We start from the raw sequence: 144,179 nt of genomic DNA on the forward strand, positions 1-144,179 counted from the left end.
CGGTGGATATGCAATGGAAGACATTTAAAGACTGCATGGATGAACTACAAAAATTGTTCATCCCAGTTTGGCAAAAGAATAAATCAGGGAAGGTAGTACATCCGTGGATAACAAGGGAAATCAGGGATAGTATCAAAGCGAAGGATGATGCGTACAAATTAGCCAGAAAAAGCAGCATACCGGAGGACTGGGAGAAATTCAGAGACCAGCAGAGGAGGACAAAGGGCTTAATTAGGAAAGGAAAAATAGATTATGAAAGAAAACTGGCAGGGAACATAAAAACTGACTGCAAAAGCTTTTATAGATATGTGAAAAGAAATAGATTAGTTGAAACAAATGTAGGTCCCTTGCAGTCAGAAACAGGTGAGTTGATCATGGGGAACAAGGATATGGCGGACCAATTGAATAACTACTTTGGTTCCGTCTTCACTAAGGAAGACATAAATAATCTGCCGGAAATAGCAGGGGACTGCGGGTCAAAGGAGTTGGAGGAATTGAGTGAAATCCAGGTTAGTCGGGAAGTGGTGTTGGGTAAATTGAATGGATTAAAGGCCGATAAATCCCCAGGGCCAGGTAGGCTGCATCCCAGAGTACTTAAGGAAGTAGCTCCAGAAATAATGGATGCATTAGTAATAATCTTTCAAAACTCTTTAGATTCTGGAGTAGTTCCTGAGGCTTGGCGGGTAGCAAACGTAACCCCACTTTTTAAGAAGGGAGGGAGAGAGAAAACGGGGAATTACAAACCAGTTTAACATCGGTAGTGGGGAAACTGCTAGAGTCAGTTAGTAAAGATGGGATAGCAGCACATTTGGAAAGTGGTGAAATCATTGGACAAAATCAGCATGGACATACGAAAGGTAAATCATGTCTGACGAATCTTATAGAATTTTTCGAGGATGTAACTAGTAGCATGGATAGGGGAGAACCAGTGGATGTGGTGTATCTGGACTTCCAGAAGGCTTTCGACAAGGTCCCACATAAGAGATTAGTATACAAACTTAAAGCACAAGGCATTGGGGGTTCAGTATTGATGTGGATAGAGAACTGGCTGGCAAACAGGAAGCAAAGAGTAGGAGTAAACAGGTCCTTTTCACAATGGCAGGCAGTGACTAGTGGGGTACCGCAAGGCTCAGTGCTGGGACCCCAGCTATTTACAATATATATTAATGATCTGGATGAGGGAATTGAAGGCAATATCTCCACGTTTGCGGATGACACTAAGCTGGGGGGCAGTGTTAGCTGTGAGGAGGATGCTAGGAGACTGCAAGGTGACTTGGATAGGCTGGGTGAGTGGGAAAATGTTTAACAGATGCAGGATAATGTGGATACATGTGAGGCTATCCATTTTGGTGGCAAAAACAGGAAAGCAGACTATTATCTAAATGGTGGCCGACTAGGAAAAGGGGAGATGCAGCGAGACCTGAGTGTCATGGTACACCAGTCATTGAAAGTAGGCATGCAGGTGCAACAGGCAGTGAAGAAAGCGAATGGTATGTTAGCTTTCATAGCAAAAGGATTTGAGTATAGGAGCAGGGAGGTTCTACTGCAGTTGTACAGGGTCTTGGTGAGACCACACCTGGTGTATTGCGTACAGTTTTGGTCTCCAAATCTGAGGAAGGGCATTATTGCCATAGAGGGAGTGCAGAGACGGTTCACCAGACTGATTCCTGGGATGTCAGGACTGTCTTATGAAGAAAGACTGGATAGACTTGGTTTATACTCTCTAGAATTTAGGAGATTGAGAGGGGATCTTATAGAAACTTACAAAATTCTTAAGGGGTTGGACAGGCTAGATGCAGGAAGATTGCTCCCGATATTGGGGAAGTCCAGGACAAGGGGTCACAGCTTAAGGATAAGGGGGAAATCCTTTAAAACCGAGATGAGAAGAACTTTTTTCACACAGAGAGTGGTGAATCTCTGGAACTCTCTGCCACAGAGGGTAGTCGAGGCCAGTTCATTGGCTATATTTAAGAGGGAGTTAGATGTGGCCCTTGTGGCTAAGGGGATCAGAGGGGGTATGGTGAGAAGGCAGGTACGGAATACTGAGTTGGATGATCAGCCATGATCATATTGAATGGCGGTGCAGGCTCGAAGGGCCGAATGGCCTACTCCTGCACCTAATTTCTATGTAATACAGACTCATTTAGATTGTAATATCTTCCTTGTATCGGTTGCACAAAACTAAATACAGGAACCCTCTGGAATCCAATTAGTGTTCTATGTAGCTAAGCTGCTTAAAGTATAAATACAACATTTCAGCACAGCGCCGTCAGTGAACTTTGCATTGGAATCTTACTTCCTTATTAGGTTTCTTATTTGGTGCTTCGGTTTCAACAGCAGTTGAGAGGACGAGAAGTGTTTCATTGTGTAGTTGAAACATAATACAGATATTTCCATGTTGTCAGGTTACGTTGAATGCCAGTTAAGAGTTCAATATTCTTCCTACTGCGTGTAATAATTCAGTTCTCCTTCCTGGAGGTGATTTTGTTATTTAGATTCCCCAGGAGAAGAAACTGATGACATCAATTTCATGAAAGAGCAATTATTGAGAAAGATTCCAGTCTTTGCCTTGATACAAAGTGCCAATTGTCAATTTCTCTCCACAGATGCTGCCTGATCTGTTAAATTCCAGCAGCTTGTTTTTTTTAAGGTCATATGGTTCATATTTATATTAATAAGGTCATAAGGTCATGTGATAGGAGCAGAATTAGGCCATTTGTTCCATCAAGTCTATGCCATTCAATCATGGCTGATCTATCTCTCCCTCCCAACCCCATTCTCCTGCCTTCTCCCCATAACCACTGACACCCGTACTAATCAAGAAACTATCTATCTCTGCCTTATACATATCAATTCTTGGCCTCCGCAGCCTTCTGTGACAAAGAATTCCACAGATTCACCACCCTCTGGCTAAAGACATTCCTCCTTCATCTGCTTCATAAAGGAACGTCCTTTAATGTCCTGATGCTATGACCTCTGGTCCTGGATTCTTCCACTAGTGGAAACATCCTCTCCACATCCACTCTATCCAAGCCTATTAATTAACAGGAATAATTCATGTTACAGCCTTTTTAGGACACCATAGTCACTTCATGGTTCTTTGGAAATGCACTATTTGTTGTCTCTGGGGAAGCATAGAAGACGATTTTCATGCAACGACTTCCTCCAAAAGATTGAAAAAGCTGAACAACTGCAGATGTTGAAAATCTGAAGTAAAGTAGAAAGTGCTGACTGACGTGTTGAGTATTACAGAGAATCCCTTCCCACAGCGCCAAGGGTTAATATGTCATCTGATGATCTGCTTTAATGACATAACCTGCGGGATCAATATTGATCAGAGCTCCAGAGAGAATATCCAATTCTGCTTTGAAACGGTGTGATTGGGATGTTTGACATGACAGGCCAAGCAATGCTTCTGATAGATAGACACAAAAAGCTGGAGTAACACAGCGGGTCAGACAGCATCTCTGGAGAAAAGGAAGAGGTGATGTTTCGGGCCGAGACCCTTCTTCAGACTGAGACTTAGACCGAACTACCTGGATTATGTGTTCAAGTTACTGTAGTGGAACTTGAACCTGTGATTCAATGACACAGAAGGCAGAGTGCAGATAATGAGTCACTTCTGAGTAGCTTCACATTCCCTCTTACCGAACGAGCCTCAAGCTACCTGTTTTCATTTTGACATGTCCATTCCTTGCACCTTAATTCTCTTTGGGCCGTTCTTCATTCACTAGCATTCTGCTCCAAAAAAATAGATATTAAATGGTCTCAGTGCCGGACAGATTGGAGAGGACTAAAACGTTATTATTCATTCAATTATTGTCAAACTCTAGTGGTTGGTCTGTGGCCTTAGTGGCTCAGCTGGGGTTGGGTTTAAAATCGGACACAGCAGGTTGTAAGAATAACTCCTGTACCTTTCACTGTTTCTAAACTATGTTCTGAAAACACATTGGATCACTGCAACTACTGAATTACTGTTTCTTTGTTACTTAGGTCACAGTCGGCTCTCTCTTTTTGATGAGTTCTCCTGTAAGTTTAGCTTAGTTTGTTTTTTTAGTTTAGAGATGCAGCGTGAAAACAGGGCCTTCAGTCCACGTCGACAAGCGATCGATCCCGCTACACTTATACAATTTTACTCTGTGAAGTTTACAATTTTACCGAGCCAGTTAGCCTACAAACCTTTTATTGGATCTTAACTCCAATAAATCTTGTCACTGCCTCTTAATACCATTGGGCTGGCTTACGTCATTGTCATGTGTACTGAGGTACATTGAAAAGAAACCTGGTAACTTTGGTTTAACATCTTATCTGAAAGGCAACAGCATTTCTGCTGCAATAGATCTTTGGCATGGTCTGGATGTCGTGCTCATGTGTCCTGGAGCGGTGCGTGAATCCATTCATCTTCTGAATCTGATGATTCAGTACCTCAACCATGTTTGATCGACCACAACTGGGCAATTAATCCTGGCACAGAACTGGTCAACAGCTGAATTCTCAGTAAATTACCTTCCCATGGTCTGCCTGCGAGAGAAGACTATTCCTGAACACCATCAATAGTGGAAGCCACACAAAGTCCTGCGCAGTATGGCATCAAGATTGGTGGACCTGGTCATTCTTTAATTGAGCTGTTGACCTCTCCAGTAACACCTCTGAGCAAAGTTAAAGACAATGCCATCAGTCTGGCTCCCTGTTCATCAGTAATCAGGCCAGGCAGCATCTCTGGAGAGAAGGAATGGGTGACGTTTCACGTCAAGACCCTTCTTCAGACTGATGCCAGGTGAGTGGGCGGCAGGGAGACGGTAAGACTGGTGGGAGAACTGGGAAGGGGGAGGGGATGAAGAGAGAGGGAAAGCAAGGGCTATTTGCTGTTAGAGAAGTCAATGTACATACCACTTGGGTGTAAGCTACCCAAGCAAAAAATGAGGCGCTGTTCCTCCAATTTGCGCTGGGCCTCACCCTGACAATGGAGGAGGCCCAGGACAAAAAGGTCAGATTGGGAATGGGTGGGGGAGTTGAAGTGCTGAGCAACCAGGAGATCAGGTAGGTTAATGTGGACTGAGTGCAGGTGTTCAGCGAAACGATCGCCGAACCTGCGCTTGGTCTTGTCGATGTAAAGGAGATGACATCTGGAACAGCGGATAGAAGTAGATGAGGTTGGAGGAGGTGCAAGTGAAACTGCCTTACCTGAAAAGTCTGTCGGGGTCCTTGGATGGAGTCGAGGGAGGAGGTATAGGGACAGGTGTTGCATCTCCTGTGGTTGCGGGGGAAGGGGGTAGGTAGTGGGTGGCTTAGGTGGGAAGGGATGAGTTAACCAGGGAGTTGTGGAGGGAACGGTCCCTCTCTCTCTCCGTCTTCCCCCCACCCTGGTCATCATACTAGTCTCACTGTCCTCCTGGTGAGTTTTACTGTCTGTGTAACTTGTTATCACCTTCCTCACAGCCAACAATGGACCTTTGTGGGCTCCACCTTTCCTTGATCATCGTTGCTTTTTGCATATCGTCCATTCATTTGTCCTATGTACCTTCCATATCTCTTGTTTCCCTTTCCCCTGACCCTCAGTCTGAAGAAGGGTCTTGACCCAGTAACATCACCTTTCCTCCAGAGTTGCTCCTTGATCCGCTGAGTTACTTCAGATTTTTGTGTCTATTTTCGGTTTAAGCCGGCATCTGCAGTTCCTTCCCACACAAAGTAATTCAGCTGTTCAGTCTGTGTCGATCATGGACTCAGTCTGCATTGGTTAGCAATCTCTCACCGAGGCTGCTCTAGAAATCTGTCGCTCCCTACTGCTCAGTTACGCATTCTCTGTTGTTCAGTAAAGGGCCTGTCCCACTGTACAAGGTAATTCAAGAGTTCTCCCGGGTTTCCCCTGATTCGAACTCGGAGAATTACGGTAATAGCCACTCGTAGGTACTCGGGGCTCTCGTGGACATTTTTCAACATGATGAAAAATCTTCATGAGCTTACCTCGTTTCCCGAGTACCTGCCGTTAGCGTTACGAGCCGCTAAGAGACGTACAGAGCTACGACGTATCCGCTACGTACATTCTACGTACTTACCGCGAGTTTGATTTTTTTTTTAAACTCGGGAGAGCTCTTGAATTACCTCGTACAGTGGGACAGGCCCTTTACAGTTTTGGCTGTAATTATTCAATCCCTATTGCTGGGTTAATATCACTACTGGTCATTTATTCACTACCTGCTGCTCAACCACAGTTGCTTTAGTCAACCTCCATCCCGGTTATTCCTCCTTCTCCCTGCTTGTAAAATGCGCACCACCGCAGTCAGGAACATCGCCGCCCCTTTGGTTTCTGAACGGTCCTTCCTGCAGCTAGGGCAGTGTCCGATTCACCTGCACCCTATTTCCGACCTCTGGAACTGATGCTGAGAACTATATTCTGCACTCTGTATCTTTCCCTTCACTTTACCTGTTGTACTTGAGTTTGGTTTGATTGCATTTATGTATTGTATTATCTGATTTGATTGGGCAGCATGCGGAACAATGCTTTTCCCTGTACCTCGGTACACATGACAATAATAAACCTAAACCCCAGTGGTTCATCCTCTGCTGGGCATCTGCTTACTCTCTGCCAGTTGCCAACCCATTTCCTGTGAGACAGTTATTCACTGGGGTGGGAGATTGCAACCTTCACGTGGTCCACCCCGTTTCAACGAATGCAATCAACCTGGTGTGAACAATCAAATAAGATCAAGTAGAACAAGTTGTCCTCCAACTTTAGGCTGTGCACGCCATATACGCAAGACGAAGAGTTATTCACAGTGTGCTTGTCTACCCACTGCCAGTCAATTACTCACTATTTGCAGCTGAACTCAGGTTGTCTTGGTTGTCCTTCTTTCCAGCCCTTGTTAATCTCCTACTTAGAATACATGCTCCAATTCAGATCTCTTTATAGTTTGGGCATAATTCAGTTATGTATGAATAACAACTAAGTTACAGAGAAAGGTTGAATAAATTGGGTCTTTATTCTTTGGAGCGCAGAAGGTTAAGGGGGGACTTGATAGAGGTCTTTAAAATGATGAGAGGGATAGACAGAGTTGATGTGGATCAGCTTTTCCCTTTGAGAATAGGGAAGATTCAAACAAGGGGACATGGCTTCAGAATTAAGGGACAGAAGTTTAGGGGTAACATGAGGGGGAACTTCTTTACTCAGAGAGTGGTAGCGGTGTGGAATGAGCTTCCAGTGGAAGTGGTGGAGGCAGGTTCGTTGGTATCATTTAAAAATAAATTGGATAGGCATATGGATGGGAAGGGAATGGAGGGTTATGGTATGAGTGCAGGCAGGTGGGACTAAGGGAAAAAAGATGTTCGGCACGGACTTGTAGGGCCGAGATGGCCTGTTTCCGTGCTGTAATTGTTATATGGTTATACGGTTATATGTGTAGGAAGGAACTGCAGATGCTGCTTTATACTGAAGATAGACACAAAATGCTGGAGTAACTCAGCGGGACAGGCAGCATCTCTGGAGATGTTTTTAGTCGAGATTCTTCTTCTGAAGAAGGCTCTCGACCCAAAACATCACCCATACCTTCTCTCGAGAGATGTTGCCCATCCCGCTGGGTTACTCCAGCGTTTTGTGTCTATGTATGAATACGGGCTTGAAATTCAATACTGAGCCCAAAAATTGGTGGTAAGTAGCCAAGATAGTGCTGTCTCATGTACGGACAAGTGTTACAACGCACATTAAGATTCAAGATTCAAGAGAGTTTATTGTCATGTGTCCCAGATAGGACAATGAAATTCTTGCTTTGCTTCAGCACAACAGAATATAGTAGGCATGAATACAGAACAGATCAGTGTGTCCATATACCATTATGTAAATATATACACACATGAATAAATAAACAGATAAATTGCAAATAAACAGATAATGGTCTATTAATGTTCAGACTTTTGTTTGAGTTGTGGCTGTGGGGAAGTAGTTATTCCTGAACCTGGACGTTGCAGTCTTCAAGCTCCTGTACCTTCTACCTGAAGGTAGCAGGGATATGAGTGCGTGGCCAGGATGGTGTGGGCATCTGGTGATGAGCATCTGTGGATAACAGCCGTTGTTTTTTTTAGTAATTAGTGATACCTGTACATTAATCTGCTATTCTAGAAAATAAATGATCTCAGTTATTTATAAACTGGAACTGTTTCCAGAGAAACCGTTGTGGTTACTCTATCTGAACTTTGACTTTGGCATTCTGAATAACCTCAGTCTCAGTGCCGCAGTAATCAAAGGTAATAATAATAATAATGGATGGGATTTATATAGCGCCTTTCTAGATAAGATTTCTAAGTAGAGGCTTACCACAGTATAACAGTTAGTTTCTATCGAACTGAGCACGGATTTATTAGTAAATAGCAATGGCCAGTCTCAGTGAAGATGACTCTCGACGATCTGTTGACACAGGAGAAAATACAAAGCTAAATGTTCCAAAGGCACTTTGAAGCAAAGCAAAAGCTATAGAAACAGTTAATATTTCATGTCAATTACTCTATGATGGGTCATCGATCTGAGTTTTTCTCACCCTACTGATGCTGACTACCTACTCTGAATCACCATTTTTATTTGTTTCTTTTGCATTCTAAACTTTAGCTGGGGGGCAGTGTTAGCTGTGAGGCGGATGCTAGGAGACTGCAAGATGACTTGGATAGGCTGGGTGAGTGGGCAAATGTTTGGCAGATGCAGTATAATGTGGATAAATGTGAGGTTATCCATTTTGGTGGCAAAAACGGGAAAGCAGACTATTATCTAAATGGTGGCCGATTGGGAAAGGGGGAGATGTAGCGAGACCTGGGTGTCATGGTACACCAGTCATTGAAGGTAGGCATGCAGGTGCAGCAGGCAGTAAAGAAAGCGAATGGTATGTTGGCTTTCATAGCAAGAGGATTTGAGTATAGGAGCAGGGAGGTTCTACTGCAGTTGTACAGGGTCTTGGTGAGACCACACCTGGAGTATTGCGTGCAGTTTTGGTCTGCAAATCTGAGGAAGGACATTATTGCCATTATTAGGAAGATTGTTCCCGATGTTGGTAAAGTCCAGACTGGGATCACAGCTTAAGGATGTCAGGACTGTCTTATGAAGAAAGACTGGATAGACTTGGTTTAAATTTTCACACAGAGAGTGGTGAATCTCTGGAACTCTCTGCCACAGAGGGTAGTTGATGCCAGTTCATTGGCTATATTTAAGAGGGAGTTAGATGTGGCCCTTGTGGCTAAGGGGATCAGGGGGTATGGAGAGAAGGCAGGTACGGGATACTGAGTTGGATGATCAGCCATGATCATATTGAATGGCGGTGCAGGCTCGAAGGGCCGAATGGCCTACTCCTGCAGCTAATTTCTATGTTTCTATGTTTCTATGTAAAGGGATTGATGGGTCATCTGTACTAACTTTATTTTACATGATGGACAAAAATGCTGGAGGAACTCAGAGGGTGAGGCAGCATCTTTGGAGCGAAGGAATAGGTGACGTTTCGGGTCGAGATCCTTCTTCAGACTGATGTGGATGTGGGCTGCCGGAGAGGGGAGAACTTCAAGGTAGGCATACATGATATTTAATCTATTTTAACAATTTTTTAATAATATTTTTATATTTTGCATAGATTATTTGACATGATGGTCAGTTGGAAACAACCCTGTGATGTGAGTGGGTGCCAATTACGGAACAGCATCAACTGTTGAGTAAACTTTAGGGATCCTGTTTAGGGATTCAGACCAAGGAGCAAAAGAGAGAGGCACAATGGATATGATTTTCACAATGTGGCAAATTTTAAAAAACTACAAGGCAGCATCAAGCACTGTGTATGGCCTGCTTTCACCTTGCAGACACTGTCAGTTTAGTTTACTTTAGAGATACAGTTTGGAAGCCGGTACTTCAGCCCACCTTGTCCGCACCAACCAGCGATCCCCGCATATTAACACTAATCTACACATACTTGGGACAATTTTACATTTATACCAAGCCAATTAACCTACAAACCTGCATGTCTTTGGAGCGTGGGAGGAAACCGAAGATCTTGGATAGATCCCATGCAGATCACGGGGAGATCGTATAACCTCTGTACAAACAAGCATCTGTAATCGGGATCGAACCCTGGTCTCTGGCGCTGTGAGTTCAGTTCCGTAAAGAGAGATACAGGTGCTCTTTGCATATGTGGATGCTCATAGGCTAAGCTCCAAGTCATCAGTGACTCACGACCTAAGCGGATGAGAGGAGGGAGTTTACACTGAACATCTGGAAGACAAACGTTGACAAACATCATGAAAACGTTGCCTATTTCCTTCCCTCCAAGCTTATCATCACCAAACTCACAGGACGTTGTGTCAGCAATCATCTCTGCAAACTGGATCCTCCACCTCCTGACCTGCAGACCCTAATCAGTGAGGATTGGGGACAAATTAGGCCAGCAGCATCTTCAAGGACCAGTCGCGCCCTGGCCACTCCCTCTTCTCCCCTCTCCCATCTGGCAAAAGTTATAGGAGTGTGAAAAAAGCACACCATCAGATTCAGGGACAGTCTCTTCCCAGCTGTTAACAGGCAACTGAATCTTCCTACCACAAGGTAGACAAAAATGCTGGAGAAACTCAGCGGGTGCAGCAGCATCTATGGAGCAAAGGAAATAGGCAACGTTTCGGGTCGAAACCACAAAGGAAATAGGCAACGTTTCGGGTCGAAACCACAAAGGAAATAGGCAACGTTTCGGGACGAAACCCTTCCGGGTTTCGTCCCGAAACGTTGCCTATTTCCTTCGCTCCATAGATGCTGCTGCACCCGCTGAGGTTCCCCAGCTTTTTTGTCTACCTTCGATTTTCCAGCATCTGCAGTCACTTCTTAATCATCCTACCACAACCAGAGAGCAGTGCAGAACTACCATCCACCTCATTGGTGACATTCAGACTATCCTTGGTCGGACTTGCTGGCTTTACCCTGACTAAACTGAACACCCCCAAAATGGAACAAGGACAGAGTTCCTCTGATCCGTGCATTTCACGCCACCAGCCCCACATCCTATACAAAGATTCAAACATCATGATCTCAACTCAGCTATCTTTAATCGGATGTTATCTTGCACTGACTGTTATTCCTGTTATCCTTCATCTGCACTCTGCGGATGGCTTGATTGTAATCATGTATTGTCCGTCCGCTGACTAAATAGCACACAACTAAAAAGCTTTACACGTGTAACTAAACTAAACTAAACAATATCCACACCAAATCCATGGACTACTGAATGATCCCACCCCCCTGTTTGCAGCTGTGACTTTAACAGCCGACTTTTGGCACCTCAAAACACTGGAGAACTATGACCAATGGAGTCTTAACAAGATTTTCTGCACCCATTGGGCGGATGAGGAAATCAATGTCATTGTCTACCGCAAAGCCAACATCATCATGAATGAAGCCGTCTTCGTGCTCAACTGAGTTCAATGGATTCTCTGCATTCTCAACACTGAGTGATTAGATTCTGATGGCTGCCCTTGTGTGTGGCTGTCTCATGAGTTGTGAAGAACAGTATGCCAACAATAAATGTGAGATTCTATCTGACCCTCACTCCGAGAAGGCAGTTTCTATCCACACTGAAACCAACCTCCTGAAACAAACACTCCACCCAAAGCTCCATCATAACACGTGTTTCCTTGGAAAACAAGGATACATTTCAGCCTCCTTGAGAAAAATGTAACATCAACATTGGTCTCATGGGAATCGTTGTTCCAGGGCTACACAAATTGTCAGACTAGTATATTGGAAGGTACTGAGCACATTTGATGGGAATACATGGCGACAAAGCCCACATGGATGAAGCAATTTGAAACTCCACTCAATCAAGCGCCGTCTATGGCAGAATCTATGATCCCAAGTTAGGGCTCACAAGCTGCTTCATACTCCCCAGAATTTAGTGGAAACAAGTTATTCTTAACGCTGAGGGCTTACCTGAAGAACAATGATCCCAATGGTCACCGGTGTGTGTAGCTGTCTCACAAGTTGCAACTAACTCCTGTTTGCTAACAGCAAATGCAGCCAGATCTGAGATTCTAGGTAACCCTGCCTCAGAGAAGGCTAGTTCTTTACAGACTGGCCAAACAGACACAAGACATGCCAATGTTAACATCCCATAGCTCTTCCTGGTGAAGAGACGTTTTTGAAAAGATATCTCTTCAACTATTAGGTTCTCAGGCAAAGGTTGATCCAAAATCTGTTTCTTCCAATAGATCTAGATGAAGGTCTGACGTCATCCTGAAATCTGGTGGTCTTCCAGGAGAAGGAATGATCTACTACTGTGAGTTGCCATCAGCTCATTCCAAGGTCCAGAAGTACATGGTGCAGTGAATATTCAAGGCAGGTGTAACCCACACCAAGAACCTACGTGGATAGGGCACCATGGACCATCTCATCCCTTGGCATAAAGGATAAAGGAGGATAAAATCCATATGTGTGTTTTTAAGGAAAAGTATGTTTGTACTTGTTGTCGTGTCATGATTTGGAGCGATGTGTTGTGGCATGCAAATTAAGTATATGATGTAATGAAGTCATGAGATCAAGAACATGGGAACACACTTCCGCTCTGTATCTCTAAACTAAAATAAGGATGCAGAATGAGAAACTCATCAAGCTATTTATGGTTGGAACTAATAAACGAGAACTATGATACCAAGTGCTCTCTCCGTTCTTTATTTTCTATATGGACTTCAAAACAAGAAAACATAACATGGTGATGGAGGTTATGATTCTTACAACGACTCAGGATTGCTAAATATGCTTCAACCAACTATCGGGGACTCAAATATTCAACAAAAGTCTACTTTGTTTTGTCGTTAGATGATGGTGAAAACGAGTGAGTAACCATACTGTAGACTTTAGATACTGTAGATCAATTCTGTTACAACGGCAACCCCCATTCTAGTGTCATCAATGGACTGGCAAGTATAATGAATGCCTTTGCCAAATTTAGACAGAAATGAGGCCTGGTCAACAGTGTTTGAAATAATTCAAGTTTCAAGATTGAAGAGACATTTATTGTCACATGCACCAATTGGTACAGTGAAATTTGGGGTGATGCTAGTGAGAATGAGAAAGCTCACTACCTGCTTCTCTGGTCAGGACAGAAGGGAGTAGATTTGTACAACAGTTGGATATTTGAGCAAGAGGAGGATAGAGAGAAGACAAAAGTTCTCTTAGATAAGTTTGAAAAACCTTTCTAACCCATAGACCAACCATCACATACTGTACTATACACACAACATTTTTCAAGGGCTAATGCAAGCTAATGATGAATCTGTGGATGACCACCTCACAACGCTGAAGAACATTGCATCGAAATGTAAGTTCAGAGATAGACACGAGTGAATGACCAATTCACATGGGGCATAATCCATAAAGAGGTCCAGAAGTCACTCGTAGGAAGGGATGAGAAATTGCCCCTCCAAGATGCCATTGACATAGCACGAGGCCATGAAGCTACAAGCAAGCTAATGTCTCTAATGTCCCTGTCAGGCAGGAACGTGGATACAGTGACGGTCCATAGACAATATAGAACCAAACATCCAGGATCGGAGAAGATGTTTCAAACACCAACCAAAACTAAACAGCAAATATGCGTAATTGTGAGTGTAATTGTGGTTTATTCATGCTTGAATGTTTGAGAGGGAATAGTATTGCATTTGAAGCGTGGGTGTGGTCCGTAATTGTTTGCGTCTAGCATCAGGTGGGGCAACTTTGATCAGTGAGTTTAATTTTGATTTGTATGAGAAGAAATGAAAATGTATGAAGTAATGGAATTCAAAGGTTGTTACTTGTTTGTTAAATGTGTCTGGGATAATGCTGAATTATTCCGATGGTACAGATGGAATTGGATGTAACTGAATTTCTGCTCCTCTGCACAAATTTCCAGCATCTCTTGGGTCTTATGAGGGGATGCCCTCCAACCCAAACATCTTTTATTCTTTGGACTAATTGTTGGAAGCGTTTACTAAATTAACTGTTTATTCTTCTTTTGTTAGTTGCTTGTGAAGGTTCTAATGAAGGAAAAGGGCAACCGTGGAATTTTTAAGAAAATAGAATTGAATGCAGTGCAGAAAGGAACTGCAGATGCTGGTTTAAACCGAAGATCGACACAAAAAGCTGGAGTACTCAGCGGGTCAGTCAGCATCGCTGGAGAAAAGGAATAGGTGACGTTTCGGTTCGAGACCCATCTTCAGGCAGAGGGTCAGGAGAAAAGGTAACGAGAGATAAAGTTTTAAAGGTTTCAAAGGTCTTTTATTGTCACGTGTACCAATTAAGGTACAGTGATATTCGAATTACCATACAGCCCTACTAAAATAAAAGCAACAAGCCACACAACTACATAAAAGTTAACATAAACATAAACTGATAGAGACAGTGATATAGAGTGATATAGAACAAATGAAAGAAAGATATGTAAAGAAGTAACAATGATAAAGGAAACAGGCCATTGTTAGCGGTGGGCCAGATGGAAACGAGTTACAGACAATGCAGTAGACTCCCTTTGGCCATGACTGACCATGGGTGATGCATCCTAGTTGTTGGCTGGTTGCTCCAAACCTCGGCTAGAGCAGCGGTGATGGTTAACCTCATGGGCTTAGTTAGGCATTCAGGAATGGTGTTGAACACCTACGATAGAATGATTCCTACATCTGTTAAGGGAGTAATTATTGGAGAAAGATATGTGTATAACAACACATACAACCTGAAGCAGGTGAGCAAAGATAGTAGGGGGCAGATATATAGCTGGAATATCCAGAGTTAATATGATAGACGTGGCAGGACTTAATGGATAACTAGAACAGCTGAGAGAGAAGAGACAGAGGGTTTCAGATTCAGATTCAGATTCAATTTTAATTGTCATTGTCAGTGTACAGTACAGAGACAACGAAATGCATTTAGCATCTCCCTTGAAGAGCGACATAGCAAACGATTTGAATAAAAAATAAATATAATCCGGGGGTGGGGGGGGGGGGGGGGGGGGGGGTGTGATGGCAGTCACCGAGGTACGTTGTTTAGTAGAGTGACAGCCGCCGGAAAGAAGCTGTTCCTCGACCTGCTGGTTCAGCAACGGAGAGACCTGTAGCGCCTCCCGGATGGTAGGAGGGTAAACAGTCCATGGTTGGGGTGAGAGCAGTCCTTGGCGATGCTGAGCGCCCTCCGCAGACAGCGCTTGCTTTGGACAGACTCAATGGAGGGGAGCGTGGAACCGGTGATGCGTTGGGCAATTTTCACCACCCTCTGCAGTGCCTTCCGGTCGGAGACAGAGCAGTTGCCATACCATACTGTGATGCAGTTGGTAAGGATGCTCTCGATGGTGCAGCGGTAGAAGTTCACCAGGATCTGAGGAGACAGATGGACCTTCTTCAGTCTCCTCAGGAAGAAGAGACGCTGATGAGCCTTCTTGATCAGAGTAGAGGTATTGTGGGTCCAAGAGAGGTCATCGGAGATGTTGACTCCCAGGAACCTGAAGCTAGAAACACGTTCCACCTCCGTCCCGTTAATGTGGCAGCAATGGGACTTAAAGATACCAACACATTCAGTAAGGGTTGGGAGGAAGTAAAAATGCTCAAGTATTTTTTAAGGAAGTTAAAATGCTCAGGTCATGTGAGGGAACAATAAATAGAATGAGTAATATTTCTCAGCAAGAACATACGGAAGGGGTGTGTGGTGTCTATTCCAATCTGCTAATGTGGCTAATGTCCAAGTCAAGTCAAGTCAAGTCAAGTCAAGTTTATTTGTCACATACACATTCGAGATGTGCAGTGAAATGAAAGTGGCAATGCTCGCGAACTTTTGTGCAAAAGACAAACAACAAAACAACCAAACAAATTATAAACACAATCATAACACACATATTCTTTTACATAATAAATAATGGAAGGAAAAACGTTCAGTAGAGTTAGTCCCTGGTGAGAAAGGCGTTTACAGTCCGAATTGCCTCTGGGAAGAAACTCCTTCTCAACCAGGTCCAGGCTGACATTCTACAGATAGCCAACCACCATGTCCCCAATTGTGTTATTTTTTCATCCCCAAAAAAACCTTATTCAGAAAAAATATATATATATAAAACAAGAACTTCTTTCCACATTCTCAGTGTACATATATTCATTTGTGTTATATTTGGCAATGTTCACAAACTATTTTTATACCCAGCACCCTTGCCATTCATGTGGCCCCAAGGGGTGACATCCCATCCCTTGTTTGAGGGGCGTCTCCACCACACCCTGCCCCCCATGTCCAGCAGCATAAGGACCCTACACTGTGGTCCTCCCCCACCGAGCCTTGGCGTTGGCTGCACCGAGCTTCAGTGCGTCCCACAGCACGTACTCCTGCAGTCTGCAGCGGGCCGGTCGGCAACATTCCCTGATGGACATCTCGCTCTGCTGGGCCGTCAATAAATTTCAGGCAGACCACAGAGCATCTCAACAACTGGAGTCACGAAATGCAACCTGATTGTCGTCTCGACCCGAAACGTCACCCATTTCTTCTCTCCAGAGATGCTGCTTGTCCCGCTGAGTTACTCCAGCATTTTGCGTCATCTACCATTGCTGACTACAGCTAGGTCAGTGATTCAGGTGTGTCAGGACGATCAGGGAACATATATTATAGGACGTGTTCTCCATGTCCCACACCAGGCATCTGTTCTATACCAGATGCATAAAATTAGATAATATATTCAGAGATCTTAGATAACGGTACATAATGCTCCAGGTAATGTTGCAATAATTGATGATGAGCCTGTCCAGATGATGTAATAAATGTGATAGACACAAAAACAAAAAGCTGGAGTAACTCAGGGGGTCAGACAGCGTCTCTGGAGAAAAGGAATAGGTGACGTTTCGGGTTAAGACCCTTCTTCAGTCTGAACTCTCGAGAAGGGTCTTGACCCGAAACATCACCTATTCCCTTTCTCCAGAGATGCTCTCTGACCCGCTGAGTTACTCCAACTATTTGTGTCTATTTTAAGTTTAAACCCAGCATCTGCAGTTCCTTAGTACATAATAAATGTGATATTCTAGTTGTGGATTTACACATTATAATAACAGTAAGTATGTAATAGATGTAACATCCACTGTGAGTGTTTCTCCTTCACCAGGAAAATGGGACGTTGTTAACTCTGCAAAATGGTATGAAAAGAATGGCTGGATATTGTGCTGTACCAGTTCATGTCGTCATCCAGGGTCTGACAAAGGCAAATGACTCTCGGAGACAAGGAATTGATGGGACCATCAGATGATCATTTGATAACAAATACTGCAGATGAGACATGAAAGAGATTTTTTCCAACCAGGCTTCTGCCAATACCACTTCTCCATGCTGTTCGGAAGGCACTGCTGAACGAGGATGAGATGGCCGTTCACTAAACAGACTGAGAGCTCTAAGACTGTTTGGAAGTATGGCAAAGAAGCAGAGAACATTTTGAGAAAAAAAGACCTTGTGGGGTAGAGCATGGATTAAAATTGTATCACCGGCGTTAGTATTTGCACAGTTATTGATTGCAATTGATTTTATTTTATTTTGGTATAATATACAAAGTGATACAATATGTAGAAGATATTCTGCTATCCCGTTTCTCTTTTGTCATGTTCTGCTCAGTGAAGACTGCATCTTAGACACCATCCTCGAAACATAGAAACATAGAAATTAGGTGCAGAAGTAGGCCATTCGGCCCTTCGAGCCTGCACCGCCATTCAATATGATCATGGCTGATTATCCAACTCAGTATCCCGTACCTGCCTTCTCTCCATACCCTCTGATCCCCTTAGCCACAAGGGCCACATCTAACTCCCTCTTAAATATAGCCAATGAACTGGCCTCGACTACCCTCTGTGGCAGAGAGTTCCAGAGATTCACCACTCTCTGTGTGAAAAAAGTTCTTCTCATCTCGGTTTTAAAGGATTTCCCCCTTATCCTTAAGCTGTGACCCCTTGTCCTGGACTTCCCCAACATCGGGAGCAATCTTCCTGCATCTAGCCTGTCCAACCCCTTAAGAATTTTGTAAGTTTCTATAAGATCACCTCTCAATCTCCTAAATTCTAGAGAGTATAAACCAAGTCTATCCAGTCTTTCTTCATAAGACAGTCATGACATCCCAGGAATCAATCTGGTGAACCTTCTCTGCACTCCCTCTATGGCAATAATGTCCTTCCTCAGATTTGGAGACCAAAACTGTACGCAATACTCCAGGTGTGGTCTCACCAAGACCCTGTACAACTGCAGTAGAACCTCCCTGCTCCTATACTCAAATCCTTTTGCTATGAAAGCTAAATACCATCCTATAACTGATCATCAGAGAATGGCGTATAGGATGTGGGGCTGGTGGCGTGAAATGCACGGATCAGAGGAACTCTGTCCTTATTCCATTTTGGGGGTGTTCAGTTTAGTCAGGGTAAAGCCAGCAAGTCCGACCAAGGATAGTCTGAATGTCACCAATGAGGTAGATGGTATTTCTGCACTGCTCTCTGGTTGTGGTAGGATGATTAAGAAGGGACTGCAGATGCTGGAAAATCGAAGGTAGACAAAAATGCTGGAGAAACTCAGCGGGTGCAGCAGCATCTATGGAGCGAAGGAAATAGGCAACGTTTCGGGCCGAAACTCTTCCGGGTTTCGTCCCGAAACGTTGACTATTTCCTTTGTGGTTTCGACCCGAAACGTTGCCTAGTTCCTTTGCTCCATAGATGCTGCTGCACCCGCTGAGTTTCTCCAGCATTTTTGTCTACCTTGTGGTAGGACGATTCAGTTGCCTGATAACAGCTGGGAAGAGACTGTCCCTGAATCTGATGATGTGCTTTTTCACACTCCTATAACTTTTGCCAGATGGGAGAGGGGAGAAGAGGGAGTGGCCAGGGCGCACTGATCCTCACTGATTATGGTCTGCAGGTCAGGAGGTGGAGGATCCAACTTGCAGAGATGATTGCTGACACAAAGTCCTGTGTGTTTGGTGATGATAAGCTTGGAGGGAGAGCAAGAGCAGAACTATAGAGGAATCACAGGTGTCCATCTACGACAACAAAGGGGAAGCTGACATTATTACAATTATTTACAAGTACAATTACATTATTACAATCGGCCTTAAGGAAGGTCCCGACCCGAAACGTTGCCTATATGTGTTCTCCAAAGACACTTCCTATTTTCTATGTTTCTATGTTTCTATCTTTCCTTCCCACTGAACTACTCCAGCATTTTGTGTCTCTTTTCGTAAGCCAGCACTTGCAGTTCCTTGTATTTACATTGAACGTTTTAAATCAGGTAGAGGGCACTAAAACTGACCCTAAGGCGGGTTCTTTATCATATCCACTTGCCAGACAAATGCAAGCATGACTTTTTTTAAAGTAAGTGGGAACTGAAAGTTGACGGTTAGTCTTGGGGAGGGAGGAGATTACCAAGAAATGTTGCTCACTGCTGAATTATTTCAAAAATGTAAAATCCATGTAACCATTGTGTAACAGACTATAAAAAGGCCCTGAGTCAGTGAAACACTTTGGTTTCTCTCAGAGTGCTTTCCAATACATACCATTAAGAACTTGAATGAACCGACTTGTTTAACCATATAACCATATAACAATTACAGCACGGAAACAGGCCATCTCGGCCCTACAAGTCCGTGCCGAACAACTTTTTTTTTCCCTTAGTCCCACCTGCCTGCACTCATACCATAACCCTCCATTCCCTTCTCATCCGTATGCCTATCCAATTTATTTTTAAATGATACCAATGAACCTGCCTCCACCACTTCCACTGGAAGCTCATTCCACACCGCTACCACTCTCTGAGTAAAGAAGTTCCCCCTCATATTACCCCTAAACTTCTGTCCCTTAATTCTGTAGTCATGTCCTCTTGTTTAGAAGATGGTGACTGCCGTACATGTGAAAGCCAGATTCAGGGTACAGGTCAAACACATAATTCCCTCCAGCAGATGTGGAGAGGGTAAACACTGTGGTGCCAGGTTCTGCAGTGACCACACCGATACAATGCCAACATTGTAACTTTCTCCATCATCTCCCCAGGTAACCAGGCATTCCAGGTACCCACCACCCCCTACGTGAAAAAACATGTCCACCATATCTCTGCCTCTCATCATTTCATATACACTATCAGGTCTCCCATCAGCCTTCGACATTTCACATAAACCAATCCAAATTTGTCTAACCTCTCCTTATAGTTAATACCTTTAAATCCAGACAGCATTCTGGTAAACCTCTTCTGCACTCTCTCCAAAGCCTCCATATCCTTCCCGTAAAGGATAGACCAGAACCGCACATAATACTCCAAATGTGGTCTACCCAAGGAGCAGCATGACATCCTGACTCTTGTACTCAATGTCCCCACCAATAAAGACAAGTATATATACCTACCTCACCCCTCTATCTACTCGTGTTGCCACGGTTACGGAGCTGTGGACCTGGACACCATGATCCGTCTGTATATTATTGCTGCCAAGAGTCTTGCCATTTAGTGAATATTTCCCCCTTGCATTCGACGTCCCAAAGTGCACTATTTCAGACTTACTCAGATTAAACTCCATCTGCTATTTCTCCGCCCTTTTCCATGGCTGACCTATCTCTCGCTGAATACTTTGACAACCCTCCTCATTGTCCACAACTCCACCAATTTTGGTGTCATCTGCAAGCTTACTAATGAATCCATCTACATTTATATCCAAGTCATTTGTATACAAACATCTGAGGTGTCCAAGCACAGATACTTGTGGAACCTCACTGGTCTCAGAGCTGCAGCCAGAGTAGCACCCTTCCTCAACAACCCACTGCCTTCTGCAATTAAGCCAGTTCCAAATCCAAACTATCTAGTTACCGTGGATCCCATCTCTGGATCAGTCTATCATGAGGGGCTTTATCAAACGTGTCACTAAAATTCATCATCGCCTGCTCAAATAAACTAAATCAAGTTAATTAGACATGACCTGCCATGGACAAAGTAAAGTTGATTGTTTTTTTAAAAGTGCCAGACGTGGACTCACCTAATGACAACTGCTCCTGGGGGTGGGAGATTGCAACCTTTACGTGGTCCGCCCTGTTTTGACAAATGCAATCAACCTGGCGTGCACAATCAAATAAGACCAAATAGAACAAGTTGTCCTACACCTTTAGGCTGTGCACGCCATACACAAGAAGAAGATGACTGCTCCCAATTTACTCTCTCCAGCACCTGCCTCATGATGCAATATTCTTCCATACTCAAATTTTGTACCTACCCCCAAGGTCCAGATATATCCTTATTCATAACTATCTTAAAACTTATGGAGTTGCGATCACTGTCCCCAAAATACTGACATGCCAGTCATCAGGCCAGGTTTGTTTCCAAACACAAGATCCAGCATGGTCCTTCCTCAGGTTCAACGATCACAACGTTCAGAAACGCTCTTAGATGCACCTACCAAATGTTGCCACGTCAAAGCCTTTTGCACTGAGATAGTCCCAGTCAATATTGGGGAAGTTAATGTTACCCAAGACAATAACCTTGGTGCTTTTGCATCTTTTGATACTCTGTTTACATATCGATTCCTCCATCTCCCACTAGTTATTGCGGTACAATCCCATTAGAGAGAATGTCCCTTTAATCCTCCAGCATGGCCTCTCGTGCTGCCGTGACATATGATACGATACGATGAGATACAATAGAACTTTATTTACCCCAAGAGGGAATTTGATCTGCCAACAGTCATAAAACACAAGCTACATGAAACATGAAATTAAATTGATGAGTGGAAAGGATTGGGGGTGTGCAAAGATTGTGGAGGGGGAGGGGAGTCAGTCCACCCCACGACAGGTGGCGGAGAAGTTGGTACAGTTTGATAGCTGCAGGGAAGAAGGATCTCCTGTGGCATTCTGTCCTGCATCTTGGTGGAACCAGTATGTTGCTAAAGGTACTCCTCAGGTTGACCAGTGTGAGCTGTATTGTCCAAGATGCTCCGCAGTTTGAGGAGCATCCTCTCCTCCAAGACCACCTCCCATGAATCCAACTCTGCCCCCAGGATGGAGCCAGCCTTCCTGATGAGTTAGTTAATCCTATTTCTTCCTGATATGTAAAGAAACTCATCCACCTCTTCTGCCTCCCACTCGATCACATCTGAAACATTGGAACATTGGAATATTTAGTTGCTAGTGCTATCCCTCTCGCTACCAAGTCTCTGTAATGGCCACAATATCAAAGTCACAAACACTGATCCAGGCTCTATATGTCGTTGTATTTTCCATGTGTCTTTGGTGTAGATTGTTTCATCTCAGGCAGGCTGAGAACTCCATGGCTGTGGACATGATAGAACTTTGGGAGGGTAGGCGGAGGCAAAGAAGAGGAGCCGAAAGGTCATGGAAAATTGTCACAATGGAGCCTAGAAGTGACTTATGATGTACCAGGAGTCATAGCCTGCATGTGAAGAAGTCACTGGGTACGTGTGGATCAACTATTACACGCATCTGATATTTAGGAAGATATCGATTAAGACATGAAGTGTAGAATCAGCATGAATTTTAGTTATAGGACAAATTCTACTATAACAGATCACCCATTAGAATCTAAACGAGGTATAGAGTCTGGAGTGAATATTTCAGTGATGACAAACGCATATTTTAAATTATTGACATTTTTAAGGTTTAATTGACATACAGAACGTATATTTTGTTGATATTAGTTTTATGTTTAACCATTTACGTAATGCATAGATTCATAGATAGTGCAGATAGTGATATAGTGCAGAAAAAGGCCCTTTGGCCCACCTTGTCCATGCTAAACAAGCTGGCATACTAGGATAGTGCCATTTGTCTTCATTTGCTTCAAGCCCTTCCCGTCCATATATCAGTCCAAATGTCTTTTGAAAATCATAATTGTATGTTTCTATATATAGCCTCTGAAAGCTCATACCAGACGCAACAACCCCGAGATCCCTCTTAAATCTCTCCTCTCTCAACCTAAGCCTACGCCCTCGAGTTTTAGAATCCTCCACCCTGGAAAAAAAAGATTGTACCTGTGCAAACATGTTTTAAATGTTCTTATTGTACTTGCCTCAACTACTTCCTCTGACAACTCACTCCATATACTCGCCACCCTCCGTGCGAAAATTGTACCCCTCACGTTCTTATTAAATCTTTCCCATCTCACCCTATTGTTCTTGATTCCCCTAATCTGAGAAAAAAGACTCTGTGCCTTCATCCATATTCCCCTCATGATTCCATACACCTCTTTATAGGTATGTTGCAAAGCCTATCTGAAACGTCGTTGAGAATCTGCCCCAACCCATGTGTGTGATTTTGGCGCTGTTTTGAGGGGGCGGGTTTAAAACGCGATTTTCACTAAGCTGTTGCAATCGAAAATGTTCAGCCTAGTAAATCATTAACGAAAATCGCTGAAAGACCCCGTCGCAAAAGGTAATATTAGTTTTTATGGCCTTGTATAATAGTTATAGTAGTTTAAAAATCACTCTCTAAACCCGCGACCTCTCGCAGCCCCAGGGTTTTATAAAGCAAACAATTAAAGGTATGTACCTTATTTTTACATTAAAAAGGGCTTCTTTAGAACCCTTTATACAAGTTTAATATTGCGAGTAGCTCATTTTGGCCCCATTATATCCCGCAGTATTTTTCTGGGCATTTGAGGGCACAAATCTACCGCAATGTGAACGTTCTAAACCAGCGCGTTCACAGGATCCCACTAGAAAGCTGATTTAAAATGGACTTTAATTTACAGCAATTGAACACTAAATTCCTTCCATTTGGCCTATAAATTAATGTAAATGAGATTTCAAAATCATGTTTTATTGTGAATTATTTATGAATATTATTTGGACACTTGGGCTATTTAAAAATGTTAATCATTTATTAAGAAATGGATAGATGTTTAGATCTAGTAATTGAAGTTTAAAATTTGCTACGCTTGGGTAACTAACTAATTATATGTTTCAATTTCAGGTCATCCAAGTTAGATTATTTTATATTTGTTTCAGAATGGTTCAATCTATGATAACTGAAAATTTCATTCAGTTCTCTTAATTTTTAAGAAGGTTATGGCCTTTTGACAGCACACGATCACAGCTTTTTTGTTATGTCCATAGAAAATCAATAGGGAACAAGATGCTAATTTGCGAGTACGAAAATGGCCATAACATTTTAAATACTTGAGATATGAAAGTGAATTAGGTGTCAAATTAAACTTCTTTTTATGCTTTATCTGATGGGATAAATTACAGACTTGATTTTTTAAATCTCAAAATTTTGTAACATTGCTACTCTTTATGGTCAGCTCTCAGCCTCTTGCTTTACAGGGAATAAAGTCCTCGCTTGCCCAATCTCTCCCTATAGCTCAGCCCACTGAGTGCAGGCAACATCCGTGCAGGCAGCATCCCCAGAAACCGTCTCTGCATCTTTTCCAGCTCACCCACCAAGCACGACACCTGGAGGCTGCAGCGAATCGTCCGATCAGCAGAGAAGGTTATCTGCTGCAACCTTCCCTCCATTGATGAACTGTACACTGCAAGGGCCAGGAAGCGAGCGGGCAAGACCATCTCTGACCCCTATCACCCTGGCCACAAACTCTTTGAATCACTTCCCTCTGGAAGGCGACTCCGGACTGTCAAAGCTGCCACAGCCAGACATAAAAACAGTTTTTATCCACAAGTAGTTGCTCTACTCAACAGCCAACAATCTGTGGCCTCCCTTTGATCCGGTATTTTGTTGGTTCACATGCTTGATCAATGGTGTTTTATCATTAATGTTTTATTATTATTAATGTTTAGTGTTTTCTGAGTCATTCATAACTGTCACTGTATGTCATGTTGTTACTTGTGTGCGGAGCACCAAGGCAAATTACTAGTATGTGAATACTTGGCCAATAAACTTAAACTTACTTACTTACATAATGGCATCTTTCCAAAAGCAGGACGACCAAACGTGAACATAATACTCCATGTGCAGGCTCACCAATTTGATGTTGTCCAATATTTACACCTGTGCATAACACAAGCACACACCAACAGATACACACTCAGATCGACACACACAACACACAGGCACACTCATACGCAAACCAGGATTCCCATACACATGCACATATGTAATGCAATGCAAAGTCTTTTCTAGGTGGAGGGACAGGACCTGGCTTGACAGGTTTGCTCTCTGAAGAGAGATTGTGTAGAATGGGACTTTAGTCTTTAGAGTTTTGGGGAATGAGAGGAGATCACATTGAGACATAGAAACACTCTGAGCAGCTTTATAAACTGGGTGCAGGGCAAATATTACTCTTGGCCGAGAAGTCTAAAGGGCCTGTCCCACTTTCACAACCTTATTCACGACCTCTGCCGAGTTTGCCCTTGACTCATACTCGCAGCATGGTCGTCACGAGGTCGTAGAAGCTCGTAGGAGGTCGTAGGTAGGTTGTAGGTAGGTGGTGATGCTAGTCGTAGGTACTCGTGGCATCAAGTAGGTTGGGGCGTTTTTCTAGCCTGATGAAAAATGTCCACGAGTAAAAAAGGTTGTGAATTAGGTCGTGGAGGTGGGACACGCCCTTAAGATCAGGGGTACAGTTTTGGGATAAGGGGCAGGTCAGTTAGGATCAAGATGAGGAGAAATTGAAGGAATCTTTGGAATTCTTTCTCCTGAAGGGTTGTGGAGCTTCAGTCACTGTGTTCAGAGGTTGATAGATGGTTGGATGATCAGTGAATCATATAATCTGGATGGTGCAGGAAAATTAGATAAAAGATCAGCAATCAGCAGGTTTATAGAAAAAATAACAAAGTGCTAGAGTAACTCGTCAGAAGGGTCTCTGCCTGAAACATCGCCTATCCATGCCCCATCTACATTAATCCCAACTGCCTGCATTTGGCCCATATCTCTCTAATGTTATCCTATCTATGTACCTGTCCAAATGTTTTAAAAATGTTGTGCTAGTACCTGCATCATATGTTCTTGTTTGCTGAGCCAGACAGGCAATGGGGATGTTAAGCTCCAACCAGCCTGTAGCAGAATAGACAATCTTCCCAAAATGACACTTGCTCCACAATGAGACTCAATGAGATGACTGAGTGTTCCACAGTGTCTTGTTGAGTCCCATTGTCAGTACACCTTCTCACCTAACAAACAGCTAACAATGGCCTGTTTCCTTTATCATCATTACTTTTTTGCATATCTTTCATTCATTTGTTCTATATCTCTCTACATCATCGTCTATATCTCTCGTTTCCCTCTCCCCTGACTCTCCAGTCTGAAGAAGGGCCTCGACCTAAAATGTCACCTATTCCTTTTCTCCAGAGGTGATGCCTGACCTGTTGAGTTACTCCAGCTTTTTGTGTCTATCTTCGGTTTAAACCAGCATCTGCAGTTCCTTCCTACACGTTTCGTCTGAGCTCCAGTGCTGCTCACTGTCGGGTGGGCCTGGTGGACAATGTGAATGCTGGGAGGGGGGGGGGGGGGGGGTGGGGGGGGCACTATGAAGAGTGTTAGAATGAGTCTGGGAAGAACATAGTAACGTTACTGGTGTGTTAATTGATGATGGGAAGTTGAGAAATTGCATTTGGCCATGATATGAAAATGTAATTCTTGTATCTCTGGATGGCATGTTGCAATTGTCAGACTGCCATATACCCTTTAAAGAAGAAGAAACTTACCATCCTTGCCCGGACCAGCTCCTGCATGGCTAGTTTTATACCAATGCGGTTCATTGCCAGCTCTGCTAAAGTAGGCCAACAAAAAAAGCCACATCGTTAGCAACTTCTGATAAGAAATGAACCAAAATCACAGATAGACAATTGACAATAGACGATAGACAAGAGACAATAGACAATAGACAATAGGTGCAGGTGTAGGCCATTCGGCCCTTCGAGCCAGCACCGCCATTCAATGTGATCATGGCTGATCATCCCCAATCAGTACCCTGTTCCTGCCTTCTCCCCGTATCCCCTATTTTTAAGAGCCCTATCTAGCTCTCTCTTGAAAGTATCCAGAGAACCTGCCTCCACCATGAGGCAGAGAATGAAAGTGGGAAATGGGCAGTTCTGATAACAGCAGTTGGCACTGTTTCTTTCCAACTGATACGGTTGGAAATAAAGTTACCTAAAGTTAGGGAACTCGATGTTGAGTCTGCAATGTATCCAAGTGGAAGAAGAGGTGTCGTTCACCATGCTTTCCTTAGGCCTCACTGTAACGCTGCAGGCAGGAAGGTCAGAGTGGATTGAGAAGGAGAATTGATGATGTCGGCAACTAGACACAGTTATCTCTGCAAAACAAACACTGACGTTCCTCAAAGTGATTTCCCGATCTGTATTTAGTCTTTTCAATACTGTACACTGACAATGACAATTAAAATTGAATCTGAATCTGAATCTGAATCTGAATCTGAATCTGAATCTGAATCAATGTGGAGACAAGCCGCATAATGAATAACTAATGCTGTCTACCAGGATGGAAGACGTACAGATGATCACTGCTCACCTGTAAACACTGTTTGGGTTCCTGGATGACGTGAAGCAAAGATGTGAATGGCCAGGTTTTGAATTTCCCATATTTGCATGTGAACCTTAAAGAAAGATGCTATTTTGAAGGGTTTGGCAGTGGTCCAGGTTGGGTGGAGTCCTTTATTGAGTGCAGGTAGTGTGGCAATGCAAGTCACACCCTGTATTTTAAACCTGCTCCGATGAAAACAAGAGCTCTGTCAGGAAAAATGACATATAAATCAGATTCGGGCAATTGTGATCTTGTAAATCTCCGCACTAGTATAAGAAGTGTAGGAGTACACTTAAGACAGCAAACAAGAGGGTAAAACGATAACATTAAATGGAGCTGGCAGGCAAGGTAAAGGGTAATCCCAAGAGATTCTACAGCCATGTTAGACGTGAAAGGGTGCCTCAGGAAAGTATAGGTCCCCTTTTGTACTTGGAACATTGTATCCCACGATTCTGATTGAGTTTTCTGAAGCTGTAAACAGAAAGATTAATGAAGGCAGAGTTGTAGATGTTGTATATATGGATTTCAGCAAGACATTACACAAGATTTGTAGGCTGCTCTGGAAGGTTTGATCCCATGGGATCCAAGGAGAGCTAGCCAACTGGATAGAAAAATGGGCATCATGGAAGGAACCAGAGGGTGATGATGGAATGTGTTCAAGAAGGAACTGCAGATGCTGGAAGATCGAAGATCGAAGATGGAAGGTTGTTTATTGGTCTGGAGGCCTGTGCCTCAGGGTTCGGTGCTGGGCCCATTACAGTTTGTCATCTATATCATTGAATTGGATGAGAATGTACAAGGTATGATTAGTACATTTGCAGATGACACTAAAGTGGGTGGTATTGTAGATAGTGAAGATGGTTGTCAAATATTGTGGCAAGATCATAATTGGTTGGGCAGGTGGGACAGGCAGCATCTCTGGAGAGAAGGAATTGGTGACGTTTTGGGTCATGACCCTTCTTTAGACCGACTCTTTCTCAAGGAAACAAGAGTCTGAAAAAGGGTCTTGACCCGAAACGTTACCCATTCCTTCTCTCCAGAGATGCTGCCTGTCCCGCTGAGTTACTCCAGCTTTTTGTTTTGACCTTCGGTAAAAACCAAGAGTGCTGTTCGATTGAATTCCGAGGAACTCTGTTCAATTAGAGCTTGTGCAGAGTGGCCAGTAATGTGAGAAATGAGTATGCAAAACCTGCTGCTGAGAAGTGCTCACTATTTCCCTGTGTGATTCTTGCTGCCTGTAATATCTATTTTTGGCAATGCTGAACTGTAACAGATTTTTATTTTCCTTTCCATGAGCCTCTGGAACTGTGACCACAGCAACACTTGGTGCTTGTCCCTGAGGGGTGACGTGTGAGCCTTGGAGCTGGTTGATTGGTAGAGGGTTCCACCCTCTCTCAAGCAAACAACGGATTCTTATGTAGAAAGTTATATCAGACTAGGATCAGCATTTTTTTTTTAAACTAGTTCTAAGCCTGAAACCAGGAAAAAAATCAACAAGAGGGCTGACTTAGCTGATTGTTTAAGAAGGAACTGTACATGCTGGAAAATCAAAGGTAGACAAAAGTACTGGAGAAACTCAGCGGGTGAGGCAGCATCTATGGAGCGAAGAAATAGGCAATGTTTCGGACCGAAACCCTTCTTTAGACTTAGCTGATTGCTTGGTTCATTATATACAGTGCAGAGATTCTTCCTGCTGGTCTGTGCATCTAGGAAAACAGCAGAACTGGACACAAAAGAACAATAAAGCTAGACACAAAATGCTGGAGTTGCTCAGCAGGACAGGCCGAATCTCTGGATAGAAGGAATGGGTAATGTTTCTGGTCGAGACCCTCCTTCAGACTTGACCTGAAACTTCACCCATTCCATTTATCCAGAGATGCTGCCTGTCCCGCTAGGCTAATCCAGCATTTTGTGTCTATCCTAGGATATGGTTGGTGGATTAATTGGCAATTATTAATTGCCCCAACTGTGTGGGTGAGTGGTGGAATTTGGGGCAGCGTTGATGGGTGTGTGGGAAGAATAAACAAAAGGGATTAATTTAGGATTAGTATAAAAGTTTGGTTGATAGTCATTGTGGACTCGATGAACTGAAGGCCCTATTTTAGTGTTTAAGAAGGAACTGCAGATGCTGGAAAATCGAAGGTACACAAAAAAGCTGGAGAAACTCAGCGGGTGCAGCAGCATCTATGGAGCGAAGGAAATAGGCAACGTTTCGGGCTGAAACCCTTCTTCAGACTAATCGGGGGTGGGGGGGCGGGGACAAGAAAGGAAAAAGGAGGAGGAGCCCGAAGGCTGGGGGATGGGAGGAGACAGCAGGGAGACTGAGGAAGGGGAGGAGACAGCAAGGACTAACAAAATTGGGAGAATTCGATGTGCAGGTGGGACAGGCAGCATCTCTGGAGAGAAGGAATCCCCCGGGGTGCAGACTCCCCAAGCGGAATATGAGGTGCTGTTCCTCCAATTTCCAGTGCTGCTTGCTGTGGCCATGGAGGAGACCCAGGACAGAGAGGTCGGAGACGGAGTGGGAGTGGGAGTGACCCTATTTTAGTGCTGTGTTTCTCTCTACTTGCACCTCTTGGGGCAAGAGGTGCAAGTCCACTTTGCTGAGGTTATGTTTTGGGATTTCCTCATCAGACTTAAGATATCCTTAATGGCTAGATCTCACGGTGCGACCTGATGCAAGATGTCTCCCGAGTGAAGTGGTCATGGTCCGCAAGAGTTCCGCACGATATAGCGGGAGGTAGATAAAGAGTTCCCACGGTACTCTGCAATTCCGTCATTTTTGCGAGTGACTTGTCCGTCTCCCGATCTTTCCCGTTAATCGTGAAAGAACATCGTGGACTGTAGTGTAGTTAATCACGTGGCACAAATGATGTTACTTTGTTGTCACACACTATATAGGTTTTTTTCACCCGAGCCCTTTAATGAGCTGAAGAATAATCTGTGTTTTTTTAGACAAATGTTGTTTGGTGTGATGCACCTTCTCTCAATATGTGCAAGAAGTCGTCTTTTTATTTTGTCAAATATGAATAAACACTGTATCTCACATTGACCGTGATGATTGTGTTATTTTATGATCTACTGAGAGGTGAAACTTTCAGTCTGAAGAAGGCTCTCGACCCGAAACGCCACCCGTTCCTTCTCTCCAGAGATGCTGCCTGTCCCGCTGAGTTGCTCCAAGCAACTGGTGTCTATCTTCAAAGGACTGACCAGGACTGCCTCTCTCTCTCTCTCTCTCTCTCTCTCTCTCTCTCTCTCTCTCTCTCCTCTCCCTCCCTCTCTCTCACACACACAGGCATGAATGGATGAACTCCGCGGGCCAGGCAGCATCTACGGAGGGAAATGGACAGGCGACCCATTCTTCAGGCTGCCTTATGTCTCTCTCCCCCCCCCCCTCACCCCAACTCCCACCCACACACACGAATGCTGGAGAAACTCAGCGGGTGCAGCGGGGCCGAAACGTTGTCTATTTCCTTCGTTCCATAGATGCTGCTGCACCCGCGGAGTTTCTCCAGCATTCGCGTGTGTGGGTGGGAGTTGGGGGGGGAGAGAGACATAAGGCAGCCTGAAGAATGGGTCGCCTGTCCATTTCCCTCCGTAGATGCTGCCTGGCCCGCGGAGTTCATCCATTCATGCCTGCGTGAGAGGGAGGGAGGGAGGGAGAGAGAGAGAGAGAGAGAGAGAGAGAGAGGCACACACAAGGTGAATGTGAAATCTCACCTGCCTGTTTCAGTGACAGACACCCACCGCCAGTAAATGAAGACACCCCCATCTGTCTCCCCCTCCTCTCCCCCGACTCCCCCCCCTTTCCCTCCCAACTCCAGTCCTGTCCCGACCCCCTGGGAAACTGAAGGTTTCCCACTGTAATTAAAGAGTTCCCACAGTAGACTGTAAAACTGGGACCCTGGTTCTGGACTCCCCCAACATCGGGAACATTCTTCCTCCATCTAGCCTGTACAATCCTGTAGATACGATTAGACAGGTATCTTAGTTATTTAATTCAATTAATGATTTATATCGCCCAGCCTCTCATCTTTCAATCGGGTTCGGCCAGGAGGGATCTGCAGATGCTGGATTAAAACAAAGATAGACACAACATGTAGCTCAGCGGGACAAGCAGCATATCAGAAGGGTCTCGACCCGAAATGTCACCCATTCCTTCTCCCAAAAGATGCTGCCTGCCGTCGAGTTACTCATTCTCTTTAAACCGGCATCTGCTGTTCCTTCCGACATATGCACAAGAAATAGGCAACTTTTCGGGCCGAAACGTTGCCTATTTCCTTCGTTCCATAGATGCTGCTGCACCCGCTGAGTTTCTCCAGCATTTGTGTGTGTGGGTGGCAGTTGGGGGGGGGGGGGGGGGGGGGGTGTAGAGAGATAAGGCAGCCTGAGGAAAGGCTCGCCTGTCAATTTCCCTCCGTAGATGCTGCCTGGCCCGCGGAGTTCCTCCAGTTAGAAACTGCTTTCAGACAAAAAGAGACACAAACTGCTGGAGTACAATAGCTCAACAAGTGAGAGTACAATCGCTCAGCAACACTCAAAAATGAAAAAGAATAAAAATGTGATTATTTCACCTCCCTTCAACTATTTTGTGTTTCAGCATGAGAGGGATTATAACATTAGAGACATTCCTCTTGTAGTGATGTGTTAATGAAGAGTTGCAGACATCAATCTGATAGTAAAAAATATATTTATTTAACCTCACCTTATGCCCCTTCTGTCAAGCTTCCGGGTTTACCGTTTGCAGGAGTTCCCACGGTACTGGTAAGAGTCATTATGGATATCGCACGGATATCGCACTGGCATCTGCACTCATACAATGTTGCAACGCTGCTCAAGACACTCTTGGAGAAATTCAAAAATGTTTAAATTTTCTCCCGACCTTACCAAGTCACACGACTGCCTGCCGTCAGCGCCACGGAGGTCCTCGGTGGTCCACGAATGCCGTACTGCTATCGCAGAAGGTTGCCACGATGTTACACTCTTGTTAGGTCTTGCTTCAGGTCGCACCGTGAGATCGCCCTTTTAGGATTCATTTCACGATCATTGTTACATTATTGGGTTGAAGGGGCTATGGAACCCAGGCACCTATGGGTCTGAAGAAGGGTCTTGACCCGAAACCATTTCTTCTATCAAGAGATGATACCTGTCCTGCTGAGTTACTGCAGCATTTTGTGTCTATCTTCAGTGTAAACCAGCATCTGCAGTTCCTTCCTATTGATTCTAAGGCCTGGACTTTGTGTAAAGCAAAGATCCTATAGCAGAGCAAGCTAGACCACTCCTGCTAAATGCAATGGGCTGACGTGTAGTACGCAACGGAGCGGAACGTGGGCCTTTTTTTCATCCATTTCCGTAACCCGATCCGACCCGACTCGACTCAACCTGCAGTGTAATCAACATCGCGGGGGAACAGTTTGTGTTAATAAATTAAAATTCTGAAAATGAGGAGAAGATTTTTTACCAAATAACTTTTATTTTTACAAGGATGTTTCCGTAACCGGCTTCCGTCTCCTATGGGATCTTTGGTGCGGAGATCAAAGCCGGTTACGGAAATGGGGCCTTAAATTACCCATGAATCTGCCCATGCTGTTCACCAACAATTAGGTGTTCCCTGAAGTGAGGTCACTGTTACATTGTGGGGACATGGAAGTCAGAGCGTATGATCCCAGCAATAGCAAAACAGCAAAGACCAGATGAAGGTACACAAAAATGCTGGAGAAACTCAGCGGGTGCAGCAGCATCTATGAGCGAAGGAGATAGGCAACGTTTTGGGCTGAAACCCTTCCAGAATAATAAAAGCTGAAGGACAAAGTTGGGTCAGGCCACCCGGGTGAACTTCCTTGTTCATCTTTGAATGAATCCTGCAGAATGTATAATGATCTCGCTGTGTGAATAGTTGGGACCTGGAGTTTACAAATCGGGTTAATATGTCAACAGAGTCAAGTCCAAAGTGATTAATTATCATAAGCACCTGGAAAGGAATGATGAAATTCTTACTCGCTGCAGCTTTATGCCCCTGTCCCACTTAGGAAATCTGAACGGAAACCTCTGGGGACTTTGCGCCCCACCCAAGGTTTCCGTGCGTTTCCCGGAGGTTGCAGGTGGTTGCCGGAGGTTGCAGGTAGGGAGACTGACAAAAACCTCCAGGAACCGCACGGAAACCTTGGGTGGGGTGCAAAGTCTCCTGAGGTTTCCTTTCAGGTTTCCTAAGTGGGACAGGGGCATGACTTTCTGTGATGGCAGGTGACCAGGTTGGAGCCTGACAGTGGCTGGCTGGCCCACGGTGCTGGTTTTAAGGCTGGGGACTGGCATTCACAGTATTAAACAGAAAGGCAGCACTTGGACCAGAGGACAGGAAGTCATAAACAGGCAGTCAGCAAGGACTCCAGCTCTCTCCGATACTGGAGACTGATTAAGCAAAAATGTTCAATAGAGGATGCTTTGTTTACAGTCTAGAGCGATTTGCTCTGGATTTAATTTATTTGACCAGATCTGATGGGTGTTTGTTCTGCTGTTGTTCTGGCCTCAGGCTTGTGTACTGTTTAAAAGGGGCCTTCATCCAGCCAAGTACAATCACATGGCTTGCTTCCCACTCTCAAATTGAAAACATAAGGTTGGATCAAAAAGATTCAGAAAGATTCCAATCCACAAAGCACAATGCTAACCAAACAACTCTTTGACTTGCACTGCCCTTCCTGGGGAAAGCATGGGCCTGGATAGTTCTCAGGCTAGATTGAACTCCTTTTCAAGAGTGTTCTTGATATAAGAACACAGAAATAGGAGAGAGATTTATGCCACGTGATGTATCAATTTTGTACGGCTCTGCTGGCCCCATTACAGAGAGTATGTGGTCGCCTTGGAGTGGTTGCAGATGAGATTTACCAGAATGTCCAAAAGTGCTGGAGTAACTCAGCAGGTCAGGCAGTATCTCTAGAGAACGTGGATAGGTAATATTTTGGGTTGAGACCCTTCTTCAGACTGATTGGGGAGGGAACGGGAGGGAGAAGAAAGCTGGGAAAGGGGAGAGACAGGACAAAGGGAGGATATATGCGAGGGAGGGTTTGATAGGCAGATGGTTAAAATAAAGCCCAGGGATAAGAGCAGAAGGTGTGGGACAGGTTTGAAGAGTTGTGAAGCCAGAATGCTTGACATGCTTGTAAAGAATGCTGCCTAGATGAGAGTGGATAAGCTAATAGGAGAGGCTGGACTAACTTGGACTGTGTTCTCTGGAGCATCAGAAGTTGAGGGGAGCCATGGCAGAGGTCCATGAGATTATGAGAGGCATAGATGGAGTTGGTAATCACAACCGTTCCCCAGGGTGGAAATATCAAAGAATAGAGGGCATAACTTTAAGATGAGATAAAGTTTGAAGGCGATATGCTGACCAAGTTTATTACGTGGGTGCCTGGAAAATGTTGCCAGTGATCATGGTGGAGGGGGCACATTTGATAGCGTACAATGAGAGACTTTTAGATAGGCACACGGAAATGCAGGGAATTGAAGGATATGGCTCACATGCAGACAGAGTCAATTATTTTAACAATGCCATATTCAGCACAGATATTATGGGCCTATGGGCCTGGCCCAGTGCTGTATTGTCCGATCTTCTATTTAACAGTGGCCTTTAACCATGTACAGTATGTAACAGGAACCTGTCTCTTGATTTTAAACATAGTGTACCACAGGATTTATAGCAAAGTGTTAAGACACAGACTTGTATTAAGTTACATAGAGGTACCTGCTTCAGTTCCTTCCTACACGTCATATGATAGGGACTGTGCTAATGTATACTTGGCACACTATGTCAAGGTATATGTGCCAAGGTATATTGGTCCTGTGCCAAATTGTTCTACCTTCTACGTAACAGTGTCTTTACTCATGTACTGCATGGAACAGGAACCTGTTCCTGGAATTTAAACAAAGTGAACCCCAAGATTTATAATAAAGAGCTGACATTATTTTCTAAATGGGCAGAGAATTAAGAAATCGGAGCTGCAAAGGGACTTGGGAGCACCTGTGCAGGATTCCCAAAAAGTTAATTTGCGAGTCGAATTAGTAGCAAGGAAGGCAAACGCGATTCTAGCATTTATTTTGGATCTTGGAGCATCTGTAATGCTGATGCTCCATAAGATGCTGGTCAGGCTGCATTTGTAGTACGGTGTGCAGTTGTGCACACCATATCTGAGGATGTACTGGCTCTGGAGAGGATCCAGAGGAGGTTTACAAGAATGATCCCAGGAATGAGTGGGTTAACATATGATGAGTGTTTGTCGGCACTGGGCCTGTACTCGCTGGAGTTTAGAAGAATGAGGGGGGGACCTCATTGAAACTTAGCGAATAGTGAGCGGCTTGGATAGAATGGATGTGGAGAGCATGTTTCCACTAGAGGGAGAGTCTAGGACTATAGGTCATAGCCTCAGAATTATAGGACGCTCATATAAGAAGAAGAGGAGGAATTTCTTGAGTCAGAGCGTGGTGAACCTGTGGAAACCATGTGGAGGCCGTCAATGGATATTTTTAAGGCAGAGGCAGATACATTCTTGATTAGTACGGATGTCAGGAGTTATGGGGAGAAGGCAGGAGAATGGGGTTAGGAGGGAGAAATAGATCAACCATGATTTAAACTTGACGGGCCGAATGGCATAATTCTTCTCCTATCACATATGACCCTATGACAGAGAGTTGTATTAAGTTACATAAAGACGCCGGCTTCAGTTCTTATCAGAGTGCCAATGTATATAAGGAGCTCTCAAACATCTTATTATAACCATATAACCATATAACAATTACAGCACGGAAACAGGCCATCTCGACCCTTCTAGTCCGTGCCGAACACATAATCTCCCCTAGTCCCATATACCTGCGCTCAGACCATAACCCTCCATTCCCTTCCCATCCATATAACTATCCAATTTATTTTTAAATGATAAAAACGAACCTGCCTCCACCACCTTCACTGGAAGCTCATTCCACACAGCTACCACTCTCTGAGTCTGAAGAAGGGTCTCGACCCGAAATACCACACATTCCCTCTATCCAGAGATGCTGCCTGTCCCGCAGAGTTACTCCAGCATTTTCTGTCTGTCTTCAGTGTAAACCAATATCTGCAGTTCATTCCTGCACATCATATAATATGGACCATGCCAAGGTATATTGGAGACAGATCTGTTCCAGTATATGTTACAATGGCTGCCTTAGGGTACATCACAAGGAACATGAGGCGAGGAGAGAGAATTGGGTTGTGATGTACAGTATTTAATAACTTTGGCAAATGTCCAGCTAGAATGATGGATGGAGTTGGCGACAGTGTGTGACTCAACAAATGTCAGGTGCAATTCTTAACATGCTACGTGTCAGGCGACCTTTAGCAAAGCTTTTGTCACAGCATGTGTCCCAGCCTTGTCACAGCATGCAGACTAACCACTTACGTCAGCTAACAATATCAATACTAAATAGTCAACAGTCTACGAGTCTCTGGTGTAGGGGCGCCATAGAGTGTGGCAGCCTCGCCTGCAGCTGTTCGTTTTCACCCTTTTAAAAAAAAATGTTGTTTGTTAAAAAGCTTTGTTTTGGAGGCCTTTAGTCTTTTTATGTGGGGGATGGGGGGGAAGGGGGAAACCGTTTTTTCCAGTCCCTACCTGGTCGAGGATGCGTCTTTCCTCCGAGCCGCATCTTTGCCCCCTCCTCGCGGCCTACCACCTGGATTGGCGCAGCCTTCCCTGCCGGAGAACGGCCAGAGCTTCCAGCTGCAGCTTCAGCGGCGGCGCAGCACTGAGGTACCATCGCGGAGCGGGCGATACCTTACGCGGGTCGCTGTGTTGGAGCTCCGGAGTGCTTGGACCGCCGACTTCAACATCGTGGAGCTGCGGTCTGTGGAACGTCCAGCTGCGGGGCGGCGCTGACTTTAAACACCACGGAGCCTGGGATCTCTCGCTGAGATCACCAGCGTTGGAGCTCCAACCAGCGCGGCCTGTGGACTTCGGGAGCTGCGGTCTCCGGTAGCAAGCGGCCGTTTCGGAACTCCAAGCCGCTGAGAGTGTTCTTCCGACGCTGGAGTTCCATCATCCTGGCAAGAGAGCCTGAAGCATCGGGCCGCCATAGCGGCGACTGTGGAGGCCTCTATAGGCCCCGACCATGAGTAAACATGGAGGATGTGGACTGAACTTTGCTGCCTTCCCTCACAGTGGGAAACATTGATCCCGCTGTAGGGGGATGTTTTTTATGTTTAATGTTAAATTCTATAATGTTGTGTTTATTTCATTTGTGTGCTGCAATGGCAACTCAAATTGCACTACACCAATTGGTGAATGTGACAATAAATGCCCTTTATCTTTTGGTTTTATTTCCCCACGATTGAAAGATTAGTTGGGGACATTTGAAAGCAGTTACCTGGTTGAAATTACGGTCACTGGTATGTTTGTTCATGCATTCATGCCAGTGCTCTCCATACAGTATTAAGAGAATACTACACTGTCAAAGATGCCATCTTATTTGATGAACATTTAGTCCAAGGTCCATCTACTCGCTCGGTTTGGCATTACAAACCTCATGGCATCACAAAATGAGACCATAGAACATAGAAAAATACAGCACAGGAAATGGACCTTTGGCTCACGACGTCTGTGCCGAACATGATAACAAACTAGATATAGATACAAAAAACTGGAGTAACTCAGCAGGCCAGGCTGCATCTCTGGAGAAAAGGAAAAGGTGATGTTTTGAGTCGAGACACTTCTTCAGACTGAGAAAGGGTCTCAACCTGAAATATCACCTATTCATTTTCTCCAGAGATGCTGCCTGACCCACTGAGTTACTCCAGCTTGTTGTATCTATCTCTGGTTAAACCAGCATCTGTAGTTCCTTCCTAGTCCCTATAAACTATCCCTTCTGCCTCCACATGCTCCATATGCCCCCATTCTCTGCATATCCATGAGCCTATTTAAAAGGTTTTAAACACCACTATCGCATCTGCCTCCATCATCATTGGCTGAGCATATCTGGCAATCATTACCTGCTGTGTAAAAAATCTTGCCTCCATTAAACGTTTTCATACTTGCACGTCTCTCTAATTCTAAAAAGGAACAGGCAGGGAGGATTAATGTAAAAGCAAGTGGGCGTAACTACCAAAGCATATCATAACATGATCTACAGACATAGATTATTTTCTCTGGAACTTTGCAGATTATGTGGAGACTTGATAGAAGTGAGTAAAAGTATGAGAGGCATGGATAGGGTAGACAGTCAGAACCTTATTTCCACAAGGTGGAAACATCCAACACTGGGTTTAAGGTGAGAGGGGGAGAGTAGAATGGAGATGTGTGCGGCAAGTTTTTCACACAGAGACTGGTGGGGGCCTGGAACGCATTGCCAGGAGTGGTAGTGGAGGCAGATGTGATATTAATGTGCAAGAGGCTTTTAGATAGGTACATGGATGTGCAGGTAATATAGAGGGACATGGATCATGTGCAGGCAGATGGGGTCAAGTTCGGCACGAAACATCAGGTCTACATTCATCCTCTGGTTTTCTAGAGAAAACAATTCAAGTTAGTCCAAGATACACAAAAAAGCTGGAGAAACTCAGCGGGTGCAGCAGCATCAAGTTAATTCAAGTTAGTCCAATGTGTCCTTATAGCTAATACCCCCTAATCCAGGCATCATTCTGGTAAACCTATTCTGTACCCTCTCCAAAGCCTCCCCACCCTTCCTGTAGTGGAGTGATCAGTGGAGTTCCCTGGCCAATATTTTTTCTCCATCCAACATCAGTAAAAAAACAGCTGGTTATTGGTGGATTATTATTTATGAGTTTCCTGTGTAGAAACCGGCTTAAAAATCGCTTACTTCACAATGGAATTAACATTTTAAAACTTTTTTTTTTGACTAAAATTATTTGGGAAGTCGTGAGGAAATAAATGGGTATCTGAGAAGGTCAACTTTTCAACTTCCACGATTCATCATCATCATCATCGTTGAAAACATCAACGGGCACGGTGCCTTACAATGCCGTGTACAACAGTGATCGCAACTTCTACTGAAGTGTGGATGGCCGTTGGCTTGCCAGGAGTTCATCCGCCCTTTGACCGGTCTTGTTTTTGGTCCTGCTGGGGGTCCACAGCCCCCTCCTCACCTGGCAAACCAGGTGAGGGAGACGGTTTAGTTGCCGACCATATGACCATGGAGCAGGTAGCACGGGATTACATGGTACCCGTGGCGGGGGGAACTCCCCACGACATGACAATTCAACTTTTATTAATTCGGTCTTCTACAGGAAGTTGATGTTGCTGGCAAAAGCCAGATTTTTATGCCTCCATGCCCTTAAAATAGTAATGATGAGCCACAATTCTGAGCCACTGCAGTTGTTCTGATGAAGGTATTTGGAGAGTGCATTTGTCAAGGGAGTACCAAGCACAAATCATGAAGCAATGGCCATACATTTTGAACACAAAATGCCTTGTGGTTTGCAGGGTAATCTCCAGTTGATGGTGTGTCCACATCCTTTCTGGTATTAGAGAGGCGCTGTTCAAGTAGCCTAGCTAAGGAACTGGGGTTGTTCTTTTTGCAGAAAACAAAGTTAATGGGAGATTCGATGGAAATAAACAAAATCATGAAGGATTTTGATAAAGAATATACGAATAAATTGTTTCCAGTCATAGAATGGTTTTTCCCCTCAGATCATTGATGGACACAATGATATTAGTTTCCTTGGTAAATGATCATGCCTTTGTTACAAGTCAGAGATGCTTAAAAGGCTACGTGTATGGAAATGGAAAAAAAAATTGCAAATTTGCGGGTCGCTTACGGCCACAACAGATCAACGGTGGATGCGATCTCGCTGGCCCTCCACTCCGCTCTGGACCACTTGGACAACAAAAACTCATATGTCAGGCTGTTATTCATCGACTATCTGGTTTGGGAATTGCTCTGCCAAGGACAAGAAGGCTCTTCAGAGAGTAGTGCGTTCGGCCGAACGCACTATGGGAACTTCACTCGCCCCCCTGCAGGAACTATACAACAGGAGGTGCAACTCCAGAGCAAATAAAATCATGGGAGACCCCTTCTACCCCTGCAACGGACTGTTCCAGCTGCTACGGTCAGGCAAACGCCTCCGTTGCCATGCGGTGAGAACGGAGAGGTTGAGAAGGAGTTTCTTCCCAGAGGCAATTCGGACTGTAAACGCCTATCTCACCAGGGACTAACTCTACTGAACGTTTTTCCTTCCATTATTTATTATGTAAAAGAATAGAGAGATTAAACGAGTACTTACCAGTACGAAGTTTGATCTGTATTTTATGAGGAGTTACGATGAGGGATTACGTGAAGAACCCACCCAGTGCGCAGGCGCGGCATACTTCCAAGCAGCGGTGTGGAATCACAGGTAGACACAATATATGAAGTAAAGATAGTAAAGATTAAAGAGACATCAGCTCGAGTTTGATCAATATACTGAGGGTGGGAGCGGAGGGCACGTAATCCCTCATCGTAACTCCTCATAAAATACAGATCAAACTTCGTACTGGTAAGTACTCGTTTAATCTCTCTATTTTACTTCGGAGTCACGTGAGTGACTACGTGAAGACTTCAAAGATCTGTGATTTCAAACCGTGTAACAGCTATATCACTCGCTGCCGAAGTTATCGAGGGAGGAAGTGGTATCTAAAGACCAACGAATCTGTTTGTTTTTTGAAAACAAAAATGTTTATTAAACAATAACAAAAATAGCTCCCTTGGGCTTAAAATTATAAGTTTGCAGTTTCTAAAAATTTTTCTGCAAACAAGTCTTTCTGCATCAGCGGTTTATGATAAAATATCCGGAACGTTGATTCCCTTGACCATCCTGCTGTGCTTAGGATGTGGTCGATGGGAACATCCATCCGTTCCGCAGCTGATGTAGATGCTGCCCTGATAGAATGGGATTTAAAAACATCAGTGTTAATCCCTGCAGCTTTCAGGACCTGTTTTAACCACCTGGATATAGTTTGGCTGGTTACCCGTCCAAAAGGCTTCTTGTGGCTGACCCATAAGGCTTTTTCACTCCCTCTAAGTGTATGGGTTGTGTCTACATAGTTGTATAAATAGGTCACTACACAGAGCCTAGGTTCTGGAGGGTAGGCCCGGAAGATTAATGGCGAGTTGGACATACCTGGCCTGCTTTGTTTAACTAACCCCGGCATAGTAAATGTGATGCAGTCTGGGGTAGTTACCATGTTGTCCAGTCGTAGTTGATGTAGTGACTGGACCCTTTGTGCAGAGACGAGCGCCATTAGCATGAGGGTCTTGAGTGTGGATTGCTCTAGACTGAGGGATCCCACCGGTGGCCATCCTCTGAGGTGTGATAGCACGACACTTATATCCCATACATGGGTATACCTGGGTGTAGGGGGTTTGATATTGTAAATCCCCTTGAGGAGTTTTATGACTAGCGGGTGGGACCCGATGCTATGGTGTCCTGTTGGCATAAGATAAGCAGACAGGGCACTTCGTGCTGCATTGACGGCACTGTAGCTCATCTTCTGGTCATGGTGTAAATGGGCCAGGAACTCCAACACGTCCGTGATTGTGGCTGTCTTATACGACGTCCCTGCATCCAAGCAGTACTGCTCCCATTTCTTGATGTATGTCAGGTACTGCTTCTTGGTTGAGTCTCGCAGGGATGCCGACATGGTGGTGATTGTTCTCTCTGATAAACCCAGTTCCTGGTAAGGCCTGGTTAAAACCTACAAACCAGGAGTTTTAATTTTTTATGGCATGGATGACTTATGCCGGATACTGGGTGAGTCAATAGCTGTGGGTGACTGTTAAAGACCATAGGTGACTCTACCACCATGTCGTGAAAGACTGGGAACCATGGTTGGGTAGGCCAGTCGGGTACGACCAAAATACCTGAAGCAGAGTCTGACTGTATTTTCTGGAGTACCCGGCTGATGAGGCAGAAGGGAGGGAAAGCATAGAAGAAGAAATTTCCCCAATCCAGCGTGAAGGCATCTACCGCTGCTGCCTCTGGGTCTGGTTCCCAAGCCACATACATGGGTAACTGGTGATTCAATCTAGACGCGAACAAATCTATATCTGGCGTTCCATATTGCTTAGTAATTTTTGCAAATATTTTTGGATGTAACATCCATTCGATGTTATCATTGAATTTTCGTGACCTGGTGTCTGCCACTGTGTTTAGCTTACCTGGTAGATAGGCAGCTGATAGCCAAAAATGTCTCTCGACACACCATTGCCAGATTATATTAGCCAATTTGTCGCATGATACTGATTTTATGCCACCCATGTGCTTGATGTAGGCCACCACCGTTGTGTTGTCAATCATTAACCTAACATGCACGTGCTGCATATTGGATGAATATGCTTTTAGCCCATAAAAGGCGGCCAGCATTTCCAAATAATTTATGCCTAGTGAGTGTAGTAGCGATGTCTCGAGATTAGTCCATCTGCCACCTGTGCTGGATATAGAGTTAGTAGCTCCCCAGCCTAAAGCACTGGCATCGGTCGTGATGACTATGTTAGGATTAGTGATGGCAATGGGACTGTAACTGTGCCAAATATTTTCTGACCACCACTGGAGTTCTGATATGGCCTCAGTGGGTAAATACATTGTTCGGTCATAATGCCCCCTATTTTGGTGTAGTGCATGTGTCCTTGCTCTTTGTAAATTTTGGTAATGCAAGGGTCCATATTGTGCAGCTGGAAATGCTGCTACAATACTCCCAATTACTCTGGCAACATGCCGGATCCTTGGTTGTGTATTTGCGATTAAATTGTTGCATGCTTGCGCTAATGCAACCTTTTTATCCCTTGGCAGAGTAACAGTCATGTGGGTAGAATCGATGGTGAAGCCTAGATAGTCCATATTAGTTGACGGCTTCAATTTCGATTTATCTGGGTGTAGAACAAATCCCAACGTTTCAAGGAGTTGTTTAGTAGCTGAAACTGCTGCGACAGCTAGTTCCTTGGTTCTCCCCATTATGAGAATATCATCCAGATAAGCCATGACTAGGTATTTTTGTTCTCTCAATATTTTCATGGCTACTTTAAGAATTTTGGTAAATAATCTGGGAGCTGTTGTTAACCCATTGGGCAGTGCTCTATATTGCCATAGTTGCCCCATCCAGATAAATTTCAGGTATCTAAAATGATCCTTGTGAATGGGTACTAAATAGTAAGCATCTTTGATGTCTATGCTTGCCATGAAGTATCCCTTGGAGATCAGTTGTCTGGCAGTGACAAATGTCTCCATTTTGAAATGTTGATACTCAACAGATTGATTTAGTGATGTTAGATCAATGATGATGCGACATCCACCATCTTTTTTGGTTTTAATAAATATATTTGATACAAATTCCAATGGCTCATGTCTGGTCCTTTCAATGACTCCTTTAGACATGAGCCTATCTAGTTCAGCCTGTCCTTCCTCCTTCTCTAGTTCAGTGGGAAGGAATACCCTTTGGGGTATATGCTGAACCGGCGGTATTATGCCTGTTTTAAATTCAATTTTGTATCCACTAATACTGTTGAGTATGTATTGGTTGTTAGTGATAGTACACCAAACATGTTTAAATAATCGTAAACGCCCTCCTGTTAGTAAAACACCCTTGGTTATTGTATGTTGACAGGAACCAGACCCACCTACCTCCATGTTCATTTTTGGGAGCGTCTTCGTTGGTGGGTTTGGCTCGCGGGCGTTTTTGTTGGTGCTGTCACGGGGCGGCGTATCTTCCCACGGCTCCGCTCTGGGCCCCTCTCTAAAAAAGAGCTATGGGGGTAGTGAGGAGCGGTCGCCAGGCTTTCACCAGTCCGGTATCTGCTGGTGGATGCCGAGGGGTGCTGCCAACTGGGTGTCTTCGCCCTGCTCGGCGCTGGTCCTGCCCTCATGAGGCCTACTGGTTTGGCCGCCTCTTCAAGTTCTTTGAGCCTTTTTCCCAGGTCAGCCCCAAATAGCAGCGCCTCCTTCTCTGGCGCAGGAGCTTTGCAAAGCCCTGCATATTTGGGGTTGAGGGCAGGCCTGATGTTTTCCCGCCTTAAGTTGTTCATCTCAAAGTGGGTGTTACACATCAGAGCTAGGACATCCTGTTGAGGTGTAGTGAGGTCCGTGTGCTCTGCGGACCGAGCAAAGGCGGTGATGGCAGCGGTATGGAGCTTCAGGATGCGCTGCATTTTCAGCTCTTGGCTCCTAATATGTTGGCCTAGCTGGCTCCATATCTGGCCATTGACGGTCTTAACCCGCAGCGCCTCACAGTTCTCGGGTGCCGTGTATGTCTCGAGAGCCTCCTGGATTACTTTTTCCTGGAGAGGCTTGTTGGATAGCCGGTTTATGCTGGCCGCCATTTTTGGGGTCAGCATTCTCCCGGCCTTCGGGGGCGCCGCATACCTGTTGACCACACCCAGCAGCTCTTCTTCCTCCTGCTCCCCTGGCATACTTGTGCAGTCGTCCGCCTGCCCCTGCGATAAGCCAGCCCAGTCCTGGCCTCCCTTGCTGACCTCAAACAAGGAGGGAGCAGAGGGGTAAGGTGACGGTTTGGAGGAGGCCTCAGCCCGTCCTCCCTGGAGATGCCTTGCCTGCATCTCCTGCTCGAACATTTGTTCGAGGAGCTGCCTCATGCAGCTTAAGCGGCTGTCTCCCCGTTTAGCCGGTGGAGAATGTTCCCGTTCCTCCGACGAGTCAGAGACCACCGGCCGGTCCGTTTTACGGGTGGATTTCCTCCCTGTGCGAGGTGTTGAAGTCGGCAGCACAGGGAGCGGCTCGGGGTCGGGTGTACGGGAGCGCTGAAAATGCTCCTCTGCCGCCGGTGGCTGCCGCCCAGATGTCGACCCTTCCTCGGGGGGAGTTGGGCAGGCAGTCCGTTTGCTTTGTCGCTTGCGGGTAGCCATGCTAGCGACTTCTGTAATACAAAAGACTCACTTACCTGAGGTCTTGTCTTTTATCCTGCAGCTGGAGAGCCTGGCTCCAGCTGCCGCCGCTGTTGCGCTGCTGGCGTAATGCCGCGCCTGCGCACTGGGTGGGTTCTTCACGTAGTCACTCACGTGACTCCGAAGTAAAATATGTGTTTTATGATTGTGTTTATAATTTGTTTGGTTGTTTTGTTGTTTGTCTTTTGCACAAAAGTCCGCGAGCATTGCCACTTTCATTTCACTGCACATCTCTCAAAACTCTTTAGATTCTGGAGTAGTTCCTGAGGATTGGCGGGTAGCAAACGTAACCCCACTTTTTAAAAAGGGAGGGAGAGAGAAAATGGGGAATTACAGACCAGTTAGTCTAACATCGGTAGTGGGGAAACTGCTAGAGTCAGTTATTAAAGATGGGATAGCAGCACATGTGGAAAGTGGTGAAATCATTGGACAAAGTCAGCATGGATTTATGAAAGGTAAATCATGTCTGACGAATCTTATAGAATTTTTCGAGGATGTAACTAGTAGCGTGGATATGGGAGAACCAGTGGATGTGGTGTATCTGGACTTCCAGAAGGCTTTCGACAAGGTCCCACATAAGAGATTAGTATACAAACTTAAAGCACAAGGCATTGGGGGTTCAGTATTGATGTGGATAGAGAACTGGCTGGCAAACAGGAAGTAAAGAGTAGGAGTAAACGGGTCCTTTTCACAATGGCAGGCAGTGACTAGTGGGGTACCGCAAGGCTCAGTGCTGGGACCCCAGCTATTTACAATATATATTAATGATCTGGATGAGGGAATTGAAGGCAATATCTCCAAGTTTGCGGATGACACTAAGGTGGGGGGCAGTGTTAGCTGTGAGGAGGATGCTAGGAGACTGCAAGGTGACTTGGATAGGCTGGGTGAGTGGGCAAATGATTGGCAGATGCAGTATAATGTGGATAAATGTGAGGTTATCCATTTTGGTGGCAAAAACGGGAAAGCAGACTATTATCTAAATGGTGGTCGATTGGGAAAGGGGAAGATGCAGCGAGTCCTGGGTGTCATGGTACACCAGTCATTGAAGGTAGGCATGCAGGTGCAGCAGGCAGTAAAGAAAGCGAATGGTATGTTAGCTTTCATTGCAAAAGGATTTGAGTATAGGAGCAGGGAGGTTCTACTGCAGTTGTACAGGGTCTTGGTGAGACCACACCTGGAGTATTGCGTACAGTTTTGGTCTCCAAATCTGAGGAAGGACATTATTGCCATAGAGGGAGTGCAGAGACGGTTCACCAGACTGATTCCTGGGATGTCAGGACTGTCTTATGAAGAAAGACTGGATAGACTTGGTTTATACTCTCTAGAATTTAGGAGATTGAGAGGGGATCTTATAGAAACTTACAAAATTCTTAAGGGGTTGGACAGGCTAGATGCAGGAAGATTGTTCCCGATGTTGGGGAAGTCCAGGACAAGGGGCCACAGCTTAAGGATAAGGGGGAAATCCTTTAAAACCGAGATGAGAAGAACTTTTTTCACACAGAGAGTGGTGAATCTCTGGAACTCTCTGCCACAGAGGGTAGTTGAGGCCAGTTCATTGGCTATATTTAAGAGGGAGTTAGATGTGGCCCTTGTGGCTAAAGGGATCAGGGGGTATGGAGAGAAGGCAGGTACGGGATACTGAGTTGGATGATCAGCCATGATCATATTGAATGGCGGTGCAGGCTCGAAGGGCCGAATGGCCTACTCCTGCACCTAATTTCTATGTTTCTATGTTTCTATCTCGTATGTGTATGTGACAAATAAACTTGACTTGACTTGACTTGACTTGACTACAGCTCGGCATTTAACACAATCATCCCCTCTAAGCTGGTTACCAAACTCGCAGAACTGGGTCTCTGCGCATCCCTCTGCAATTGCATCCTCGACTTCCTCATTCACAAACCACAGTCTGTTCGTATTAGTGGATATATGTCAGCCTCAATAACAATCAGCACGGAAGCACCTCAAGGCTGCATGCTCAGCCCCCTGCTGTACTCACTCTATACTGATGACTGCGTAGCCAGTCACAGTGCGAACTCCATCATCGAGTTCACTGACGACACCACTGTTGTGGTACGTATCACTGATGGGGATGAGTCAGAGTATAGGAGAGAGATCGAGCAACTGTCCATATGGTGCCAGTGCAATAACCTGGCCCTCAACACCAGCAAAACCAAGGAACTGATTGTGGACTTTGGAAGGAGTAGGAGGGGGACCCACAGCCCCGTTTATATCAACGGGTCGATGGTTGAAAGGGTCAAAAGCTTCAAATTCCTGGGCGTACACATCTCTGAAGATCTTTCCTGGTCTGAGAACACTAATGCAATCATCAAGAAAGCTCATCAGCGCCTCTACTTTCTGAGACGATTACGGAGAGTCGGTTTGTCAAGGAAGACTCTCTCTATCTTCTACAGGTGCACAGTAGAGAGCATGCTGACCAGTTGCATCATGGCTTGGTTCGGCAATTTGAGCGCCCTGGAGAGGAAAAGACTACAAAAAGTAGTAAACACTGCCCAGTCCATCATCGGCTCTGACCTTCCTTTGGAGAAATCAGATATAACTGGAATCTTCAACAGGGAGTTGAAAATTCTCAAAGCAGTCAATTTTACAGTGGGAAAACCCAAGAGCTTGTTCAATGAGCTGGAAAGGGCACAACAGATGATGTGGGGAAAGGATCGTTTAGTCTACTGTAAATGCAAGTCATTCTCTGAAACACATACAGGACTGGAGAGTCTGCACTGGAGAGATCCTAGTGTTTGAACCACTCTCTTGGAACTAAAAGGAATAAGAAGGGCAGATATATATGATTTACACACATGATTTAACAAAAGCTGGTCGGGATGCAGGTTAATTGCCACTATGGGATGAGGCATATTCTGTGACAAAGGACAGGCTGAGCAATGATCAATATTAATCCTGATCCCCATTGAGAAGCTGCCGTGCCACTGTGTCCCATTGTCTAATACACCATGCTACAGCTATGTTCCTCCTTGCAATGGAATTTCCCTGCAGTACACTGGATAATAACTCCACCACAACCATTAATTAAAAAAAATCTGTCATACAGCAATACATGAGACCCAGACTAATTGTTTTGCCTAGAATGACATAGTTCATCAATGATGAAACACTTTTGGCTGTCATAAAGTTGCCCATGTTGATTTCTTTATCCTTTTTCTTTTTCTCTCTCATAATCTTTTCTCTCGTTCAGGTCAGGTCGGGGGGAGTTCCCTTCCACCACCACGGGAACCATGTAATCCCGTGCTACCTGCTCCATGGTCGGATAGCCGGCGACTAAACCGTCTCCCCCCGCCTGGTTTGCCAGATGAGGAGGGGGCTGTGGACCCCCAGCAGGACCAATAGCAAGACCTGTTAAAGGGCGGATGAGCTTCAAGTGAGCCAACGGCCATCCACACTTCAGTAGAAGTTGCGATCGCTGTCGTACACGGCATTGTAAGGAATGATGATAAAGCACACACACACCAAAATCCTATACTTCCAGCGGCGGATGACTGCAGGAACTGGAGGGCAGAGCTGTGTGGTGCGTCTGTCACCGTTCCTGTCGGAAACCAGCACCACTGTGTCGCTGATGTCTTCCATGATGATGATGATTATCTCTTTCGTCTCTCTCTTACTCTCCCTCTTTCCGTTCACCCTTTCCACAAACCAAAGAGCTTGGTCGGCACGGTGGCGCAGCAGTAGAGTTGCTGCCTTACAGTGCTTGTGGCACTGGAGACCCAGGTTCTCCTACGGGTGCTGCTGTATGGTGTTTGGACATTCTCCCCGTGACCTGCGTGGGTTTTCTCCGAGATCTTCGGTTTCCACCCACACTCCAGACGTACATGTTTGTAGGTTAATTGGCTTGGTATAAGTGTCCCTAGTGTGTGTCGGGTAGCATTAATTTGCAGGGATCGCTGGTCGGCGCGGACTCGGTTGGCCGTAGAGCCTGTTTCCGCACTGTATCTCTAAACTAAACTGAACTAAACTAAAAGCTTTCTCTCACTTCCAAGTATATTGCGTATTGTCACACACTACAGAAATGGTATGCAGACTGGCTCACACACAAAGGCAAGTTGAGAGCATGGAGGGGAATCTGTGAGAGGAAGAGCAAATCACCCCATTCACATGAAACGCATGTGCTGTGTAGGAAGGGAACTGCAGATGCTGGTTTATACCCAAGACAGGCACAAAATGCTGGAGTAACTCGGCAGGACAGGCAGCATCTCTGGAGAGAAGGAATGGGTGACGTTTCCGGGTCGAGACCCTTCTACAGACAGTAGTCAGACATGCTGCCTGTCTCCCTGAGTTACTCCAGCATTTTGTATCTATCTTTGGTGCAATCCAGCATCTGCAGTTCCTTGCTACATATTTTATCTGCTGAATGAACAATGCAGATGCAGGGCTTTGACTCGAAATACCGAACATTCCTTTCCACCCACAGATGCCGCATGACCCATTGAGTTCCTTCAGCAGATGTTAGTTGCTCCGCACTCCGGCCTCTGTGGTCTCTTGTATAGAAACACAGAAAATAAGTGCAGGAGGAGGCCATTCGGCCCTTCGAGCCAGTTCCGCCATTTATTGTGATCATGGCTGATCGTCCCCTATCAATAACCCGTGCCTGCCTTCTCCCCATATCCCTTGATTCCACTAGCCCCTAAAGCTCTATCTAACTCTCTTAAATCCATCCAGTGACTTGGCCTCCACTGCCCTCTGTGGCAGGGAATTCCACAAATTCACAACTCTCTGGGTGAAAAAGTGTTTTCTCACCTCAGTCTTAAATGGCTTCCCCTTTATTCTAAGACTATTCTAAGGCCTCTGGTGCTGGACTCGCCCAACATTGGGAACATTTTTCCTGCATCTAGTTTGTCCAGTCCTTTACAATGTTTATAATGCCGGGTGCTGAATGTGTTCTTGGGTCGGAAGGTTTAGCAACTCTGTGAAAGATGCACTTTGGATTGCCTGAAACTTGCTGGCCTTCCAGTACAGCGAGATGACCTTGACCTGACACATTCTGGGCTGCAGGAGTATATGCAAGGGAGGTACTATGGCATGATGTGGAAGGATTGCAGTCTATGGTCTCACTGCCACTAAGCATTGAGGGGCTAAGTCCTGTGTAAATGCCTCCCAAACACTTAAACATAGTATCTTCCAAAAAGGCCACACGAGTGGCAAAGTTGCACTGTACTTCGAATGTACCAACACCACAAATGTGTAGACCCAATAACATACATAGAAAATAGGCGCAGGAGTAGGCCAATCGGCCCTTCGAGCCCGCACCGCCATTCAACATGGTGGCTGATCATCCAAAATCAGTACCCCGTTCCAGATTTCTCCCCATATCCTTTGATTCCCTTAGCCCCAAGAGCTAAATCTAACTCTCTCTTGAAAACATTATAAATATCTAGACAGGACATGACAATGAATGTAAAGAACTCCATGCTCAGTCTAGAAAAAGTGTCTCGACCCGAAACATCACCCATTCCTTCTCTCCAGTGATGCTGCCCTACCCACTGAGTTACTCCAGCATTTTCTGTCTCTCTTTGGTGTAAACCAGCATCTGCAGTTCCATCCTATGTTTTGTACGTTTTTAGATTATTTTTTAGATATTACGTTTGTTTATGAAATTTTAAAAAACATGTTCCTGAGCCAGTTTCTGGACTACAATGCTGCATAAAGCTGCACCTCATAGAATTAGCAAGGTTTGTGCTGCTGGGTCAGTCAAAGCCATTAAAATCCTTTCTTCATGGGTGAGGCAGCATCTATGGAGCAAAGGAAATAGGCAACGTTTCATGTCAAAACCCTTCTTCAGCCTATTTCCTTTGCTCCATAGATGCTGCCTCACCCACTGAGTTTCTCCAGCATTTTTGTCTACCTTCGATTTTCCAGCATCTGCAGTTCCTTCTTAAACAAAAATCCTTTCTTCTCTTAATTACAAGAGTAGTGCCAAGTCTCAGTGATGGAATTCCATTGACACCATCTCAGATCCTTGTTAATACATTACCTCAGCCATAAGAGGAGATTATGTTGAGCCATAGTTTAACAAGGTAGCCGGAAGCTGACTGGGAGTTCAGCGCAGAGGTGTATAAGATTGGAGCTGGCATATTCAGTAAGCATTCAGGAAGCAATTCTTCACATAGAGGGTAGTGGAAGTGTGAAGCTCTCCCCCATGAAATTATGGACAGATTGGGAGAAAATTAAAAAATCTAATCTGAGATAGATGCATCTTTATACAGCAAGAACATTACGTGGAGCGCACTGCACACTGACATTTACATTGCAGAGGAAACCTGCCTGACCTATTTCATTGTAATTGCTTATCACAGTCATTTATTCCTTTCCACTTTCTTAAGCCTTTATGTGCTACTGTGTTGTTTATTTCAACTACTCCCGATGCCAGCAGGATCCTCTGTGTAATTAAGATGCAGGAGCAGAAAGTTGTAACCACTGCCCAGTCCATCATCGGCTCTGACCTCCCCACCATCGAAGGGATCTATTGCAGTCGCTGCCTCAAAAAGGCAGCCAATATCATCAAGGACCCACACCATCCTGGCCACGCACTCATCTCTCCGCTACCATCGGGCAGAAGGTACAGGAGCCTGAAATATGTTACACCCAGGTTCAAGAAAAGCTTCTTTCCCAAGCATCAGGCTATTAAATTCACCAACAAACAGACTCTGAACTGTAACAGCCCTTTGCACGTTATCTGCTTATTTATGTGTATATTGAACTGAACTGTTCTGTATTTATGCCTACAATAGTCTGTTGTGCTGCAGCAAGCAAGAATGTCATTGTCCTATCTGGGACACATGACAATAAACTCTCTTGACTTGACTTGACTTGATGATGGGACCAAAGTTGATGAAGCTAGCAATAAACATATTGAAGACATAAGAAAGTGCACATGCTGGAATCTTGAGCAAAAAAACAAAGTGCTGGAGGAACTCAGCAGGTCAGGCAGCATCTGTGGAAGGAAAAGACAGATGAAGCTTCGGGTTGGGACCCTTCTTCAAATTCATTGAATGCTGGAATGTTTGGATATGAACTTGCCGTTCACAAGGTAGGCCTCAAATAACATCGAAATGGTTAGCTCACTAACTCACCACCACTTTCTTGCTCACCAATCAAGTCACCACTAATTAATGGCTTACATTAATGCAGTCCTCCAAATGGCAGCTGTGTGATGTTACATGTACTCACAAGAAGGCAGATGCCACTGAGTATTGTTTTCACAGTGTAGCTATAGATTATCAGTCCGGACTTTGTGCACCGTTCTCTGGAGGCAGACAGTCACCCACAGTCCGATTTAATAGCCAAATCTTTGACAGAACCCTGGTGAGTTACAGTACTTGGGATTACACCAAAAATACACAAATCGGAATGATGTTGACATTCCATTTCAAAATTTCAGCCAGGAATTGAAGCAACCTTCATGCAACACGCACCCTCGCCTGGCTTCCCATAACGTCATGTTTATGAAGTGACAGCAATTCGGCTGGACAGTGCATTTCCACCGTCTGCTCCAGTTTACCCCCGTGCCCTATGGATGTCAAGTTGGTTGGTTAATTGACCACTCTAAATTGGCCACTCTGGTAAATAGATGAGTGGTACAATTTGGAACCAGTTCATGGAAATATAGGGAAAAGAAAATGTAGGAGTAGTATAAATGATTGTTTGAGAGTTGGCATGGGCTCGATGAGCTACAGGGCCTGTTTATGTGATGTAAGACCTTATGAGTATTATTTATCAGTTACATTTTTGACAGCTAATATTGGAGTTGCAACTCCCCTATAACTTCAAACCAACACTTGCTCCTCCATTGTGAAATGTTGGTGTGCACCTTTACGGTCATTCTATGTATATGAGAATGACTTGCAAAGGTGGCATTGGCCAAATAATTCCTTGAGTCTACCTTGACCTTCAAGAAGCTCAAGCGACATCCTCTACCTTGTTCACTTGGTTTTTTTTTTGTAATGTTAAGACTGTAGAAATTTCGTTCAATTTCGTTCAAACCAAGCTGTTTGAATGACAATAAAAGGCATTCTATTCTATTCTATTCAACAATTAAAGCTCAGGTCACCAACTCAAGCAAATCTGCATCTATTTTTAAATGTTTCTGTCAGTATGTTCAAATTAGTAATTGAATTATTGCACAGAAACAATGATTGTTTAACGATGTGTGGTAGTGTGGTGTAAGGTCATGTCCTTACTGCAAGGATTCCCAACCTGGGGTAAATTTCACCTACCCAGGGGGTAAATCTGTTGATTCTGGATTTGTACATATTTTTTCTCATTGACTGACTGTGTTTGGTTCTGGTATACCGGTATCTATTCATCATTAGTTGTTCATAAATAAGTGAAATAAGTGCTATTAAAGTTGCCAGGGGTAAACGGGACAAAAAGTTTGGGAACCCCTGCTTTACTCCCTTGCTGCATTGTCAGCTGTCCCTTCACAATCTAGTTTCAATGGATCCAGGGTATTCTTTCCAGACCATACTTCTACGTTAAGACCATCTTTTAAAGTCCAACCTTATATGCAAGCACAGGAGTGTCAAAAAGTGGACATTGGTCCAAGATGGAGAAGATTGATAGGGGGTTTTACATGGTGGAAAAACTATGGTGTGGATCAAGAAATACTGGCAACAATCAACAATTTAGGCAGACAAAATGTGTAGGAAGGACCTGCAGATGCTTCTTCAGTCTGGGCATCGACCTAAAACGACACCTATTCCTTTTCTCTGGGTTCTGTCTGACCCGCTGAGTTACTCCAACTTTTTGTATCTATCAACAAGTTAGGCAGTCTCTATAGAAAGAGAAACAGCCTAACAATGACTTGGTTTCATTTCAACAGATACTGTCTGACCTGCTGAAAGTTTTCTTTTAATCAATTGTGTGATGATTCCAGTGAAAGGATAAAATGCTTTGGTGTGGTTTCTGGGTCTTACTAATGTTACTGGATGTAATGCCTCCTTCTTTGGTGACATGTTGATCATGGTCTGATTTATGTTACTCTTATAAGTGGATTTGAGTTGCGTTTGTGCTTTAAAGGGTCTGTTACAAAGAAAGTGGCTGTAAATGATAGATAAGCCTCAACAGCATCAACTCTAAGAGAGTGTGATTATGGTTACACTAGATATGTACATAAGTGAGGAAGAAACTGAAGGGTATGGTGATGGAATGAGATAAGTAGCAGGAGGTCCCTGTGTAATACAAGTCCGTTAGGATCTGAGATAAATTTATATATTCTGTGCTCAAGACTGCAAGTTGGGCAAGGCAGTCATCTGTACACTCATCTAGTTTACCATTCCAGAATGTACAGCTATGGAAATCCACTGGCTCCAAGAATGTTATAGAACTAAACTCTTCCTTAAGACTACTGATTACTGTCACAGTCTGCCCTCTCCTCTCCTCATTCTCATCCACTTCACCTCCCAGTACTTTTCCACCGGTCCCTCCTTCTCCTCGCCTGCCACTCCCCACTCATCAGCCTAACTCTCCTCACCTGCTGCACTCAGTTGCCTCTGATCACCTATTAACCCGGTATATAGACTCTCCTCACCATTCACACAGTGCCAGATTGTTCTCAACATTCATGCAAGACTCTCCAGCGATTTCCCGACTGCCTACACGGATTCGAACCTGCCTGCCCCTGACCATTCCGTCCTGTCGTCTTCCCGGATATCACCTCAGCCTTCTGTCCCCGACCTCCTGGTTTCTGTCTGCCTCTCTCCTGGGCTGTTTGGTGTATCCTTGCAACGGCTCCTCGACTACCTGCCTGACTTCGACTCTCGTTTCGTCTGTCCCTCACTGGTTTGTTTGCATCGTGTGTTGGATCTCCTGGTTACCGGATCTTCCGCTACCCCAACTACGTCTCCTGCCTGCCCCTCTTCGGAACCCTCGCTCAATCCTGAGCCTCTGTGTGAGTACGGTGTACCCATTCCTGTGTTACTACTCTGTGTTACAGTATCGTTATAAGGTTCATTACCAATTATACCTGCCTGATTCTGTGCTGCTATTGGGTCCAAGCTATACCCGTTACAATTACAGAACTCTATATTTCTATATAACACAAAGGAGACCCATCCACCAACCCCATACCCTGCTTCTTTAACCTAGAGCCTATTCTTCCTTTATTCCCATCCAAGGTTCTGTTGTAGCAGTTGTAGGGTAAGCAATAGAGAGGGGTAATAACAGTGAAGATGTGGATTGTGCTAATGTTGTGACAGAGAACCACAGACAAAGCCTACCAGGGATTTAATGGATTGGCGTGAACTTATCATTGTAACAGAAATTTGGATCTACCGCTAATGGATTTAGACTTGTAGACTATCATCTCATTCTGTTTGTGACCTGACTAAGTTCCACTCTGTAATTATGACTTTGTTGTGTTGTTAATCAAGTCTCTGCAAAATCTCAGAAAGACAAAAAATGCTGGAGCATCTCAGCGGGACGGGCAGCATCTCCGGAGAGAAGGAATGGGCAACGTTTTGGGTAGAGGCCCTTCTTCGTTTCTCAACCCAAAACGTCGCCCATTCCTCTCTGCAAATGCTGCTTGTCCCGCTGAGTTACTCCAGCTGTTTGTGTTTTTCTTCGGTTTAAACCAGCATAGAAACATAGAAATTAGGTGCAGGAGTAGGCCATTCGGCCCTTCGAGCCTGCACCGCCATTCAATATGATCATGGCTGATCATCCAACTCAGTATCCCGTACCTGCCTTCTCTCCATACCCTCTGATTCCCTTGGCCACAAGGGCCACATCTAACTCCCTCTTAAATATAGCCAATGAACTGGCCTCAACTACCCTCTGTGGCAGAGAGTTCCAGAGATTCACCACTCTGTGTGAAAAAAGTTCTCCGCATCTGCAGTTCCTTCTTACACACTCTGCAAAATCTGTTAATCGAGTCTCTGAGTACCCTGGTCATATGAGAATAATGAAGATGTACCAAGTTACATTGGACAGGTCAGCTCCACTGGCCTCCTGAGTTTAATAAATCACACATTACTTTGAACACCAATTCTGCATGGCCTTTCCAATTTGCTCTTACAGTTCCACCACTCACCTGTGGTTTACAGTGGCAAGCTAAACAACCATCTAACACCTTTGTGGCAGGAAGCTGGAGACACTAATTCTACTCGCTCTGCCACTGTGCAGCCACTTTGAATCTTTCGCCAGAGGAAGTTCTGGCATATCTCATTTTGCTTCCACAAGGGAACTCTGGATGAATAGGATTATTGGAGGATTGCAAAACAAATAATAAGGAGTATTGGCTATTTGAAGATCTTCTCAATATCCCAACCCCATTGCCAACAGCAGGAGCAGGTTCTTCATGTTTTTCTGGAGGCAGTTCACTGTTGGTTGTAGGAAATGCGGAGCCAATAAAAGTTGCATTTAAAGCAACTAATCCACAGAAAAATGCCATGGGATCCTACTTTCAATTCCTTACCATGTGATTGGAGCAGAATTAGGCCATTCAGCCCATCGAGTCTACTCCGACGTCCAATCATGGCTGATCTAGCTTTCCCTCTCAACCCTATTCTCCTGCCTTCTCCCCATAACCCGACACCCATACTAATCTATCTATCTCTGCCTTTAAAATAATCTTTGACGACCTCCACAGCCTTCTGTGGCAATGAATTCCACAGACTCCACCCTCTGATTAAATAAATTCCTCACATCTCCCTAAAGAAACATCCTTTTATTCTGCGGCTGTGGCCTCTGGTCCTAGCCTCTCCAGTCCACTCTCCCCAGTCCATAACAGTTTCTCAGAGCTGAACATTTTCATATGGGTGAAAATACCACAGCACGAAAACTTTCATCGATAAAACTATCTATTTGTTCTTTTGAATCCTTTTTGGGGGTTAGTGTTTTTTAGGACAAATATTACGAGTTCTGCACATAAATTGAGGGCCACGACTTGTATTCCACCTCGTTCTCAGTGAAGCATTGGTTTCGCTTTGGCTCTAGCTCCATTCCAGACACTAGAGGGTACAATCTACGTTGGTGCATCCAATGCACAACAGAGGGGACCACTGCATCGCCAGAGACGGCATCTTTCAACATTAAACTCACAGATAGACACAAAAAAACTGGAGTAACTCAGCGGGTCAGATAGCATCTCTGCCGAAGGGTCTCAACCCAAAAAGCCTTCTTCACCACAGTGTTTTACCTGCGTTCCCGCTTTCAGGGTAAATGTACCTGTAGCAATTTATGACACGTATCAGTCTGAAGAAGGGTTTCGGCCCGAAACGTCACCTATTTCCTTCGCTCCATAGATGCTGCTGCACCCGCTGAGTTTCTCCAGCATTTCTGTGTACCTTCGATTTTCCAGCAATCTGCAGTTCCTTCTTGAACAAGTTGTTACATTTAATGAGTTTAGATTTTCTGAAGAAGGGTCTCGACCCGAAACGCCACCTATTCCTTTTCTCCAGGGATCCTGTCGGGTCCGCTGAGCTCCTCCAGCTTTTTGTGTCTATCTTCGGTTTAAACCAGCATCTGCAGGTCCTCCTTTTACACATCCACTACGACCTTCTCCCTCATGGTGTGAGATTGCGAGGGACCTGCGTCTAGGATCCTCTCGTGTCCGGAGCCTCTATTTTCAACAACAACATAAACATATCGGAAGAACTGAAGGGCTACTGAATTCACAAGGATAGCTTCTTTACATTTTGACATGAAGCTGGCTTCCCATTTCCTCCAAAGATAGATACAAAAAGCTGGAGTAACTCAGCGGGACAGGCAGCATCTCTGGAGAGAAGGAATGGGTGACGTTTCGGATCGAGACCCTTCTTTATACCTCTCGGCAGTTTCCTCCTCTCGACAGTCGAAAGATCCCACAGCCGCTATTTTATATGACACCGGTCTCGTTAAACTGTTGTGTATTTAATGAACAGGCAGAAGGGCAAACCCGATGATGTAAAGTTGTCCTTTACTCTCTCGACATTGCGCTACTCTGGGGAAAAATGAAAGTAATCATTTATCTCGGGGTTAAATCATTTCATAAACCGGGAACAGCAAAAATCAAATTGGAATCTATGTCCTTAAAAGGTTGTGACAACGTTTAAAGCTGACGATGGAATGGCGTCAGTGAAGATCAGACTGAGATAATAGACACATGAATTTATCAATGAGTGTGTTCTGAGGAGAGGCGATCGGGTTAAGGGTTGTATGGAAGATAGATAGACACATAATGCTGGACAGCGGGACAGGCAGCGTCTCTGGAGAGAAGGCATGGGTGACGTTTCGGGTCGAGACCCTTCTTCAGTCTGAAAGTCAGGGAAAGGGAAACGAGAGAAATATAGACAGTGATGTAGAGAGAGAAAGAACAATGCATGAAAGATATGCAAAAAATGTAACAATGACAACGGAAACAGGCCATTGTTAGCTGTTTGTTGGGCGAACATGAGAAGCTGATGAGAGTAGGGCGGGGGCGGATAGGGAGAGAGAGGGAGATGCCGGGGTTACTTGAAGTTAGAGCAATCACAATTCATACCACTGGGCTGGAATCGAGGGATATGGGGAAAAAGCCGGAACAGGCAATTGATTTTGGATGTTTAAGAAAGAACTGCAGATGCTGGAAATATCGAAGGTAGGCATAAATGCTGGAGAAACTCAGCAGGTGAGGCAGCATCTATGGAACGAAGGAAATAGGCAACGTTTCGGGTCAAGAAGGGTCTCGACCCGAAACGTCGCCTATTCCTTCGCTCCATGGATATAACCATATTTAACCATATAACAATTACAGCACGGAAACAGGCCATCTCGGCCCTACATGTCCGTGCCGAACAATTTTTTTTCCCCCTTAGTCCCACCTGCCTGCACTCATACCATAACCCTCCATTCCCTTCTCATCCATATGCCTATCCAATTTATTTTTAAATGAGACCAATGAACCTGCCTCCACCACTTCCACTGGAAGCTCATTCCACACCGCTACCACTCTCTGAGTAAAGAAGTTCCCCCTCATATTACCCCTAAACTTCTGTCCCTTAATTCTGAATTAAGAGGACTGATGCTGCCTCACCCGCTGAGTTTCTCCAACATTTGTGTCTACCACTGATTTTGGACGATCATATTGAATGGCGGTGCTGGCTTGAAGGACCGAATGGCCTACCCCTTGCATCTAGTTTCTATGTCAATGTCCCAGCTGCCCAAGCGAAATATGTTCCTCCAATTTGCATTTCGCCTCACTCTGAATGGGCGGTGAGCCCTACATTTTGTAGAGCTTGTGATGAAACCTCTGCACGAGTTGTGCGCCATAGTCGCTCCGTTCTTGTCAAGGTTAGTTTATAGGAATCAACCGTTTACGACTTGAGTCACGAGTGCTGTGGCGGGGAAATAATACAACGTTAAAACGCCAGAGGAGCTTTGATTTTCCACGCTCGACTCCTGTGGGGTGAGTTCAGATCAATTCAATTTCTCATTCAGCTCTGCAGGGATAGCAACTCACCCACTGGATCACTGGATTCAACCAGCCAGTGACCCCACTCCGAGCCACTGGGGAAAAGGAGGGCAAATAGCAAAGTGCTGGAGGAACTCAGCGGGTCGAGCAGCATCTGTTGTGGAGAGCTGCTGGCTGCCCGGGGGGGGGGGGGGGTTTCCACGGCGCGGCCGGGGGGACACGGCGACCCCATCACTCTGGGTTAGTACCTGGGCTAAACTGCTCCAGTCCCCCGCTGCCCGCTGTTTAAGAAGGAACTGCAGATGCTGGAAAATCGAAGGTAGACAAAAGTGCTGGAGAAACTCAGCGGGTGCAGCAGCATCTATGGAGCAAAGGAAATAGGCAACGTTTCGGGCCGAAACCCTTGGCTCCATAGATGCTGCTGCACCGCGCTGAGTTTCTCCAGTACTTTTGTGTACCGTGTTACAGCCTCTCTCGGCCGCTGTGTTAACCAGACCGTGGGCGTCAGCGCGCCTTCGGGTTTCATTTCTTCTCTGCAAAAGTTAAAAAAAAAGTCTACTCGAAAGCTTCCTGTTCACTGCCTCATCCGGCCACGTGTATAATAACGCTGGGTGCTTTGGAGACGGTCCGCGTTTCTGCTCGGATCCCACTGCAGGTCTGTTGAGCAACGGGGGTGGGTTGGGGAGAGTTGGGGCCGGAGGAGCGGGTAACTGGGCAGCATTGTGTAGGAATGAACTGCAGATGCTGGTTTAAACCAAACATAGACACTTAAAAAGCCGGAGTAACTCAGCGGGACAGGCAGCATCTCCGGAGAGAAGTTTCGGGTCGAGACCCTTGGTCCCGCTGAGTTACTCCAGCTTCTTGAATCTTAAGTGGGCAGGATCGGTGGTCCGATGGACGGGAGGGGTGTGTATAAGTCATTGGTGAGGCCACATTTAAAGTATCGTGTTCAGTTCTGGGGCACCGTGTTAGAGGAAAGATGTTGGCAAGCTGGAAAGGGTACAGAGAATATTTACGTGGATGTTGCCAGGACTAGAGGGTCTCTATTGGCAGAGGTTGAGTAGGCTGGGACTCTATTTCTTGGAGCACGGGAAGACGAGGGGTGAGCTTATAGTGGCGTTTGAGAGGAATAGATCGGGTAGATGCACAGTCTCTTGCCCAGAGTAGGCGAATTGAGGGCCAGAGGACATAGGGTTAAGGTGAAGGGGAAAAGATTTCATAGGAATCTGAGGGGTAACTTTTTCACACAAAGAGAGGTGGGTGTATGGAACAAGCTGCCAGAGGAGGTAGTTGAGGCAGGGACTATCCCAACATTTAAGAAGTAGTTAAGACAGGTACATGGATCGGACGGGTTTGGAGGGATATGGACCAAATGCTGGAAAGTGGGACTAGTGTAGCTGGGACATGTTGGCTGGTGTGGGCAAGTTGGGCCGAAGGGCCTGTTTCCACACTGTATCACTCTATGGCTTGGTGCTTCCACTTGGCCTGGTGGGTCAGTGGGTGAAACAGGTGAAAGGTCGCTGTTGGTTGAGATGACCAACTCATCTCAATGTTGGGTGGAGTTGATGGCCAGGGGGTAGTGGGGTGATTCAGTGGCTGGCTAAAGGCTCTGGGGAGAGTTGGCTGATTGGAGTTCCTGGCAAGGGTTAGTGTTTTAATCAGAGATCACAAAGAGTATTTGTGATCAGCCAGTTGAAAATGGGAGAGTTGGTGGTTTGCTGAATATCTCGGGGAGAGGTAGTTTGTTGATCGAGGGTTGTGAGGTGAGTTACTGAACAGTCAGAACTTTGTGGAAATGCTGACAGTTTGTTGTGGATAATGGGCAAAGTTGACAACGTGTATAATAGGAGATTGGTGATTTGTTGGTTTTAAGGAGATTAGGTGATTGGGGAGAATTTGTGTTTATACAGGACTTAAGGGAGAGTGATATAATGGATACTGAGGAGCATTAGTAGCCACTAGTAAGAATTCGTACTGGGTCAGATATACTGAGTATATCTGGGGGTCAATTTGTGGTTGGTCAGATATACCGGTGAGAATCATAGATTAATCAGATGTACTGGCGGTGGGAGTTGGTGTTCAATTGGGTTTGATTCTCCTTGATCGGAGATCGACATAAAAAGCTGGAGTAACTCAACGGGACGCAGCAATCTCTGGAGAGAGGGAACGGGTGATGTTTCAGGTCGAGACCCTTCTTCAGATCGGATTTTGCTGGCTTTAACTTGCACTAAACGTTATTCCCATATCATGTATCTGTACACTGTAAATGGCTCGATTGTAATCACGTGTTGCCTTTCTGCTTACTGGTTAGCACGCAACGGAAAGCTTTTCACTGTATGACTGCTCAAGTGACAATAAACAAAACTGAACATTAGTTGAGATTGTGGATACAAAATGCTGGAGTAACTCAGCGGGTGAGGCAGCATGGAGGACAGAGAAGGAATGGACGACGTTTCGGGTCGAGACCCTTCTTCAGTTACAATTGTGGTGACTGGGAAGAATGAATGGTTGGTGGGGGCTTTGGTGAGAGTCGGTTCTCGGCAGATTGATGAGAAGAGTTGATCGTCAGGCAGGTATACCAGGGAGAGTTCACCAATTGGGTGGGTGTATTGTGGGGAGTTGGATGGAGGACAAGTGGGAATTGGTGGTTGATTTGGATGTGTTGGGGAGGAATGGTGGGTTGTTGGAGGATGCGGGGACTCGGAGATCCCCTGGAGAGTTGATGGTTGGTTGAGGGACATGAGATGAGTTGCTGAGCGGTCAGAGCCGGTGGATGGTTGTGGGACCTGGGAGAGCAGTGGGTGGCTAGTTAAGGGCCCAGGGAACAGTTCGGAGATTGGTTGGTGCACTGTTGTGAGTTGGTGCAGGGGGGTCGGATTTGCTGGGGAGACATGGCCCTTGGATATGTGTGCAGTGGTGAGAGTTGGTGGCTGGTCAGAAGTCCAGGGCAGAGTTGGTGGCTGGCTGGAGATCCTGCGGAGGGTTGGAGGTTGGTGGTAGGTGCTGCGGAAATGTGCCGGTTGGTCAGTGGTCCTGCGGAAAGCTGACAATTGGTGGGTGTTCCTGAAAGTTGGTACTTTGTGGGAGATTTCCTGGAGAGTTGGTGGCTGGTAGGTGGTCCTGAGAAAATGTTGCGAGTGGTCCCGAGAAGAGTTGGTGGGTAGTGGATAATCTAGTAGTTGGTTGGATGTCCCGGGGTTGGTAGGAGTTGATGGAAAGAGTTGTTGGAGCCCTGGATAGAGTTGGCGGCTGATTGGGGATCTGGGTAGGGTTGGTGGTTGGTGAGAGATCCTGGCACAAGTTGGTAGTTAGTCAAGAGTCATCGGGGAGAGTTGTTTTTTTTGGCAGTGGTCTTGGGGAGAGTTGATGTTTAGTAAATAAGTACAAGGTCGAGTCAAGAATGCAGATATTGGTGAGAGCTGGTGCTGGAGTAGGTTTATTGAGCATAGCTGTTTCCTGTTCAGGTGTACTGTGAAGATATTGTGGTTCATCTGAGGTATCGGGTGCAGGTGGTCAGTTGATTGCCATCAGCAGGAGGATTCGTGATTGTTCGGAGGTCTTGGGTAGAGTTGCAAAGAGTTGATTGAGATTTGGAAGTGTAGGGAATGTTAGTGTTTGATAGGAGTCATTGGGTGAATGTGTGATTGATTGGGGCCTGGGAATAGCTGCTCATGGTTGGAGAGCTGGCATTGGGAGAGAGTTGGTTATCAGGTAGGGAGGATTTGGGGAAAGTTTTAATGTATGAACAGGATCAAGATATGTTTTTTAGGCAATTCAGGGAAGATTTGATGCTTTGGGTAAAGTGCTGGGGAGATCTTGCATGTGCAAGGAAAATCAATGCAGAGTCTAGAGTTGGATAGGTAGCCAGTTTTAATGTATTTTGACACTGCTGCAGGTATTAACATCCACTGAAGGTGCATTTCGTATTGGGGAAATGGGTGATTGACTTTGGATGTGGCTACAAGGTTAGGAATGTCAATTTCAGATCATTTGATGCACACACAAGGAACTGCAGATGTTAGTTTACAAAAAAAGACACAAAGTGCTGGAGCATATATTTGGAGAAAATGAAGAAGAGTCCCAATCTGAAATGTCACCTACCCCTGTCCTCCAGAGAGACCTACCCATGTCCTCCAGAGATGTCACCTACCCCTGTCCTCCAGAGACCTACCCCTGTCCTCCAGAGATGTCACCTACCCATGTCCTCCAGAGATACTGAGTTACTCTAGCACTTTGGGTCTTTTTGAGACCATTTTATGTGTTCTTTTCCCTGGACATGTTCAGATATAATTTGTGGGGATTTGGATCTATGTTGGGAATTGGTGAGAAGGCGATGTCTGCATTGCAACTGCATGTGTAAACTTCAGCAATTCAGTCTGCTAAACAGTTGCTGAACATATTGAGGCACAAGAAATCGCACATGCTGGAAACTTGTGCAAAACACAAAGTGCTAGAAGAATTCAGCAGGTCGGGCAGCATCTGTGGAGGGAAATTATGTATTCAGTCAAGACGCATCTTCATGCTGATGGAAGTGTGGGGGGGGGGGGGGGGGAGGGGCTGGGAAAGAGAGGTGGGGTTGGGACAAAGCCTGGCATGTGGAAGTGAGTTGGGGTGATTAGCAGATGAGTGGAGTAAGTGACAAAGGCTAGAGATGAAGAGAACCCAAAAGGGTGTTAGATAAGGAGAGAAGAAGAGGAGTGAAACACCATACCGGAGGAAGGGGTATGGGTGGAAGTTGATACGGGAAAGGGGAAAAGAAGGGATGCAAAAGGAAAATGGGGAATTCAGGGGATGGAAAATGAGTGTGTGAAGGAGTGGTAAAGAGCAGGATGTTTGGAGTGGTGGGAAATGCTGGAAGAAATGTGTGGGTGGGGGACGAGGGGTAGAGGTCACACTAATGAAAGGGGGGTTAAAGAGAGCTACTTGAAATTGGAGAATTCAATATTCATATTGTTGTGTTGTAAACTTCCCAGGAGGGGGGACTATGAGGAGGTGTTTCTCCGGTTTGTATGTGGCCTCACTCAGGCAATGGAGGTGGCTAAGGACAGAGGAGGTGATCAGGGAAGTGGAGTTTGGTTGGTTAGCAACTTGGAGATCCAGAAGGCCTTGGCAGACAGTGTTCGGTAAAACAGTTGCCTAGAGGCGCTTGGTCTTGCTGATGTAACAGAGGCTACATTGGGAGCAGGGAATGTAATAGACAAGGTTTGAAGATGTTCACGTGTATATCTGCCTCACCTGAAAGCCTGGGAGGACTGTGGGGGTCCCTGGGTGGAATTGAGAGAGGAGGTGTAATGACAGATGCTACATCTCCTGCAGAGGAAGGAAACTGGATACTGTGGGTTAGGTGGGAAGGGATGGGTGTTACAGAGGGTTTGGTCTCTACGGAAAGCAGAAAGAGATGGGGATGGGGAGATGTGACAAGTGGTGCCTGACTCCTAACCGTGTGGTGATTGTTGATGGGAGCAGCTCTTCAGTTTAGAAGAATTCTGGAGGTTAGAAGGATGAGAGGGCATCTCATTGAAACGTATAAGATTGTTAAGGGCTTGGACATGCTAGAGGCAGGAAACATGTTCCCGATGTTGGGGGAGTCCCAAACCAGGGTCCACAGTTTAAGAATAAGGAAGGAGTAAGCCATTTAGAACGGAGACGAGGAAACTTTTTTTCACAGAGAGTGGCGAGTCTGTGGAATTCCCTGCCTCAGAGGGCGGTAGAGGCAGGTTCGCTGGATGCTTTCAAGAGAGAGCTAGATAGGGCACTTAAAAATAGCGGAGTCAGGGGCTATGGGGAGAATGCAGGAACGGGGTACTGATTGGGGATGATCAGCTGAACGGCCTACTCCTGCCCCTATTGTCTATTCAGGAATGTTATTCGGTTACTTAGCTTCTCAAACCTGCTTATTCTAATTTTTCCCATGGATTACAAGTGAGCCTGACGAAGGGTACTGTGTGTACGGAGTTTGCACGTACTCCCTGTGACAACACAGGCTTTCTGTGAGTGCTCCAGTTTGCTCCCACATCCCAAAGACGTGCAGGTTATTTCGTTTCTAGTAAATTGTCCCTAGTGTGTAGGATAGAACTAGAGTGCGAGTGAATGTTGGTCGGCACGGACTCGGTGGGTCAAGGGGCTTGTTTCCATGCTGTATCTCAGAACTAAACCACTCCGGTTGTGGAGTAGGGATTCCATATTTTCAGTCATTTATGTGAAATCTTCATGGCGCCATCCCACCCTCTCTGTACTGAGATAGGTATTCGCAACCAAAGCACAATTAGACCAGTGCGATTATATAGGTAGTATAATTACCCAATAATATATACAATATATTAATTGGGGCAGCACAGTGGCACAGCTGGTGGGCTGCTGCCTCAGTGCCAGAGACCCGAGTTCGATGCTGATCTCGGGGCGCTGTCGTTTGCACCCTCTTGCTGTAACTATGTGGGTTCTCTCGGGTGCTCCCACGTCCTAAAGACCTGTGGGTTTGTAGGTTAATGGGCCTCTGTAAAATTGTTCCTATTGTGTAAGTAGTGGATGAGAAAGTGGGATAACAGAGAAGTAATATGGACGGGTGGTCAATGTTCAGTCACTGGGCCCAATGGTCCGTTTCCATGCTGTATCTCTAAACTAAACTAAAATTAATCAAAGATCCACATTGGGATCCCTGAAGGAATATTCATTGGTTTTCCGTGGGCATTTAATTATGTCCTGGAGTGTAATCCATCCAACCTCCACTTTTCCTGGCTGAATTTTGTCATAAAATGTATTCTTTGATAAGGGAGTGAAGGCGGCAAGGAGGAAATGTAAAGGATGAGTTGCTGAGGAAAATTGGCAGCTATGAACTTTTTTTTTCGCCTTCCATCACGGAGATAAATGTGGAGGAGTCTCTGTGATGGATGTTTATGCTAAAATGTATTTTGTGCTTTTTATTTGTATGACTGACTTGGGAAATGAAATTCCTCGTATGTTGCAAAACATACTTGGCTAATAAAGTATTATTGTGATTTTGATTGTGAGCTGACGCATGGAAACAAAATGCATGGAAGTGACAATGTGGGATCACAAAGAGATGGTGGGGGGGTGGGGGGTGGCAGTATAATGAAGAATGTGGCAGGATTTACAGTGCTGGTTAGGGCAATTGTTAGATATTGATGCTGGATATTGGACCAGGATTGGAAATCAGCCATGATTGTGTTGAGAGGCCATGCAACCTGCTTTCATTTAGTTTAATTTAGAGATACATCATGGAAACAAGCCCTTCAGCTCACCGAATTCTAATGTTTAAATTGTCACATATTCTATAGCTATAAGAAAGGTCACATTCTGAATAGAGTCACAGAGGGTGGAAACGGGCACTTTGGCCCAATATTGGCAAGTTTGCCGTTAGCCAGATCAGTCTGAAGAAGGGTTTCGGCCCTGAAACGTTGACTGTTTGTGGGGCGTATCACTGATGAGGATGAGTCCGAATATAGAAGGGAGATCAAGCAACTGTCCATATGGTGCCAGCGCAATAACCTGGCCCTCAACACCAGCAAAACCAAGGAACTGATTGTGGACTTTGGAAGGAGTAGGAGGGGGACCCACAGCCCCATTTATATCAACAGGTCGATGGTTGAAAGGGTCAAGAACTTCAAATTCCTGGGCGTGCACATCTCTGAAGATCTTTCCTGGTCCGAGAACACTAACGCAATTATCAAAAAAGCTCATCAGCGCCTCTACTTCCTGAGAAGATTATGGAGAGTCGGTTTGTCAAGGAAGACTCTCTCTAACTTCTACAGGTGCACAGTAGAGAGCATGCTGACCGGTTGCATCGTGGCTTGGTTCGGCAATTTGAGCGCCCTGGAGAGGAAAAGACTACAAAAGGTAGTAAACACTGCCCAATCCATCATCAGCTCTGACCTTCCTTCCATCGAGGGGATTTATCGCAGTCGCTGCCTCAAAAAGGCTGGCAGTATCATCAAAGACCCACAACATCCTGGCCACACACTCATCTCCCTGCTACTTTCAGGTAGAAGGTACAGGAGCCTGAAGACTGAAACAACCAGGTTCAGGAATAGCTACTTCCCCACAGCCATCAGGCTATTAAACCTGGTTCGGACAAAACTCTGATTATTAATAACCACTTTCTGCTATTTGCACTTTATCAGTTTATTTATTCATGTGTGTATATATTTATATCATGGTATATGGACACATTTATCTGTTTTGTAGTAAATGCCTACTATTTTCTGTGTGCTTAAGCAAAGCAAGAATTCCATTGTCCTATACAGGGACACATGACAATAAACTCACTTGAACTTGAACTTGTTTCCTTCGCTCCATAGATGCTGCTGCACCCGCTGAGTTTCTCCAGCTGTTTTGTGTACCTTGCCTTTAGCTTATTGAGTTTAGATTTTCAAGCAAAACTAAATTCGATACACTCAACTTAAACTTGCCCATAACAACCAACATGTCCCATCTACACTATACTCACCTGCCTGTGTTTGGCCCATCTCCTTTGAAACCTATCCTGTCCACATACATGTCCAGACGTTTTTTAAACATTGTGATCGTAACTACCTCAACTACCTCTTCTGGCAGCTCATTCCATGTACAATACCTGCACCCTTTGAGCAAATGTTCCCCCTCGGCTTCCTATTAAATCTCCACACCCCACCCCCACTTAAATCTATGTCCTCTGGCTCTTGATTCCCCTACTCTGGGTAAAAGATTTAATCTATGCATTCCTCCCATGATCTTATACACCTCTATAAGATCACCCTCTATTCCTCCTGCACTTCAAGGAATAATGTCCTTGCCTGCTCAATCTCTCCATGTAGCTCAGGCCCTTGAGCCCTGGCAACATTCTCGTCATTTTGCTCTGCACATTTCACAGCATAACAAAATCTTTTCCTATTACAGGGTGTCCTAAACTGAACACAATACTCCAAATGTGGCCTCAATAATGTCTTGTACAACTGTAACATGACCTCCCAACTTCTATACTCGATATACTCTGACTGATGAAGGCCAATGTGCTGAATGCATTTCTTGACCACACTATCGACCTGTGACGCCACTTTCAAGAAACTATGTATCTGCACTTCTAGATCCCTCTGCTCTACAACACCCCCCCCCCCCCAGAGCCCTGCCATTCACTGTGTAGGTCCTGCCCCTGTTTGACTTCCCAAAATGCGACACCTCGCACTTCTCTGTATCAACCATTCCTCAGCCCATCTGCCCAACCGATCAAATTCCTGCTGCAATATTTGACAACCATCTTCGCTATCTACAATACCACCCACTTTAGTGTCATCTGCAAAAGTACTAGTCATGCCTTGTACTTTCTCACATTCTATGTTTCACAACTTTAAATGGTTCCAGATAACCGTTGTCACGTGTAGGGTTGTGAGAAACGTCGAATGCTTTGCCACGGGGAATGCGATGAGGCCTGCGTCCTCTAAAGGAAAAATAGAAACATATTTGAAGAAGAGGAAAATTGTAAAAGCTTTGGGCAGTGAGATGAATATTGACGCTGCTGTGAAACGCCTTTATATCTGCAGTGGGTTAAATGGCTCTGTTGTACTTGAAACCTCTTTGTTGGAAGCGACTTAATGTTGCAACATCCGACCATTGCCACGAACGTCGATACTGCACAAGATGCGTATATATATGTACAGGAAGTCCGCAGGTTAGAACAGGTTTCAATTCCCGATAAATCTCTGTAACCCAGGATGTTCGTAAATTGAAAATGAATACTGTGTGGGTGAGGATTAGAGTAATCGGGATGGGAGAGCGAACAGGCATGGGAAGAGCAACTGCCAACCAGTCTCACTGACGTGAGTCTGCTCAGCACAGCAGCGCAGCTTGGCTTGACCCACCCCGTGTTTGCTGCTGCTCATGGGGTTGGGGCAATGGGGAGAGAAGGTCATAAGGTCTTAAGGAATGGGAGTAGAATTAGGCCATTCGGCCCATCCAGCTTACTCCGCCATTCAATCATGGCTGATCTATCTCTCCCTCTTGCCTTCTCCCCATAACCTCTGACACCTGTACTAATCAAGAATCTATCTATCTGACTTGAAAATATCCACCGACTTGGCCTCCACAGCCTTCTGTGGCAAAGAATTCCACAGATTCACCACCCTCTGACTAAATAAATTTCTCCACATCTCCTTCCAAAACGAGCATCCTTTAATTCTGAGGCTATGACCTCTAGTCCTGGACTCTCCCACTAGTGGAAATGCCTTTCACTGTTCCATATGTTTCAATGAGGTCCCCCCCTCATTCTTCTAAAATCCAGCGAGTACAGTCCCAGTGCCGACAAACGCTGCTCACCATAGGTTAACCTACGCATTCCAGAGGAGATCATTCTGCTAGACCTCCTCTGGACTCTCTCCAGAGCCAGCACATCCTTCCTCAGTTATGGTGCCCAAAATTGCACACAGCATTCCAAATGTTGCCTTACCAGCGCCTTGTAGAACCTCAACATTACGTCCTTGTTTTTGTATACGAGCCCTCTCAAAATAAATGCTAGCATTGAGTTTGCTTTCTTTATTACCGAAAGCAGTATGGAAATGCCACGTTTCACCCAGCCATAGGTAAATGTACCCCCACAGCAGCAAGTACCCATCCCCATCCATCCCTCTGGTCTATATGCTCATTTGTGCACATGTCATGTCTGTACATTGTGCCTTTATAAACTGAGAAGGATCTGTAGTGGCTGTGGCATGTACAGCATTATCATATCCCCGTTAAATCACCTCCGTATAAGCTCTATAGTGCTCTTGCTCCTTGTGACACGAGGGAAGATGGTGGAGAGACCCAGCAGGGGCAAGAGTGTGTGGTAAGGAACTGCATCGTAGATCGACACAAAATGCTGGAGTAACTCAGTGGGACAAGGAGCATCTGTGGAGAGAAGGAATGGGTGATGTTTTGGGCCAAGACCCTTCTTCAGACTTCTCCAGGAAAGTGTGAGCTGCATTGGGAGAAAATAACGGAGAGAAAGTTGGAAAGATAGAGGAGGGAGAGGCTGGGGAGAGAGTTTTGGTGACGGAAAGAAAAAGACAGGCAGTAGAGCAGATTAAAAGATGGAGCTTCACAAAATAAGAGGGGGAGAGAAATATACAGGATAGAACAATTAGGGAGAAGTAAACCCATTGTGAATGTGCCCATTGTAGACATCACCTGTGCTAGTGAGAATTATCATCGGTTACTCAGATACCAGCAACGTGCTGAATTTAGACAAAAAATGCCGGAGTAACTCAGCGGGACAGACAGCATCTCTGGATAGAAGGAATGGCTAACGTTTCAGGTCGAGACTCTTCTTCAGAGCCTGACCTGCTGAGTTACTCCAGCATTTTGTGTCTATTTTCAGTATAAATCAGCATCTGCAGTTCCTTCCCGCACACAATGTTCTCAATGTGTTGGAGGCATATTCATGCTCTGTGCCCTTTGTGAGATGGGTAAGGGGTAGGCATGTGCACATAATCACCCAGATTTTTAAATATAGGAGGAACATAACGGTAGGACGAGCTTTGATGTTTCCATTGGACACATAGACAGCTAACATGCACGATCTTGGCTCAGTATTTTCAATCTTGGAAGCGTGATAAGGTTAGGTGGAGATGCTGCTATGTATCTAACTTGAAGTAAAGGGCCTGTCCCACGAGCATGCGACCTGCATGCGGCAAGCGCAACCAAACCGGAAGTGGGGGCCGCGCGGAGGTCAAGTGAGTGACGTGAAGCTCGAGCGTAGTCCGCGCGTGACGTACGGCGTCAAGACGCTGCGTACGGTGTCGAGGTGGCTGCGGGCTGGCAGGCCGTTGCCGCGCAGAATTTTTGAACACGGTCAGTTTTTCGGAGCCCCGCGCGATGTCGGGACCAGTTCCGCACAACTCCATACGGCTCCGGCGATCGGTGGGTCAAAGGTTATTTTATTGGTCACATACACCTAGGTGTAGTGAAATGCTTCTTGCCATGCAGCACATAAAGAAAGAATACAGACATAACAATCATAAAGAAATTTAAACATAAAAACATCCCCCTACAATGGTTCCCATTATGAGGGAAGGCACAATGTCCAGTCCCCATCCCATAGTCGGGCCTATTGAGGCCTCCACAGTTGCCTTTAAGGAGGCCTGATGTTCCAGGCCGTTCTCGCCGGATGATTGTACTCCGGCGTCGGGAGAATCCTCTCGGCGGCATGGGATACCTGGAACGGCCGCTTCCCTCACCGGAGACCGCGGCTTCCGAAGCCAACAAGGCCGCGCCGGTTGGAGTTCCACCGCTGACGATCTCATCGAGAGATTCCAGGCTCCCGATGTTTAAGTTCAGCGCTGCCGCCCGCAGCTGGCCGCTCCAAAGACCGCGATGTTTATCTCTGCGGTCTTCAGCTCACCGGAGCTCCAGCGTGGTGACCCGGGCAAGGCATCGCCCGCTCCGCTCCACGATAGCGCTCCAGCGCTGTGCCGCCACCGAAGCCGAGGTTCTGGACGGTCCCCGACAGGAAACACCGCTCCAGGCCCGCTGGTAGGCCGCGAGGACGGGTCGAAGCTGCAGCCTGGAGAAAAGCTGCCTCTCCGACCAGGTAGGGACCCTGAAAGATAGTTTCCCCCTTCCCCCACCCCCCACATTAAAAAAAGTCTAGACCTCCAGAACAAAAACACTTTAACTAACTAAAAATAAAAAAAGAGATGAAAAGACAGACAGCTGCTGGCTGGGGTGCCATGCACAGGGCAGCGCCCCCTCCCGAGGCCGTACAGCTCAAGCGACCACGTTGGGTCACGCTTGCCGCATGGAGTCACATGCTCGTGGGACAGTCCCTTAACCCTTGCATCCCCTCTCTCTCTATCTCTCCCCCACCATAGTCATACCAGCTTCAAAGTCGTCTTGTTGAGTCTCATTGTCCGTATTCATTCTCAGCTAGGCCACAGCTAACAATGGCCTGTTTGCTTTACCATCATGACTGTTTTGCATATCTTTCATTCATTTGTTCTATATCTCTCTATATCACTATCTGAATCTCTCGTTTCCCTTTCCCCTGACTCTCAGTCTGAATGAAGGTTTCGACTTGAAACGTGGCCCATTCCTTTCTCTCAGCTGTCTGTCCCGCTGAGTTACGGCGGCATTTTTTTGTCTAAATTCAGAGCGTTGCTGGTATCTGAGTAACCGATGAAAGGTCTGTCGCTGATAATTCTCACTTGCACAGGTGATGTCTCCAATGGATACATTCACGGTGGGTTAGCTTTTCCCTAATTGTTCTATCTTATATAAGTGATAGGAGCAGAATTAGGCCATTCGGCCTTTCAAGTCTACTCTGCCATTCAATTGGCGGATCTAACTCTCCCTCTCAACCCCATTTTCCTGCCTTCTCCCCATAACCCCTGACACCCACACTAAGCAAGGATCTATCTATCTCTACCATAAACATATCCATTGACTTGGCCTCCATAGCCTTCTGTGTCAATGAATTCCACAGATTCACCACCTGATTAAAGAATTTCCTCCAAGTCCTTCCGAAAGGACCATCCTTTTATTCTGAGGCTATGACCTCTAGTCCTAGACTCTCGCACTAGTGGAAACATCCTCTCCACATACACATACACATACTTGGAGTGATTGGTTTTCTTCAACACTCGCTTAGCTGCCTTGGCTGCCGGTTCCACCTTGGCGGTGCAGGCTCGAAGGGCCGAATGGCCTACTCCTGCACCTAATTTATATGTTTACCGTTAGCCTGGCTATGTCTTGGAGAAATTGTGTAGCAGTCAAATTCCCATTTCCTGGCAAATTTGGCGAACTCCTCTGACACAGTTCTCGTCCCGTTTTTGCTTACCACCATTGACACTTCAGAGTGTCTCCGAGGATCCTACAGTGCTTCTACGCAGCGGCGGTGGAAAGCATCTTGTCCGGGAACATTACCATCTGGTTCGGGAATTCCTCTGCCAAGGACAAGAAGGCTCTGCAGAGAGTAGTGCGTTCGGCCGAACGCACTATGGGAACTTCACTCACCCCCCTGCAGGAACTATACAACAGGAGGTGCAACTCCAGAGCAAACAAAATCATGAGAGACCTCTTCCACCCCTGCAATGGACTGTTCCAGCTGCTACGGTCAGGCAAACGCCTCCGTTGCCATGCAGTGAGAACGGAGAGGTTGAGAAGGAGTTTCTTCCCAGAGGCAATTTGGACTGTAAACGCCTTTCTCACCAGGGACTAAATGTACAGAACGTTTTTCCTTCTATTATTTATTATGTAAAAGAATATGTGTGTTATGATTGTGTTTATAATTTGTTGGGTTGTTTTGTTGTTTGTCTGCACAAAAGTCCGCGAGCATTGCCACTTTCATTTCACTGCACATCTCGTATGTGCATGTGACAAATAAACTTGACTTGACTTGACTTGACTTGGGAATTCCGTATCTTGCAAAGTGGTTCTTGAGTTTCACAATGATTGTCCTGCTGTTCAGCTCGTACAGTCTGTCTATTTCCCAGAAATTAGATAGATAGTCCACTATGATTAAATAGTGATTTTCCTCCAGTTCAAGCATATTGGTTCCCACTTTCTCCCATGGTCGATCTGGGAGGTCATGGGGCATCAAGTCAAGTCGAGTTTATTTGTCACATACACATACGAGATGTGCAGTGCTCCCATGCTCAAGGACTCAACTGTGTTGACATCAGAGTTTCTTTCTGATTTTGTTGTTCGACGTCCTGCAGGATTCACAGTGTGAAATTAACTGCTTCACATTGGAGTTCATTCCGAGCCACAAAATGCATTCTCCAGAGGGTTCCTTCTACTCCTAGATGAGAGGCGTGGTGTGTCCCCTTCATATCTTTGTGTAGAGTGACAGGGATTACAACTCTCTCTCCTCTGAATAAGAGTCCGTCTTGCACACTCAACTTGTCTCTGACGTTGAAGTATGGTTGTGCTGCCTCTGGGACTTCTGCCGTGATCTGGCCATCCATTTTGGATTACTCTCTTTAACTGTTTGTAGCGTTTCGTCTTCCCTGGTGAGGGCTTGGATGCGTTTGACCTTGTCCTCTCTCATGCTCAAGGACTCAACTATGTTGACATCAGTGAATCTGGTTGATCCTGTGGTGTCCGGGAGGTATGCTCGGGAGAGCATATCTGCTAGATGCATGTCTTTTCCCTTTACCTAGTTGATCTCAATGTTATAGTGTAGCATCCTCATCATCATGCCCTGGCGATGTCTTGGTGCTCTAAGCAGAGGCTATTTAATTATGACTTCCAATGGCTTGTGGTCACTCTCAACGATCACTCTCCGTCCGCAGGTGTACTGATGGAAGCCTCAAGGGCAAACACTATTGCTAGTGCCTCCTTTTCAATCTGAGCATATCTCTGCTTGGTTGGCGTCAATGCTCGACTCACATAGGACAGTGGTTGTCCTTTCTGCATAAGTGTTGCACCTAGACCTGCCTTGCTTGCATCACATTGTATGGTCAGCTGTTCATCTGGTGTGTAGCTCCTTGATCTTTGACATTGCCATGTCATGTTCTGATGACCATTCCCACTCTGCATCCTTGTGGGTCTATGTCCTCAAAGGCTCGAATGTGACCGACATTCTTGGCAGGAATCTTGCCAAGTTGTTTACACTGCCTTGTCATTTTTGGATTTCTGTTGGATTGGTTGGGTTGGGCATCTCTAGGATAGCTTGGATCTTCTACAGACCCAGTTTCAGGCCACGATCTGTCCTAGAAATATGATACACGTAGCTTTCACTACTGACTTCTTCTGGTTCAGCTTGATGCCTCTGTCTCTGCATCGCTGAAGATCTGGCAGTCTTGCATCGTGATTCCTTTCTGCATCTTCTCTGGTATCCCCTACTCCGAATAGGATGATGTCATCTGCAACACATCCCAGTCCCTTTAATCTTTCTAGTGCTTGTTGCAGCTTCTTCTGGAAGATCTCTGCACTTACTTTCAGTTCAAATGGCAACCTCTTCCAGTGATATCTCCCAAAAGGGGTGTTCACAGTTGTTAGGAAACTGCTCTCCTCATCTAGTTAAGACATCGCCCGGCGCGTCCTTAATGGCCGTGGCACTTACCATTGCCCATCTGGCGCTTCAATATCGGGAGAAAAATGGAACACAGGGGAGAGACAAGACTTTGCCTTCCATCACAGTGAGGAGGAGATTCACTGTGATGGATGTTTGTGTGAATTGAATTGTTTGTGTGTCTTGTAGACATTGTTTCTTTTTGTATGGCTGTAGAAACAGAGTTTTGTTTGAGCCTCATTGAGGTTCAAATGACAATGAGTAAATATTGTATTGTCTATTGTAGTTCGCAGTGGAGATATCCTGACTTCAGATCGAATTTGGAGAAAATCTTCTCCTTGGACAGCTCAAGGAGTACGTCCTTTATGACTGGTAGTCTGTGGATCTCCCTTTTCAGGACTTTGTTGAGGGGTCTAGGATCTATGCAGAACCTCAATTCTGTTATGTCCTTTTTCTCCGTAACGATCAGCCTGCCACACCATTCAATTGGTTCTTCGACTTGAGTCAAGATGTCCTGCTTGACCAGCTTCATGGGACCATTCATGACCTTCTCTTTCATGGCTACAGGTACCGGCTTTGCAGAACACTGTGATGGGGCCACATCCTCCGTCCTAGTTACAAACTTGACCTTGTCAGGCAGTCTCCCAGGTCTTTCGTCATCTTTGTAGCTCTTGAGTAATGAGCCAGCCTCGCTAACAGCACTCAGGCTCTTGAAGTTCTCGTAGTGAACGGTGATGAGTTTCATCTGTTGTGCAGCTTTGCCACTCGGGAGCGGCGTGAGCCAACTATGAAGTGAACTATGAAGTGAACCCGGTACTTCTTGTTGTTCTGGAGTACGACTTTCGCCCGACCTTCCGCCAGCAGGTTGGATCGTTGTATATCTTTAAGATGATTTTCTCTCGTCTAATCACCTCTTTTCTGGGTACAAGAATGTGACAATTACGTGACCATTAGGCTCTGCTCAGCAAAGTTTGGCTCAATATCGCTGTTAGTTGGTAGGTGTAATTGTTTGGTTTAATTGCACTCCTGTGAAGTGCCTGGAGGTGAAATATGGTGTTGAAATCGTTGCACATTATTTACATTTATATCTAAACGCTTCTCCCAAGTCCATCATCAATCCCCCCCCCCCCCCCCCCCCCCCCCCAGATACCTGCTTGAGTCCGGGATCTCATTGCTTGAAGCCCGTGATCAGAGGTTGAATATTTGGCACGTGCTAGTGAATGCATTGCTCCTGGGGTCCATGATCCTGGATTTAATGATAGAACATGTTGTTGTCAGTTCTTATTTATCCAGCAATGTGAGTGTAATGACTAGAACCAGGATTTTGCCATAAATGCCATGTGCCTTTGTTGATGATTTCACCAGGATAATGCCTTTTTCACAATTGAGTGCATAAATTGGCCTTTTTATGCCATTTTGCTAAACGATCATGTTATTTTCTTGAGTTTACTGTGATTACAATTATATTTTCTATGTTAATATTTTAATATGAATGTTATTATTAACGTGTTAACATAGTATAACTTACTAGAAAACTTCCACCACTGGGCGAAACCAGGGGAGCCACCATCGTTCATTCATTCGTGCCGCTGCTCGCTGTTTCAGTCTTCGCCAAGATATATTTAAGAAAGAACTGCAGATGCGGGAAAATTTGAAGGTAGACAAAAAATGCTGGAGAAACACAGCGGGTGAGGCAGCATCAATGAAGAGAAGGAATAGGCGATGTTTCGGGTTCAGACCCTTCTTCAGACTGATGTTGGTGGGGGGGGGGGGGAAGGAAGAAGCGGAGACAGTAGGACAAGAAGGAGAGCTGGGAAGGGGGAGGAGGGAGAAGACCAGGGCTATCTAAAATTGGAGAAGTCAATGTTGATACTGCTGGGGTGTAGACTACCCAAGCAAAATACCCGCTTCTCTCCTCACTACATTAACTGCTGGCTCCAGTCACAAATCTGAGTTTGCATTCATTGATGCTAGAATTCCACTGTGGAAAGTTGCAAACATATCTGAGGTATTTTAGAGAATGACACGGAGGAAGATATACCAAACGAGTCACCATTACAGAAAAATTATATTGACAGCTACTTCAACATTGTTGTGCAGAAAATTAGAGATGAAGTTGCATGCAACAAAATATGGATCTCAATAGACGAGACAATGGACTCTCTGCCACAGAGGGTAGTTGAGGCCAGTTCATTGGCTATATTTGGGGTTAGATGTGGCCCTTGTGGCTAAGGGGATCAGGGGGTATGGAGAGAAGGCAGGTACGGGATACTGAGTTGGATGATCAGCCATGATCATATTGAATGGCGGTGCAGGCTCGAAGGGCCGAATGGCCTACTCCTGCACCTAATTTCTATGTTTCTATGTTTCTAAAACCGATGCTGTGGGGAGATATGTTGTTAATGTGGTTGTCGGTACACTGGAGGCATGTCAACCAACAAAGGAATATTTGTTGACATTGGAAGTATTGGAGAAGTCACAAGTCAACTATTGCTCAGTTGTTTATATCTTCACTTGCTGTACTTTGGCCAGAAGGTATAAAACACGAGAATGTTCTTCTGTTTGTGACAAAGTTTTATTCCACAAAATGTTGCATTTGACATGCTTAGCTCAAGGACTTCATAGAATTGCCAAGCACATAGGTAGCTTGTTTCCAAATGTCGATCATCTACTTTCCAATGTCAAGAAAATCTTCCTCAAAGCACTGTCACGTGTGCAGCTTTTCAAGGAAATGGTACCCGAGCTTTCGCTACCTTCTCAGCCCATTTTGAATAGGTGGGGTAGGCATATGGCTCTCTGCTGTACTCTACTTTGCTGCAAATTTTGAAAAGATAAAAAATGTTGTCAACTGTTTTGAAGAAGAAGAATCTGCTACAGTCAGGATCGTCAGTGAAATCATGCAGAAAACGTCCCTCCACCGCGATCTTGTGTTTATTGCTTCCAATTTTGCAAACTTCCCACAAGCTATCATTTCCCTTGAGAAACATTAGTGAATAACTTGCAGGTTTTCAACAAAGTAACTGACGATATTCGTAAAGTTCCTGCCGATTTAGACACAAGGAAAATGTGAGAGAGTGACTTTAGCTAACAAATAAATAGAAAACATAGCAAAAAAGTTCTCAAAGGTAGTTGTAATGCACAAGATATCGATATGAATATAGAGTCTGTAGCTTGTTTCGGGTATGCACCAGTGACCTCAGCTGAAATAGAAATACGTTTTTCACAACTGAAGCATATTCTGTCTGACTGACGGCATAGTTTAACACCAGAAAATTTGAAAAAAAATGCTAATAATTATGTGCAACCAGGCAACTTTGGTCATTTAATGTAGTATACCTTTATATTAGCATTTTTTACCATATTTTGGTGGCGGAAATTAATGCCTTTATATAGCTTTTTTTGTCAATAAATGCCTTTTTCATGCCTTTTTTGTAATTTTATTATGCCTTTTTGTCCGCCTATGTCAGAGTTTTGTAGTGGATAAACATCCTGGTTCTAGTAATCGCCCAGTACTGTGGAGTTCAGCACTCCTCAGATTCGAAATGAACTGTAAATATTTGTGAGAGCCTGCCTGAAGCTTCGGAAAATGAGTCAATATTTATATTTGCTTTCATGATAACTCAAATGGTGCAACGTAATGTTGGTTCTGGGTACTGTGTAGGTGGACTGAGCCAGAGGACTATAGACGCCATCTGATTTGAACAGGATGTAAATCAGTGTTGAGGCTTGACTTGAGTAGTTGGAGGCAGTGCAGAGAAATCTTCATTCATATTGTAGATAGACCCAAAATGCTGGAGTAACTCAGTGGGACGGGCTGTATCTTTGGAGAGAAGGAATGGATAATGTTTCGGGTCGAGACCCTTCTACGGACCCTGCCGACGTGACATCAATCGCCTCAACCTTTCCACTCCCCTCACTTACTCAAACATCACCCCCTCCGAACGTTTTAACGGGAAAAATAAAAGGAGTCCTCACTCCCCAGTGATGACCCCTTCTGCACCGGTCTCCCTTCCTCTTGTACTCCCTCGGATGGCCTTCCATCCTCGCAAGACCTCTTCATTTCTAACTGCGGATGTGACCTCAATCGCCTCAACATTTCCACTCCCCTCACCTACTCTGAACTTCACCCCCTCTGAACGTATATAAAAAAACAACTTTTATTTCATTTACATTGGTTATCCTCTATGCTGTATGCAATGTTAACTTAAAAAGTGTCTGTGTTCTTGTCCAGCAGTTGCTGGCTCCAATTCCATCAGCCTCTTGGCATCTCAGCGTGGCCTTCATATTCCTTCATGAAATCACCAAACATCCTTGAAAAGATATCTAAACAATTTGTCTCAGCCACTTCCATACATTAATTAGGGACACGTTCTAATTTCGGACTAAAATGTTTCCTCTGATTCATCTTATTTTGAAACATATTTTTGTTGGGGACGAGAGGGTGAATTTCATGGCTGAATTTCACTCTCAGTGTGCTCAAAGAATGTGTTCCCGTGCAGTACAATTAGAACTGTCCTCTCGTATCACTGGTTAGGCGAAGGCTAAAATGTCCCGCTATTAAGCTCCAGTCAAACACTCCCAGGACAGATTTCCACACTCCCAACACAGATTACATTTAGAATAATACCTTTAAAATAATATAAATGCAGTAGAGAGAGCAAAGAAAGAGTTATAAGGGAATTAATTAAACCAATTTAGAACTTGCAGCTTAGTCATAGAGTCATACAACATGGAAACAGGCCCTTCAGCCCAACTTGCCCGCGCTGCCCAGAATCAGAATCAATACCCAAGTAAATATACATACAAGGAATTTGACTCGGTGCCTGTTCTGCCGCCTCTTGATTTCCCCGCTGCCTCCTCTTCATGGTCCGCTCTGTGTATATAGAAACATAGAAACTAGGTGCAGGAGTAGGCCATTCGGCCCTTCGAGCCTGCACCGCCATTCAATATGATCATGGCTGATCATCCAACTCAGTATCCTGTACCTGCCTTCTCTCCATACCCCCTGATCCCTTTAGCCACAAGGGCCACATCTAACTCCCTCTTAAATATAGCCAATGAACTGCCCTCAACTACCTTCTGTGGCAGAGAATTCCAGAGATTCACCACTCTCTGTGTGAAAAATGTTTTCCTCATCTCGGTCCTAAAAGATTTCCCCCTTATCCTTAAACTGTGACCCCTTGTTCTGGACTTCCCCAACATCGGGAACAATCTTCCTGCATCTAGCCTGTCCAACCCCTTAAGAATTTTGTAAGTTTCTATAAGATCCCCCCTCAATCTTCTAATTTCTACAAGCCGAGTCTAAACCGAGTGTAGTTGAAAGCCAGCCAGTTGCAGCGCATTGTCCGGGGTCGACTCACACAGTCATATCTCGGTGAAGCACAGGGCACCGGCTCGAGACAAGTCCTTGTTTGTTTGGCACAGGAGTTGCAGTTCGTCCACTTTGTTGTGTTAATGTAGATTTGCAAAGAATATACTTGGGAGACCGGTGTGTGCGCAATCCTCGTTGGCGGAGTCGGACGAGCGCTCCAGAGCGCTTCCCCGGATCCTCCAACGTCTCACGATCCTGGACATAACCACAGCCCCGCCGACAAGCATGCCCAAATAATCCGGCGAGTGAGAGAAATCCGGAACAATGTTTGGAGGAATCGAATGTCTGATGTTAATGAGCTCCTCTCGAATGAAATCTGTGTGGGATTTCCATAGATGTCACAAATGAACAAACACAGACAAAACAGCAAGGAGCAGCACACAATGGCAGCCTTCGCCTGCACCATCTTAGTTACTCCATCTATATTACTCCCACCTGACTGCATTTGACCCATATCTCATTCCTAATTCATTCCAAACTCATTCCTATCGAACTTCTTTAGTTTTAGTTTCGAGATACAATGTGTAAATAGGCCTTCGGCCTACAGAGTCTGTGCCGACCAGCGATCCCTGCACACTAACACTATCCTTCACACGCTAGGGACAATTTACAATTATACCAAGCCAAACTTGTAGGTCTTTGGAATGTGGGAGGAAACTGGCGATCCCGGAGAAAACCCACGCAGGTCATGGGGAGAATGTACAGACAGCACCCGTAGCCAGGATTGAACCCGGGTCTCTGGCGCTGTAAGGCAGCAGCTCTACCGCTGCACCACCGTGCTACCCTTGTGGAAACTTTTTCATGCCAGTCACCTTTGTTTAGAAAATTTTAAGGCAACTCGACAGAGCCCTTTAAATGGATCGGAGAGGATAGCGGTCGGGAGAATTTTACCATTTATGTTTGAATCCAAGCAAGAGGCCAAGATGGTCACTTGTTTATCCAATAAGTAAATTGCAACATGTATTTCCTAGTAAGGATTAGAACATGAAACTTGCTGTTGCTTCATGTAATAGTTGTGGTTAGGGTGCAGTCAGAAGAGTGTGACATGGGAGGAGTACTTGAGAGAATAGAAAGATCTGCTGAGCTAAGCAGATGCAGTGGGAGCTGCCTCTCCTCACTAGATGTGCAGATTAATTGATACACACAGCCAATTATTGTGTCTCGTGCCTTGGGCGATATAAATAAAGGAGTCTGTTCAACATCCACTAACTATTCCCAGATGGATAGAATGTGGGTCGCGTACAGAACAAATCCCCTTTATGCTCTTCTTTCAACCATTCTTGGAGACATCTTGTATCTCACTCTCATTGTACATGCCCAGGGCATCTGATGTTTTGGTTTGTTATTGTCACATGTATGAGATGGGAAGTGTGGCATTATTTGCCATTTTTCCCCTCTACCTTGGTGAGTAGACGTCATTGCTTGTAGTCATATTTCTGTGTTATTACCTTCGCTAATCTGTGCTTTTTCTTTTCCAGTAATCTCAACTCCTGCAACCTTTGAGGTGCAAGGATGCCTCCGGCAGTGGGAGGACCACAGGGGCACGTTCCTCCGGATGGTGGATGGGGCTGGGCCGTGGTGCTTGGATCCTTCATCTCCATTGGATTCTCCTACGCTTTTCCCAAAGCCATCACCGTTTTCTTCAAAGAGATCAAGGATATCTTCAGTTGCACTGACAGCCAGGTGTCATGGATCTCTTCCATAATGTTGGCAGTGATGTACGCTGGAGGTGAGTGTGTATTGAAGGGGAAACTGTCTGATCTGCAATGTGAACTTCCATGTGTATAACACCTATCATCATTGTAGCGCTTGGTTGCATTCAGCTCAGTGGATGTTTCTCGAAGACAGACACAAAATACTGGAGTAACTCAGCTGGACAGGCAGCATCTCTGGATAGAAGGAATGGGTGACGTTTTGGGTCGAGGCCCTTCTTCAGACTGAGAGGCAGGGCAGAGACAGACAGAGAGATAAACATAGAAACATAGAAATTAGGTGTAGGAGTAGGCCATTCGGCCCTTCGAGCCTGCACCGCCATTCAATATGATCATGGCTGATCATCCAACTCAGTATCCCGTACCTGCCTTCTCTCCATACCCTCTGATCCCCTTGGCCACAAGGGCCACATCTAACTCCCTCTTAAATATAGCCAATGAACTGGCCTCAACTACCCTCTGTGGCAAAGAGTTCCAGAGATTCACCACTCTCTGTGTGAAAAAAGTTCTTCTCATCTCGGTTTTAAAGGATTTCCCCCTTATCCTTAAGCTGTGACCCCTTGTCCTGGACTTCCCTAACATCGGGAACAATCTTCCTGCATCTAGCCTGTCCAACCCCTTAAGAATTTTGTAAGTTTCTATAAGATCCCCTCTCAATCTCCTAAATTCTAGAGAGTATAAACCAAGTCTATCCAGTCTTTCTTCATAAGACAGTCCTGACATCCCAGGAATCAGTCTGGTGAACCGTCTCTGCACTCCCTCTATGGCAATAATGTCCTTCCTCAGATTTGGAGACCAAAACTGTACGCAATACTCCAGGTGTGGTCTCACCAAGAAGGGCAAGGTGTTAAATCGAGACATCAAACGAGGTGAGGATCAAGGCGAATGTAGAATAGATCATTGATAGCTAGGAGAAGGTGACAACAAAGCCACAGGAGATAAAATGTAAGGCAGACACAAAATACTGGAATAACTCAGTGGGTGAGGCAGCATCTCTGGAGAGAAGGAATGGGCGGCGTTCGGGTCGAGACCCTTCTTCAGACTGTCATGGGAAGGGGCGGGACAAAGATAGAATGTAGGCGGAGACAAAATGTAATCAGGGACAGTCAGACTGGTCGGAGAACTGGGAAGGGGGAGGAATGGAGAGAGGGTTACTTGGAGTTGGAGAGGTCAATATTCATACCGCTGGGATGTAAGCTTCCCAAACGAAATATGAGGTACTGTTCCTCCAATTTGCGCTGGGCCTCATCTTGTATGTGGTAAGGTGGAAGCATGGCAATCTATTTTTGTACAACAGGCTCCCAGGAACAGCAATGCAATAACCTGGACCATTTGTGTTTGCAATGTTGGATAAGGGATAAATACACTCTGGGGAAATTCCTCCAGTCTCTTCTGCTTAAAAGACAGGACTAGGTCGAGACGTAGAGTTATTGGGTAATCCAGGTGTTGCTCAGGCTTGGTGACTGCACCCTACCGCTTTCTAAAGGTGAAATGCCATTGTTTATAGCACAGATACTGCATAGTAAAATGGCGCCAGAAACCTTGAGCGCTGTCTGTATGGAATATGCATGTTCTCCCTTTGACCAGGAGAGTTTTTTCAGGATTTTCTAGTTTTCACTCGCATCCCCAAAATGTGCAGGTTCTTCAAGTAATTGGCAAATGTAAAGCTATGCTGGTGTGTAAGTAGGTGGTAGAATGTGGTGGGGGTGGAATTGATGGGAATGTGGTGAGAATAAAACATGGGATTACTGTAGAATTAGAATAAATGGGTGGTTGATGGTCACCATAAACTCAGTGAGCAGAGGGGTCCGAATCCATGCTGTATCGTTCCATGAGGAATTGGCTACTTGGTTTGATATTTAACACTGCGTTTAATGCTTACAAAATTTCCCAACCTGCTACCTCAACCTACACAGAGTAAACCTCCTCAGGACACTTTGCCGGCATTTAAAATTCTGCTTAGAGTATGGAGGCTAGAATTGGGCACGATTTTTCAGTTGAAGTTAATCCAGTGAATTTTGTAGAATTACTTTAATCTTCGTTCTTTTGTACCTTGAGGACACCAGGTAATCTTTAAACTGAAATGCTTGTAGTACAGGTTTGTAGGTTAATTGGCTTGGTATAAATGTAAATTGTCCCCAGTATGTGTAGGATGGTGTTAATGTGCAGGGATCACTGGTTGGTGTGGACTCAGTGGGCCGAAGGGCCAGTTTCCGCGCTGTATCTCCAAACTAAACTAAAACTGAAAAGGACTTGAGAATGACTGTAGGAAAGCGGATGACAAAAAAACTTCAACAAAGTTAACTTCAACAAAGATACTTAACGACATTACAGTGGAAACATTAACGTTAATGATTGGTGTGCTCTGAAGGACGTTTCTATGCCGTACGACTCTGTGATTCAATAACTGGAGGCTCTAAGCTGCTTAATATGAATACAATTATTCTGAACAGATCCCAGATCATCCCAGTTTTGGAATAAATCCAGATTCCACTGTTTGTCATCTTCGTAAAGCTGGGGAAGAGGAAGGGATTGCGAACAGGTTCACTATCACACGTGGCACAGACCTGTTGGCTGAGTCTTTGAAAACATTATCAACATAATCTTTTCTTAATCTTTAATTATGATTAAGATTAATTATGTTTGACATTGTCCTTCATTTCATTTAATCTCTCCACAGAAATTGTGTTTACCAGTGATCTTTAGATTCTGTACACAGTTGTGATTGGCAATTTGCCATTTTCTATGTTAAAGTCCATTCTCTGCTACTGATCCTGAAGCTGCACACTGTTTAACAGCAGTATGTGCCAACACTACTTGCCTGAACCTGTCCCTGTGCAAATTTTATTAGCTCCCCAATTAATCAACTAAAACAATGTGGAGATTCTGTATGGAATCTGTGTGTTCTCCCTCTGAGAGGGGATCTTATGGAAACACATACATTTCTTAAGGGATTGGGCAGGCTAGATGCAGGAACATTGTTCCCAATGTTGGGGGGTCCAGAACCAGGGGGTCACAGTTTAAGAATAGTAAGATTAAACGAGAACTTACCAGTTTGAAGTTTGTTCTTGATTTTATGAGGAGTTACGATGAGCGATTACGTGAAGAAGGGCCGTCCGTCTGCGTGCGCGTCAATCTTCAAAGCAGCGATGTTAAATCACAGATAAAAAGAAGACCTGAGAATAGTAAGATTGAAGAAACTAGAACTTCCATGTGACCTTGATAGTATGAGGGTGGGAGCGGTGGGCATGTAATCGCTCATCGTAACTCCTCATAAAATCAAGATCAAACTTCAAACTGGTAAGTTCTCGTTTAATCTCACTATTTTACTTCGGAGTCATGTGAGTGACTACGTGAAGATTTCAAAGCTCTGTGATTTTACGCCGGTTACGAATCCAGGAGTCACACACTGAATGGATTGACCATGGATGCGTGTAATCATTAAAGCATTCAGACATTACGTAGTTAAGTAAAGAAACTGATGCTTTAAATGAAAAAAAAGTTTAAAAAAAAGTTACCCCTCCCAACCTTGGGGGGGAAACTAAGGGACAGAACTTAAAATGGTACGTGCAAACACCCCCAGTCCGGTTATGGGTTTGTTATAAAACCGGTGGACCGTTATTTCATTCGTCCATCCTGCAGCCACTAGGATGTCGTCAAGGGGCATGTCCATAGCTCTTGCTGCCGACGTAGATGCAGCCCTGGTGGAGTGAGATTTAACCATATAAATGTTTACTCCTGCTACCGCCATTACCTCTTTTGACCATCTGGAGATGGTTTGAGTTGACACCTTTTGGTGTAGTTTTTTTTTTTATGGCTGATGAGGACCGATTGTTCTGAGCCTCTGAGGTTCTCCGTAACTCTCAGATAGTGGTGTTAGTATGTTACCACCCACACAACCGTTGGTCCTCTGGATATGCCAAGAACTGGATCTCCATCCCTGGCATTCCTGGCCTGCTCTGTTTTATCAGGTTCCTGATTAGGAATGTTATGTTGTTCATATTGGTGGTCATGTAGTCCAACCGTAGCTTTTGCAGTGTCTGGACTCTTTGTCAGCATACCACCTACAGGGTTAGTTATAGGCGGTCCCCACTGTCAAAGTAGGGTTTGTACCACGCTCACATCCCATGTGTCCGGTGGGCGGCGCGGCTCTGGCCAGCAGCGGCCTCTGCAGTCTGTCCGCGTTTTATTATTTTTCTGTCTGTGTTTTAATGTAGTTTTTGTTATTTTTTGTTGGGGGTGTGTGTGTGAGGGGGGGGGGTGGGGTGGGAGGGGGGGGGGGAAACTTTTTAAATCTCTCCCTGCACTGGAGACCCGACCTTTTCTCGTCGGGTTTCCGTTGTCGTTGGGGCCGCAACGAGGAGCGGCCTCCAACAGGAAGAAGCCGGGGACTCTGGTGCTACAACTCACCGTCGCCGTCGCGGGGCTGGCCGAGTCCGGAACGGGTGGAGCGGTGGAGGAGCGCTGCTGCTGCTGCTGCTGCTGCTGCTGCTGCTGCCGACCGGAGAGTCGGAGGCTCCAACGACAGGTCTGTGGACAGCGGCACCGGGAGCCCGTGGCTCCCTGGAGGGAGACCGCTTTTCAGGGCTCTCGCAACGGCGACTTCCCCCGCCCGAGTTGCGGGGTCGAAGAGCTCCTGGAGCGGGGCCTGACACCACTGCCCCGCGCGGCTTGGAATGGCCGCGGGACTCTGCGAGCGCACACCGGGGGCTCTAACACCAAGACCCGGTGTGCGACCTCGCACCACCCGGCGTGGCTTAAATGGCCGCGGGACAATTGCCATCGCCAGCCGGGGGCTTTGACTTTGACTCTGACATCGGGGGGGGGGGGGGAGGGCAGTGCAGTGGAGAAATGTTTATTTGGCCTTCCATCACAGCGATGGATGTTTATGTAAATTATGTTGTGTCTTGGGTCTATGTGTTTGTATGTATGGCTGCAGAAACGGCATTTCGTTTGGACCTCAAGGGGTCCAAATGACAATAAATGTATCTTATCTTATCTTATCTTATCTTATTATCTTATCTTATCTACCTTGGCCTTGGAGGTCTTAAATTGTAAATTCCCTTCATGAATTTTGTTGTTAAGGGGTGCGTTCCTATTGAACTGTGCCCTGCTTCCGGCATCAGATTGGAGGAGAGTGCACCTCTGGCACTATAGATGCACTATAACTCAGTTTATAGTTATAGTACAGTTGATAGGAACTCTAAGACATCCGTTATCCGAACTGTGTTGTATTTGTTCAGACAGTCCTATGCCTTGAAATGGCCTCCTCAGAATCTGCAGACCAACAAGTTAATACGTTCATGTAGTGGATGATTGCTCCCTGTAACTGGGTTCACTAGGAGGTCCCTGCTCTTGGGTACAGCCATTACTGGCTGGACTATAATTTCCACATTTTTTGGGGACCAGGCTTGAGTAGGCCAATCTGGCACTACCAATATGGCTTAGTCTTGCTTGATTTTTGTCAAGCATCGGTTTGTGAGACAAATTGGCGGAAAGCATACATAAACATTCCTCCCCAATTGAGGGAGAAAGCATCCACTGCCTTGCTCCTGGATCCAGCTCGCAGGACACATATCTGGGTAACTAATGGTTAGTCTAGATGCAAACGGATCAACATCTGGTATGCCAAATCGCGTAGTTATTTTGTTAAATACTGTCTGATTCAACATCCATTCTGTGTTGTTATTAAACATTCGTGATCCAGCATCTGTCACCGTGTTATATCTACCTCGTAGATTTCCCAAACATTCCTCACGATACACCAGTGCCGAATGAATGAGGTTCGACAATCTGTCGTAAGATACAGGTTTTACACCACCCTTGTTAATGGATATATGCCACCGCAGTGGTGTTATCAATCTGAATTTGAACAAGCACCGGTTGCATATCGCTACAGAGAACCTTGAGTCCATTTTGTGCCCCCAACAATTCTGGGTAATTGATTCCATGTGTTGGGGAATTACAGACTCCTGCTCATTCCATCTGCCCCCACAGCTCTAGACTGTGTTTGTGGTTCCCCATCCTTAGCCGCTTCCATAGGTCTGAAGAACCCCCGATGGCTTTCAAGCAAAATTTCCCTGAGCTGTCTCCCATTCGTTATCCACCATAGTTATTCAACAATGGCCTCTGCTGGCAATCCATAGTTTGCCAATTCGGCCTATATGGAATCTGAGTGTTCGTTCCTTTGCTTGCTGTAAGTTCTGGTAATGCAAAGGCCCGTACTGTTGGGAATGCAGCTACTATTTACCAATTACACTCACTGTTTGCCTGATAGATGGCTAGAATTTGACTATCAGGTCATTGCAGGCTTAACTAATATTGCCGTTTGCCCCTAGGCAAAGTCACCAATATATTTACTGTTTTTGATAGTAAATTCTAGGTAACCAATCACCCTTGTAGGTGTCAATTTTGATTTAACTGGATGGATGAGGTAACCAATTCTTTCAAACAGGGTGTTCAAGAAGGAACTGAAGAAGAAGAGTCTGAAGAAGGGTTTCGGCCTGAAACGTCACCTATTTCCTTCGCTCCATAGATGCTGCTGCACCCGCTGAGTTTCTCCAGCAATTTTGTGTACTTTCAAACAGGGTTTGGTTTGCTTGACTGATGCTTCTGCCAATTCTTGGTGACTCCAAAATGAAAATGTCCTCCAAATATGCCATTACTATGTGGTTTTGAGACCTTTGTAGTCCCAGAATTGGTTTCCGTAGTTTAGTCAATAGTCTAGGAGCTGATGTCAGCCCATTTGGCAGAGCCATGCCATCCAGTTAAACTTCAAATATCTCCTGTTCTTAATGAATAGACACCGAATAGTGTGCATCTTTGAGGTCGATGCATGCCATGTGATCATTTTATAGGAAGCTCCTATAAAATAGTAGTTAGACCATAACAAAAAATTGCTGTTTCTAAAAGTCTGTACTGCACAAATGAGTTAAACCTGGATGAAGTGACATCCTCCATCTGTCACCTGTCCTGGAAGGCAATCCTGCCCAAAATACTGGGCCTGCCTTGAAGACAATTCTGGTCCGAGTTCCAAGTCTGCTTGGAACCTATGCATGTTGTGCAGTAAAAATAATCACATGTTGTTATCTGTTTTATAAAACCAGATCTGAAATTCATGTTATTGTCATTTTGAACAAAAACACAAGAGTAAAATTACCAACGTGTAATTGGTCCACAATCCCTTGTTTCAGTAAACCCAGACCCACCTGCCTCCATGGCTACCGGTGGTCTTGTGGTAAGCCCAAAGGCCCCTGATGCGGGTTCCTTTTCTCTCCTTGATTGGGAGTTGGACTGGTAGGAAGTGTGGATTCCATGTTTCTCCTGACCTCTGCTTGGGTCTTGTTCTAAAAACCTCATCATACTGAGCCTGCAATGCATTTCGTTGTCTCTGTACTGTACACTGACAATGACAATTAAAATTGAATCTGAATCTGAATCTGCCTTGTAGGACAATTCTGGCCATAATTCTGAGTCTGCCTTGAAAGACGACTCTGATCATATTTCCGTGCCCAGCTTTCAAGCTACCACCTGCTTCAGTGAACTGCTTACCCCCTATGGAGGTGTGGGGTGTGTTGTTGCCTACTGATGAATCTCTGGTGGTGAATCTCTGGAACTCTCTGCCGCAGAGGGTAGTCGAGGCCAGTTAATTGGCTATATTTGAGAGGGAGTTAGATGTGGCCCTTGTGGCCCTTGTGGCTAAGGGGATCAGAGGGTATGGAGAGAAGGCAGGTACGGGATACTGAGTTGGATGATCAGCCATGATCATATTGAATGGCGGTGCAGGCTCGAAGGGCCGAATGGCCTCCTCCTGCACCTAATTTCTATGTTTCTATGAAGTTTGCTTGTCGTTGGTACCTTGATTGGTCCGACAGCTTTTGCTTCCTTCTTCTGGTCTTACCTGAAGAGAGGATTCGGCGGCTGGTTTCTCCAAAGTCACCCTGATAGCGCTGTTCCCTTGCCGGCATTTGTGCGGATATTCTGCCAACTGCTGTCTCTTGAGGCCATATGCATGTGCTTCAGTATGTTCATACTTTAATTCGAGATCAGTTACCTACTTCTCCAAAAAGTTGCTCCTATGTGGGAGAGTCGTCCTCAGACGCTCTCCGTTGAGGGAGGGTATCCCTTTCCCTCCCCGGACTCTTCTGAGTCAACGGGTTTGTTTGACTTGCGGGTGGATTTTCCCGTACTGCAGGACCACCAATGGAGCTCCTCCTCCTGCAATAAGTCTCCTGCGGTTCAGCTGCCGGCGCTAAATGTCGGGAAACACCGTTGCCCGCTACTGGGAAATTCTGCGGTCTTCGGCAGCCAACTTCCCCGCGGACCGTATCCTCGACAATTACAAAAGGTTTCAAGCCCGAAAGAATGCAGGTAAGTGATTCAACTTTCCGTACCTGCCCATCCTAACGGCATGGGAGGACGCAGTGCCTCTGCCAGTCCGTCGCGCGTTGCGTTCAGACGTAATGACGCGCACGCAGACGGACGGCCCTTCACGTAGTCACTCACGTGACTCTGAAGTAAAATAAGGGGTAGGCCATTTAGGACTGAGATAAGGAAAAACCTTTTCACCCAGAGAGTTGTGAATCTGTGGAATTCTCTGCCACAGAAGGCAGTGGAGGCTAATTCACTGGATACATTCAAGAGAGAGAGATCTCTTAGGGCTAAAGGGCCTGTCCCACGAGCATGCGACTCCATGCGGCAAACTGACCGTGTTAAAAAATTCCGCGCGGGAACGGCCTGCCGGCCCGCAGCCGCCTCGACGCTGTACGCACCACCTCGATGGGCACACGCAGCGTCTTGACGCTGTACGTCACGCACGAACTTCCCGCGGACTTCGCTCGAACTTCACATCACTCACTCGACCTCCGCGCAGCCCCCGCTTCCGGTTTGGTCGAGCTCGCCGCATGCAGTCGCATGCTGGTGGGACCGGTCCTGTACGGGGATCACTCGACCTCCGCGTGTCCCACGCTTCCGGTTTGGTTGCGCTTGCCGCATGCAGGTCGCATGCTCGTGGGACCGGCCCTTAACAGAATCAAGGGGACATGGGGAGAAAGCAGGAAGGGGGTACTGATTTTGGATGATCAGCCATGATCATATTGAATGGTGGTTGGTGCAGGCTCGAAGGGCAGAATGGTCTCCTCCTGCACCTATTTTCTATGTTTCTATCCCTCCCTTCCCCAATTGCCTTCCAATAGCTTGTATATTAATTTTCAGGAAGTGGGCTTTGCCAGCATGGTCAGTATTTATTGTCCCTCTGTAATTGCCCTTCAGAAGCTGAGGGTAAGTCACCCTCTTGAGCTTCTGCAGTCCTAGTGCAGGTGCTCCCACAATGCTGCTGAAGAGCGAGTTCCAAGATTTCGACCCAATGAAATGGAAGTATTGGCATTACATTTCAACAGCAGGATGTTATGCAACGTGGACTGGGACCCGCAGTTAGTGGCATTCACATGTGCCTGTTGAACTTGCTCTTCTTCGTGGTAGAGAAGATCATAAGGAATAGGAGTAGAATTAAGCCATTCGGCCCATCAAGTCTGCTCCACCATTCAATCATGGCTGATCTATCTCTCCATCCTAACCCCATTCTCCTGCCTTCTCCTCCTAACTTCTGACACCTGTACTAATCAAGAATCTATCTATCTCTGCCTTAAATCTATCCACTGACTTGGCCACCACCAAAGATACTAGAGGAGCTAGTATCTTTGGCCACCTGCACTCCAGTCACTTGCGGACCGTGACCATCGACTCCGCCGATCCTCACCTCTCCTTCAGGTCGCCAGCAGGCCGGGGCCCAGTTCCAGACCGAGAGACTGAAGAAGAGTCTCGACCTGAAACGTCACCTATCCATGTACGTCTGACCTGCTGAGATAGTCCAGCATTTTGTGTCCTTTTGTGCATTAACTAGCATCTGCAGTTACTCGTACAATAATACTTTGCTCGGTTATAGCGACAGTCTGGAATAACGGAGACCATTATAATGAGGCTTTACTGTATATAGATTTAGATTTAATTAAATGTTGCTTTATGTCCAGATGCCAATTTATTGCTTGGATCCCAAATATTGTGATCACAACATCACTCTCAGTGACCAGTTACCACAGGCAGACAATCGTGGTCAGAGTTTTTGCTTTACACATATTGTCCATTTGTGCTAAATGCAACAGTTGGATCTCTGCTTTTTCCTGTTCAATACTCCCCGGCAAGCAACCTCTGCTTGGTTCTAACACGCAACACTAACCACAGTAGACTGCCTGATGGTCACATGAGCTCAGCGTAAACGCATGCAGCCACACAAATGAGGGCTGGTGACATTTAACATGACTGGCAGCTACCCAATTAGCAACCCAATTAGGACCTGAGATAAAAGGCAATTTTCCAAAAGCAACTGGAGGTCGGGGAATGGAAGACGGCCGCAGGCCATGTTTTAACATTGTGTTGATTATGTTATGGGCTGCAAACACACTCTGGTGAACGCATGATCTGCCTGCTGAGCACCGGACACAGGTCACTTTCTGCGTAATGTTCACACAGAAGGATTGAGTTCCCCTGAGGGTGTATAATTGCTCTTTGAAGCTAAGCAGAATGAGTTTTACTTGTGTCGGAAGGAACTGCAGTTGCTGCTTTACATTGAAGATAGACAAAAAATGCTGGAATAACTCAGCGGGACAGGCAGCATCCCTGGATAGAAAGAATGTGTGATGTTTCGGGTCGAGACCCTTCTTCTCTGAAGTTGGTTGTTGGCATCCAGCTGGTAGGATCACTTCTCTGCCTCGGCAAGGCCAGCAGCAATATCAAAGATGAATCTAACCACCGTCACTCCTCACCTCTCCCATCAGGCAAGAGGTATGGAAGTGTGAAAACCCACACACCCCGATTATAAGGACATAAGTGATAGGAGCCTCCAACCCAAGCAGTCGTTCCAGGTGCGACAAAGGTTCACCTGTATCTCCTCCAACCTCATCTACTGCATCCGCTGCTCTAGATGTCAGCTGATTTACATCGGGGAGACTAGCGTAGGTTGGGCGATTGTTTCGCGGAACACCTCCGCTCAGTCCGCAATAACCAACCTGACCTCCTGGTGGCTCAGCACTTCAACTCCCCCTCCCATTCACAATCCGACCTCTCTGTCCTGGGTCTCCTCCATTGCCAGAGTGAGCAACACAGGAAATTGGAGGAACAGCACCTCATATTCCGCCTGGGCAGTTTGCATCCTGATGGCATTAACATTGAATTCTCCCAATTTTGCTAGCCCGTGCTGTCTCCTCCCCTTCCTTAACCCCTGAGCTGTCTCCTCCCATCCCCCCGCCCTCGGGCTCCTCCTCCTCCCTTTTTCCTTCCTTCTCCCCCCCACCCCCCATCAGTCTGAAGAAGGGTTTTGGCCCGAAACGTCGCCTATTTCCTTCGCTCCATAGATGCTGCTGCACCCGCTGAGTTTCTCCAGCAATTTTGTGTACCTAGTGATAGGAGCTTGATGGGTTGTCTTAGACTCTTGACGCTGCAGGTTGGTTGCTTGTGACTTGCCTTGACTATTGTTTTGCAGATACTTGGCATCCAATTCTTCATGCAGTTATTTTCCACGAATGGCAATAAGAATAATGAATGGGCTAGGATTTTGGGGAGATTTGCTGGTTCTAACTTCAATGGGAGCTCAAAGGGTTCATGCTAATGGAATCAAGGGATATGGGGAAAAAGCAGGAACGGAGTACTGATTTTGGATGATCAGCCATGATCATATTGAACGGCGGTGCTGGCTCGAAGGGCCGAATGGCCTACTCCTGCACCTATTTTTCTATGTTTCTATGCTGAGAAGTGGTCTCAATCTAAAAAGAACTTCTGTTTCACAGTTCAATAATGACGTCATTTATTTGAAATGTTCCATTGTGCTCTATTGCAAAAGGAAATAGGTAACGTTTCGGTCCGAAACCCTGCCTATTTCCTTCGCTCCATAGATGCTGCTGCACCCGCTGAGTTTCTCCAGCACTTTTGTCTACCTTCGATTTTCCAGCATCTGCAGTTCCTTCTTAAACACTAACCAAACTATCTCCATTTACGTCAAGTCTATGCCCTGGTTTATTTACAATGTTGTTTCGGCTGGTTACTAAATATGCAGCCAACAACAGTGACGTTGGTGGAATTGTGGACAATGTGCAAGGAAAAGGTCTAATGGGATCTAGCTCAGTTCCAGATATGGGCAGAGAAATGGCAGGTGGCGTTCGTTCCATGCAAGTGTGAGTGAGGTGTTGCACTTTGGCGGGTCGAATGTAAGGAGAAAATACAGTTAATGGCAAGACCCTTGATAGCATTGATGCATAGAGGAATATTGGGGACCAGGTCTGTAGCTTATGGGCCTGTCCCACTTAGGCGATTTTTTTGGGCGACTACAGGCGACTGCCACAAAATTTTCAAGATGTTGAAAAACGTTCGGCGGCAGTGGCGATAATTTTTGTTGTCGTAGGTGCTGTCGTGGGATGTCGCCAGGTGTCGTAGGTGAATTCCATTAAAACTAGTCCCTGGCAGTCGCCTAAAGAGCCTGTCTCACTTGGGCGTCATTTGCCCGTCACGCAGATGGTGCGCGACGATTTTGTGCATCCCAAAATCCTGGGGCGTCGCTCGCAAACCGCGCGTCACTGCCTATGTCACCGTGCACGCGTAATGCGCACCATGCGCACATCACGACGCATACGTCATGACGCGTAAATGACGCACAAATGGCACCCAAGTGGAACAGGCCGTTAAAGAGTCTAAACAGGACAGGCCCATTACTAAGAAGAAAGAGTGGTAAAGAAAGTTTATGGTATGTTTATCTTCATTGGTTGAGGCATTGAAAATGGTGAATTGCAGCTTAATAACATTTTGGTTCGGCCCACATTGGAGCATTGTATGCGTGCCTGGTCGTTCCAGGAAGGATGTTGAAGCTTTCTAGCTATCTGGGTCTGAAGCTGTGGAATTTCTTCCTTCCGGACTCTTCACTGCGCTGCTTTCCTTTTGGACACTGTTTGAGATCTTCGTTTTTGATCTAGCTTTGTCAATTTTTCAAAACTTGAATAGGGAATCTGAGGTTAGGCATTTCTGTAAGACTTGCTCTATGATCCAGTTTGTGATCATTGCCATTTACAAAAAAACCATTGCAAGCTCAATTCTGGTGGCTGAAAATGAAGGCAAATTGTGAATGTGTACACCAGGTGGCGTCACCAGTAGTGGCTGCCTCGCTAGCAATCTGTCTGCCCTTTCTTCTGTTTATGTTATTTTTATATGTGTGAAAAGTATGTTCCTTGGTTCGTTTTATGTGGGGGGGTTGGGGGAAATTTTATTTCAATCTCTTACCTCGACGGAGATGTGATTTTTGTCCATATTGTATCTCCGTCCGCATTGCGGCCTAACATCGTGGAGTTGCCGGCCGTTGCTGGAGACCGGCCCGGCGCTCCAAGCCGCAGGAGTCTGTGGGACTTTAACATCGCGGAGCTTGCGATCCCTTTGCCGGGGATCGAAGCTCCAACCGCGGGGCCTGTGGACTTTAACATTGTGAAGCCCGCGGTCTCTGGTAAAAAGAGGCCGACTCAGGAGCTCCACGCCGCGGGGAGAGTCTCAACCACCCCGACGTGGGAGATTCGATCACCCCGACGGGGGCTTCGATCGTTGGCTGCGGGGGCTTTGATCGCCCCGACTGCGAATGGTTTGACTGCCCCGACCGCGGGAGAACAAGAGGAAGAAGATTGAACTTTATTGCCTTCCATCACAGTGAGGAATGTGGAATCCACTGTGGTGGATGTTTATGTTAACTTTTATTGTATGTGGTTGTGTGTCTTGCTGCTTTTCACTTAGTATGGCTGTATGGTAACTCAAATTTCACTGTGCCTTAACTGGTACATGTGACAATAAACTGACCTGGAGACTTTGAAACCTTGAAATTTGAAATAGAAAATGCCAGAAAAACTTAGCAGGTGGAAAGTGAAACAGTTAATGTTTACGATTGAACAACTTTCTCAGAACTGTCAATGCAATAAAACTATTGAGTATTAAAATTACAGGGCAGGGTTGGAATGCTTCTGGTCGGCTGATGCTAGGCTTGCTGAGATTTTAGTTTAGAGATACAGCGTGGAACCAGGCCCTTTCGGCCCACCGGGTCCACGCCGACCAGCGATCCCCGCATATTAACACTATCTTACACCCACGAGGGACAATTTTTACATTTTACCAAGCCAATTAACCTACAAACCTGAACATCTTTGGAGTGTGGGAGGAAACCGAAAATCTCGGCGAAAACCCACGCAGGTCACGGGGAGAACGTACAAACTCTATACCGACAGCACCCGTAGTCGGATCGAACCCGGGTCTCCGGCGCTGCATGCGCTGTAAGGCAGCAACTCTACCGCTGCGCCACCGTGACCGCCCTAATGATTCATATTTTCATTTCTCGTTGTACCTGATTATTCTGACTCGTTGTACGTTTTGTCAGAAACTACACGTGTTGTCATATTAACAGTTGCAATAAAGCTACAAAGAGGCTCAAATTCATTGGCACCAGGGAGTGAGTGTATTGCCTGGAGCTAAGCAATTATTCCCAGCTTCAATAGACAAGTTGACGCTGGCTGGTGGAGCAGGGTTGAAAGAACATGCAACATCCGGTCGAGACCCTTCAGACTGATTGACGACCCGAAACGTCACCCATTCCTTCTCTCCAGTGATGCTGCCTGCCCCGCTGAGTTACTCCAGCATTTTGTGTCTATAACAATCTTGCTTGCAGCAGCAACATCACACACAAATACACTGATAAATACACAAAAATATACATTGCACACAAAGTTTTACAAGGCAGATACTGTTCCAAAAAAAGCAAGACATTTGAGCAAAACAGAATTGGAAAACAAGCCCATGGTAGTGCAAAAGGTGGTCCATGGTGTTTGGTTGCCACGGTATGATTAGGGATCTGTGGGGTTGAATATAGAATCGGATATTTGTTGGGAAATATCACTTCTTGAATCTGGTGGTCTGCTGAAATCTGCAGAGCTAGCAAATAATGTGTGGGCTTTGGCCCAGATAGCAGAATTCCCACCTCTGAATCAAACAGTTGCAGATTCCAGTCTCATTCCAGGGACTTGAGCATGTTTTCCAGGCTTCGGCCCGAAACGTTGCCTATTTCCTTTGCTCCGTAGATGCTGCTGCACCCGCTGAGTTTCTCCAGCATTTTTATCTACCTTCGATTTTCCAGCATCTGCAGTTCCTTCTTAAACGCCACAGCTTAAGAATGAGGATTAAGTCATTTAGAACGGAGATGAGGAAACACTTTTTCTCACAGAGAGTGGTGAGTCTGTGGAATTCTCTGCCTCAGTGGTGGCGGGTTCTCTGGATGCTTTCAATTAGGGTTAGATAGGGCTCTTAAAAATAGCGGAGTCAGGGGATATGGGGAGAAAGCAGGAACGGGGTACTGATTGGGGATGATCAGCCATGATCACATTGGATGGCGGTGCTGGTTCGAAGGGTCCACCAGCCAGCCTACTCCTGCACTTATTGTCTATTGTATATAAGTTGTAACGATCATCTTCAAACACGGAAGAATACCTCTTCCCATACTAGTTTGTTCCATTCAGTTACGGCTCCCGCTGGCTCTCAGCAAGACTTCCAGACGATGGTTAACCAGGGAGAGGTGGAAACCATCTGAGAGCCACATGACCTTCCTGTCCTGAAGAGTTCAGATTCTTGTATCGATTAAAATTCCCCACTTTTTCCCCTGCTAACCACTCTCCCACTTTCCTTTAGGTCCTATCAGCAGTATCATGGTGAACAGGTATGGTAGTCGGCCCGTGGTGCTACTGGGTGGATTGCTGGCGAGTTCAGGCATGATCATCGCTTCATTTTGCAATAATATTGTGGAACTTTACTTCTGCATTGGAGTGATTGGGGGTAAGTGCTAAACCATTCCTCAGTTCTTGGGTCTTTTACCTTTGGGTCCATTAATGAATGTGGCCGTGATGTGTGAGTTTTCATGTGAAGCACAGGATATTAATAAGGTATTGGTTAAATGCTATTGTTCTTTTCTTAGAATGGTGCATTAAATATCAAAATTGTGCTTACATATAATAGTCCACATCCAGAGCATCCTGTTACAAATCAGAATTAATTTTACCTTCATCAATGTGAGCATATTTTTGTGGATGGTAGATGTTAATGATTCGGTGGGATTGCTTCCTGCAATAAACTCTTCCCTAACTGAGTGACATTGATCAGAGAATGGCACTATTTGCTCTTCACTCGATCTCCCCTCTCTTCTGCCCGCTTTTCCTGTGTTGGCATATTAGTTTCACCACTACCCACTGCATTCCAACTGTTCCTGTGTCCCATACAACCCAACAATTCTTATCCCCATTCAGCATGCCTGGCACTGCACCCCATTTGACATCCAGGGCACACACAGACACAGACACACACACACATTCATACACATTCATACACACACACACACACGCACGCGCACACACACACATTCATACACACATACACACACGCGCTACACATACACACGCATGCAAGCGCACACACACACACGCATGCGAATCAGGCCATTCGGCTATCAATTCTACTCCGCCATTCAATCATGGCTGATCTATTTCTCCCTCCTAACCCCATTCTCCTGCTTTCTCCCCATAACCCCTGACACCCATATTAATCTGTACACACACACACACACACACACACACACACACACACACACACACACACACACACACACACACACACACACACACACACACACACACACACACTCCTCCCCTGTTCTCTGATAATCATTGTTGTCCCTCTGTCTGGTGATGTCTATTACCTTCAACTGCCCAGAGTGGGATTTGATGGATCCAGTTATGTACGGGCATGCTATGGATTTGATTCTCCCTGGCTTCCACCAGCCAGTACGTCTGCTGATGACCTTCAAAGACTGTGAATTGCTGTCATCAGGATGATCTCAATGCCACGGGAGCTGAAACCTCAGCAATATGTTATCTAAGGTCTTCAACAAGAATTGAACAGGGTGATTGTGAAATATATTTCCCTTGCCAAGTTTTTGTCCATCAGGCATGTTCAGCTTTGTTGATCAATGCAGCAAGGCCTGGAGCTGAAACCTCAGCAATATGTTAGGTGCTAGTAGGTCATTCAACACCGCCAGAATATGAACATGGGTGATCATGTCAGTAAATACCTATTTCCATACCCCTGATCCCCCAGCCACAAGGGCCACATCTAACTCCCTTTGGTGAACTGGCCTCAACACGTCTGGCAGAGAGCTGATTGCACTCTCTGTTCTTTCAGCTTTTTTAAAGGATCCTTAAATGTGACCCCAGTCCTGGACTTCCCTAACATCGGGCCTGTGCATCTAGCCTGTCCAACCCCTTAAGCAAATTACTATAAGTCTCTACAAATCTTTAATGAGCTCTTTGTAGAATTAATCTTTATCTGTGAGAACTTTTCAACGTTACTATTGAATTCGACTGGGCCTCAATTATTTGGCCGAATGGCCATATAAAATTATAAAAGGACTGGACATGCTAGATGCAGCAAAAAATGTTCCCAATGTTGGGCGAGTCCAGAACCAGGGGCCACAGTCTGAGAATATAGGGGAGTTCATTTAAGACTGAGGTGAGAAAAAACGTTTTCACCCAGAGAGTTGTGAATTTGTGGAATTCCCTGCCACAGAGGGCAGTGGAGGCCAAGTCACTGGATGGGTTTAGGAGAGGGTTAGATAGAGCTCTAGACGCTAGTGGAGTCAAGGGATATGGGGAGAAGGCAGGCATGGGTTATTGATAGGGGACGATCAGCCATGATCACAATGAATGGCGGTGCTGGATCAAATGGCCGAATGGCCTCCTCCTGCACCTATTCTCTATGTCTCTATGTTACAAGTCCTGTTACAATTAAAGAAAAAGTACTGAAAAAGCTTCTTTGTGTACAGTACCAATCCTATAAATTAAAATTAAAGCTCTTTATAATCCTTTTCTTTAAAACGTCACTTTATAATCTGGGAAACTGTTTAAAGAAAATAACAGTTGTCTCTTTTATTAAGAGATAAGCTGGGAGGGGAGTCAGTCTACTCCATGACAGAAGGGGGAGGAGTTGTACAGTTTGATAGCCACAGGGAAGAAGGATCTACTGTGGCGTTCTGTGCTGCATCTTGGTGGAACCAGTCTGTTGCTGAAGATGCTCCTCAGGTTGACCAGTGTGTGTCATGGAGGGGGTGAGCTGTATTGTCCAGGGTGCTCCGCAGTTTGAGGAGCATCCTCCCCTTCAAGACCCCCTCCCATTAATCCACTCCACCCCTAGGATGGAGCCAGCCTTCCTGATGAGTTAGTTAATCTTGTTGGCGTCAGCGGCCTTCACCCTGCTGCCCGAGCACACGGCAGCGAAGAAGATGGCGCTGGCTACCACCAATTGATAGAACATCTACAAACGTTGAAGGAGCGGAGCCTTCTCAAAAAGTACCGCCGGCTCTGTCCCTTCTTGTACAGGGTCTCAGCGTTCCTGGACCATTCGGTTTACTGTCCAGGTACACGCCAAGGTATTTGTACTCCCTGGTAAACTGCACATCCACACCATTGATGGAGACAGGGGACAGGGGTGTTCCTCTCTTCCTAAAGTCCACCACTAACTCCTTCGTCTTGTTGGTGTTGAGCTGCAGGTGATTCAGCCCACACCACTCAACAAAGTCGTTGACTACACCTCTGTATTCAGATTCCCTCCCCTCACTGATGCAGCCCACAATTGCAGAGTCATCCGAAAACTTCTGCAGGTGGCAGGAGTCCAAGTGATATCTGAAGTCCGGGGTGTAGATGGTGAACAGGAAGGGAGAGAGGACCGTCCTCTGTGGAGCCCCTGTGTTGCTCACTACCATGCCCGAGACATGCATGCAGAGCCACAACAGCACAAGTGACATTGGCCAGATGAATCCTCGAGCAGTGCCACTAAAGGAATCGATATATATCAGGAAATCTGAGGAGACGCAAGAGGCTGCAGATGCTGGAATCTTGGGTAAAAACAAAGTATTGGGGGCATTCAGTGGGTCAGGCAGCATCTGGGACGTGAAATTGACTGACAACACTTCAGGTCGGGATCCAAAATTCCTAACATTTCGGGTCGTGTCCCTTCAAGAAGGGTTCCAATCCGAAACATAATTTGCCCATTTCCCTCCTCAGATATTCCCCGACCGACCGAGTTTCTCCACTGCTCTGTATTTTACTCTGGAATCAGAGGGATATCCCAAAACGTCATTGCTTTGCAATTCACTGTAATATAGTTGTGTTTCAAACCAAAACAGCAATTTACAAGCAGTTTTTTTTTTGTGTTTAAACATTAGTGAGGTGCTTCAAATGTGTTTTGGCAATAAAGCTGGTTTTAAAGATAGGAAGAGATGGAAGCAGAGAAAATCCCATAGTTCAGGCCCTAGAGAGCTGAGGAACAGGATGACTCTAAACTTAGAAAGACAGGGATTACTCTATCAAAGATAGTTGGCGTGACTTTGTAAGGGGGAGATCTGATCACATTGATTGAATTTTTCAGAGGTAGCCAAGTATATTAAAGAGGAAAGTGTGTACTGTGTACTGACGATGTAGTGTGCTTTTCATCAGGTCTGATTTAGGAAACTGCCCAGGAAAAAGGACCAACGGGATCCAGGAAAACAATCCAGAAAACAAATTGGATCAAAAGTGGATGTGATTACACTGGGGGGAGTGGAGATGTGATGGCTGGGCTGGAGCTTTTCAGTAATGAGTGGAGCTGGATAGGCTGGGTTTTGTCTTTTTTTGGGGGGGGGATGTAGGAGGCTGAGGGTGACCAGATTGAGCAATAAAACGTTATGAATGTGCATAGCAGGAAGCTTTTCCCCAGTGAGACCTAACAAGTGTGGAGGATATCGTGGAGAAAGATTTTTTTTCACTCCAATGGTGCTTGATATATGGAATGCACTGCCAAGAGTTGGCGAATGTGGAGACTCTCACAACAATGACAAAGTATCAAGACGAGCATCTTTAATGCCGTGACCCAGAGCTATGGGCCAAATGCTGCTTATTGGATGCTTGGTGGTTGGCATTGGACCTGATGGGACAAAGAGCCTGGTTCTATACTGCATGAATCTATGCCTGTATGTTGGCACATTTGCTAGTGGAGGGATAATAAGAAGTGGAGTACTGGTGCTAAGCTTTGAGATCTTGAAGACGGTGCAGGTTGGACAATTATAGTGCTGGGCTGGGGAAAGAAGACACTACGGGATCGTAGAAGCATTTGAAAACAAAGATGAGTGGTGGAAGGTGAGACTAAAACGTATTTCACTCTAACTGGCACACGTGACAATAAAGAAGCCATTGACCCATTGAGACGAGCGTTATGGCGTATTGGGAATATGGGGATATAATGCAGATAGGGAACATTTTCATAAGAAATGTATCACCGTGGTTTTGTGAATGTTTTTATTTCCCTTGTTTGGCATCCAGTGGTTAATTTTGTATCAAATATGTTCCCCTCTAGGTCTCGGCCTTGCTTTCAACTTGCAGCCAGCACTGACCATTATTGGGAAATACTTCTACAAAAAACGGCCTCTGGCTAATGGGATTGCCATGGCTGGCAGCCCAGTGATCCTCAGCACACTGGCACCTCTCAACCAATATCTTCTCGACAACTACGGATGGAAAGGGGGCTTCCTGATTCTGGGCGGAATCTTGCTGAACTGCTGTGTAGCTGGGGCTCTCATGCGCCCCATCAGCTTTCCATCCACGCCTGCCATAGTATCGGAGAGCGTCAAGCACGAGGAGGGAGTGAATTCTGAGCTCCTGAAGAGTGAGCCAGCACCAAAACGTACTGTCTTCCAAACCATCAACAAATACCTGGACCTGTCACTGTTCAAGCACAGAGGCTTCCTGGTCTACCTGTCCGGCAATGTCATCATGTTCTTTGGACTCTTCGCTCCTCTGGTTTTCTTGTCTTCCTATGCCAAAAATATGGGGATTGGTGAATATAATGCAGCCTTCCTGCTCTCAATCCTGGCCTTTGTGGACATGTTTGCCCGGCCATCCATGGGACTCATGGCCAACACCAAATGGGTGAGACCCAAGATCCAGTACTTTTTCTCTTTCGCCGTGCTGTTCAACGGCATCTGCCACATCATGATGCCATTGGCGTCGGACTACACCGGCCTGGTGATATACACCATCTTCTTTGGCTTTGCTTTTGGCATGCTCAGCTCTGTCCTGTTCGAGACCTTGATGGACATGGTGGGAGCCGTGAGGTTCTCCAGTGCGGTGGGGTTGGTGACCATTGTAGAATGCTGCCCTGTGTTATTGGGACCTCCACTTCTAGGTAAGCTGAATTGGAATTTGGGGTTATGTGTTGTTTTTGGAATGATGGGGACACGGTGTTATAAAATGGCACAGATAATTTGTCTTTTTTTCATCACAGTATTTTCATTGGTCTCCCTCCTCTCCTTCTTCCCAGGAATCTGAACTTTCCCCTTCATCTTTATCTTTTATTCTTGTTAGAGAGTCTTTTTTGAGTTGGGGCGGGACAGTGATGCAGTAGTGGAGTTGCTGCCTTACAGCGTCAGAGACCCGGGTTCGATCCTGACTATGGGTGCTGTCTCTAAGGAGTTTGTGCATTCACCCTGTGATGAGACACAATATGCTGGAGTTACTCAGCGGGACAGGCAGCATCTCTCGAGAGAAGCATTGGTTGATGTTTCGGGTCGAGACCCTTCTTCAGACTGAGAGTCAGGAGAGAGGGAAGCGAGAGATATGGAAGGGTGTGGGAAAAAAACATGTAAGGTGTGAAAAGGACAGATCAAAGCAGATGATGATTAAATAAATATACAATGGTTCATTGTCTCCCTGTGACTGTGTGGGTTTTCTCCGGGTGCTCCAGTTTCCTCCCACAATCCAAGAAATAAAGGTTTGTAGGTTAATTGGCTTCTGTAAATTGTAAATTGTCCTTAACGTGTGGGATTGTCCTGGTGTATGGTGTGATCACTGGTCTCCATGGACATGATGGGCTGAAGGGCTAATTTCCATGCTGTATCTCTAAAATATAAAGTCACAACTGAAGCTGTCCAACAGCCATTCAGTGTACTCCAGATCATAACAGATCACTGCTTAAAGAAAAATGTTTTCATATTTTACCTAATTTGTAAGAAAGAACTGCTCATGCTGGTTTAAATCGAAGGTAGACACAAAATGCTGGAGTAATTCAGCAGGTGAGGCAGCATCGCTGAAGAGAGGAATGGGTGATATTTCGGGTCGAGCCTTCTTCAGACCGATGTTAGAGGGGGCGGGACAAAGATAGAATGTAGTCGGAGGCAGTAAGACTAGTGGGAGAACTGGGAAGGGGAAGGGGATGGCTAGAGAAAGCAAGGGCTATTTGAAGTTAGAGAAGTCAATCTTCATACCGCTGGGGTGTAAACTACCCAAGTGAAATATGAGGTGCTGTTCCTCACTCTGACAATGGAGGAGGCCCAGGACAGAAAGGTCAGATGGGAATGGGAGGGGGAGTTGAAGTGCTGAGGCACCGGGAGATCAGATCGCCGAGCCTGTGCTTGGTCTCGTCAATGTAGAGAAGTTGACACCTGGAACAGTGGATACCTTATATAAGGTTGGAGGAGGTGCGTGAAACTGCCTCACCTGGAAAGACTGTTTTTACCTATTGGATTTTCTGCCAATTATCTTAAATCTGTCTAATCTAATTCTTAATTTTTCAAAACTGCTGATGACTTTGAACATCTAAATAAAATCTTCCCTTTACCTATTCTGCTGTGGGGCGAATAACTTCCTAAATCTCTTTGCATTTCAGATGGAGCATTTGAAAGTAATTCTCAAATAGTCCAGACTGATGCAATAAGCAGTCTTGTTTAGTTTAGTTTAGAGATACACCTCGGAAACAGGCCCTTCGGCCCACAGAGTCCGCACCGACCAGCGATCCCCGCACTATCCTACACACACTAGGGACAATTTACACTTATACCAAGCCAACTACACACCTGCACGTCTTTGGAATGTGGGAGGAAACCGAAGCTACGGGGAGAACGTACAAACTACGTATAGACAAACACACATGGTCAGGATCGAACCCGAGTCTCTGGGGCGGCAAGCTCTGTAAGGCAGCAACTCTACCGCTGCGCCACTGTGCCACTGTTTACTTCACATTTGGACCCAAATGTTGGAAATAAGGGTCCAGGAATGCATGTTGAGTAAGGTGGGGGTTTTTGAAGAGGTTCTATACAGGGGATGGAGAGTGGATGCAAACTGCACAATGGGCCAGTGAGTGGGGGACAGGGTTGGCTGTACATTTGGGTGTTTGGGAATAGGGTGGGACTGTTGGCAATTGGAGGGGGGGGGGAGGGGTGGGTTTGCGGATGGGGTGAGATTTCATGGTGGGAACGTGAGGAACTAGAGTGAGCAAAGGTGTCGGCATTTGGGGAAGGTTTGTGCAATGAACAGGTTGGGGAGGGAGATGTGGAATTATATGAAGGGGTTTAGACAAAATGGTTGGATTGCATTGTGGATGAGACTTGTACAATTGTTACAATTGGGTGAGAGGTGGGATGTACAATAACTGCTGAGCTTTGTGTCTTTGTGCTGCAGGGATGCTGAAGGATTCATACGATGCCTTTCACTATGTGTACATTGCCTGTGGAGTGGTTTTGATTGTCGCGAGCATCTACCTGTTCATTGGCAATGCTGTGAATTACTGGCTGTTGGAGAAGGAGAGACGAGAGGAAGAGGGGAAGTCGAAACATGAAGCGACGATTGATCTGAACGAGACCAATGCGGACACTTCAAATGCAAACCCCAACGCCCCAGACGGAGGCAGAGATCAGGACACAGTTATTTGAGGCTGGGAAGGACCTGTCCGTCTCTTTTACGACATTTTAATATTTTTAGATTCCTGCCAGCTTTGCTCTTCACTCTTTCACACCCATGTTTCTGGAGAAATGCAGTGAATGATTGCCGGCGGGTCAAGGTTGGGGAATATTTATTGCGAGGGCATAATCACCTGTAATCACTTTCTCCACCCCTCTCCACTTCCCCTCTCTCTATAGTCAAACACTCAAATCATCCTCCGATCCCAATCCTCTGGCATTGTACTCGAGCCTCGAGCCTAGAACTAAGGGGTGATTTCCTGGACTCGATCCAGAGCAATGGCGAGACTCAACAACAAAATTACCTTGGAATTAAAATAATTGCATTTTAATTTTTTCCTTTGCACCCTTGTATCGCACACTTGGCGATAAAGGTGACCGTAGACGGGCAAAAATGACCGTATGCCTGGGCGCTTAAAAGGTTTTGTTTTGAAACCTGTCCTATTAATAATTGGCAACATAATCCGTTCCGTCTGGATGGGTAATGGGGAGGAATGACAGTGATTATGGCCGGCCTGTTGGTGGCCACTGGTGGATTATACATCCCCAAGTCCAGCTAGCTCGTCCACTGTATCCTGGGTGATACTGTAGCCTGTATCCTGGGATCTGTTGGAGAGGACAACTGGATGATTGGGTAGGGAGCGTGGGTGAGCACAAATATTCAGCAAATAGCTGTTTTGCATTCCTTCCATTCCAGCTCTACATTGCTGATCCATAAGCTAACTTTGTTACCTTGCACTTGTATCCTTGTTTCACGCCTTGCCCAAGAGTTGTGGCTGTCCTGGAAACAGGCCAATCCCACTAACACTCAGAAAAACTAGGTGATTGCATTTTGAGCTCGGCGACTCGCTGAATTCCAAGCATCTATTGCAGCCTCTCCCCAAACGCCCGCTGTCTCCTGAGAACAGTCCCACCTCGTTACGCACCTCTTACGTGGGTTCTTAGCGATGGCTTCAGCCTGACCTGCCCTCACATTGCTGAGATTATTCCCACGCTGTCACCGTGAGCGTCCGTTCTTCCCGCCCCGGGTCAGAATGGGTCAATGATAAAACCAGCCATAGTAGCAGGGACCCTCGCAGTATTCATCACTGAACCCTCATGGCAAATGCACCCCCCCCCCCGTAACTGCAATCGCAGGCTAATGGGCACGAATAAGGAAAATGCTGAAAATTGCGTTGAAAAATGAGAATTGTGCTTTATTTTTTTATTTTTATTTTTATTTTTTTTCTTTGATGTATCAATCAATCAATCAATCAACCTTTATTGTCCTCTTGCAAGCAACAGTTGTACAGTGCAAAATGAAAAGACGTTTCCCAGTGAATAGCGGAGCATCGCACATGAAATTTAAAACACTTCACACATAATAACACTATGGAACAGTATAAATAGTTAAAAGCAGGTAGAAACACAATGTTAAAATACAATAAACCAATCATAAAAATGTCCAGGGCCGCTGATTTGAGTGGCCAGTGCCAGTTATTAAAGTGTCCGTGCCAGCCGCAGAATCAAGTGACTGTGAGTACAGAGTGACTGTTTAGCAGCCTCACAGCCTGTGGTAGGAAGCTGTTTAGCAGTCTTGTAGTCCGGGCTTTGATGCTTCGATATCTCTTGCCTGATGGCAGGAGATCCAGGTGTATGTGGAGGGGGTGCAGTTTGTCCTTAGCAATTCTCTGAGCTTTCTTCAGACAGCGGCTCTTTAGCCACATACAATACTAAAGAAGGATGTTGGACACAGAGTTGATTCAGAGTGCAACAGCAAAATCGAGTTTCAACCAGACTGGGATTGGAATCTGTTAAGAATCCTGGAGCTGGGTGGAGAGAGGAGCCAAGAGTCCCTGGTCGTGGACTGGAATGTGAGTTGTAGATAGTGTGGGGGGGGGGGGGGGAGTGGGGGGGGGCATTAATGGGAGTTCATGCACTCACCTTATCTTGTTAAGTAATGACCCTGAACTTTAAAGTGTCGACTATTCACTTAGTCAGATCATGGAGTCACAAGTAAGTGAACGCGGTTTGAATGGATAACTTTTCTGACCTTTGCTCGTGGATTGTGAGATCATATTCTCTGCTCTGGTTGGATGGGTACTTGAAGCCCCAGCATTGCTGAGTTGCTACTAGGAACACTCAGTCACGTGGATTTATAAAGAAACTAGGGAAATGATGTGGTCCAACAGATCTCAGCTGGTGTTTGTGGTCCACACAAACTTCCTCTCTGTCTTCCTCAATCTTAATCTTATCTGAATATCCTTCAATTCATTCCTCCCTCAAATGTTTAGCAACATTTTCCATTAATGTGTCCAGACTTCTGATGCCAGCTATTGCCTGTAGCACTGGCTTCAGCTCTCTAGTTAAACGATATTCTACAGAGTTCTGGTTTGCACATGCAAGTGACTATTTTTATTTAGAGTCTTGGTTTAGTCTCTCCCACAGAGGATACATCTTTGTGTCTCACGCCGTGTGGACTTGTTGGGCTGAATGGCTTCTAAATAGGTCCGTCAAGTCGACACTGGATTAGACATAAAGATGTGATTTAATAATTTAATATTTTGAACTCCCCAACTTTTAAAGACTCTGAGGGTTGATCTGGGAAAACAACCAAAGGCTGTCAAATCTTTCTTGATGGGAATAATCCCCCATTTAGTGTTATTTTTGTAAATAGTGCCACCTATCCAGTGCCTCTCTATCAATTTTGTAACATGGAGATCAAAAGTACTTCCATTTGCCATCAGTCCCATGTTCAAGCACTTAGCAAAATAGAATCATAAAATGTTGTACCACAGATTCAGGCCAATTGGTCCATCACAATAATGCTGACCCTTTTGTCTATCTACATGAATCCCATTTGCCTGTATTAGGTCTGCTTCATTCTATACCTTATGTTGGAAGGAACTACAGATGCTGGTTTAAACCAAAGATAGATACAAAAAGCTGGAGTAACTCAGTGGGACAGGCAGCATCTCAAGAGAAAAGGAATGGGACGTTTCAGGTTGAGACCCTTCTTCAGACTGCAGAAGGGTCTCAACCCAAAACGTCACCCATTCCTTCTCTCCAGAAATGTTGCCTGTCCCGCTGAGTTACTCCAGCTTTTTGTGTCTTCTATAGCTTGCCTATTTAAGTGCCCACCTAAATCTCTCTTGAATATAATGATTGTATCTGACTTCACCACCTCCTCTGGTAGTAAATTCCACTCTTTCCCCTCAAATCCCTTTTCCAACTCCTTCCTCTATCATTAAACCAGTAGCCCCCATCAAGGAACAAAGATCATGATTTTCAACCCTATCTATGCATCGTATCATTTTGTACACCTTTATCAGGTCACCCCTCAACCTCCTTTGCTTCAAGGAAACCAAATGCAGCTATTCAGTTCCTCCTCCAATCTAAGCAATGTCCCGGTGTATTTTAGCCCTTTTCAATTCTGCTCCTCTGGAAACCCATCATTTATTGACCACCCCTGACTGGGATAGTAATAGTGAGCTGCCACCTGGAACCTCGGCATTCCCTCTGGTAAAGATGCTCCCACAGCAGTATTAGGCGGCAGGTTTCAGGACTTCACCCAGTGACGGCGTGGCAACAGCTTCGGTCATCGCTGTTTGTAATCTGGAAGGAAATTTGCGTGCGTTCTTTTTTTCGTGGCAGTGAAAGTTACATATTTTTGAAGTACTGTCACTGAAGTCCTTTCTGAAAACTTTCAACAGCTGAAAAAAAAACTGCAGAAGTTTGAAATCTGAAATAAACAAAAAAAGTTCTGGAAATCCCCAACACGTCACACAGTGGCACAGCGATAGAGCTACTGCCTCACAGCACCAGAGACTAGGGTTTGATCCTGACTGTGTGTGCTGTCTGCGGGGATTTTACATTCTCCCTGCGACCGTGTGGGTTTTCATAAGGTGCCCTGGTTTCCTTCCACATTGTAAAGATGTGCAGGTTTGTAGAGTTATTGGTTTGTGTAAATGTCCCTAGTGTGTTGGATGCGAAAGTGCGATAATATAGAAAACAAGTGTACACTTAAGCAATGTGTAGGAAGGAACTGTAGGTGCTGGTTTAAACTGAAGTTAGACACAAAAAGCTGGAGTAACTCAGCGGGTCAGACAGCATCTCTGGAGAAAAGGAATAGGTGACGTTTTGGGTCTTCAGTCTGAAGAATGGTCTCAACCTGAATTGTCACCTATTCCTTTTCTCCAGAGATGCTGTCCGACCCAGTGAGTTACTATGTGCAATGGTGTCGGTGGGCTTAAGGGCCTGTTTCCATGCTGTATCTCTACACTAAACTAAACAATGTAAGTTAATGTGTAACCACAGCATGACAGTCCATGGTCACGCTATAAACAAAGTTATCTGCTCAGTGAGTGAGTGTGTGAATGGTAGCAGTGGAAGTGAGAACAAAAGCAAAAGAGTGTAAGAGTTGTCAATTGCAGAGCAGGAAGATGTTCCTTGCAGGTCTTGCAGGGCATGTCTTTCGCTTCCAGAGGGGAAAAAATAAAAAGGGGAAATAATACGAACAAGTTTTACCAATATTACAGATGGGTGGCTGTTACAGATAAAGAAATTGCATTTGATATTTGCTACAGATGTGGCTGCAGTGAGCATAGTGGTGGAGGCTGTTCACATTGTGGATCACGATGGCTGCTCTGTGCTGCATAGTATTGAGTTCTTCATGTTGTTAAACTTTTACTCTCTGCAATGGTTTCTTCACTCGGGTCTTGAGTGGCAGCACGAACGCTTTGTCTAAGGGTCCTCATTCCCACAGCCCAGTCTGGGCAGTAGACTGACTACTCATTGGGACGTTCTTTGGGAGGTTACTTATACTGTGCGGTTCACGGGAATATCAGCAGTATTCGTCCTTATTCCCCAGTGACATCAGCAAGCTCAACGTAACGCACACTCCGTCCGATTGTTTATGTCACATTCCACGCTACTGTTATTCACAGCCTATATCCCCCATCTTAACAATAATCCCCATTATATCTGCGCATTTCTTTAAATGGCCTGTCCCACGAGCATGCAACTCCATGCGGCAAGCGCGACCTAAAGGGCCGGTCCCATCAGCAGGCGCCTGCATGCGGCAAGCGCGACCTAACGTGGTCGCTTGAGCCGTGCGGCCTTGCGGGGCCGGTCCCACTTCGATCGCCTGAGCCGTATGAATTTGTGCAGAGCTGGTCCCGACATTGCGCGGGGCTCCGAAAAACTGACTGGGTTCAAAAATTCCGCGCGGCAACGGCCTGCCGGCCCACAGCCGCCTCAATGCCGTACGTACCGCCTCGACTTCGCTCGAACTTCACGTCACTCACTCGACCTCCGTGCGTACGGCGTCGAGTCGCTGCAGGCTTTAGGTCGCGCTTGTCTAATGCTCGTGGGGCAGGCCCTTAACTGTCCCAAAGATTCTTTGACACTCTTCCACTACTTGTGCGATGTTTGACTCAGTGAAGTGGGCGATGGATATATCCGCATTACTCTGTTTGGTCCAGTGACCTGGTAACCTGAATGGTTCGAGCCCACAGATTTGGTCATCGGTTTGGGTGGTCTGATGTTTTAGTGTGGAATGTGACTTCTCTACCTCATCTTCTCAAAAAAACAAAGCCAGAAGCTGCTGCCTCGCTCTTTCAGAGGTGCAGCCTCAATATTCAGTGCCAGTTATTTTGACAGGGTCTTTGTCCAATATTTCAGTTTGTGAAAACCAACGTGTAGATTATATTGTGTAAGAAGGAACTGCAGATGCTGGCTTAAACCGAAGATGGACACAATGAGCTGGAGTAACTCAGCGGGACAGGCAGCATCTCTGGAGAGAAGGAATGAAGACCCGAAACTTCACCCATTCCTTCTCTCCAGAGTTGCTGCCTGTCCCGCTGAGCTACTCCAGCTTTTTGTGCCTGTATATTATATTTTTGTCTATGCTTCATGAAACACTGAATAAATATGAAATGAACTATGTGATGTTGAATTTATCGGTATTCTCTGCTATCCAGGCACTTTGTTCAAAGGAGAAATACTAGAGTGTAAATCTTTATAATTACAAAGGCTTTAGAATTTACTGCATTTTTTTACAAGGCCAGCAAGGATTAAGTGAATTTTAATAAAGTTTCATAATGCTGGAAAGCCTCCAGAAGTTAATTAGAGATGTGTTTTAACTTGTTTGTCATGAATTTCTGGTGATGGGCCACTGATAAATAATCTTCATTTCAAGAACAAAGGAACATATGACTGTTTCTAATGGCACTTATCCCCCATCTCCCACTGTTGTGAATCCATTTACACCAGCCCACCAACCCCTTGAAATGAAGTATCTCCTTTCCCTTTCTGGTAATCTTCTCCTTCTTATCCACTACTTCCCTCATTTTTTTTCTCACCACCTGTTGTCTGACACTTTACTTCCACCAGACCATACTGAGTCATCCCTGTAACACACTCCTATTTATGCATGGCCAGGCACTTGACACTTGACTGTTGGCAGAACAGGCATTGAGACCCAATTACAAAGTAGGTAAGTGTTCAAAGATTGTAAATGCTTGAAAATGGAATTGCTCGGTCCAGAGGTTTCTCCACTTTTACATTAATTTACCTCCTACTTAGTCATAGAGTCGGAGAATGATTGTGTGGAAACTGGCCCTTCGGCCCAACTGGCCCATACCGGCCAACATATCACAGCTACACTAGTCCCACCTGCGTATGTTTTGGTCCATATCCATCCAAACGTGTCCTTTCCATGTACCTGTCTTGGGAAAGTGCCAGCCTCAACTACCTCCTCTGGCAGCTCATCCCATACATTGTGTGATAAAGTTACCCCTCAGATTCCTATTAAATATTTTCCCCTTCACCTTAAACCTATGTCCTCTGGTCCTCGATTCACCTACTCTGGGCAAGTGACTTTACTCGATCTATTCCTCTCATGATTTTATACATTTTAATTAGATTGAAAAGACTAGGCTTGTATTCACTGGAGTTTAGAAGGATGAGGGGGATCTTATAGAAACATATATAGATGCAGGAAAAATGTTTCCAATGTTGGGCGAGTCCAGAACCAAAGGCCACAGTCTTAGAATAAAGGGGAGGCCATTTAGGACTGGGGTGAGAAAAAAAACGTTTTCACCCAGAGAGTTGTGAATTTGTGGAATTCCCTGCCACAGAGGGCAGTTGAGGCCAAATCACTGGATGGATTTAAGAGAGAGTTAAGATAGAACTCTAGGGGCTGGTGGAATCAAGGGATATGGGGAGAAGGCAGGCACGGCTTATTGATTGGGGACGATCAGCCATGATCACAATTATGGCCGAATGGCCTCCTCCTCCTGCACCTATTTGCTATGTTTCTATCACACCTCATCCTAGAGAGAGTACAGAGGAGATTTACTAGAATGTTGCCTGGGTTTCAGCAACTAAGTTACAGAGAAAGGTTGAACAAGTTAGGGCTTTATTCTTTGGAGCGCAGAAGGTTAAGGGGGGACTTGATAGAGGTCTTTAAAATGATGAGAGGCATAGACAGAGTTGACGTGGATAAGCTTTTCCCACTGAGAGGAGGAAAGATGCAAACAGGGGACATGACTTGAGAATTAAGGGACAGAAGTTTAGGGGTAACATGAGGGGGAACTTCTTTACTCAGAGAGTGGTGGCTGTGTGGAATGAGCTTCCAGTGAAGGTGGTGGAGGCAGGTTCGTTTTTATCATTTAAAAATAAATTGGATAGTTATATGGACGAGAAAGGAATGGAGGGTTATGGTCTGAGCGCAGGTATATGGGACTAGGGGAAAATACGTGTTCGGCACGGACTAGAAGGGTCGAGATGGCCTGTTTCCGTGCTGTAATTGTTATATGGTTATATCCTCCTGCGCTTCACGAAATGGAGTCCCAGCCTACTCAACCTTTGCCTATAGCTCAGACCCTCAAGCCCTGGCAACATCCTTGTAAATCTTCCCTGTACCCTTTCTAGTTTGCCAACATCTTTCCTGTAACGTGGTGCCCAGAACTGAACACAATACTATAAATGCGGTCTCACCAGCGTCTTGTACAACTGCAACATGACCTCCCAACTTCTTTACTTGAGTTGATTACTTGCATTGCCATATCTTTTTTGGTTTCCATCTTCTCCCACAACAACTCCACTCCACCCTGGCCCAACCTCGCCCAGCCCAAGGGCAGTGGCAGTGTCTCAAGTTTGATTTCCTTTAAAGTATCATTATGGTGAAATTGCTGCAAGAGCATGCCGGGGCTTGATTCAAAGATTGTAATTCAGATCTCATCAGAGAAGACAGGGAGTTTAAATGTACATAAATCTGGGCCTGGAATAAAGAACCTCAGAAATGACCAGAAAGTTACTAAAAACCCCCACTGGTTCACTAATGACATAGAGAGAAGGGAGTCTACTATTCCTGCCTGGTTTTGGCCAGTACCTCCACCATTCATCACCCTCCGATGGTACTATGTGAATGGTTCAATGGTATTTAATTTGTCACATGTACCGAGACACAGTGAAAAAATTTTGTATGCAGTTCAGTACAAATATCACTGTGCATAAGCACTTAGATACATCTTTAAGTTCACATTCATTGTCACATGCACCAAATAGGGTCCAGTGATATTTGAATTACCATACAGCCATACAAGTAATAAGATCATAATGCAGGATAGAATTTAACATAAACATCCACCACAATGGAATCAACATTCTTCACTGTGATGGTAGGCAATAAAGTTCAGTCATCTCCCCTCCTTTGTTCACCCATGGTCGGGGCCTTGAACCCTCCGCAGTTTACCGCTACAGATGTTCAGGCCTTCTCGTCGGGATGACCGAAACTCCGACGTCGGGACGCTCGAAGTTCCCGAATTAGACGTTTCTTACCGGAGACCGCGGCTTCATGGTGTTAAAGTCCACAGGCCCCGTGGTCGGAGCTCCAACATTTGGCGAACCTCCGCAAAGGATTGCAGCTCCGCGATGTCAAATTCCGCGCCGGGCCTGCGGCTTGAAGCTCCGCAGACCACTGCTCCCATGATATTGAAGTCACCATGCACTCGTGATCGGATCGCCAATACTGGCAATCCTCGGCAAAGGATGCCATTGCCCGCTCCGTGATGGTAAGTCAGCGCCGCGCCCGTTGCTTGAAGCTCTGGGCCAGTCTCCGGTCTGGAGAGGCCACACCAATCCAGATTTTAGGCCGTGACTAGGGCGAAGATGCGACATGGAGAAAAGTCGCATCTCCGTCGAGGTAAGTGACTGGAAACGGTTTCCCCTTATTTCCCACCACCCTCCACATCAAACCTACCGAGAGATATTAAAACATACATTTAGACACACTAAAAATAACAAAAAAGTCAACAAAACACCCGAGCTGCTGGCGAGGCTTCCGATCATGGCTCTACCTGGTGATCTAATCTTACATAAGCATCTCAGATACAGTGCAAGTGTATAACAGTGGTATACTGAAAGTATACAGAGATAGTCGCCAGATCTGGTGCCATTTTCCAAGTCCCCGTTGTTACAAGTGTGGAGCTCTTAACCTGACCACAAAGGCCTGTGGTCCTGGCAGTGTTACAGGGTTGGCCTGGCCTGGCCGTGCTTAGCTGCTGATGTGCTCCACCACTATCTGCCGCTGCAGGCCGTGTGTGGACCATGCACTCGGCCTTTTGGAGTGGTGCCCGGTCCAGCCGAGCCCCAGGCTAGTGCAGGGCCTCCAGTGACCCTCTCCACCGTCGATGGAACTGCACTGCCTCAACCGCCCCCTACTCCCCAACAATGGTTAACTGCCTACTAAAATGGAAGCACTAAGCGGCATAGTCAGAGGCAACTTAGAATAGGTGACATTTGCTGTCCACTCTGAATGTATAAGCAGATGGTCTTTGCTACGCTGATGGCCAACACTGCATGAGCCTGGAGCCAGGCCACTGCTGATTCCTGTGCCAGACCACAGATTCTTAGGCTGATTTTTAGCATCACAATTGAGGCCGGAAAATATTACAGACATCTGTTGCTGTTTTAGTGTGCAGTATATTTCCCAAGAACGTTCCATTCTGCATCTGAACTCCAACCAGGCTGTGGTAAACAACTCCACGCTCACCATTGAAAGAAAGCAACTGGCAGGAGACTGAAGGACGGCACAGTGGCGCTGCGGTAGAGCTACTGCCTTACAGCGCCAGAGACCCTGGTTCGATCCTGGCTCCAGGTGTTTGTCTGTACGGAGTTTGTACCTTCTACCTATGACCTGCATGGGTTTTCTCTGAGATCTTCTGTTTCCTCCCACACTCCACAAAGACTTACAGGCATACAGGTTTGTAGGTTACTTGGCTTGGTATAAATGTAAAATTGTCCCTAGTGTGTAGGGTAGTGTTAATGTGCGGGGATCGCTGGTTGATGTGGACTCGGTGGGCCCAAGGGCCGAGTTTCCACCCTGTATATTTAAACTAATCTGGCAGGAGACTGAAAGCCCCGCTGTGTTGCCAGGCTGGGATCATGTTGAAACTGTGCCATCTCCTGCGATGAAGGTTTCCCAAAGCCCTGCTCTGGTGGGAGAGGGAAATGGTGAAGAGAAGGGATGAGTCCTGTCACAGCCACAGGGTGTCTCACAATGCTGCACTGAGGGACTTGATCCTTGAAGACTAGTCTTTGTGTGGTTGCCAATTTGCTGATGAAGATCGCACAAATGTCAAATGGATAATGTGTCTTCTTGCCGTGAGTACAGGAATACATATTGGAGCAAGGGAGTGATGGTTGGTATTGTTGCGATCAGATTGATCAGGGATTATTCAAATCCATTTGTCCACTGGTGCAGCTGTTGGCAGGGAGCCTCATACAGCAGGTTGTTGAGGGAAAGAAGGAGAAAGTGTTCATGGGCTATGCTACGTCCTACACAACATAGCCGACAATTAGCATCTGGGGCAAGAGATCATAACTGGCAATAATCATTTGTAGGAGATCTTTACACCGATCTTTACACCGAAGAAAACCCAAAGAGAGAAGGGGAGGTGACGACAAAGAAGGGAAGAAAGCTTGGGGTACAGTGTTCAAGAAGGAACTGCAGATGCTGGAAGATCGAAGGTACACAAAAATGCTGGAGAAACTCAGCGGGTGCAGCAGCATCTATGGAGCGAAGGAAATGGGCGACGTTTCGGGCCGAAACCCTTCTTCAGACTGATGCCTGAGCTTAGGGGTACAGATTTGTAATAGAAAAAAAATGCATGTGGTTAAAGTGCACATTGTCAGATTTTAATAATTGCCATTTTTATACATTTTGGTTTCACCATGTAGAAATTACAGCAGTGTTTATACATTTCAGGGCACCATAATGTTTGGGACACAGCAATGTCATGTAAATGAAAGTAGTAATGTTTAGTATTTTGTTGCATATCTTTTGCATGCAATGACTGCTTGAAGTCTGCGATTCATGGACATCGCGAGTTGCTGGGTGTCTTCTCTGGTGATGCTCTGCCAGGCCCGTATTACAGTCATCTTTAGTTTATGCTTGTTTTAGGGGCTAGTCCCGTTGAGTTTTTCTCTTCAGCATATAAAAGACATGCTCAATTGGATTCAGATCAGGTGATTGACTTGACCACTCAAGAATTGACCATTTATTAGCTGTGAAAAACACAATTGTTGTTTTAGCAGTAAATTTGGGATCATTGTCTTGCTGTAGAATTAACTGCCGGCCAATGAGTTTTGAGGCATTTGTTTGAACGAGCAGATGGTTGTGAATATATTTACGCCCAGAATATAAACGCAGTTTTATACACACAGAATTCAGCAGTTGTATCATCAATGAAGATAAGTGGGTCAGTACCTTCAGCAGCCATACATGCCCAGGCCATAACCTCCCCCCCTCCTTGCAGTGTAGCCTCTGTATTTCTGTCCATGAAGTCTTCTGCAGACAGTGGTCATTGACAAATCCACACCTGACTCCTCAAGAGTGTTTCTGATCTGTCGGACATGTATTTTAGGATTTTTCTTTATTATAGAGAGAATTCCTCTGTCATCAGCTGTGGAGGTCTTCCTTGGCCTGCCAGTCCCTTCACGATTAGTAAGCTCACCAGTGCTCTCTTTCTTCTAAATGATGTTCCAAGCAATTGATTTTGGTAAGCCTAATGGTTGGTTGATGTCTCTAACCGTTTTATTCTTGTTTCTCAGTCTCATAATGGCTTACTTGACTCTCATTGGCACAACTTTGATCCTCATGTTGATAAACAGCAATAAAAGTTTCCAAAGGTGATGGAAAAGCTATGTGCTGAGAGCTCTCTTATACCTGCATTAAGAAGGCAATTAAACACACCTGAGCAATTACAAACACCTGTGAAGCTATGTGTCCCAAACATTATGGTGCCCTGAAATGGGGGACAATGTATAAACACTGCTGTAATTTCTACATGGTGAAACCAAAATGTATAAAAATGGCCTTTATTAAAATCTGACAACGTGCACTTTAACCACATGTGATTTTTGCTATTACAAATCTCAAACTGTGGAGTACAGAGGGAAATAAATAAAAGATGGGTCTTTGTCCAAAACATTATGGAGGGCATTGTAGATCAGCCATGATGAGTAGACTTGATGGGCTGAATGGCCTAATTGGGCTCCTATCACTTATGAACCTATGAAAGGCCTAATATCCATTGGGGAATTAACTCTTCCCTCTGTAACTGTCCGGGGTTACATGGGAATTCAGACCCACCGTTGATGTTGACTCAATGACTCCTTCATTCAGGGGCCAATTAGATTCAGATTCAGATTAGTTTTTCTGTAACTTGTTTTCACCTAGTTCACAGCTAACATGTCCCCATTATCATTGTTACTTTTCTGCCTATCTTTCATTCATTTGTTCTACATCTCTCTACCATCCATATCTCTTGTTTCCCTTTCCCCCGACTCTCAGTCTGCAGAAGGGTCTCAACCTGAAACGTCACCTATTCCTTTTCTCCAGAGATGCTGTCTGACCCGCTGAGTTACTCCAGGTGTTTGTGTCTGTCTTTAGTTTATTGTCATATACACCAGGGTGCAATGAAATTATTTGTTCACATAAAGCTCGCAGAATAAATAGTTAGGGATCACAGTGAGTAGTTAGAGTAAATAATGAAGGACACGAAGTGCTGGAGTAACTCGGCAGGACAGGCAGGATCTCTGGAGAACAAGGATCGCTGACTTTTCGGTTCAAGACCCTCCTTCAGAGTAAACAATTACTCTGTCGTTTAGAGATAAATAATAAATATTGGCCATGCCATCCGTGCTGTGAACAAATAAAGGAAAAAACTAGAGCTGAGATCATGTGAGGAAACATCTTCATACAGAGGAGATGTAGAAATCTGGAATTGTTTCCTACAGGTGGCTGTTAAACTGGAGGTTAAGTGTAACATTTGGAACTTGTTGAGTTTTAATTTGCGGTGCTGATGGTTGAGGAAGAAAGGTGGATACATTCAATTGAGGCATGAATCATCTGTGAACCAGTTAAATAGTGAAGGTCCTGCCCTGGTTAAGGGGCTGTCCCACTTGGGCGACCTAATTGGTGAGTTTAGAAGAGTTTGGAAAAAAAATGATGTGTTGAAGACCTCCTTCGACTATGGAGATGACCTCCTTGGACCATGTTGAAGACCAGCTTCGACTAGCTACGACTAACTTCGGGAAAAATAGTGGAGAGTGAAGATGATCTCCTTCGACCTCCCTTCGACTATGATGAAGACTATTTACGACTACCTTCGTTTACCTAAGACCAACATGCCGACCTACTACGACCTACTATGACTAAACCTAAGAGTAAAAAAAGTATAGATTTTTTTCCATGGCGAACTTTTGTTACTCGCGGGCATTTTTTAACATATTGAAAAAAACGCCGCGACCTAGCTGAGGCCTCGAGTACGCGGAGACCACTCTCGAGCATGAAGGAGAGTTACAAAGACCTCCTACAACCTCGTGTCGACCATGCTGCGACTACGAGTCGAGGGCAAACTCGCCAGAACTCGCAGATTAGGTCGCCCAAGTGGGACAGGCCCTTTAGACTTCAAATGAAACACAGTTCATTTATGTGGATTAAACTCCATTAACTCTGCCCACTTGCCCAAATGATTAAGATCTTGCTTTAACCTTTGATAACCATCTTCGCTCTCTGCAAACTTACTCATCGTTCCATTATGGCGGGCGAATAAGCGAGCCACTCGTGGCGAATACAAAGAGATCTTAATTGCTCAGGTAACGAGATCAACAACACACATGCGAATGGGGGAGGGCTCACCCAAGTCTCTGTATTTACACTAGGGCACACCCCTAAACCTCGTGACAACCGCTTTCCGCCATTACCCAGTCACGTGACCCTACCCCGACTGCCGAGGGTTCGAATACAGGTAGCAACACCATGTACATTCTCAACCAAATCATTAATATAGGCGACAAACACTTGTGCCCAGCACTTAACCCTAAGGTTTACCACACCACTGGCCTCCAGTGAAAAATAAACCTTTCATTACCACCCACTGCATTATTCCTTGAAGACAGTTCTGTATACAGTTAGCTAGCTCACTGGATCGCACGAGTTCAAGCCTTCCATAGCAGCTTGTCAAGCAACACCTTATCAAGGTTGAGCAATCCTTGTTCCAGGCGTACAGTGGCCCAATCCCCAAGCTCTACCTTCGACACATTGATGACTGCATTGGTGCTACCTCCTGCACCCATGCAGAACTCATGGACTTCATCAACTTCACCACCAATATCCATCCTGCACTCAAATTTACTTGGACCATCTCCGACACCTCCCTCTCCATACCAGGACATCCGAGATGTCCTCATTCTTTAGGGAACAGGGGTTCCCCTCTCTCATCATACATGAGGCCCTCATTGGTGTCTCCTCAGTACCCTGCAGTTCCGCTCTTGCTCCCCCTCCCCCTAGTCATAACAGAGACAGTCCCCTCCCCTCAGTTCTTACCTTTCACCTCATCAGCCATCGCATACAACACACAATCCTCCGAAATTCTCGCCACCTCCAGCGGGATCCCAACACTAGTCACATCTTCCCATCTCAAACCCCTTTTTGCCTTCCGCCCAGACCGTCCCCTCCGCAACTCCCTGGTTAACTCGTCCCTTCCCGCCCAAACCACCCCCTCCCCAGGTACATTCCCCAGGAACCGCAGAAGATGCAACATCTGACCCTATACCTCCTCCCTCGACTCTGTCCAGAGGTTCAATTGCTCCTCCTCCAACTTCATCTACTGTATCCGCTGTCCATGATGTGAACTCTTATACATCGGCGAGACCAAACGTAGACTGGGCGATCGTTTTGCTGAACACCTTCACTCAGCTCGCATGAAACTACCTGATCTCCCAGTTGCTAAATTCTTTAATTCTCCTTCCCATTTCCACACAGACCTTTCTGTCCTAGGCCTCCTCCATTGTCAGAGTGAGGTTAAATGCACATTGGAGGAACAGCATCTCATATTTAGCTTGTGCAGCTTACAGTGGTATGAATATTGATTTATCTAACTTCAAGTAACCCCGGCATTCCCTCTCTCTCTATCCCTCCCCCACCCAAATCACATCAGCTTCTCAGTTTTCACTCAAAAACAGCTACCAATGGCCTGATTCCTAACAAGGTACTTGCTGAAGTCCTTCTAGATGATATTCAGTCTTGCCCTTGTCTTCAGTTTATATGAGGGAACCTATGAGGGACAGCTCTGACGGCCTAAAGATGAGGCCTACAGGAGCGGGGATGCAGGCCTCTACAGGCAGGCCAAGTACAAGCTGACAAGAGGAATCAAAGCTGCCAAGGAAAGATACTCTGAGAAGTTGAGGAGCAAGTTCTCAGCTAGTGACTCTTCTTCAGTTTGGAAGGGCTTGCAAGAAATGACCAGCTACGAGGAAAGTCCCCCGCTCTTTGGACAATCGTCAGCTGACCAACAAACTGAATGAGTTTTACTGCAGGTTTGAAAATCAGAAACATAACCCTGGTACCCCTCCCCCGCTCCCCAACCAACACAGCCAGACCCCAGTCTACAAAGAATGAACCGTGCACCCTCTCCCCTCCCATTCACCACTTCACACCTACTTAAGGCAAGTATAAAAAGACTGGACCATTTCCCACCTCAGCCAACACTTCACACCCACTCACAGCCTGACCTCATTCTGGAAAGACTGGGCCCTTCTCCACCCACACCCCTCCAATCACCACTTCACACCCAATCACCCACACCCTCTGTGCTGCACAACATCACTTATCCAATATCAACAATAAAAATAGAGGAGGTGGAGAGGCTTTTCAGACGACAAAAAAGCCAGAAATCTCCAGGACCTGACAATGTTTCCCCCTGTACTCTTAAGCTCTGTGCCATGTATATACAGACATTTTTAACCAGTCCCTGCAAACATGTACTGTCCCTGCCTGCTTCAAAGTCAATGTTTTATTATTATTAATGTTTAGTGTTTTCGGAGTCATTCGTAACTGTCACTGTATGTCATGTTGTTACTTGTGGGCGGAGCACCAAGGCAAATTCCCTGTATGTGAATACTTGGCCAATAAACTTACTTACTTCCTTTTAGAATTGTCCATAAGAACTTCTGGGTTTTAATATCTCAGCTGCTGATGAGAAGAATTGTAAAAATGTTCTTGCAGGTTAAACTTATCTGTAGAAGAAACTGGGGCAAAATCACACAGACGGGCGACACGGTGGCGGCCCGGAGTCCCGGGTTCGATCTTGACTACGGGAGCTGTCTGTGCGGAGTTTGAACGTTCTTCCCGTGACCTGCGCGGGTTTTCTCCAAGATCTTCGGTTTAACTCAGACTTGTTCTGTTGCTTCTTTCTATGGCTTGGTCCCACACTCCAAAAATGTACAGGTTTGTAGGTTAATTGGCTTGGTGTAAATGTGAAGAATGTCCATCGAGTTAATGTGTGGGGATCGCTGGTCAGAAGGGCGTGTTTCCGCACTGTGTCTCTAAACTAAACTAAACAGAAGAATGCACTCAGGCCATAAAAAGAAGCAACAAGAGGAAGTCAGAGTTGAAAGGCAACAGAGGAACTTCCTGGCAGTTAATCATGCAGATTGTCATGTGTCTTCATCTATAACCATATAACCATATAACAATTACAGCACAAAAACAGGCCATCTCGGCCCTACAAGTCCATGTCATATAACCATATAATAACCATATAACAATTACAGCACGGAAACGGGCCATCTCGACCCTTCTAGTCCATGCCGAACACGTATTCTCCCCTAGTCCCATACACCTGCGCTCAGACCATAACCTTCCATTCCCTTCCCGTCCATATAACTATCCAATTTATTTTTAAATGATAAAAACGAACCTGCCTCCACCACCTTCACTGGAAGCTCATTCCACACAGCCACCACTCTCTGAGTAAAGAAGTTCCCCCTCATGTTACCCCTAAACTTCAGTCCCTTAATTCTCAAGTCATGTCCCCTTGTTTGAATCTTCCCTACTCTCAGTGGGAAAAGCTTTTCCACGTCAACTCTGTCTATCCCTCTCATCATTTTAAAGACCTTTATCAAGTCCCCCCCCTTAACCTTCTGCGCTCCAAAGAATAAAGCCCTAACTAGTTCAACCTTTCTCTGTAACTTAGTTGCTGAAACCCAGGCAACATTCTAGTAAATCTCCTCTGTACTCTCTCTCTACATCCTTCCCATAATTAGGCAACCAAAATTGTACACCATACTCCAGAATTGGCCTCACCAATGCCTTGTACAATTTTAACATTACATCCCAACTTCTATACTCAATGCTCTGATTTATAAAGGCCAGCACACCAAAAGCTTTCTTTACCACCCTATCTACATGAGATTCCACTTTCAGGGAACTGTGCACAGTTATTCCCAGATCCCTCTGTTCACCTACATTCTTCAATTCCCTACCATTTACCATGTACGTCCTATTTTGATTTGTCCTGCCAAGATGTAGCACCTCACACTTATCAGTATAAGTGTCAGTGCCGAACAACTTTTTTCCCTTAGTCCCACCTGCCTGCACTCATACCATAACCCTCCATTCCCTTCTCATCCATATGCCTATCCAATTTATTTTTAAATGATACCAATGAACCTGCCGACACCACTTCCACTGGAAGCTCATTCCACACCGCTACCACTGTCTGAGTAAAAAAGTTCCCCCTCATGTTACCCCTAAACTTCTGTCCCTTAATTCTGAAGTCATGTCCTCTTGTTTGAATCTTCCCTATTCTCAAAGGGAAAAGCTTGTCCACATCAACTCTGTCTATCCCTCTCATCATTTTAAAGACCTCTATCAAGTCCCCCCTTAACCTTCTGCGCTCCAGAGAATAAAGAAAGACTTATTCAACCTATCTCTGTAACTTAGTTGTTGAAACCCAGGCAACATTCTAGTAAATCTCCTCTGTACGAAATCTATGTAATTCAAGGAACTGAAAGCCAGCGTTTCGTTTCACCCTCACCCTCCCCCTCCTTCCCCTCCCCCTCTCTTCCCCTCCCCCCCTCTTCCCCTCCCCCCTTCCCCTCCCCCTCTTCCCCTCCCCCCTCTTCCCCTCCCCCTCTTCCCCTCCCCTCTCCCCCCCCCCCCTCTTCCCCTCCCCCCTCCCCGTTCCCCTCCCCCTGTTCCCCTCCCCTCCCCCACCTCATTTCCCAAATGGCTCCTGCTATTGTATTTTTTACATTCAGTTGTTTCCTACTTGTCTTGAATTCAAAATATTGAAAGAGAAACAAGATGCTTAAACGTACACAGCTGACTTCCTGTGCCTAATTATATTATCTGTCTTCTCTCAATGTACCACTTTCTTTCACTTCCCAATCCTCTTTCGCTAACTTTTGAACAGCTGGATTTTCATCAATGAGTTGAATATCTTTTGAAGATATAAAGAATATGTTTTGACCAGCTCTCCATTGGGGTGGAGCATCTGGATGTGTTAGTTATTTGCATTTATTGGACAACCATGCTGACAAATGTCCCTCTGACCCTTTCAAACGAGTTGCTGCAAATTCAAGTGTAGTGTGTCCTTGAAGTGTCCACCTGTGATCTTGATAGAAGACGATTAAGTGTAAATGTTTTACATTTAGTAGGTCATTAAACCACAAAGAACAATGAGAAGGTGGCGCAATTACTCTAAACAGGTGGATGAAACATGATCACTCTGTCTCTAATCAGCGGCTTCATGACTCAGCTTTCTTTTTTAAACTATTTATGTGGATGACAAGTGACTTTATTGATGGGTACTTTGAGCAATAGATTTGCATTCACTAGGAACCCATCAACTTCCATATTAACTTACGTCCTTTTCTGGATCTTCCCCTCGAATGCATTCAAGGAGCCAAGCAGACATTCCAGGTGCGACAGAGGTTCACCTGCATCTCCTCCAACCTCATCTATTGCATCCGCTGCTCTGGATGTCAGCTGATCTACATCGGTGAGCCCAAGCGTAGTCTTGGCGATCGTTTCGCTGAACACCTCCGCTCAGTCCGCATTAACCAACCTGATCTCCCGGTGGCTCAGCACTTCAACTCCCCCTCCCATTCCGAATCCGACCTCTCTGTCCTGGGCCTCCTCCATGGCCAGAGTGAGCACCACCGGAAATTGGAGGAGCAGCACCTCATATTCCGCTTGGGCAGTCGGCACCCTAGCGGCATAAATATTGAATTCTCCAATTTCCGGTAGCCCTTGCAGTCTCCTCTCCCCCCCCCCCCCCCCCCCCCCCCCCCCCCCCCCCCCCTACATCAGTCTGAAGAGGGTTTTTGGCCTGAAACGTTGCCTATTTCCTTCGCTCATTAGATGCTGCTGCACCCTCTGAGTTTCTACAGAACTTTTATCTACTTTAAATTTGATGTTGCACAATCAGGCAAACCATGCCCTTGAAGTTCCTGTCAGTGCTCTTGACAGGAGCCGAGATAACTAAGTTAATGATTATGTTCATTCCATGTTTTCGCTCGCCGTTGAGCAATAAAATCAATAAAAATAAACCTTAAAAACATAAAGGGAGGAAGGGCCAATGACTTTGCAAACAGGGTGGCACGGTGGCGCAGTTGTCGAGTTGCTACCTTACAGTGCCAGAGACCCGGGTGCAATCCTGATGCAGGTGCTATCTCTGTGGAGTTTGCATGGGATTTCTCCAGGTGCTCTCACCTCTCACACTGCAAAGACGTACAGATTTGTGGGTTAACTGGCCTCAGTAAAAATTGTAAATTGTCACAAGCGTGTACAGGATAATGTTAGTGTGCGGGGATCGCTGGTTGATGCCGGCTCAGTGGGCCGAATGGCCTGTTTCCGTGCTGTATCTCTAAACTAAACTAAAAACAGATAAGGTTACACAAAAAAGCTGGAGAAACTCAGCGGGTGCAGCAGCATCTATGGAGCGAAGGAAATAGGCAATGTTTCAGGCCGAAACCCTTCTTCAGACCCGAAACGTTGCCTATTTCATTCGCTCCATAGATGCTGCTGCACCCGCTGAGTTTCTCCAGCTTTTTTGTGTAACCTTCGATTCTCCAGCATCTGCAGTTCCCTCTTAAAAACAGATAAGTGTGACCATCCTGTTGATAATCAGTGGCTTCATGATTGCATTCCTCAATAAAATCTTTATCATGGAATCTGGCAAGTCTCCTTATTGATTGTACTTTGTACATGACATTTGCATTCACCTGTGTTCGGTGAATTGCCACATTAACTTTTATGCTTATCCCCACAGAGACAAGTTTATTCTCGAGGACGATCAGAATTTTTTCCTATGGCATGTTGAAAAGAACGAGGGGGGTTGTTGATCGCTGAACAAAAAAAAACATTGATTAATTCAGCTGGGGGTTCAGATAACAATAAATTCAAATCCCTTTTATTCCTGGGGATTAGTTAGTGGATCCAGTGTCAGTGGTGGAATGGAGTTAACTTATTAATCTACATAAAGTGGTTGAAGAGTGGAACACATTTAAAGAAGTGACAAGCCGAGACTTGTGTTCTGTGTTCTGACGAGCAGTGTGCCTGTGTGGCTGGGCCTTGGCCATAGTTCACACCACTGTTGTACACTGCATAGCAGAAGGCTGTCAATGTACAGGAGGTTTGGAGGGAGATTGCTATTTAGTTGCATTTCCTCCTAACCACACTTGCACGCAGTGGATGTGGTGTAAACACATTGGTATATGGTCACACTGATCTGTTCTGTTCTGTATTTGTGCCTATTATATTCTGTTGTGCTGAAGCAAAGCAAGAATTTCATTGTCCTATCTGGGACACATGACAATAAACTTTCTTGAATCTTGAAACAGTTGTAAATTAACTATGTGGTTAATCAATTTGGTGTAAAATAGTGAAATGATGCTCATCTTTCAAATTGTGCATTTCTACAAATGTTCTTTGAAATACTATTTAATTTTGTAATGGTAAGAAAACAGAGATGTGTTTTTTAAATATGCTACAGGATGACTGGTTAAACACCATTTCCTGACATTGGTTAGCACTGTTCAGCAGGCGCTGCACCTGGTTCATGCAGTTGCCATCTATTTCTCGTGCAGACTGTGCAGATGAGGCAACACTACCAGGCACGCACTGGGCACGACTGCAGCCTGCCTACAGGGGGAGACACGGAGGTTTGTACAGACGCAATGGTAGAGTTGCTGCCTTACAGAGACCCAGGTTCGATCCTGGCTACGGGTGCTGTCTATACGGAGTTTGCACTTTCTCCCAGTGACCTGCGTGGGTTTTCTTCAAGAACTTTGGTTTCCTCCCACACATCTCCTCCAGAGACGTACAGGTTTGTAGGTTAGTTGGCTTGGTGTAAACGTAAAAATTGTCCCCAGTTTAGTATAGTTTAGTTTCGAAATACAACGCGGAAACAGGCCCTTCGGCCCACTGAGTCTGTGCCGACCAGCGATCCCTGCACACATTAATACTATCCTACACACACTAGGGACAATTAACACATACACCAAGCCAATTAACCAACAAGCCTGTACGTCTTTGGAGTGTGGGAGGAAACCGAAGATCTCGGAGCACAGCTGTGAAATGTGAACAAAAACAGCATTTTGTGTGTGTGTGTGTGAGGAGTTTGGACAGAAATGCAGAGATCTTGTTGCAGAGATAGAGAACATTATATTCCTTGATGCTTTTCAGGGAAGAGACATACACTTTAAATCTAAATGTTTGACACCCCAGATGCATGTCTATAGAACATAGAACTGTAACAGACCAGGAACAGGCCCTTCAGCCCCCAATGCCTGTGCTGAACACAATGCCAAGATCAAGTCTTACCTACCAGCACATAATCCGTATCCCACCATTCCATGAATAGCGACGTGCTTAATCAAAAGTCTCTCACATGCTAAATATTGCATCCGCCTCCACCACCACCTCCAGCAACGTGTTCCAGGCATCCACTACCCTTTGTGTAAAAAACTGTCCTATGCATCTCCTTTAAACTTTGCCCCACTCACCTTAAAGCCCTACCCTCTAGTATTTGATATTTCCATGCTGGGAAAAAGGTTTTGGCTGTCTATCTTCTCTATTCCTCTCACGATTCTACTTCTATCGGTTCTCCCCTCAACTTCCAAAGAGAACAATCCAAGTCCCTCCAAACTCTGTCCAACCTATAGCTAAGTCCCACTAATCCAGGCATCATTCTGGTAAACTTCCCATAGACTCCTCATCCTTCCTGTAATGGGGTGACAAGAAATACACACCGGAATCCAAACGAGGACTGAACCAAAGTGTTATAAAGTTGCTTGGTAACTTCCACACACTTGTACTCAATGCCCCGACTGGCAAGCATTGCATGGGCGGCACAGTGGTGCAGCGCTAGAGTTGATGCCGTACAGCGTTCACAGCGCTGGAGACCCAGGTTCGATCATGGCTACAGGTGCCGGCTGTACGGAGTTTGTACGTTCTTCCCGTGACCTGCACGGGATTTCTCCAAGAACTTTGGTTTCCTTCCACACTCCAAAGACGTACAGGTTTGTAGGTTAGTTGGCTTGGTATACATGTAAAAAATGTCCCTAGTGTGCATAGGGTAGTGTTAATGTACGGCGATCGTTGGTCAGTGTGGACTCGGTGGGCCAAAGAGGCTGTTTCCGTGCTGTATCTCTAAACTAAACTAAAGATAGGATCAATATTTTAGGGCAGACTGTTGCTGTAGTCCCTTCTGGAAAGGAATACTCAAAACAAATGTGATGGTATTGGTTTGAAAAATGGTTTGCTTGCCTTCATTAGTCAGGGCATTGAGTACAAGTGTACGCACAACATTTATATAGTGTCGGTGTAGTACGAATAGTTTAAGGCATTTCATAGGGTTGAATATGAATAAAATGAGGAGACATTGAGAAAGTGGACCAAAAAAGTTGATTCAAAAGGAATATCTCAAGCGAAAGGAGAATGGAACAGTGGAAATCAGGACGGAAGGAATTCCAGAACATTGCACCCAGATAGCTGGAAGCACATCTGTGAAATGTGAATAAAACAGAATTTTGTGTATACACTGTACTCAATGCCCCGACTAATGAAGGCAAGCATATTAATTGTATATTTTCCTCTTACATTCTACCCCCCATAGTGTAACACCTCACATTTGCTCGGATTAAACTTCATCTGTCATTTCTCTACCTGTTTCTGTAGCTGATCTACACCCCGCTGTATACTTTGACAGCCTTCCCCATAATTTGCAACCCCAGCAATCTTGGTGTCATCTGCAGAATTACAAACCAATGTTTATGCCCAAGTCGAAGATAGACACAAAATGCTGGACAGGCAGCTTCTCTGGAGAGAAGGAAGAAGTCTTCAGCCTGAAGAAGCCTCTCGACCCAAAACATCACCCATTCCTTCTCTCCTTAGATGCTGCCTGTCCTGCTGAGACTCCAGCATTTCTAAACCAGCATCTGCAGTTCCTTCCTAAACTTTATGTCCAAGTAATTTAGATATAAAACAAAGAAAAGAGGTACTAGCACAGATCCTGTGAAATCCACACCAATTGCCCCCACACTTTTCAGATGAGTGCAGGGATCGCTGGTCGGCACGGACCCGGCCGGCCGAAGGGCCTGTTTCCGCACTGTATCTCTAAACTAAATAACAGTGCAAAACATTCACCAGTGCCAACTACATAAAAGCACTTGGAGATTTCAATTAGATCAAAGAGGTCCATGACAATGTTCAAGGCCCCATTTCCCCAAACCATTGGCACTAATTTATTTAAGGTGTAAACTTAAGGTGAAAACAATGAATATTATCTGAAAAAGGGTCTCAAACCAAAACGTCGCCTATCCATTCCCTCCATAGATGCTGCCCGATCTGCTGAGTAACTCTAGCACTTTGTGTTTTGCTCAAGGTTTTAGCATTTGGGTGTTTCTTGTGTGTCCATTAGTATTATCTCGCAGGTGGCTGAAAATAAAAAAAATGAAATCTGTAATCAGATGCAGTAATCTATCACAAAGTGCTGGAGTAACACAGCAGGTCAGGCACCATCTCTGGAGAACATAGATAGGTGACGTTTCAGTTCAGGACCCTTCTTCAGACTGATTGTGGTGGTGGGGGTGGGGAGGGTGGGGGGGGGCAGGACAAAGCCCGTCCTCCTGACATCGCCCGAGGCTTGCATCCGACCCACACCTCACCTGCAAACTAGGATGCATCACCCATGGCCAGTCATGACCGAAGGGATCCTACTCCCAAGTGGTGGTTTTGATCGGTAGATGGTTGGACAAAGTCCATCACAGGGGATAGACATCGATAGACATCGACTACAAACCCACTGGTTCTCACAGTTATCTGGGATACACCTCCTCCCTCCCTCCCACGAGGCTCTCCATTCTAGGAGATCCGAGATGTCCTCTTTCTCTCAATAACATGGTCCCTCTCCCTGCTGTCATTGATGTCTCCTTCATCCATGTCTCCTCTGTGTCCCGTAGTTCTGCTCTCGCTCTCTCTTCTCCAAGATGTATAACAGATAGAGTTCCCCTGATCCTTACCATTTACCCCATCAGCCTCCGTATCCAACGCGGCATCCTCCGACACTTCTATCACCTCCAACGTGATGGTAATCGCAACCACCAGTCACATCTTCCCATCTCCGCCCCATTCCACCTTCTATAAAGATGACTACCTCTGGCTCACTCATCCCTTCCCACCCCACCTACCCCTTCCCCGGGTACTTTCCCCTGCAACCGCAGGAGATGCAACACATGTCTCTATACCTCATCCCTCACCTCCATCCAGGGAACTTAGCAGTTCTTCCTCTTAGCAGTGCCCCTCCTCTGAATTCAGCTACTTTATTCGGCGTTCCTGATGTGGCCTCTTTTACATCAACAAGACCAAGGGCAGACGAGGCAATATTTAAACTAAAGCCTGTGCTTGGACCACCAAGGCCTGTTGGATCTCTAATTGGTTAGCACACGTTACTTCCTTCACATGACTCCCACACTGACCTTTCTTGGACCTAACCCCTTGCCAGTCCTCGAGGAGGCACTCACAAACTGGAGGAATCGAACACACCTCATGGTTTTCACATTTATCTGGGATCCTCTCACGTAGCCTCCATTCAGTTCTTCACCTGAGATGCCCCCCCTTCTCTCGGTACCCATGGTGAAAAATACATCCCCCCTCCCTGATATTCCTTGATGTCTCCTTCCTCCATTTCCAGTCTCCCCTCCATTCCCCGTAGTTCTGCACCCGCTCCCTCTTTCCCAGAGATGATAACAGATAGAGTTCCCCTGATCCTTACACCCCCCCCCCCCCCCCTCCCCCCCCCCCCCCCCTCTCCCCCTTTCCCCCCCCCCCCCCCCCCCACTCCCCCCCCCCCTTTTCCCCCCCCCCTTATAATGATGATTACCCCCCTTTGATGGTTACCATGTAACAACCCTTGAAAGGTGCCCCACCCCCCCAAGTCAGTCAAGTCATTTCTTCCATCTCCCCCCCATTCTACCTTCTATAAAGATGACCCCCCCCCTGGCCCACCCCCCCCCCCCCCCACCCTACCTACCCATCTGTCCCCTTCCATTTTTTTTCCCCTGAAACCTTTGTTGCTTATTGTATGATTACTGATATTATGTCTATGTAAGGTGACCTTGAGTGTCTTGAAAGGTGCCATTAAATAAAATTTATTATTATTATTATTATTATTATTATTATTATTATTATTATTATTATTATATTTCTTCCTCTGGATTCACAAATCGCAGCTCTTTTTTCCTTATCTCTCACTTCATCTCTTCATCTCTGGCCTATGTCCAACCAACCATCCATCTAGAACACCCCTCACCTATATGCACCTGTCACTTGTGTAGGGAGGAACTGCAGATGCTGGATTAAACCAAAGATAGACACAAAAACCTGGCATCACTTAATGGCATCACTTAACTCTCGACACGAAACGTCACCTATTCCTTTTCTCCAGAGATGTTGCCTGACCTGTTGAGTTACTCCCGCTTTTTGTGCTTATCTCTACCTCCACCTCTCACTTGCCTGGCTTTGTCCTGCCTCCACCTCTCATAGAACGCAGGGCACTGTCTGTACCGAACATGATGCCAAGAACATCTCTTGTCTACCTGCAAATAATCCACATCCCTCCAATCCCTATGTACCCACATGCCTGTACAAAAGCCTCACCTGTGCCAGCATCATATCTGCCTCAACCATCAACCCCAGCAACGCATACGAGACACTTACCACGGTCTATGTAAAAAAACCTGCCCTGCACATCTTTAAAGTTTGCTCCTCTCAACGTAAAGCCCCACCCTTTAAACTCCCTTTTCACGGGGCGACTTGACGCAAGAGGTAACCAGAGTTTAACATCGTGGGAACCTCGTGCGATAACAGTACGGCATTCGTGGACCACCGTGGCGCTAACGGCAGGTAATCGTGTAACTTGGGTACTCGGGAGAAAATTCAAACATGTTTGAATTTGTCCAAGAGTGACTTGTACACTTGTGGTTGAGTATTGCAACATTTTATGAACGTAGTGGCCAGTGCGATATCCGTAATAACTCTTGCGGTTACCGTGGGAACTCCTGCGAACGGTGAACACGGAAGTTGGATAGAGTGAATCCAACCAGTTTGCTATTTACATACAAATCTAATAAAACTAGCTAACAAGCATTTCATTAATGTCAGTGTGTCTCTTTTTGTCTGAAAGCAGTTTCTAACTGGAGGAACTCCGCGGGCCAGGCAGCATCTACGGAGGGAAATTGACAGGCGAGCCTTTCCTCAGGCTGCCTTATCTCTCTACCCCCCCCCCCCCAACTCTCCCACCCACACACACAAATGCTGGAGAAACTCAGCGGGTGCAGCAGCATCTATGGAACGAAGGAAATAGGCAACGTTTCGGCCCGAAAAGTTGCTTATTTCTTGTGTATGTGTCGGAAGGAACAGCAGATGCCGGTTTAAAGAGAATGAGTTCGACGGCAGGCAGCATCTTTGGGGAGAAGGAATGGGTGACATTTCGGGTCGAGATCCTTCTGATATGCTGCTTGTCCCGCTGAGCTACATGTTGTGTCTATCTTCGTTTTAATCCAGCATCTGCAGTTCCTTCCTGGCAGAACCCGATTGAAAGATGAGAGGCTGGGCGATAGAAATCATTAATTGAATTAAATAACTAGATACCTGTCTAATCGTATCTACAGGATTGTACAGGCTAGATGGAGGAAGAATGTTCCCGATGTTGGGGGAGTCCAGAACCAGGGTCCCAGTTTTACAGTCTACCGTGGGAACTCTTTAATTACAGCGGGAAACCTTCAGTTTCCCAGGGGGTCGGGACGGGACTGGAGTTGGGAGGGAAAGGTGAGGGAGTCGAGGGAGAGGAGGGGGAGACAGATGGGGGTGTCTTCATTTAGTGGCGGTGGCTGTCTGTCACTGAAACAGGCAGGTGAGATTTCGCATCCACCTTGTGTGTGCCTCTCTCTCTCTCTCTCTCTCCCTCCCTCACTCTCACACAGGCATGAATGGAGGAACTCCGCAGGCCAGGCAGCATTTACGGAGGGAAATGGACAGGCGACCCATTCTTCAGGCTGCCTTATGTCTCTCCCCCCCCCCCCCTCCTCCCCCCAACTCCCACCCACACACACGAATGCTGGAGAAACTCAGCGGGTGCAGCGGGGCCGAAACGTTGTCTATTTCCTTCGTTCCATAGATGCTGCTGCACCCGCGGAGTTTCTCCAGCATTCGCGTGTGTGGGTGGGAGTTGGGGGGGGAGAGAGACATAAGGCAGCCTGAAGAATGGGTCGCCTGTCCATTTCCCTCCGTAAATGCTGCCTGGCCCGCGGAGTTCCTCCAGTCATGCCTGTGTGAGAGGGAGGGAGGGAGAGAGAGAGAGAGAGAGAGAGAGAGAGGCAGTCCTGGTCAGTCCTTTGAAGATAGACACCAGTTGCTTGGAGCAACTCAGCAGGACAGGCAGCATCTCTGGAGAGAAGGAACGGGTGGCGTTTCGGGTCGAGAGCCTTCTTCAGACTGAAAGTTTCACCTCTCAGTAGATCATAAAATAAGACAATCATCACGGTCAATGTGAGACAGTCTTTATTCATATTTGACAAAATAAAAAGACGACTTCTTGCACATATTGAGAGAAGGTGCATCACACCAAACAACATTTGTCTAAAAAAACACAGATTATTCTTCAGCTCATTAAAGAGCTCGGGTGAAAAAAACCAATAGAGTGTGTGACAACAAAGTAACATCATTTGTGCCATGTGATTAACTACACTACAGTCCACGATGTTCATTCACGATTAACGGGAAAGATCGGGAGACGGACAAGTCACTCGCACAAATGACAGAATTGCCGAGTACCGTGGGAACTCTTTACTCTACCCCGTTATATCATGTGATATCGTGCTAGACCACGACCACTCCAGTCTGGCTACATCTTGCGTCAAGTCGCCCCGTGAAAACTAGCTATGAGTATTTGAATTTTCCAACCTGGGAAGACAAGTTCTTACTGTCTGTCCTATCTCTCCCCACCATCTCCTGCATTCCAGCGAAAACAATCCAAGTGTGTCTAACCTCTCCCTGGAGCTAATACCTCCTAATCCCATCATCATCCTGGTAAGGCCCCTCTGCACCTTTTCCAAAGACTCCACATCCTTCCTGTAATGGGGTGATCAGATCTGTGCGCAATATTCCAAATGCGGCCTAAAGCTGCATCAAGAATTCCTGGCTCTTATACTCAATGCCCCAACCTATGAAAGCAAGGCTTCTCCACCTCTCCACCTCTCCATCTGCGTGTGGTGCCATTTTAAGGAGCAATGGACTTGGACCCAAAGATTCCTCTGTATATTAATGCTGTTAAGGGTTATGCCATTCATTGTATAGTTACATTTACATTTGACCTCCCATGGTACAACATATTACATTTACTTGGATGAAATTCCATCTGCCATTTCTGTAGCTGATCTTTTTCCTGCTGTATACTTTGACAGTCTTCTTTATTACTAACCAACCCGTCTTCTCTTCTCTTCGTTCTTGGTTGGATGTGCAGCCGCCGACAACATGAAACAGCCGGAGATAAAACTAGCCAGGTGAATCGGTTGTAAAACATGGGGAGGATCACAATGAGGCCAAACATCTAGGACAGGGTTCGGCAACCTACGGCACATGGGCTGAATCCGGCCCGTAACCCGAAAAACCACGTTTTGTTTCAATTCATTTTCGCAGGGTCGGGGCAGGCGAGCTGACCTGAGAACTGCAGCCAGTCCCTGGGTCACGAGCTGATCTGGGAATGGCAGCCAGTCCCTGGGCACGCAGAATGCCAACTTGATCATTACGGACAAATTGGGCCAGCCACGTACATGTTGTATAACTCTGACTCTATGAAGATCTGAATGGGCTTAGAATGACCATTTAAGCAAAATTGCCCCCACTTTCCCCATTTTGATTCTTGAGATTAATATCCCTTTGCTCTGTTAACAGTGTTAAAGTACTTATGAGGTCGAGTCAGGAAAGGAAACGTGTTATTTCGTTTTAGTTTGCTTTAATTTGTTAGTTAATTGTTTGATGAGTGCCATCATTTCTGAAATGGTCTTAAAGTAACTTAACTGTTATAAAGCAGCAATAAGTGATTTTTGTCTAAACAATTGGAACTTGCATAAAATGTTTGCATTGTTAGCAGTACTGCCAACTCTCACGTATTGAGAGTGAGACTCACGCATTTCACAAAATTCTCATGCTCTCACGCTGATCACAAATTTCTCACGCTCAAATACCTGCGGGTACTGAAAGTTCAAAATAAAGCATAAATTGCTTTAGAGGTGAGTAAAAACCATGAGGGGAATATCAGGTGAATGCATAGTCTTTTTCCCAGGATATGTGATTCAAGCACTGGTTTAAAGCAGGACTATCAAACTACCGGCCTGCGGGATGATTTTGGGGGGAAAAAAAGAAGTTTAGTTTCTCCCATGCAGATGGTGTGATAGGTGAGACACGGCGGCGGTGGTCCCAGCACCAACCCCCATCCCTCTTCCCCCCTGAGGCATGGCACACACTTCCCACCCTCACCACCAGCGGCTCTATGTCCGTCGACTGCTCCGTCCACACCCCATGGAGGTTTAACCCCGACCTGGAGCCAGGAACGGACCGGGTGAGTGGGGGCGTTGGTGCCGCCTCCAGAGCCTACTATGGGAGGGGGGACACCCCCTCCCACACCCTCCCTCGCAATTTCTCACTCTCAACTCTCACCCAATGTTGGCAGCCCTATCTATGTATTAGATGTTGCAAAAGGACCTGGCTTGGATTCAATATCTATCATTACCCCAAGGGGCCAATAAATTATTTTTTGACGCTTGGCTCCTTGTAATGCACAAATAACAAGAGCAATTTGCCCACAGCTGGTTCCCACGATTAGCTGTGACATCACTACTGGTGTTGTGGGTTCTTTCCCAGAGAGGGGAAATTGAACTCTTTCAGTACACAGGCACTGAGACCAGTCTGTATTTTGTGCTCTAGTATCCAGAGAGATTTCACAGCTTCATAACTCTGAGAGTTACTGTGGTTCAGTCCGGTTGTGGCGCTGAAGATGTTGAGGCTTCACTGTAGATTTTGTCCAGAGTTTGAAAAGTTAATATGATGTTTTAAGTGAATTGGTGCTCAGTGTCTGGTGGAGCTGGAGGATAAAAGTGTTCCTAGGCTGCCATCTGCTGGAGGGTGATGCCTGCAGTAGATCTTGTGGTGAGTACAAATAAATGGCGTAGAGGAAAGTATATAATGTGGATAGACACAAAATGTTGGAGTAACTTGGCGGGACGGGCAGTATCTCCGGAGAGAAGGAATAGGTGACATTTCAGGTAGAGAAGTCTTCTTCAGACTGAGAAGGGTCTCGACCCGAAACATCATCCATTCCACCTCTCCAGAGATGCTACCTGTCCCGCTGAGTTACTCCAGCATTTTGTGATCTGTGCTGAGATTTCTTTCACATTTTATTTAAACAAATTATTTACGCTGATACAATTAAAGTAATGATACTGTAAACATGTTAAGAACATGTAAACATGTAAAGAGCTGTACAGACACAGTCTGGTGTTCAAATTCAGCTTTAATCATCAGTCATGGTGGTGCAGTACAATACGTTGTTAGCTCATCTCTATCACCGATGTAAGTACGTAATATGTGAAGTGAGTGTTAATATAAAGTGTACAGTAAGGTGGAGTTAATGTTAATACAATACATTAATCTGATTGGTTCACATGCAATAACCAATCTACATTAAATGGATCTCTTATTAAAATGTGAATGGAATATAGTTTCCAATATTAATGGATCAGGATAAAGTTGTAATTAGGGCATGAGGTAATAGTATTATAGTTATTCATAGAACTCATATTAAAGAGCATTACCATTGTGAACATTGGAGGTGATAGGATTTGAGGTGTTGTGTGATGCATCACCACATTAACATGTCAGGACCTGTAATTGAGTTTGTGGATAGTTCAACATTTATACGGCATCAGTTGGAACCTCAGGACTCACAAGCACTTCACAGCCAAGGGAATGCTTGTGAATTACACTCACTCTTTTAATGTCGGAAATATGAAGATCAATTGGCAGTTCACTAGTTGCAACAAACGGCAATGTGAGATCAGCCAGACAACGTTATTGAATAATGATGACTCAGCAAAAAATAATTATCCCAGGGCTCTCCACCGTTCTGTTTTGAAATTGCGGCCATGGGATCCAATCCAATCCAACTTTATTTGTTAAGCACTTTAAGACAACCAATGTTGAACAAAGTGCTGTACAGTGGAATAAACAAGACATCATAAACAGACAACATAACAGAACATAACATAACAGCTCACATAAAGCGCAAAAATACAACAATAAATTAAAAGACATAAAACATGAGTAAAAATAATAACCACGCAATAAAGCAATCAAAAAATAAATTAAATCAAGTAAATAAAGTCGACATCTTACTGTGTATCAAAGGCCACGGAGAAGAGATGGGTTTTTAGAAGTGATTTAAAAACAGACAGAGAAGAGGCCTGTTTAATGTGGAGAGGCAGATCGTTCCATAATTTGGGTGCCGACACAGCAAAGGCACGGTCCCCTCTGAGCTTCCGCTTAGTTTTAGGCCCACTCAGGAGCAGCTGATTATCTGACCTGAGAGAGCGGGCGGGTGTATAAGGGTGTAGAAGCTCAGATAGGTAGGGCGGGGCAAGACCATTTAGGGATTTAAAAGCAAATAAAAGAATTTTAAAATGGATCCTAATCTGAATAGGCAACCAGTGGAGTGAGGCTAAAATGTGCGAAATGTGCTCATGTTTACGTGTGCCAGTTAAAAGACGTACAGCTGCATTCTGTACCATCTGGAGACGGGCGATGGAGGACCCACTAACCCCCACATACAGTGCATTGCAGTAATCCAGCCGAGTGGTAACGAAGACATGGATTACCGTATCAAAGTGCTGCCTTGACAGAATTGGCTTTATTTTGGCCAGCTGCCTCAGATGGAAAAAACTTGATTTAACAACAGCCTTGATCTGACTGTCAAATTTTAGCTCAGGGTCCACTTTAACCCCTAGGTTTGTGATGCTTGGTTTAATATACTGGGCCAGGGAGCCCAGATCTACAGGGGGGCCCCAGTGGTGCCACCAAAAACCATTACTTCCGTCTTTTTATCATTAAATTTAAAAAAGTTCAGAGCCATCCAGGCCTTTATGTCGTTGAGACACTCAAGCAAGAGTCCGACAGAGTGTACACCCCCCTTTCCAAGAGGCACATAAAGCTGACTGTCATCAGCATAAAAGTGGAATGAAATTCCATGTTTCCTAAGTATGGAACCAAGTGGGAGCAAATAGAGAGAAAAGAGGAGAGGGCCAAGAACTGAGCCCTGTGGGACCCCACACAAGAGAGGAGCAGAGGAGGATACAGAGTCCCCAAGGCTGACACAGAAAGTTCGATCAGCCAGGGACGACCTGAACCACTGCAGTGCTATACCCCTGATACCCACCCACTGCTTCAAACGTGAGATCAATATTTCATGATCCACTGTGTCAAAAGCAGCAGTCAAATCTAAAAGCACAAGGGTAACACAGTCACCACGGTCAGTAGCTAAAAAAATATCATTAAACACATGGGATCTTCTATGTTTATCTGATGGAGGAAGCAGGTTCGATTTAGTATCCTAGCTGAAGGATAATCCTTCCTCAGTGCACCACTTCTTCAGAAGAGCCTGTATGACATGCTATGGAACTGAACCCGGACCTACAGAGATCTGTCTCAGAGGGCGGTGGAGGCCGGTTCTCTGGATACTTTTAAGAGAGAGCTAGATAGGGCTCGAAAAGATAGTGGAGTCAGGGGATATGGGGAGAAGGCAGGAACGAGGTACTGATTGTGGATGATCAGCCATGATCACATTGAATGGCGGTGCTGGCTCGATGGGCCAAATGGCCTACTCCTGCACCTATTGTCTAATGTCTATTGTCTAAAAGTCACATCTATGCCCAATCCCATGTCTATGAGTGAATTGATGTCTTCTAGTGCGGTTGAGTTATCGTTATTGATCATAAATACTGTTTGGTTTAGTTTAAAGATACAGCGTGGAAACCGGCCCTTCGTCCCATCGAGTCTGTGTCGACCAGCGATCGCCCCATACACTAACACTATCTTACACACACTAGACAAACCTGTACGTGTTTGGAGTGTGGGAGGAAACCAGAGCGCCCGGAGAAAACCCATGCAGGTCACGGGGAGAGCGTACAAACTCCATACAGACAGCACCTGTAGTCAGGATCGAACCCGGGTCTCTGGAGCTGTAAGGCAGCAACGAAACCAGTGCCGGATTTACGTATAAGCTAAACAAGCTATAGCTTAGGGCCCCCACTTTCTAGGGGGCCCCCCGAAAACATTGATGGGCCTCGAGGTCTAGGGGGGCCTCCGGCCAAGGCAGAACACCTATCGTTCAACTGAGGGCGGACCCCCTCTCTATCTCTCTCTCTCCATCTCCCCCCGCTATCCGTGTCCGGGCCGCCGGGCTCCGCTCGCTCCTCATCCGCCGGCACGGCAGGCCGCCCTGCACATGCGCACAACCACGGCCAGCACATCATCGGCCGCCCTGCGCATGCGCACTGCAACGGCAACTGGTCAGCGCTGGGCACTTTCTCCCTCGCTTTGAATTGTGGGAGATTTGGCCGCCATGGCTGTCCGGTCGTTGGGGGCCTCACAAGTGGAACAGCTTAGGGCCTCTCTTCATTTAAATCCGGCACTGAACGGAACTTATCTTAGAATATGCTGGCAATTGCTTCCTCTCTACTTCCTCTCTGAAGACAGTTGACGTGGCTTGCTCTTTGCTACCTGATGGGCCTCGAGGTCTAGGGGGGCCTCCGGCCAAGGCAGAACACCTATCGTTCAACACCTGGCCGTTCCATTTTGGTGCCAACACTGGAGTGAGGGTCACATGTACTCAGAATCAAAGGGCGATGCACCCACAGTTGGTTTGTTCTACCTCCCACAGACGTTAAAGCATAAGCCAAAACTCCCAAGATTCAAACACAAAGTGTTGAGCTTTGGCACTTTTGATTAAGGGGAAGAATCTAAACTTTCCGCAGTGAAAAAATTTTGTTTGTCCTTTGTTTAGCTTTATGACTGAAGCAAATATTTATACTATGAGAGAGTTAGATAGAGCTCTAGGGGCTAGTGGAATCAAGGCATATGGGGAGAAGGCAGCACGGGTTATTGATTGGGGACGATCAGCCATGATCACAATGAAACATAGAGAAACATAGAAAATAGGTGCAGGAGTAGGCCATTCGGCCCTTTGAGCCTGCCAATGGCCTTCTCCTGCACCTATTTTCTATGTTTCTATGTTACAATCCTTTAATGTAGTAAAACGCTGCTGGGCCAAGAACTAAACATTAAAATAATGACATAGCTCCATATCCAGAAGCAGGACAGGTGGCAATGAGTTGTGAAAGTGAAGTAGATCTTATTGGGGGATGGAGAGATTTGGAGAGAGTTCTGGATCGAGAAGGTTGAAGGTTGGACCAACAATGACAGAGTGAAGATAATCAAACTTGGACAAGAGGCTAGAACTAGTGTGGTGTAGATATCACAAAGGATCACTCCAATAACAGAAGTGTCCATGTCACGGGGCTGGAAACTGGATGTATCATGAGCTAATTCTGCTACCACCAGCATCTATTGCGACAAGCAATGGCTTCCACTGATTTTCGCCAGAAGCTTGCGTCCTTGTCAGGACGGACGATGACAGCGAGGTCAACATATGTAAAAAGATGGACATGAAAAGACGAAGATCGCAAAGGATTGGGAGAGCCTGAGGAGACCGCACAGGTAGCAAAGAGCAAGCACATGTAGTTATGTTCAGTATAAACTCAACAGGCTGGAAGTATTGAGCAGCCCTGGAGAATGTGTTACAGGGTTTCCTTTATTGTCATTCAGACCGAAGTCTGAACGAAATTTCGTGCCTGCAGTCATACATACATACAATACAATAAAAAACAACAATAAACACATGTTAACATCCACCACAGTGAATCCACCTAGCACCTCCTCACTGTGATGGAGGCAAAAAGTCTCAGGTCTGCAGTCTCTTCCCCCCTCTTCTCCCTCTGCGCTGAGGCGATACCCCACCGGGCGATGTTAAAACAGTCCCGCGGCTCAATCACCGTGGCCCGGGGTGGTCGAAGCTGCCGTCCACCATTCCTGCTGACGCAGCCGCTGGCTCGCGTCCGAACCCTCGACTAAGGTCACCGCCACCAGAACGCCGTCCCAGCCACCGGAGCACCGTTCCAGCCCCGAGCCGGATCGCCCTCACGTAAGTACCGTTCAGCCTCGCACCAGGCCGCCCCGACATGGGCGCCGCTCCTCCCTCGGGCTGGGCCGCCCCGACATGGGGCAGAATTATCAACCTGCAATCAACCCCAAACTTATTTCACACTTTTCATGACCTTACTTGACGAAAGCTTGCAGAAACCAATTGGTGATGTTTCTTCATGGACCTCACATGAAATAATCGTCACATGGGCTCCACCCACAACCCCCCCAGATAATGTTTCTCAGTTGACACAAGATTGTCACCAGTTTCGGCTTCTATCGAAGCTGTCAAGTTCTTTCATGTTTCTGAGTTACCCTGAAGCAATTAAAACTATAAAAGTATATATTAAACAAGTAATTCGAAGATTAGAATATAATTTAAAACATTTTACAATTAAAATCACCTGAAAAGGTTAAATATGCTTTTAATTTATTAAAACATTACTGTAAAATCAAAGGTTTTTAAAAACTGAATTTGTCTCACGATTGAAAATCTTGATTTCACAGAATGTGTTGTGGATCCAGTATTGGATCCGGCTTGTGTACGGCCCATGAACTGATTTCCAGAAGTTGCAGTAAACTTGTGCTGTGCTGAGCTGCACCCGCTGAGTATCTCCAGCAATTTTGTGTGCCCTCTAGTTATGGACTCCCTAACCTTTGGAAAAAGACTGTGACACTCTTCCCTATCGATGCCCCTCAGAGTTTTATAAACCTCTACTAGGTCACCCTTTAGCCTTCTGTGTTACATTGTGAATAATCCCAGTCAATTCAATATCTCCTGGTAATTAAATACTTCAATTCCAGAAAATGTGCTGGTGTATATCTTCAGCACTTTTTCGGGCACCACTACTTCCTTTCCAACGCTTGGTGACCAGAACTGCACACAATATTTCACGTGTAGTCTAATCAGTGTCTTGTACAGCTCGGACATGATGTCCCAACTCGTATCCTCAATATCTTGCCTATGAAGGTCCCTCTGTACATCAATGCTTCTAAAGCCCTTCCCATTTACTGCATATGTCCGAAAACAGGAGACAGACCAAAATGTATTAGCTCATACATGTCAGCATTAAATTCAACCTGCCACCTCTCCACCAAAGTCTCCAGTATGTATGCAAAGTCTCAAAGTATGTCCTCGGTATCCTGAGGCAACTACCTGCGCTGCCTATCAACCATAGAGTCATAGAATAATACAGTGTGGAAACAGGCCCTTTGGCCCAACTTGCCCATACCGGCCAACATGTCCCAGCTATACTAGTTCCACCTGCCTGAGCTTGGTCCATATCCCTCCAAACTTGTCCCATCCATGTACCTGTTTAACTGTTACTTAAACATTGGGATA

The 144,179-nt window shown here is 45.6% G+C and overlaps 1 protein-coding gene across 4 annotated transcripts; it reads left to right on the forward strand.

The window, feature by feature from the left end:
* Nucleotides 1-59,594: 59,594 nt before the first annotated feature.
* Nucleotides 59,595-113,420, forward strand: LOC129708584 (monocarboxylate transporter 1-like). Of its 4 annotated transcripts, XR_008725374.1 has the most exons (6): nt 60,225-60,410; nt 82,584-82,834; nt 98,571-98,714; nt 103,317-104,144; nt 106,415-112,439; nt 112,538-113,420. XR_008725374.1 is itself a non-coding variant. In XM_055654407.1 (5 exons), the coding sequence occupies exons 2-5, from the start codon at nt 82,618-82,620 to the stop codon at nt 106,663-106,665; spliced, it is 1,440 nt and encodes a 479-aa protein (XP_055510382.1). In that variant the 5' UTR covers nt 59,595-59,749; nt 82,584-82,617; the 3' UTR covers nt 106,666-113,420. The 4 variants fall into 4 exon arrangements, 3 of the variants coding, with proteins under 3 accessions (XP_055510382.1, XP_055510383.1, XP_055510381.1); XM_055654407.1 differs by lacking the exon at nt 60,225-60,410 and adding an exon at nt 59,595-59,749 and having other exon boundaries at nt 106,415-113,420; XM_055654408.1 differs by lacking the exon at nt 60,225-60,410 and adding an exon at nt 59,613-59,634 and having other exon boundaries at nt 106,415-113,420.
* The last annotated feature ends 30,759 nt before the right edge of the window (nt 113,421-144,179 follow it).

The sequence above is a fragment of the Leucoraja erinacea genome, chromosome 24 (genome assembly GCF_028641065.1).
Source record: "Leucoraja erinacea ecotype New England chromosome 24, Leri_hhj_1, whole genome shotgun sequence".
Taxonomy (NCBI): Eukaryota; Metazoa; Chordata; class Chondrichthyes; order Rajiformes; family Rajidae; genus Leucoraja; species Leucoraja erinaceus.

Excerpts from the sequence above, each read along its gene's own strand:
- LOC129708584 (XM_055654407.1), top strand. The coding sequence starts at position 82,618 with ATGCCTCCGGCAGTGGGAGGACCACAGGGGCACGTTCCTCCGGATGGT. Across the intron at positions 82,835-98,570 it reads GGCAGTGATGTACGCTGGAG|GTCCTATCAGCAGTATCATG; the intron begins GTGAGTGTGTAT and ends ACTTTCCTTTAG. Across the intron at positions 104,145-106,414 it reads ATTGGGACCTCCACTTCTAG|GGATGCTGAAGGATTCATAC; the intron begins GTAAGCTGAATT and ends TTTGTGCTGCAG.